General features: G+C 39.2%; 4 protein-coding genes and 2 non-coding genes across 6 annotated transcripts; 2 read left to right on the top strand and 4 right to left on the bottom strand.

The window, feature by feature from the left end:
• The first annotated feature begins 7,020 nt into the window (after positions 1-7,020).
• LOC128474829 (tricarboxylate transport protein, mitochondrial-like) lies at positions 7,021-16,311 on the top strand. The gene is made up of 9 exons (XM_053457229.1): positions 7,021-7,230; positions 12,269-12,376; positions 12,935-13,034; positions 13,190-13,328; positions 13,511-13,595; positions 14,122-14,226; positions 14,865-14,980; positions 15,463-15,536; positions 15,815-16,311. The coding sequence occupies exons 1-9, from the start codon at positions 7,071-7,073 to the stop codon at positions 15,927-15,929; spliced, it is 1,002 nt and encodes a 333-aa protein (XP_053313204.1). The 5' UTR covers positions 7,021-7,070; the 3' UTR covers positions 15,930-16,311.
• A 1,693-nt stretch (positions 16,312-18,004) lies between these two features.
• On the bottom strand, positions 18,005-26,198 carry LOC128474827 (myeloperoxidase-like). The gene is made up of 13 exons (XM_053457227.1): positions 26,185-26,198; positions 26,016-26,097; positions 25,559-25,652; positions 25,096-25,271; positions 24,095-24,212; positions 23,351-23,480; positions 22,733-22,939; positions 21,952-22,264; positions 21,485-21,645; positions 21,129-21,381; positions 20,638-20,808; positions 19,683-19,920; positions 18,005-18,551 (listed from the first exon to the last, which is right to left on the bottom strand). Exons 2-13 carry the CDS (start codon positions 26,086-26,088, stop codon positions 18,350-18,352), a joined length of 2,136 nt encoding a protein of 711 aa, XP_053313202.1. The 5' UTR covers positions 26,089-26,097; positions 26,185-26,198; the 3' UTR covers positions 18,005-18,349.
• A 5,154-nt stretch (positions 26,199-31,352) lies between these two features.
• Positions 31,353-43,816, bottom strand: LOC128473614 (myeloperoxidase-like). Its single transcript, XM_053455865.1, has 12 exons — positions 43,777-43,816; positions 43,106-43,199; positions 42,622-42,797; positions 42,036-42,153; positions 35,730-35,859; positions 35,145-35,348; positions 34,347-34,659; positions 33,905-34,065; positions 33,561-33,813; positions 32,578-32,748; positions 32,251-32,488; positions 31,353-31,554 (listed from the first exon to the last, which is right to left on the bottom strand). Exons 1-12 carry the CDS (start codon positions 43,814-43,816, stop codon positions 31,353-31,355), a joined length of 2,100 nt encoding a protein of 699 aa, XP_053311840.1.
• An 11,122-nt stretch (positions 43,817-54,938) lies between these two features.
• On the bottom strand, positions 54,939-94,643 carry SMTNL2 (smoothelin like 2). The gene is made up of 9 exons (XM_053457228.1): positions 93,780-94,643; positions 75,482-75,563; positions 74,297-74,518; positions 72,518-72,577; positions 71,585-71,654; positions 69,641-69,808; positions 65,478-65,595; positions 62,679-62,830; positions 54,939-55,697 (listed from the first exon to the last, which is right to left on the bottom strand). The coding sequence occupies exons 1-9, from the start codon at positions 94,116-94,118 to the stop codon at positions 55,571-55,573; spliced, it is 1,338 nt and encodes a 445-aa protein (XP_053313203.1). The 5' UTR covers positions 94,119-94,643; the 3' UTR covers positions 54,939-55,570.
• Positions 94,644-96,589: 1,946 nt separating this feature from the next.
• Positions 96,590-96,662, top strand: TRNAV-UAC (transfer RNA valine (anticodon UAC)). The gene has a single exon. It is a non-coding gene; the product is annotated as a tRNA-Val (tRNA).
• A 5,968-nt stretch (positions 96,663-102,630) lies between these two features.
• TRNAV-UAC (transfer RNA valine (anticodon UAC)) lies at positions 102,631-102,703 on the bottom strand. Its single transcript has one exon. It is a non-coding gene; the product is annotated as a tRNA-Val (tRNA).
• Positions 102,704-125,707: the final 23,004 nt, after the last annotated feature.

The following is a 125,707-nucleotide window of genomic DNA, read 5'->3' as shown; positions in this document are numbered from 1 at the left end:
CACCCTGTAACGTCTGGGTGATAACAGCGCCGTGTTATGCAATTTAAGCCTTTTTACATTTTAAATTCTCACATTAGCAACACATCAGTGCTAATTTTTTACATTCATATTATAATTGTGATGAAAGAGACGTTCTTGTAAAAAAAAAAAAACCAACATATTATTATCTTGTATTTATATAGCCAGCAATTTACCCAGCGCTTCTCACCCTACATATATTAAAAAGGGAAAGACTGGAACAGACCACGACAAGCTCATAATGTTACAAATTTTACTTACAGGATTATGTGTATGTAGATAATGACACATTATAATGGGTAGTTTAAACACACCTTTCCTCCACAGACCGCAGCCACATCATATTAGCCTCTGGCTACTGATATCCAAGATATTAGTTCTCGTACCCTGCCACAAACAGGGACTTTATCAGAAACCTTGGGGCCACAGGCTCCTCTTCCCACTACCCCATGCTCCTCCCACTTCCTTGCCCCTTGCTCCTCCCACGTCCTTGCCCCTTGCTCCTCCCACGTCCTTGCCCCATGATCCTCTCACTGCTACCGATTGCTGGATAGGGGCCAAGGCATGCAGGGCTCCAGATCCAGATAGCCTTGTAGCAGATTGCAGGGGCCATTATGGATATGAGCCCAGGCTCTTTGGGCCCAGGGATTTGGCTCCTACAATGCAGATTGCAGTACTAGACCTGTTTACGCCTAGGCATTGAAACCAGTTGGTCCAGTGGATAGTAGTGAGTCGCTTTACAAAAGCCCTGAATATGGTATTGTCCTGCTGTTGTAATCATTGCATACCTCCCAAGAGTTGCTGTTTGGGATTCATCACTTAATTGTTCATTATGAAGCAATTTTTTTCTAGCTGACAAATGGTGCGTTTAGACACCTGCAATGTTAGAGGGTATGGTCCTGTCTGGGCCGGACTTGGGATGAAATGCAAACCTTGCTCTTTAAGACTAGCAGCCGCTAAATGACACATGCGCAGCTGCGCATATCCACCGGTGGCTGCCAAACCTGGGAACTTTCGGCTCCTGCTACCCAGAGCCGCCCCCGCTGCGAGATGTGGTAGGATGTTGTGCTGATGCCAGTGTCAATATTGTAAGCTCTTTGAGCAGGACCCTCCTCACCTGTTGTTTCTGTAAGTCAAATTGTTATGTTATATACTACTTGTTATGTCCTGGCTACCCATTGTACAGCGCTATGGAATATGATGGCGCTTTATAAAGCAATAAAAATAACATTAATAATAATATATAGTACATGGTTTCATTGCACGCTGTATCTTGCATGATGCAATTAAGTGATGCATTCCAACCTCCATAGCATTTAGGTTGTGAGAATATCCTCTGTATACAGTAAAGAATCACTACTAGCATGAGACAAAAATATATTATAAAGTTACTATTCATGCAACTATTTCTCAACAAATATTCCCACTTGGCTAATATTTAAATTTGCACAACCACAGAAAAAGATTGTAAGTGTATCAAATCAACCATTCAGGTCCAAATAAGGTCTAGTATCTCTTGCTCTCTCTCTCTCTCTATATATATAATGATGATTAAAAAAGTGTTTTTATACATACTACAAATGTGCATTTTTATGCATATTATTTTTATTTATTAAATGCGTGTTTTTCCTGGGAACACAACTGTTATGTAAAGCAAAGACAGTTTTTTTTTGTATTTAAGTTTATTATACAAAACTGATTATGATAAAACAGACATCAACCTGTTTTAGCAGGAATACATAGCTCAGTAATATTGGTACAGATAGACGATAAGCAGTACTGCGACGCAGCGCAGGGCAATACACGTTACAGTACGACTTCAGTTTACGGAAAGCTCAGTAGAAGCAGTGTACAATTACATTCCCAGACGTGGCACATATGGTTAGCACTTTAGTGGAACATAACCTGGGGAAATGGGGGGGGGCGAGGAGAACGGGGCTAGTCTTCAGCCTCTAGACTGTCCTTGAGAGAGTAGTCTCTCAGCAGGCTGTGGATAAGCCTGCGGCAGTCACGGACTGCGACCTGCTCCCTCCTCAGCACCAGGCGGTTCCTGGCAAACCATAGAGCGTCCTTTACGCAGCACATGAGGCGCCAAGCATCCTCAATGGCGCTCTCCGTGTGTGTTCCTGGGAAAAGTCCGTAAAGTACCGAATGGTAGGACAGGTACTTTCTCTCGATAGAGTCCTTGAGATCCAGCTCCAGGGCTCTGAACAAGGCCTGTGCAAACGGGCACTGCCAGAACAAGTGGAGGGAAGTCTCCTCCTCCACAATGCACTGTGGGCAGTGTCTATATCTGCACACCCCCCTGGCATGCATAAATGTCCTTAGGGGGAGGCCTCCCTGAATGGCCATCCATGCAATGTCTTTATGCCTGCAATGTTAGCCTGCTCAACGACACGTTAGCCCAGACAGTCTTGGCTGTGGCGTCGGGGAGCCCTGGGATGTTCTCGATAGTGTCTTTGAGCTTGTGTATCACACGGGGTAACCACAAGTCTGGTTTAACTCCCTCCAGTTGGTGCTCCCTTACAAATTTGCCCACGTCCGAGTAGAACCAGGGCATGGTCCAATTGTAAGGGACGGAGCTGTCCCACTTTTCCCACTTGAGCTGCCTCCACAGGGGCAGCAGGAAGAAGCGAGACATGGAGTTTCCAGCAGAGCCTTTCACTACGTCTCTGAGAGTCCTGCGCACGCAGTTGCACACAAAGAAGGTCCTCGGCATGGTAGGGATGTCAGGCACTCCTTTGCCTCACTTGCCGGGTTCCTTGTACATCACTGCGCGCTTTACTCTGTCCATTTTGGAGCCCCAGATGAAGTGGAAAACCGCTCGGTTGATGGCTCGGTGGATGGTGACCAGCAGGGGCCACGCCTGAGCCACGTACTGCAGCACAGGAAGAATCTCGTTGCGCAGCACCAGCACTTTCCCTTCGATGGTAAGGTCTCTCAAATTTCTGCTTTACCTTGTTGAGTCTCTCCTCCCAGCTTTTCAGGGCCGCGCCGTCTCTGCCGAACCAGACTCCCTGGATCTTTAGGAAGTCGGTTTTGACGGGATCGGCTCAGAAGTCAGGTCCCACTGCCCGAACAGCATGGTCTCCGACTTCCCGCAGTTGACCTTTGCGCCTGAAGCTTGGCTGAAGTCCTCGCACGTCTGGACGAGTGCTCTCACCGACCGGCGATCCACGCAGAAGATGGTCACGTCGTCCATGTAGAGCGAGCACTTTATCTCTTTCTTGTCTCTGCCCGGCGCGGTGATCCCTCTGATCTCTGGATTCTGTCTGATGCACTTGGCGATGAGCTCTATACAACAGACAAAAAGAAGAGGTGAGAGAGGGCAGCCTTGTCTGACCCCAGAGAGGACAGGGAAGGGGTCAGTCTTCCAGCCGTTCACCAGCACCGAGCTGCGGATATCAAGGTACATCAGGTTAGCGTAAGAGCAGAACATCTCCCCCAGCCCAAACCTCCGCAGTACCTGACCCATAAAACCATGAGACAGTCGATCAAATGCCTTCTCTTGGCCTAGGGTGACCAGAGCGGCACGGACGTTGCAGTCCTTGATGTAGTAGATCGTGTCCCTGATGAGGGCCAGGCTGTCAGCGATCCGGCGCCCTGGGATGCCGCAGGTCTGGTCGGGGTGGACGATCTGCCCGATGACTTTCTTCAACCTGGTGGCTAGCACCTTGGTGAGGATCTTGTAGTCCACGTTGAGGAGAGAGATGGGACGCCAATTTTTCAGGTCGCATCTCTCCCCCTTCCGCTTATACAGGATCGTGATCATTCCCTCTCTCAGCGTGGGTGGCATCCTGCCCTCCACCACCATCTCCTCGTACAGGTCGAGGAGGTCCGGGCCGATGAGGTCCCACAGCGTTGTGTAAAACTCGGCTGGGAGACCATCACTGCCCGGTGTCCTGCCCTTCCTGAAGGATTTGGCGGCAGAGTGCAGCTCCTCCAGCGTCAAGGGGGCGTCCATGGCTGCACGACCTGCGGGATCAATGGTGTTAATGATACCTGACAGTAAAGCAAAGACAGGTATGACATGTAGATTGTGTGGTTTTTAGCTGATTAAATATTCAGAGTAAAGAATAGCAGGACAGATCTGCCAAACCAGCTATGATTAGCATCGAAGTATGGACAGGCAGGCAATGTTTGCTTCTCTCTTTGCATATCTCTGAGCCCATCTCCAGACGTATGATGATATTTTGGAGAAAGTTCAGAGAAGGGTTACTAAAATAGTGAAAGGTTTGCAGGATCAAAATATCGGTGAGAGGGGTGATAAATTGATAAAAATGTATTCATCAAAGTACAAGAGGGAAATAGTCTAAAATTAGGTCTAAGGCTTACTTACATGTAATGTAAGGAAGTTTTACTTTACTAAAGGTAGTAGATAAGTGGGATGGTTAAACCCCTTTAACCATTTTTGTTTAATCGCGACTTACATTTTACAAATTAAGTGCACACAATTTGTATATTGTGTTTTGAAGGACAAATAGAGCTCTCTTTTGATATCACTTTTTTTTGTATGAATAATATGTCAGAAAAACAAATAAAAAAATCAGTTAGGCGCCAAAGGTGATAGATGAGATGCCAGGATGTCTAACGAAAGCCTGATATTTTGTTAGCTGGGAAGCATCCCTGCCAGTGTAAGAAAAACCAAAGGACGAATATTAAGTCCTCAGTCTTCTAGACATGTCCTATGGATGCAAAGTGGTTAATACAGTGAGTCAATTTTAATAACCGTGGCGTAGGCATAAAGCTATCCTAAATATAAGGGAAAAACTGAAAAATATTGGCAGAATAGACAGATCACGTGATTCTTAAGTGCTGTCAATTTCTCCTGCAAAGGCTAAAAAGAAAGCAACCCTTGCTACATCTCTCCTACAATGACTTTACACAAAATGTCAACAATTAGCCCAAATTCACAGGGGATTTCTAGCAGCCTCTTTGGAGTCGCTATCAAGCTCTGATGTTTTGGTGCTGTGGATTTACCGGTCATGCTGGCTGCCAGCAGTGTGAAGACACTCCCTACATTCCCACATCTTAAATAATGTTACAAACAGTTAATGAGTTTTTTTTATTTAACAATCAACAGATCAACCACTTTGTAACAGGCTTTACTTTCTATTTACTGCTTTCCACTGTTAAAAATGTTGACCTAGATGAGCTTAAATCTTCTGTTTGTATTCTTTATTTAACATTATTAGATTAGCACATAGTGATAGATCTCTTTTCGCTAAAAGTATAATCTCGTTGTTTACATGAATGCGCAGGTTGTCCCATTGGGTCCCAAGGCCATTGTTTGTTTATGTAAGTTTATTAAATGGTCCGTCTGAAACAGATAACCACCTTTTGTGTCTACTGAAGAGCTACCAACCAGCAGAGGTTGGAGGCAGGGCAAGAAATTCAGCGTACGTCTGGGCACCCTGAGGTTCCGACTCCTCAAGAACTAAGTTGGAACTTATAACATCCCAGTATATGAAGAGACATCAACGCTATTACAACGTAACAATATTACAATTGGATGAAATTGCCGGCATACAAATTGAAAATAAAATGAACTCATCAAGACATAGTTGTATAGAAAGCAAAGATGGTCTGGCTCTCTACCCATCAACATTTTCTTCCTGGATCCCGGACAAAGGGGGCGGGGCCACACACTGATGCTGCAGCATTGAGCTCTAGGCTACCCGGTACAGATACTGGGTAGTTTGGATCTCCTTTACAAGCGTTTAGGCTGTGTGTGTCTTAGACAAACACCGTTAAAACGTAATGCTGCCTGTGCACAGTGTAATGCACTGAGCATAGGCAGTGTTTTTATCCCGGGACAAACCTCAATTTGACGGGATATTATGTTAAATGCCCAAGACTTTTGAGACAGAATGTTGCGATTATGCATTACCCCTGACACATTAGTAGTCAATGTGTGATGTCATACCCACTACACCCGCTTTGTCTATGCTTGCACATCCAGGTGTGGAACCTATGGCATAGCCAAGGCCAGAGATGTACTCCTGCGTAGACCTAGGGTGGCAACAGCCCTTCTTGCGCATAACAGGGAGCCAGCCGCCCCTTTAACACTATGGAGGGTCGTGCTGAGTGGCTGCTAGGGTTAGGCCGAGGGCAGTGCTGAATATAAATACAGGGGTACAGTTGGGTTCATTTTTATGATATGAGGTCAGCCCTTGACTAGCAATTAGCCTCTATTATTATTATTACATTGTATTTATAGAGCACCAGCAGATTCTGAAGCCCTATTGAGGGTTAATTTTAGAATGTGGGATAAATTTACATGTCAGCAATACTTCTTTCTGCATAAAGTCTATAAATCCTGTTCGTTAAGGAACTCATGGACTGATACACACAGCGCGGGAAGATACATTGAGACATTTGGGCTTCTTTTCAAAAGAACAGGAAAATGCAGCATTGAAGCATCAAAGTCATGCATTATCCTGGCAGTCTGACACCTGGTTTCATATCTGCAGACAGCACAAGATAAACCATGTCTTGCCGCCTGGGAGATTGATAAGGAGAAGCGGACATACTATAACGAATATGCTAATAAATCCCCACGCTTCGATGACCATGAGGCGATAGCCAACTCGGAGACGTGAGGTGACGCTTGAGACGCCCCTGCCAATCACGCAATGCCTCTCACCCCGCCCGTCTCGCCTTATCTTATTGCGACCAATCAGAAAATCACCTTACACTCTTTCACACCCAATCACAACAGTCGATCCTGTAGTGGGGGTAGCTGCGGTCTGTAGTAGAGCAGGTCTTATAACGCAGTGCCTGCATGGACCAATGAAACGACTCCGCCCCTTTACATTAGTGCGTCTAGTGTTGATCAAAGGAAAGAAAGAAGGCGTGGCTAATGAATGACTATTCTCCTAGTTAAGTATTCATGAACTGGAGAGGAGAGGCGTGTCAGGATGAGTAGCGGCTCGGAGGATGCGAAAGAATGGCTTTGAATATGAATGAAGAGGGCGTGGTTTCCTAAGAACTGTATATTTGCCCCGGGGTTGGTGCCTTCACGCCTGCACTTTCATCTGGGTGGCAGTACGATGTCTTCACTCTTGGAGCCCTTTACCATCACAGAAGGTCCATGCCGGGCATCAAGGCAGGGCGGCCATGGGGACACCCGAGGAGCTACACGATCCCTGGCAGCTGCTGCACCGGGAGGGCGGTCAAAGATCACACACCCGGGGAAAGCCATTCTGGCAGGTGAGTTGTAACTAGACACAACAAAATTCATCTATCTCTGCCTGTATCTATCTATCTATCTATCATCTATCTATCTATCTATCTATCTATCTATCTCTGCCTGTATCTATCTATCTATCTATCTATCTATCTATCTATCTATCTATCTATCTATCTATCTATCTATCTATCTATCTCTGCCTGTGTATATCTATCTATTTATCAATCTTTCTCTGCCTGTGTATATCTATCTATAAAATGGGAAATAACAATATGAGCCGCCAGGAACACCTATTCCTCAGGGATAAGTATACTTATGTTTGTTGAAACATTTTATGACTCCAATATGGAAGATGTAAAATCACACAGTATTTTGGGACTTTAGATCCAAGAGCTTATGAGACTCTACATCTTCTTCTGTGTTGGCCTAATAACATTTATTACCTACTAATATATCCGTGTTGTGCCTGGTATAGGAGCACTGGAATCACTTATCTATATATAATATGTCTTTAGAACTTCATTCTGCACAATAAGTTAAAAGAAATGAGTTTAAAGAAACATGCTGTTCTGCAGTTTGTTCGAGGTATGAAAGATGCGTTTTTCAGTTTCGAAGAGCCCCCTGTTGACTTGTTTGTTTGACCCGGCAGGGTTTGACTTTGAAACGCCCCACAGTACTGAGCTTCAGCGACTGGTCGTACAAATAGAATCTGATGGCAGATAAGAACCATTCAGTCTATCTAGTCTGCCTGTCTGGTCCAGGGATTATCACTACTTTGTGTGGTGATGCCGTATACACCCTTATGTTCTCATTGTCTCATAAGCCTAAACGCCTCTTTGGCACCTTCAATTCCCTTTTTTGCTCATCACGACTGTGCCTTCCACTAGCCTTACTGGGCCTGGCTTTGTAACATACTATACCAGGGGTAGGCAGTCTTTGGCTCTCCAGATGTTGTGAACTACATTTCCCTTGATGCTTTGGCAGCATTATGACTGTAAGAGCTTTATGGGAGATGTAGTCCACAACATCAGGAGAGCTGAAGATTGCCTACCCCTGTACTATACAATTTAGATTGTTAGATGTGTAACATCTGCATAGTCTCCCTCCCTTTCACGCTGCTCCTTTACATACCCGGAATGCTTATTCCTTCTCTATAGAAAGCCAGTTACCCATCCACCTATCCCCTTGTTTCTTTATCCTCTCATTTTACCCGGTCTCTAGTCCCCTCTTTTTCCTACACTAACTCTCATCTTCAATTTCTCCCTCTCCTCTGGATTCTTCCCATCCTTCAAGCATGCCACCATAACTCACATCTTAAAAAATCCTTTTCCTCTACCCCACCAAACTTCCACTTCATCTTTCTACTTCTTCTCGTCCAAGCTTTTGAATGACTTTAATGTAACTGACCAAACCAAGTTTCTCCATTCCAACTCTTCATTTGATGCTCTTCCGTGTTTATTATCCTCTTGACAGCCTACTGAGACAGCTCTAGCTAAGGTGACCAATGATTAACTGATTTCTAAATCCAAGGGCCACTACTCTTTGCTAATCCTGAACCCAGGGCCGACCCTGCTATGTAGCAGAGTGGGGCAATTGCCCCAGACGGCACTTTTGAAGAGGCGGCACTTTGCCGCCCCAAGGAATGCTTTTGGTCCCTGCAGCAAGCTATTGTTAGCTTGTCTGCGGTCTGTGGACCTAATGTATGCTGCGCAGAGTGTCTTCTCCTCTCGCGTGGCAGCATGGGTGTGAGTTTCCCAGAGAGTGCGGTGACATCAGGCATCACGTCATCACTTACTCAGAGTGAATGGGGGGGGGGGCAGCATTTCACACTTCGCCCCAGGCAGAACAATGTCTTGGGCCAGCCCTGCCTGAACCTATCTACCACTTTGACACTGTGGACCACCTTCAAGCCCTTCACAACCTTGATTTATGTAATACTTTGCTGTTCACATCTTGCCTTTCTGATTGCTACTTCGGCGTCTACCTTTCCAGTAACTCTTTCTCTCTTCTTCAGTTCACCGTTGAAAGGCTACTTCTGTTCTTACTTTATGTGTCCTCCCATTTTATGATCCCATTGTACAGCGCTACAGAATTTGATGCCGCTATATAAGACAATAAATAATAATGAGTGACTAAGTGGCTTTTTTTTCTGTTTTTAACTTGATGATGTCTGCACAGTAACGAAAACTCAGTCTCTCCAAAACAGAACAACTTATCTTCCCTCCATCCAATTATAACATTCCTTCAGTGATGCAACCCCGTCTCCACATACTCACTGCCTTAGTTTTACCCTTGACTCTGACCTCTAATTCACTCTTCACATTGAGCCTGTGTCAGATAATGACCGCATGCATCTTGTTCATGCCCTCATTATCTCCCATCTTGAATTCTGTCTTTGCCGATCTCCCTCATACCGTCTTATCCCCTTACAAGCCATCATGAATGCTGCTGCCAGACTTATCTTCCTCACCCATCGCTCCTCTGTTACCTCGCCCCTACGTCAGTATTTTCACTGGTTTCCTGTGCGCTTCAGGATTCGGTTTTAAAATCCTGACTCTCGCTCGCAAAGCTCTTCATAGCGGTTCCCCTACCTACATCTCTGAAGCTCTCGGCGCTTTTGCTTGGTCCCATCTTTTTCAGGGATGCAGCATGTTTTCCTCTCTAGTAGTCTAGATTGTTGAGCTGTGCGTGAGGCCAACCTGACTCTTCCACGACATAGGGTAGTATGTAGCAAGCCTTTACACGGACACCCCAAAGACCCAGGTACTAAGCACGGGGTGTGCGAGCCAGCTCGGCTCTCACTTGCACCCTTCCTTTCTTCATGAGCCCTCCAAGCATTGGGCTTGTGTCTGTCTCAAACCCGTGCCAGCTCCTCTAGATCTAGGTAGGCGCATGACCTCGGACACAGCTATACCAAAGTAGGAGTCAGGAGCAGCTATTGGGAAACAAAAACATGTGGGTTCCTTCTACTTTTTTATTTTTGTGTGCAGAATCAAGAGGAATGTTGCTTCCTTCCCTGATAGATAGGAAAATGTGAAACAAACACAGAATTAGGATAATTGTGTATCTTGAGCAATCCAGAGCCAGTGTGTTTAGATGCGAATGTTATTTTATTGTACTCCTAAGGCTGCCCCATAATGTTTACTTTGTGCCTAAAATCCATTTATTCAAAATTGTTGCCTTCAGTGTAATCCAATTAATTTATCCAGTCTTCTTATCACACCGTTTGTATTAAGATGTTAAAGTGTTGCAGTCTTTGTGATGTTAAAGAACATGTCTTTATAATGCTAAAGCAGGAGGCATTTTATTGCTAATACCAGAGACTGCGGTTTTATTGCGGCTCCCAGGTCCAAGACTTTGTGTACGTCTAGTAAGACAAAAACATCATGCCAGCTAGCAAGATTTAGTGATTTTCCGTTTGTCCTTGACAGTGCATTACTTTGATTGATGAAAATCAATAAATTCTTCCAGCCCCCTTAACTTTTATACGTAATAGGGCGTTTGGAGCCAGAATAAAAAAATAGGTAAATGTATGTATGTTTGTATGATCTAAAATTTTTGTTGTTAAGTAAATATGTGTTTTTTGTTTTGTTTCTATAAAATAAGCAAAAACACACAAATGCTCCAAAAAGGGGGGTGTAAAAAAAGAAGGATTGTATTTTGATGTTATTTATCTAGTATGTTATCTATCTTCTTAATTGAGTGGCTTAGACGTCAGCCAAATCAGCCATACTACAATGTACAACAAACATTTATCAGATAACATAACAAAAAGTGTTAATTTCATTTACAACCATATTGGGAATTAATACACTTATATATAAGATTTGAATACTCTACTGAGAGGGTGGTAGGTAAGTGGAACAGACCCCCAGTAGAAGTTGTTGAGTGTAAACATGCATTAGATAGACATAATCTCGAATCTAGGACAAGTCCAAGGGCTGATTAAGGTCTTTACATCAGGAAAAGTGGACAGATTATATGGGCTGAAAAACCTGTTTGCATGAATATGAAGGGGAATACTAAGAATGTGTCTCTGGATGAGCCATTCCTGAAAGTTCCCAGAGATGCCCATAATGTCTGTATATTATTCTTTGCTAAAAAGTCATCCAGTCTCTATTTGAAGGCATCTATTGAATTTGATTGTGTGCCCTATGGAGGTAGTGAATTCCACATGTTTATTGTCCTTACTGTAAAATACAATTGAGTGGGATTCACTACTTACAGAGATACATTTTTAGTGAGTATCAATTGAGAAGTCAAACAACATCCATTGTATATTGCGGAGTTTAGAGCAGTAAAGCAAAAAACGCAATGTGGAGATGTGATCGATCCACCCCTTAAGAAAGATCAATGAATACCACTGCTTATGAACAAATATTAACACATTGCTTACAAAATAGCAGAATATATCAGGAGAATAAGACAGAAACAGCAAATAATTACAATGGGCATAGTGGTCACATTAATTTAATTCTGCAATGTACAAAAACCACATCAAAAGATTAAATATGCCAAAATAACAAGCAGTCTCATGCAGTTTTAAAGTACATTTTTTTAATCTGATGAAAAAAATCTGATGTTAAATGTATTTCCACAAGAGCTTGCTTTTTGTAGGGCTGGATCAATTTTGTCAATTAGGTCAACATTTATTTATTTAGATTTGTTTTTTAAATGAACTCCTAGCTAATGTTCCACTATCATTGTCTAATTGATTGCAATGAATATTGATTAATTTAAATATTTACATTTTCCTCTCAAATTGAAATCTAAATAAGTTTTTTAATCTTCTACAGATATTATAGTGTTTAAAATGAAGAAATAGTTAAAGGACGACATTGTCAGATGAGGATTTTTTTTATAACTAAAAGAAGAATCTCAACAGATCAGAAAAAAAGTATTTCCATAATGGATCAAAAAAAAAAAATAAAAAAAAATATATATATATTTCTTTTTCCAAACATAGTGTTACAATAAAGAATCACACATGTTGATTGTATCTTGGTGACTGAATGTCTGGTGCACTTTTTCATTTTTGATATGTTTTGTGTCATACAGGTGGAATTGCTGGAGGTATTGAGATCTGCATCACATTCCCTACAGAATATGTCAAAACCCAACTCCAGCTAGACGAACGAGCCAACCCACCACGGTATCGGGGAATAGGTAAGAGGACGACATAATATATGGTGTAATGTTTAACAAGGAAACACATTGGTAAACAAGAGCAAGCATATTTCACTTTCCCCAATTGTCCATTTAATTAATAAAATGAAATAAGCGCGTGAAAAAAATGTTTTTTTTTTTTTAAATCACTTGAATGTATGGAGTGGGTACATAATTCCTTAATTCCAAATTGCAGGTATTAATTGTGTTACCATTGGGAACATTTTCTGACCATCGGCAGGATAGCCAGCCAGCTACTTGTCTACATATTGGAAAGCTCTGACATCCTTTACTCTCCAGAATGTATAACATAAGCTGATAGACCGCTGGATCTCTGTAAATTTTGGGCCAGGGATTGTCAGGGTTCTAATTTTAAATGTAATCTGCGACGTGCTGAGCATTTCCTTACCAGAGTTCCGATGACATACTGGTCGTCTTTGTTGCAGTTTAATGATGTAATCAGAGAGTTAGTTCCACACTACTCAATAAAAATCAGCAGTGGGGAAGTTCTTCGTATACATAACGCCTCTGATCTGATGGCTTGTCTCCCCACCATAGGACATTGCGTCAAGTTAACTGTGCAGGATCACGGTGTCAGAGGCTTGTATCGAGGGCTGAGCTCCTTACTCTATGGTTCCATTCCCAAATCGGCAGTCAGGTAACCATATGTCTCTTTCTTCTTGATTTGTGGGGAATTCTTACCCAAGACTATATGTGCATATGTAAAGACTAGCAGGGTTTAATGAAAACATATGCAATACCTTTACAGTATATAAAGTGGTATCATTAAATATGTTAATCTGGTCTTTTCAGGTTTGGAATGTTTGAGTTCCTCAGTAATTTTGCAAGGTCAGCCAACGGGAAACTGGATAGCAAGTCTAGTCTTCTGTGTGGCTTGGGAGCAGGTGTTGCAGAAGCCATCTTGATCGTCTGCCCAATGGAAACCATCAAGGTGGGTGTTTTTCTGTGTGTTCATCCCTTCACTTTATGCGCAGCAAGCGAATAATATATAATGATAGATATTACCAATGATTTCTAATTGTGTTTCTATATACATCTGCTCTTGCAACCATATATATGGAATTATGGAACTAATTCTTATGTGTTATTCATACCCCCCTCTGTTGTGTGTAGGTCAAATTTATCCATGACCAAGCCTCATCAACACCAAGATATCGTGGATTCTATCATGGTGTGCGGGAGATCATTCGAGAACAAGGTGAGGATGTAATATAGAATTTACCTGCAGATTAAATATGCATCAGCAGAACTAATTCAGCTCTTTCGGGCAGAGATGTTTGCCTGTGTTGGTCCACTTGTTTAATGAGACAATTCAGACACTGTTTTCTTTCTTGGTCTATTGATTTGCTTGAATTTCTGTTAGCACACTATATAGGCCATTTCATATGTGTGTATCCCCCCTGTAATGTAAGTACCATTTCTATGGCGCTGTACTGAATTTTCTTTACATTACAGGTACATTACAGAGCTAGTAGCCTAAAGAGGGCTGTGCAATTCATGCAATGATCATTATAAATTCTTTATCAACAAAAAATACTGTTTGAGGACTAGGATGAGCAGTGTATCTGCATGCTGGCTCTTGATGGCTGTTCAGACTATTCCAAAAGTTGCTATGGCAACAAAAACCCCCACAAAAACTTTGTTCAATCACTTTTTATGTATAGCCCTCAATGTGCTTGTTACGGACTTCTTTGTAATATTGATTTGTCTTTGCTTCCCCGCAGGCCTGCGTGGCACATACCAAGGACTGGCGGCTACTATCCTGAAACAAGGCTCCAACCAAGCTATCCGTTTTTTTGTCATGACCTCTTTGCGTAACTGGTATTTAGGTGAGTCTTAAAGGGATTAGAGTTATATCTAGATCTATTGGGGATCAAACCCCTTTTCACTGGAGACACTTATGGGATCTATAGATTGAAGGGTTGCATGAAAATTGTTGCCCTGCGTGATTTTTTTTTTTTTTAAAGATCCCCAGGTTAAAAGGAAACCCCCAGAAATAAGATGCATTACTTACTGTACTATTGTGTGTTGAAACAATTCCTCATAACCTAAATATAACTAGTGCTATGTAATATTCTGATGCCATTTCCTTGTGCAGCATGTAATTTAATTGAAAAAATGTTTTTATTTAGTGTTAACATGCCTCTTCCTTATTAACATTTACCCTTAAGGCTGTAGCTGTTAACAAGAATTTTTTTTTTATTAGACTGAAAGTGCGTACCCAACCCTGTTTTGTTTCCCTTCCTCTTTTTAAGTTACTTTATGACTCCTTCTAAATATTTACTAAAGAAGTAAAATAATCATACCTACATGTTTTCACATTTTTGTGACCGCAGTCATTTTCCTCTAGGGGACGCATAATGTAATTTTACTCTAGGGTTGTATGTATAATGGAAGTAGCAAGAAAAAACTTAATTCTAGGACTCTAGCTGGTTTTGTATACTGATTTAAGACCTTGTCTATTCAGGCGACAATCCAAACCGAGAAATCAATCCATTTATCACCGGAGCCTTTGGTGCCACAGCTGGAGCAGCTAGTGTGTTTGGAAATACACCTTTAGATGTCATCAAAACCAGAATGCAGGTAACTATTGTGGCTTTGAAATTCTGTTTCTCACAACACATCTGTCAGTATACTCGTATATTATACTTATTTACTTATATGTACGATTCTTGCATAACCACGCTGATATTGTGTGTCTGAGTTTTGCTGCGTTTACTTATTTTTACGCTATTTATAATACCATCATTCGTCTCATATAAAAAGGTACGCAATGAGGCTGACGCCAACTCATCAGGCATATCTGTTATTAAGTTACTATTACGTTACTGAGCTTTAAAGTGAAACTCCTAGAATAACCTTGGGATTTTTACTGGAATATCTACTAAATTTCTTGATTTGGCTTTCATTTGTGGAGATAAAAAAAAAAGTTGTAACCTGTAGTAGAAACCAGACAACCTTTCTTCAGTAATTTAATTCTGTCCATGGTTTGACATTTTAACATGTTAATACTGTGATATCACTATTGTTCTTAATGCTTTTTTTTTCTTTCTTTAATTTATCAGGGACTGGAGGCACATAAATACAAGAGCACTTTGGACTGTGCGTGCCAGATATTCCGCAATGAGGGGCCTCTAGCGTAAGTGGGACATACTACTTCCTGTTAACTTTCTGTGTAACTTCCTGCTTGCCGATTTCATCTCTGTGGCTCAAATATGAGTAGCGGCCTTGAAATTGGAACTCGGCGCTTCAGCCCCATGTGGGCTCTAGATAATCTGGGTCTGGACTAAACCTTTAATAATGTTTTTTCTTTCTTCATTAAGATGATCTCATATTTGTGTAATTGCTTATTATTAGCACAGATTATTCTTAATGTGTACATCGTGTTGAGCAATCTCCTATTGTCTCTGTCCACAGGTTTTACAAAGGCACCGTCCCACGCTTGGGTAGAGTATGTTTAGATGTTGCCATTGTATTTGTCATCTATGAAGAAGTTGTGAAGGTTCTCAACAGAGTATGGAAGACCACTTGACTTAATATTATCTACAACTCTCAGAATTGGGGAAACTTGCCTTTATATTTCTATTTTATTCAATTTCCATCAAAATGTTTTATGTGCTCATAGTTAAATGTAACTATCCACAATCTGCTTTTAATCTGTCCGTTACTTCTATGGCTGGATAAACATCGACTGTTACTTTTTAACCTTAATGCAAAAAAGCAAGTTTGCTTTGCCTTGCAGTTTATTCATTCATTCACCCTACCACCTCTCTCAGATCTGAAACCTGATTGCTACAAATAGTTCCTACTAAATAATGCTCTCAAAATACCAGACTTTCAAATGCTATATGGGCATATGGTGAGCAATAAAAGCCAAACAAGTGACTTACCTTGTTTAATGTAAACAGAAAGAAGGGAAAGGGTCATGTATGGACTCTGATCCATTTATCTGCCTAGCCTTATGGGGCACTTTTTATGACTGCATTCATCACCTATAAATTATAATATAAACAGAAATATTACATATTTAGCAGATTTGGTTCCATGGCTGACCATGTACAATTTCTGGTGCCGCTTTTCATGTTCACCAGTATCTTTGATAGGAAGGGTTCTAATTGTTTAACACGAGTTGCCCTTTTTAAGTAGCCTTGTGGCACATTGTTGCTACCCCATTTGCCATAAAAAATCTGTTCAGTGCCAAATTAGCTTGCCAGAATATCAGAGAGTCCTTGCCTAAATGAGTAAAAAGTTCTCACTCCAGTCTTAAATCATCCCTAATATTTTGGCCATCTACCAGTAAATATAAACAAAGAAGAAAAGTACTGGCTTTTAGTTAAAAGAAACAAAACAAAAGTTGGGCTAAAAACAACAAGGCCTTTTTTAAATTCATATAGTCACGTAATGAAATAGGTACATGTTGTGCCATAATAAATATATTGGTAATTTTAGCCCCAAATGTAAGTACGTAATTATCATTTTACTGTCATTTTTACTTGTGATTTTTTTTTTAACCATATTGTTGCCAGTTTCATTTTTTTTAAGGAAAAGCTATATACTATATAATAAAAAATGTAATTGGCTGAATGGTGTCTGACTTATAAATTACTTCTTCTGACCTATAATATTATTTATAATTTATACATTTAACACACTCCAAATTGTTTCACATTGGAGAAAAGTCAAATAAGGTCTGTTTTGCATCAAGGGGATGATTTTTACAGCAAATAAAGTCTGCTGCCTCTGATGCCTGTAGTAGTGTTTATCAGCACATTATATAGAGGTGAGCCTGTTGAACATGCAGGAACATCGTATGTCCACGGATACCAATGCGGCTTCTGCATATAAAGGGAATGTGGTGGTGTTCTTTCAACAAACCAATGGCTTCTTTAGTTTAAACTATGCATTTTCAGTCTGTTGTGGCTGGCCTTTCCACCTTTTTTGTATGATAATTTCCCTTTATTTTGGTAGACCTGATACATTGTCTAAATTTCTTTTATCGGGTGATACTATATTTTTATTTAACTTCAGCTCTGCGGTTAAGTGAATAGGCGGCCTGCTTAGGTACAGCAATGAAATAAGCTGACAGTCCTAAAAAACAACAATGTGAAGAACGTCCCCGTAAACTTAGTATATGTTGTATAAAATGCGGCCAATTAGCATATTTAATTTTAAGTGGAATTAATGTAAATTTATTTGCATTGTGCACTTATAAAATGTTATGACCTATGTGTACTATATAAAAAAAAATCAATTTCCACTGCATTCGTGAACTTTTTTTTTTTTTTTTTAATACGTTTATAACTTCATACACAGTGTGTCTGTTTTCTGACGTACTGAGGGTTTACGTGTTCTAAAAAAGAATTGTCCCCTTCAGGGCTTTTAGCGTAAATAAATTTAACTACCTATAGCATGTTTTGGTTTTGAATTGTGTTAGAGATAGTTTGGTTTAAACATATGTATGGTGTATATTTTAAGGAAACAAAAATGTGTAAAAAGGTAGGGATAATTATGCAGAGGACAGGAATTTAAGATGGTCATTTCCATGGAATACATATAATTTGGATATATATATTAATCTGAAATGTCTTATAATAATTACAACATGAATTGATGCATTCTGACACAGTGTAAATCTTTAATAATAACAATAGAAACAGATAACATTAAAACATTAAACACAAATCAAAATCTTATTTAACATGGTTAATACATAATTTCTGAAAAAAAGAAAATCACGCATTTTTATAAGCTCTAAACTGTGCACAAACCATTGTATATTTTACCATAATTTAAGAGCATTTTTTTCATGCTGGGTAGTTCTGACAACATCTAGTGCTTTCAGCAACAGTGCATGTCCTAATCCGTTGTAAAAATCATGTTATAAACCTGTAATGTCATATTAAACAGCAAAACAATGGGGTATCTATGCTTCTCCTTAAGTACTACATTTTTTTATTTGGACTTCCATGGACTCAGGTCTAGCGCAGGTATTTTGGAGCAGCGTACAAAATCTCGAGGGTAGTCGTTCCCCATGAAGACGTTTCGAGGGACCTCTTTAATATTCGTGTTCTCACAGATAACGCGTGCCAGAGTCACCTGCTCTATTGATTTTCTCTGAGCAGCCGTGAACACAGAGGGATTTTCATAAAAAAATCTGCAAACGACAATATCATATTCAAAGTAAGTACAGTGTTCTTTTATTTGCTGCCCCTATGACATAAAATTGAAACATTTTCAACACTTTCCTTATTTCAACCAAGTGGTAATTAAATTTTAGCCATCTTTATATGTATTGATTCAATATATATAGTCAGGCAATAATTAGACAAGCTAATCCATAATAGTAAAATCTATTGCCAATGACCTAAAATGCAAAAAGAGATATTGAATTTTCAAACTTAACAATATTAATTAATCAAACTGACCTAGAGCATGTGCTATGGTCAATATAACTGTTTGGGAGACATCTGTCTTAAAAGTAAATGACTATGCAACCTTAGAAATATGGAAATCTCTGCCAAAAGGTGGCAGGACTCTCATATTAACTGGAATGTGCGCGGCCAGTCAAGTTCATCCACAAAAAACTCATCCAACTATGTCTTTATGCTGAAGGGGGCATATCGAGACATTTTGGACAATTCCAACTTTGTGGGAATAGTTTGGGGAAGACCCTTTTCTATTCCAGCATGACGTTGCCCAAGTGCACAAAGCAAGGTCCATAAAGACATGGTTGGATGAGTTTGGTGAACTTGACCAGCCCACACAGCGTCCTGACTTCAATCTCATCGAACACCTTTGGGATGAACTGGAATGGAGATTGCAAGCCAGGCCTTCTTGTCCAACATAAATGTCTAACCTCACAGATGCTTTACTGGATGAATGGGCAAAAATTCCAACAGAAACACTTCAAAATCCTTCACAGAGAAGTGGAACCTGCAAGGGGCACCAACTAAATGTCTATGTATTTAGAATGCAATGCCCTATTGTGTAATGGTCAGGTGTCCCAATACTTTTGTCCATATAGAATGTGTATGTCATATTTTAAAGAGAAGCAGTGCCTACTAATGCTAACCATTGGACATAATGAGCAGATAGAGGGTAATCCACTCAGCAGGTGTGATAATGTGTGATGTCACACATACTAAATATCTTCCAAAAAACCACACCATCTAATAATACTTATGATATTCCAGCTCTAATACAGTGCAATACTTATTGTTATGTCCTTGTGATATAAAGCTTTATAATACCCCCATTTAGTATCTGTAACAAATAAATTTCATACCTGTCTCCATCCCTGGCTCTGCGGAACTGGTTTCCAATGAGACAGCTGAGCAGTTTGCCAACTCTTCCACCAGGAACTTGTGGTTCAGAGACTCCTCCAACCCAGATGTCAATGTTTTCAGGCGTCCCATAGAGATTAATTAATTTCTGAGCCAACTCCCTGTTGTTTAGAACCGCAGCTAATTCATTCAGGTTGCGAGGTGCAGACAAACCACAAAATCTCCTCCATGCATTGTATCCTAAGAAGCACAAAAGAGAAAAGTCTCACATTATTTCCAGGGAGCCTGACATGCTATTTAATGCTTCAGTGAACCTGTTGATAGGATATACATGTTCTAAATAAAAAACACAAATGAAATTACGTAATAGGCTAAGGAACTTGGTTGAATTTGTGGACGGAGTCAGGGACCTATATAAACCCCCTACCCCTCTCTCCCATTCTCGCGCATCATTCAGACTTTGTCCCACCCACCCACTCCTATTTCTTTTCACTTATCACTACGATATGCCCTCTTTTTGGCGTACCGACCATCATGATCTCAGCACACCTCAGATCATGTCTATCTTTACATCCTTGTTCTTTGTCTGTCCTTTCCCCAAACTGACCCATGTCATCCCTAAACTCCGGACACAAATAATAATATATCATAAATAATAACACACTTCAATCTCACCAGTCCCAAAAGTCAGATGAAGTGACAGATCTTTCAGAATCTCAATGACTGAAACGTTGACTTTGTTTGAATAAAGAGAAGTTGTTAACTTAAAGACCTGGAGTGCTGACCATCCTTTGAGAGTGCTTTGTATGGAAACTGCTGGTTACTAGCACCAGGCTTGGAATATTTGGAATGGTGTGCAATGGACTTTGTGAGTAAATATATATATATATATATATATATATATATATATGTAATAATATATAATGTAATAACAGATCCCTCTGTAGTAGACATTACCTGGTAACCCATGATCTCTGCCGCGTTGCATATTAAGAGATGCTAGGTCAAGGCCAATGCGTCTAACAAACTGAAAGAGACGCTCTCTCAACTCATCAACCATAATCTGGTTCTGAATGTTCAGTTTGGCATGATTTGCCAACAATCCTCGAAAGAGGGGGTCGATGCCTCCTGTGGGAAATAATTAAAAAAATTCAGTCTATATTACTATTATGATAGTGTTTCTGTAAGACATTATAATAAAAGCCATTCTAGAAAATCAAAACATTGAAATTAAATTAAAGGTTCTGCTTAAATATCTATGAAACCACAGCACACACCCTGACCCAAGTGGTAACTTCTGTGTTCAGGATACTAATTTGCGACATTAGTATCACTATATGATGTCAATGCTTGTCTCATCATTACAGGGCTTAAAGCACTGGTAAAATCTAGTTTAGAATACACAATATGTTTTTTGTTAATGCTGGCCCTTTTAATAATCAGCTTACCTTCTTTAACTATCCTCCAACTGGCGAAAAAGGTCTTGTGAATTGGGACTTGTGGTTCTGGCATATGAGGACGATAACCCTCACCTAACCGGTAGATAAATGGCTGTATTAGTGTGTGTCCCATGCGAAAGGCAATGGTGAACACATTGGCCACCCTTGGATCAACAGATTCACTGTAGGATCTGTATGGAGGTAGAACAGTAGACATCTCTGATCCCAACAGCAATGGAAGCCAGTCTTTGTATGTTATTTTCTAAGAGAACCCAGAGAAAAACAAGTCATTATTACCTGAATATATCCTTTCTAAACATTCTTAAATAAAGTGACCAAACTTTAAAAAAAATGAAAAAGCTTACTTGCAAAATGGCACCAATAACCTTTCGAGTTTCTTGATAAAGGATCTCTTCTGACCATGTAGGATTCAGCCTGTGAAGCTCAGTAGCTATACGGTTGTGCTCCCGCACAAAAAGTGTATGGAAAGATAGAAGACCAGGTTGTTCATTGACTCGAACGTCTCCTGCAAGAAATATAAGCTTGTTCAAAGGTCTGGATACTATTTTCAATGTGTGATTCCTTCTAGTGAGGTTTATTGAAGTATTAATTTACTTAACATGGAGTTATTGGTGAAATATCTTCTCAACTGTTATACAATATAGCTGCAGGTAATCTAGATAGAGGTATCAATGTCATATTTTAATTATATATATATATGTACATGAAGGACGCACAATGAATGTTTTAAATAGAGCACACTACATGTCAAACGATATTGTATCCTATTCCATGAAACCATTCCTCAGGTAGAGACTAGATACAGACTCACCTGCAAGGAAGCAGGGGATTCCAGCTGATGCATTTGTTGTGACGCAGAGACCTCCATTAATCGTATTGAAAGGCAGCAATGGTAAGCCATTGTCAGTAAAGTTCTGGTTGATGGCCATGAGGCCCAACTGGTTTGTTTTGTTTCGCAGCCTCTCTGCAGTTGCCAAATCACTGCCATACACTTGGTTGCCATCAATATAAGATGTAAGGGCATTCATTTGCTCACGTACTGCATCTTTGGTGCAAGCTGGACCAGATCGGGTGAATGGGATACAGTCACTCTGATTACTAATCCGAGGGTCATTTGGTGGAATCTGGAAAGGAGAAATCCATTCAACACAGAGTTGTGTTTATATTCAATTCAATGTAGACATTCAGGAAAGAATCCTTAATTAATCCTTGTATGTATTAATCTATAAGGTAACTGACCCACAAGCTTTATTACAAAAACCACACTGTTCTCCAAGAAAACATTTTCCGGTATCAGATCCGCCTATATAAAGTCCACAAACTTAAGTAGGGCTTTAAAAATGAAAACTTTACATAATTTATTATACGATTGAATCTACTAAAGGTCATCAGCATGATGTAAGAAGACCTATGAGTCTGTCCACTACATACTGACTCACCCCAAACAGGATCACAAAAAAAACAACAGAATAAGTAAAAGGAATCAGAAAAATATGATGCGAAGCCTGGAATACATATAACTTTCTCTAGTGGTTTCTAATTTCTCATTAATCACATATTCAATATAAAATGTCAAATTTCCTAAAGCTTACCTTCACAGGGAAACATGGGGCATCTTGGACACAACTGGTGTCACAATTCACTCCTTGGACAAAAGTTGAAGTTGAGGGAGTTGCTGGAGTGAGATCAAGGTCATGATCTACCCATTGCCCCCACTGCATGAAGATAAGGGCTCTCCCTTCATCCAAGGTCAAGCCCTCAGTGGGAAAGCGGACAATCTTATTGGACACGGCACGCACCTGTTTAAAATTTTAATCAACAATAGTAAAATTATTGATTTCATCTACATACATTCTGGGGTATAATCATTAATTAATGTTATACTGTCAGGGAAACCAGAGCCTTAGCCCTTTTGTTTTTACAATAACTGCTGTTTGATTTATTTTTATGAGCATCAATACCAGACGCTGAAGGAACTTTACGTACATAGATACAAATTTTTAGTACTATCCTTTCAGTAAAATCAACTTTGAACTAAGGCAGATTAAAAAGACTAGGTTAAAACAGTAAAGAGTGGGAACACAAAACACAGAGGCATCATGACAACAAAGAATAACAGTTTTGTTTACACCAGCAGCTGAAACGTTCTCAGTAATGGTCTACTGGGAGTATCTGTATGAGTGTGAGGGATACAGTGAGTATCAGGTTACCAAGGGAAGGGAGAATCCATTGTAGGCCTTGTTTTCTGTCCAGCCTCGAGGAAGAGAAACACCATCCTCATAAGAAGCTGGGAGCAAACGTGTAAATCCAGTGTTGGAAGCACCAAGCCTAGGATTCTTCCTATAAACACACAATAGGAGACATGAATGGTATTGTTTCTTTGTCTGTATCCCATTAACCTATGACTCTGTTGTCTGGAATGACGCTATATAGGTGCATATATTCACTAATGCTGTTATATACAGCTACAGCTGCCAGTACTAGTTGGCATTTGATACTGAGAAAGGTAAGTGTAATGGAAGCATGTAATGTAATGATGCAATTGTCAAGATCTTTTAAACACAAAAATACCCAGATCAAGAGGATTTCCCATAATGAATACTATATCCACATTAAAAATATATATATAATTAAATAACACTGCTTAATATCTTTTGGTGTCAACTACTGACACCCCTCACAGTATCACTGTTTTAAGTAGTCTTTATCATAACTTGGAACTCTCCTAGTAAAGTGTTGCTTCCCTGGATCTCCGGGTAACTCTTCTCTTTCTCTGGGGCAGGGGAGTGATATTAAGCTCCTTAGTACATTGAAAGCCCCACTCCCTTTGAAGCCACTGCCTCAGAGGAGGAAGAGCTCCGGGTAACCTACCCTAGGAAGTTATTGTCATTATATAAGTTATTCCGCCACTAATAAGTAGATATATGTATCAGTTGAACTGTTGAAACGCTCACCTGTTGTTGCATTCTCCAGTAATGGTGCGGTAGGGGCCGTCTGTACAAACTGTGTTAAGCTGTGTGTCACAGCCACTTATCTTCGAAATACTCTCCATCTGGCTATACGTCAACAGGTCTGAAGGGCAATATTTTTGCAATTATTATTTTCCAGCTTTTCTCATTTATAAGAAATTATATTACCGTATATGCTTTGTAATCATGCGTATGATAACCCATTTTTGTCATTACATATGGAACAATACGGAGAAACATGATATCAGTTCATGGTCTAAGGAATCTCTTACCTTATCACTATTGTAGAATGTCTGAACTGTTATCCATTCTACATTTTTTTTGTGAAATATGATTTGTTGTTTTAGACTGGCTTACCAAGTTACAGGGATACTGACAGAAGTGTACGGAAAAAAGAATGGTGGTGGGCAAGAGAAAAAAATGGTATGGGTGATTGGACTATGTGTGAGGTTTTCTTAATTAAATCCCCTTTGGTATCGCTCTTATTTTGGACAATAAAACAATCCAGGCAGGAATTATGTTACCTCTGTGGCCCGTCCTTGTTTCTCTTTGTTTTTTAATGTTATGGCACACTCTCTTTTAGGTACTTTTTACCTTCCACATAGATTTATCCACAATATATATATATATATATATATATATATATATAAACCATTTTGGCTCGACTATAGGTCGGTGCACAAAAATTTGAATGCACTTGGAAAGCAAACGCTTACTTTGATTAAGTCTGGTTAAGTGCCAATAACATGCCTAATATTAGTTTTATGTTTGATAAATATGGTTTATAGAACTAGATTGCAAGCTTGAGAGGGCCTTCTTTACCTAATCTATCAGTTTGTATTAGTCTATCATTTCTAGTTTTGTCACATTCTATAAATGTATGTACTGTAGGAAGTGCTGCTTAAAATTGTTGATGCTATAAAAATAAAACATCATAAAAATAATAATAATAATGCTATATTTTCAAAAATACATATGTCTGGTACCTGTTATATTGAAGGGCTTTTGATGAAAACGTTTAACCCTGTCAGCCAGGAGGTGCAGAGTGACAGCCATGTAATCAGCTGCTCGGATGGAGTCCCGGCTTTCTGCCACCGCTTGCTTGAAATAGGCCATGAGATCATATGGACTCACTGTCGTCTTATCCAAACGTTCCTTCAAACTAAGACATTCTGGGGTAAATATTTGGATGCATAGAAAAATCCATAAAGTGATCTAGACATTAAATGTCACCTTAAGTTCTTAATATTCTAGTATGGTGTCTGCATTTGGTGGCTCAAATTCATCATATCAGATGATTACTCATTGCCAGTCCTTTACTGAGCTCCATAAACACTTATCCACATATCTATAAAAATCCCAAGTCATCATAAGTTAAAGCCCTTAAATTATGTCAATCACTGGAAATCAAGGCTTTTGGCCATCAAAAGCTCAACATGTCAACGTTACCTGCTGCGGGTATCAAAATATGCTTTGTTTACTAGTTTCTTTGCTTCATCAGCGCAACTTTTAATGAGGTCGTTGTCTATACTACCGCCGTCACCTATAAATAAAAAATAAAGCCAAACAAGTGAAAACTAAAATATCAAAAAGAGTTAGTTTGTTCAATTAATGAAAAAAAGGAAAGAAAAATGTTAGCTTTACCGGTTGATTTGATGTAATTTTTGTTTTCCCCTACTGAAACATTATTGTACAGAATGTTGAGTGTAAATTAGCTATTTTTAAGAACCTAAGATATACCATACTTTTAGAAAGAAAAAACTTGAAGAACCAGATGTTTACCAGATGTTTGGGTTATTCTGAATGTAAAATGAAAGGAGAGATGGCAGATTTTCATTCTAAAGTTAACTTGAATAACTAGAAAACACATGGAAAAACAAAAAAGCATGGGAGAAGAATGGATTACCGTATTGGGAATGACTTCCATCAAATACTCCAAAAAGTAGCACGACCACAAAACCAAAGTGCAAAGACATCATTGTGAACACCTATTAAGAAAAGAGAAGTATTTTTTTTAATTGAAGCCCGGTGACATGAAGTTTTTTCATCATATGCAACATGCCAGCATCACTCACCTGTCTGGTCCGAGGTATGAGACAAGCCATCTAGGGCCATTGCTTTTATACTGTTGAGAGCAGTTCATGGGTGGATCTTTCGATTGTATCGAATTTACGATGTTGGTACACCCACAAGGAAGGGTCCAATAATGTGAGAAAGGGGTTTTTTGTTTTTTAATTAAAATAGATGCCATTCTTCACATTCTCAAGTTCTTTACAAAAGCTACAAGGAAATACAGAGCTACAACACCACCAAACAATATGTCATTCTTATTGAATATTTGTTCAGGAAACAAGTTTATGATTACGTTACAAAGTAAAGAAAAAGGACATCTATTTCTGAAACTATAACTGTTTATGAAAAAAATATATAAAAACTCCCCAAGTGTAAAGCTGCCTTCAGATTTTAGATAACAAAAAAAAAAGACGTTTGGGGGGGGGTGATGCAGTGATTTAGTTCTTATTTTTTATTTTACATTTATCGGTGTAATTTTTGTGTTTCCTGATAACTGACTATTTTTTAGTTTGAATGATTGGTGTGTGAACGTTTTCTTAAATTCTGATTTTTGTTAGGCTGGCCAGTTTATAAAATCTTTCTTTTTGTTTTGGATGTGTCAGTGGTAGGATACATTGTTGGCATTTGCAACTTGAATGTAAATTGTTTTACGTGCACTGTTAATCTTGTATTGTTTTATGTAACATATTGTCTGATATGTAACATTTGTTTGTTAAGTCTTAAACTTGTGTGATGTCATTCAATTATGTACTGATGTGGATAAATATGCTATATTCTGTTCAATAAAATGTTTTTTCCTGCTGTACTCAATTCAAGGTAGTTGTCTACTAATTGGGTTCCAAGGTGTGCATGCAGACTAACGCTGGAAGGATACATGTGGGTGATCGCTGGGAGCCACTACAGCTCTCTTGGTGAACCCATTACAGATGAAATTCAATGTAGATAAATGTAAAGTTATGCACTTCGGGGTAGCGAATGCACAAGCAACCTACACCCTAAACGGTAGTGAATTAGGGGTAATGACAAATGAGAAGGATTTGGGAATTGTTATAGACAACAAACTGGGCAACAATGTGCAGTGTCAGTCTGCGGTTGCTAAGGCCAGTAAGGTATTGTCGTGTATAAAAAGGGGCATCAAGTCGCGGAATAAAGATATAATTTTGCCTCTGTATAAATCAATGGTAAGGCCGCACCTTGAGTATGCTGTGCAATTTTGGGCACCTTTTCTAAAGAAGGATATCATAGCACTAGAAAGGGTGCAGAGGCGGGCTACAAAATTAATAAAAGGAATGGAGCACTATAGTTATGAAGAAAGGTTAACTAATTTAAATCTGTTTAGTTTAGAAAAACGTCGCCTCAGAGGGGATATGATAACGTTATATAAATATATTTGGGGCCAATACAAACCATTGTGTGGAAATCTGTTCATAAACAGGACTATGCATAGGACACGTGGTCATGCGTTACGACTGGAAGAAAGGAGATTTCGTCCAAGGCAAAGGAAAGGGTTTTTTACAGTAAGGACAATAAGGATGTGGAATTCTCTGCCTGCAGAGGTAGTTTTATCGGAGTCTGTACAGATGTTTAAACTGCAACTGGATGGATACCTGGAAAAACATAATATTCGGGGATATAATCTTTAATTATGGGGAAACAGCTTATTGATCCAAGGAGAAATCTGACTGCCATTTTGGGGTCAAGAAGGAATTTTTTTTCCCTGGTTAGTGCAAAATTGGAAAGAGCGAAGCCGGGGTTTTTTGCCTTCTTTTGGATCAAACAGCAACAAATTAACAGATATAGGAAAGGCTGAACTTGATGGACACATGTCTTTTTTCAGCCTATGTAACTATGTAACTATGTAACTATATGTAACTATTACAACTAGCCTTCAGGGTTTTTTTAGTCACTGAGATTCCCAATCTATTTATTTTTCTTCCTTCCTCCTTCAAGTCATAACTTGTGTGAACAGTAAATCACACTCAAGGAACATACAAACCATTTATAAGGAAGTTGAAAATATACATTTTACAATAATCCAAGCTAAAAATATATAAAGAATAAATATAAATGTATAACTAAAAAGACGGCGTTTAAAAGCCGCTGGTGCCCCCTTTCAAATGGCGCCTATGGCACGAGCCATAGCTGCCATACCCTAGATACGCCTCGGCATATAGAGACCCTTGAATTTTGCAGTGAGTAGGTGATTAGTAACTTTAGTAAGGGAGGTCTCAGTAGAATATCAGGGGTGGAAACCAGATTGGTGAAGTAAGGAGCTGGAGTCAAGAAACTTAGTTACTTGGGTATAAACAATCCTTTCAAGCAGCTTGGAAGCGAGTTTTTGGAGTTATGGCAGCATGCTTGAAGGCGGATGGGACAGATCCAGTAGAGATGGAGAGGTTGAAGATGTGAGCTACAGTAGGGACAAGAGCAGATGAAAGACCTGGTAAAATGGTAAGGGATCAAGGCGACATGTGGTTGGACAAGAGGAGAGAAGAAAAGCATGAACCTCCGCTTCAGTGACAGAATAGAATTGGTTTAATGGCTTTAGGTTAGTGTAAGGGGTAGTTGGGATAGGTCGAACAAGGGAATTGAAAGCACTAAAAAGGTGTTTAGGGTTATGATACAGGAGATGAGGGAGGTGAAGTAGGTTTCCTTAGCAAGGTTGAGAGCAGAGTAGTAGGAACGTAGCTTTAATTTGTAGTGTAGAAAGTCAGACATGGAATGAGATTTCCAGCAACTGTGTTCAGCAGTGCTGGAACAACAATGAAGATGACGGGTTACAGACGTGAGCCAACGTGCATATCGTGAACAGTGAGTAGTAGCTAGGGCTACATCCTCAAGAGCAGATGTGACGGTGGAGTTTTAGAGGGAGGTAGTGTGGTTAGGGCACATCATGTTTGAGATATGAGAGAGGAGAGGGAGTAAATCAGTCAATTTCTGAATGTTAATAGAGCTAAGGTTTCTAAGCAAGGTCTGGGTGCAAGGGAACGAGTAGGAGGCAAGGTTAGAGAGCATGATAGGAAGTGGAGGTCAGAGAGGGGAAAAAGAGTATTAGAGAAGTTAGTCAGAGAGCAGATGCTTGTTCAGGGTGTGGCCAGGGAGTTAATACGTTGTGTGAGATCAAAAGAGGAGAAATTGGAGAGACATTCTAAGCCATGGGACTCAAAGGTGTATCAACTGGGAAGTTGACATCTCCATGGATGACAGAAGGAGCATAACAGGAGAGGAAGATGGGAAGATGGGATTAAATAGTCAGATAGCTTGGACCTCAAACGAGGAGAAAGAGTGATGGAGCAGAGGGAATGGGTTGAAAAGTACAAGTCAGCTAGAGTAGGAAGCATACCCTGCCCCGAGATTGTGAGTGAGGTGGAGGCCACCATTGGAAAAGCCTCAGTCTGTTGTGGCTGGCCTTTTCCACTTTTTTGTATGATAATTCCTCTTTATTTTGGTAGGCCTTATACATTGTCTTAATTTTTATCGGGCGATACTATATTTTTATTTAACTTCAGCTCTGTGGTTAAGTGAATAGGTGGCCTGCTTTGGTACAACAATAATTCAGTGTGAACATGCTGCCATAAAAAAATAATTAATGTGATAAACGTTACTGTAAACTTCTTATCTGTTATATAAGGTGTGTCTAAATTTAATTTTAAGTGGAATGAATGTGTATTTATTTGCATTTGTGCTTTGATAAAATGTTATGCAAGTGTACTATGCCAAAAATCTAGTTTTCATAGTTTTGCATAAAAATGTATTCTACACAATGAGTTTGTGTTCTAAAAAAGAATTTCCACTTCATGGCTTTTAGCATAATGAAATTTCACAACCTATAGCATGTTTTTTTGTTTTGTAATTTGGTTGAAACATATGGTGTATATTTTAAGGAAACCAAAAAATATATAAAAAGGTAGGACAACCTCAATTTCCATGGAATACATATAAAGTTGATAATATATATAGTTCATCATAATCTGAAATATGTTTTATAATAATTAATTGCAACATGAATTGATGCATTCTGATGCAGTGTAAATCTTTGATAAAAGCAGATAACATTAAACGCAAATCAAACATTTTATTTAACAGAATTAATACATAATTTCTGCAAAAAGAACTTGCGGTCAGCAATTACTTGTTTTATATACCATAGAATGACCTTATATACCATGGAAAACATATGGTCTCTTGTAGATTATTTAATTCTACCTGTAATTTGTATGCATATATATGACATAAGTATAAATCCCCTTAGTAGTGTTTTGCTTATTTTACTGCCTCTTACAATGATGTTTTGGCACTGTTGGCACCGTAGTGCACTGAATGTAGAGTATAATAATAAGGAGTGTATTATGTTAGAGCTGTATTAAGCAGATAATATCCATGATAATGAGGATAATATTTCTGTGTTTGGCATAAAACCCAGAAGAACGTTGTCAATGTCACTGATTTCCGTTGTGTGCCTGTATACATATATATTTACTTTAAGGAACTTGGTATGCTATACTGCTGGTACTTACTCAATCCCAAAGCAAGGTAGAGACACAAACATATTGTCCTGACTATTATAAAATGATCCATTAGACACTACTTTTCTTCTTTGACAAAGATCACACGATTTCTGTGGCAATTATAAAAATAGTGTGAAAGCAAAATATTACAGGAATGTAAAAGCACTTTGGACAAGGAGCATTATTTTTCAGATTCGGCTCATATATTTATATTCAGAGAAACGTTGATGCCACTGGAAATTATATAATTTATAATTACATAAATTATATAAATTTGTTTTCTAGAGAGAGAAATTACAGTTTAAAATGTCTGCCTTATTCTTAAGCAATGCTGAAGGACCTGTGTACTAAACGTAGAAACTATGAAGACAGAAAGCAGGAAGTGGTAAAAATAGGCTCCTCTGGAATACAATCTATGCTGTACTTCTGATAAGCTTTAAACTATGCACAAGCCATTGTGTACCATAATTTAAGAGTGGTATTTTCACGTTAAATAGTTTTGACAAAACAATATTAAGTCAGCTTCAGGCAAATTCTAGTGCTTTCAGCAACAGTGCAAGTTATAATCAGTTGTAAAAATCATCCGTTGTAAATCTGTAATTTCACATTAGAAAGAAAAACAATGGAGTATCCATGTTTCTCCTTGAGTATAACATTTCTTCTTAATGACTTTTCCATGGACTCAGGTCTAGTGCAGATATATTGGAGCAGTTCAAAAAATCTCGAGGGTAGTCGTTCCCCATGAAGACGTTTTGAGGGACCTCTTTAATATTCGTGTTCTCACAGATAACGCGTGCCAGAGTCACCTGCTCTATTGATTTTCTCTGAGCAGCCGTGAACACAGAGGGATTTTCATAAAAAAATCTGCAAACGAGAAAATCATATTCAAAGTATGTACAGTGTTCTTTTATTTGCTGACCCTATGACACAAAATTGAAACCTTTTGATCTTTCCTTATTTCGGGCGTTTTGATTGGTCTTTCTTGTCCTAACTAAGCTATTAGTTTAGTCCTGCTTACCAAGAAAAGTGGTAGGTTAGTTAGCACAAAGAGAGACCAATCAGGACGTGCCATAGAAGAGGACCAGAGCCCAGGCAGGCCTTAGCATAGATGGGTCAGAAGGTCAGTGGTTGTAATGAACTCTCTCTCTAGCACTCACTCTATGTTCAGGGTTTTTCTGTTGCAGTTTGCGAGCGTCAAGGAGCTTCTATTAAAATGATGGAGACTCCTGGAACTTCAAGGGGAGATGGGATGTCTGTAAGCTATAACTCTACATGATTCCACTAACTTTAAAAACATATCTACTGGTTTTAATGGCATATTTTAAAGAAAAGCCTTCTAGTGCTGACCATTGGACATAACGAGCAGATGCCTGGTAATCCATTCAGCAGTTATGCTAATGTGTGATGTCACACAAACTAAATATCAGCCAAAACTGCACCACCTAGGAATACTTCCAGCTCTTATACAGTGGTACAAAAAGTACCACCGGGTATGAACTACTGTTATGTCCTTGATAGTATCCCCATTTAGTATCTGTACGATATATATATTTTCAATACCTGTCTCCATCCCTGGCTCTCTGGAATTGGTTTCCAATGAGACAGCTGAGCAGTTTGCCAATTCTTCCACCAGGAACTTGTGGTTCAGAGACTCCTCCAACCCAGATGTCAATGTTTTCAGGCGTCCCATAGAGTTTCATGAATTTCTCAGCCAACTCCCTGTTGTTTAGAACCGCAGCTAATTCATTCAGGTCGCGAGGTGCAGACAAACCACAAAATCTCCTCCATGCATTGTATCCTAAGAAGCACAAAACAGAAAAGTCTTACATTATTTCCAGGGAGCCTGGAGAGATCACACAGATTACTACTGTATGTAGTAGACATTACCTGGTAACCCATGATCTCTGCCGCGTTGCATATTAAGAGATGCTAGGTCAAGGCCAATGCGTCTGACAAACTGAAAGAGACGCTCTCTCAACTCATCAACCATAATCTGGTTCTGAATGTTCAGTTTGGCATGATTTGCCAACAATCCTCGAAGGAGGGGATCGATGCCTCCTGTGGGAAACAATTCAGGCAAATGAGTCCATATTACTATTATGAAAGTGTTTCTGTAAGACATTATAATAAAAGTCATTCTAGCAAATCAAAACATTGGAATTGAGTTAAAGGTTCTGCTTAAATATCTATGAAATCACAGGACACACCCTGACCCTAACCTTTGTGTTCAGGATACTGATTTCTGACATTATTTCTGTAAAAGTTTGTTTATATGAATTTTTAACAAATATGTTTTGCAAACTATAATCCATTTGAGTATTACTATATGATTTCCATCTTTGCATCATCATTACAGGGTCTAAAGCATACAGTATGGTACAGAAGGTTGCACATCGATGTGACGATATTCTCCCACACTAATTATGTTACCTTACCTTTTAATAATTATACAAAATGATACGTGGGGTGGCTATGTAAAAAAAAAGTCATTTTGGCTAGAAGTATGAAAAGTGATCATTTCACCATAGCAAAAAAATGGAACGTTCCTGCTGAATCAACCATGTTATTGGTTGCTATGGTGATAAGACTTTTCAAACTTAATTTCAGAGTCACTTTCTCTATGCTTTTTTTATATGAATAACGCCATTCCCTTACTTCATTTGAAACTGCCCAGCTTCCCAATCTCTCTCTCTATAATATCTCATCCACTTGCATTTTCCAATTATAATTTAATTGCAGATATTTAAAGCCCATATGATTGATACATTGGTAAAATCTAGTTTAGAAAACACAAGATGGAGATTGTTCATGCTGGTACTTGTAATACTTATTTGACAATTTCATGGTTCAAAAGGACTCTATCAGCTTACCTTCTTTTACTATCCTCCAACTGGTGAAGAAGGTCTTGTGAATTGGGACTTGTGGTTCTGGCATATGAGGACGATAACCCTCACCTAACCGGTAGATAAATGGCTGTATTAGTGTGTGTCCCATGCGAAAGGCAATGGTGAACACATTGGCCACCCTTGGGTCAACAGATTCACTGTAGGATCTGTATGGAGGTAGAACAGTAGACATCTCTGATCCCAACAGCAATGGAAGCCAGTCTTTGTATGTTATTTTCTGCCAACCAAGAGAAAAAAAAGTCATTATTATCTGAATATATCTTTTCTAAACATTTTTAAATAAGGTGATCAAACAAAAAAAAGCTTACTTGTAAAATGGCACCAATAACCTTTCGAGTTTCTTGATAAAGGATCTCTTCTGACCATGTAGGATTCAGCCTGTGAAGCTCAGTAGCTATACGGTTGTGCTCCCGCACAAAAAGTGTATGGAAAGATAGAAGACCAGGTTGCTCATTGACTCGAACGTCTCCTGCAAGAAATATAAGCTTGTTCAAAGGTCTGGATACTATTTTCCATGTGTACAGTAATCTGTTTGCAGTGATTGACTTTAGTGAAAAACATTGCTTAGGGTTTATTGAAGTATCCATTTACTTAACATTGAGTTGTTGGTGTGTTGCAGGAATCTGCAATCTTCTCAACTGTTATTTTCACAATTTCAATTGATTTTTGACAATTGACACTACATGTCAAAAGATATTGTATCCTATTCCATGAAACCATTCCTCAGGTATAGACTAGATACAGACTCACCTGCAAGGAAGCAGGGGATTCCAGCTGATGCATTTGTTGTGACGCACAGACCTCCATTAATCGTATCGAAAGGCAGTAATGGTAAGCCATTGTCAGTAAAGTTCTGGTTGATGGCCATGAGGCCCATCTGGTTTGTTCTGTTTCGCAGCCTCTCTGCAGTTGCCAAATTACTGCCATACACTTGGTTGCCATCAATATAAGATGTAAGGGCATTCATTTGCTCACGCACTGCATCTTTGGTGCAAGCTGGACCAGATCGGGTGAATGGGATACAGTCACTCTGATTACTAATCCTAGGGTCATTTGGTGGAATCTGGAAAGGAGAAATCCATTCAACGCAGAGTTGTGTACTGATGCTATACAAAATGTTTAATTCAATGTAGACATTCAGAAAACAATCCATAATTTTATGCATGGATCTATAAGGGGACTGACCTAAAAGTTTTATTACAAAAAACACACTAGTCTCCAACAAAACATTTTCCAGTATCAGATCCTCCAATATAAAGTCCAGAAACTTAAAAAGTGCTTTAATACCGACAATTTAATATAATTTATTATACCATAGAATTTACTAAAGGTCATCAGCATGATGTAAGAAGACGTATGATTCTGTCCGCTACATACTGACTCACCCCAAACAGGATCACAAAGAAAAACAACAGAATAAACAACAGAATAAGTAAATCAGAAAATATGATGTGAAGGCTGGAATAGATATAACATTTTCTAGTGAGTTATGTCAATTTCTTGTTAACCACGTATTCAATATAAAATGTCAAATGTCCTAAAACTTGCCTTCACAGGGAAACATGGGGCATCTTGGACACAACTGGTGTCACAATTCACTCCTTGGGAAGTTGAAGTTGAGGGAGGTGCTGGAGTGAGATCAAGGTCATGATCTACCCATTGCCCCCACTGCATGAAGATAAGGGCTCTCCCTTCATCCAAGGTCAAATATTCAATGGGAAAGCGGACGATCTCGTTGGACACGGCACGCACCTGTTTAAAATTGTAATCAAAGAAAGAGAAATTATTGATTTAATCTACATACATAATGAGATGTATATTCATTAATCAATGTTATAGGGAAATCTGAGCCTTAGCCCTTTTGTTTTTACAAACTACTACTGTTGGGTTTAGTAATTTATTTTTATGAGCATCAATACCAGAAGCTGCAATTTGTATTTTATCACTTCTTATCAACTTTGAATTAAGGCAGATTGAAAGATTAAAACAGTAATGAGTGGGAACACATAACACTGAAACATCATGACAACAAAGAATCAAATTTGTGTTTAAACCAGCAGTTGAAACGTTCTCAATAATGGTCTACTGGGAGTATCTGTATGAGTGTGAGGGATACAGTGAGTATCAGGTTACCAGGGGAAGGGAGAATCCATTGTAGGCCTTGTTTTCTGTCCAGCCTCGAGGAAGAGAAACACCATCCTCATAAGAAGCTGGGAGCAAACGTGTAAATCCAGTGTTTGAAGCACCAAGCCTAGGATTCTTCCTATAAACACACAATAGAAGACATCATTGTCACGAACGCACTCTACTCCAAGCGTGCGCGTGACGTGGTTCTGGTGGTAAAAGGGTTAAAATTCACTATCTGTCTGCACTAGACCGGAAATAGTGATAAAAATACAAATATCCACCCTTAATACCACCCGCAATTAACTATAATGATATAACAAATATCAAAATAACGCTGCCACCACCAAGACAATTTAGAAATGGGGTGCCTTGGTACCCCAAACGAATCAGACTAAAAAAAAAACCCACACAGTATATTTTAACACAATAATTACGTGATTTAAAATTACCAATAAAATGGTCTAATCAGGTAACGTGAGTCTTTACCAGACAAAGGCAGAACTTAATAAAGGAATATTTATTATGAATACAACAAATCACAGTGCATACACAAAAAGATGATAAACAGATTTACACCAACAGATAAAAATAAAAAGGAGAAAATTGCAGAAAACCTAACTACTCACTGAATGGTAAAGTAACAGTTTTTCTGTCCGTAGGGCTCCGGCAAGGAAAGATGGCGACTTACTCAAAATTAGATCTTGGCCCCCAGTAAGCACACTGACCCATCTTCGCTCGTTAATTTTATACACTTTCCCAGTTCATCTCGAGTTTCCAAGCCGGCCCAGAGGTGGTATAAGCGGAGGGAAGGTGTACCATAAGTGACCTCCCCCTGGAGTGGTGGAAACATATCCGTCAAAATAACTAATTTTCATTTTATCGTCCCTCCTGTGCTCGCCACAGCCATAATTCATGCATTTATGAATTTCCTGTAAATTGTGAAGTCCATAGATATGTCACACTAGCTACTTATGACTGACCATCATAGACTTCACAATTCCTTCCAAAGCGTTTTCGTTGCGCCGTCATGTTTGTACTCTTTTTGTAGGGTGCGCTTTCCCCGTTCTAGGTATGCACCCAAGGAGGTATGATAATGAATATATGAGTTATTATTGATATGTGTTGGATATGACCTGGATATGAGATGGTTTTCCTGACTGCTAGTGGTCACTTAGCATATCAAAGAATCCAGTATCTATGAGGGGATACAGGCATATGGTCGTCTACATTTGAACCTAGACAAAACGGCAGCTCCACTGCAGGACCTAACACCCCGTAGAAGGCCCCGGTTGGAGTCCGAGCTTCAAAGGACAAATTTATCTCGCAAGACCTTTTGGCACCACATGCCTGTACAATCAAATTAACCCCTCTCATACTGAAATTGGCCATACCATCTCTACCAGGTATCAAGTCCATGTATGCACTACACAAGTTGGTGTGACACCTCCCCCAAATAAGATGGTGGCCCAGAGATTAAGCCACAAGCTTATCTCTGCGCCTACCTACTCTTTCCCTGGGTAACAGTTTCCGGCTAAGATAAAGTATTTCTTTGGGAAAACCCACCCTACAGAAGGTACTTTTCAAAGTATCAGCTACGTTGTCTGCTCTGTTACAGGATAAGGCCATGGTCTCAGGGTACCCAGGGGCATAGTCCATCCCCTTAGTAACAGATTGGTTCTCCATGCAGCTCGGTATAGCTACAAGCCCCAACAAATCTACTTGATGGGTAGCTAGGGTGTCTCGCCCTGGCTTCCCAAACCATGTATACCCTACGTAAGGGATAACAGAATGGTCACCAGTTTCACCCTCTCCCTTGTGTCCTGACTTCGTAGTCCCACAGAATACGGGCACAGGTGCACAAAAGCCCTCTCTTTGTCCCCTATTCTGCTGCCAGGTTACCACAGCTATGATTGAAACATCTGTCACTCCACCTGTTCCACTCCAAGGATGCATACATACAGGACCCTGGGAACCAGCTAATCCTGACACAGAGGAACATTCACTCACCCTCTGCCCTTCTTCACAGGGTGGCCCCCTCACATTTTCGCACAGCACCTCAAACATCCCTGGTTCTGGCACAGAGTCACTCTGCCCTCCCTCCCAGTGATGCAAAACCTTCAAATTCTCAAACGGCACCTCAGACACCCCTGGTTCTGGCACAGATTCGCTCTGCCCTCCCTCCCAGTGATGCAAAACCTCCACATTCTCACACGGTACCTCAGACACCCCTGGTTCTGGCACAGATTCGCTCTGCCCTCCCTCCCAGTGATGCAAAACCTCCACATTCTTACACGGCACCTCAGACATCCCTGGTTCTGGCACAGATTCGCTCTGCCCTCCCTCCCAGTGATGCGAAACCTTCACATTCTCCCACAGCACCTCAGACATTCTGGGTTCTAGCACAGGCAGACACGCACAACCTTTCTGCCCACTCTCCCCATGAGGCTGCCCTGGTACATTTTTATACACTGCCCTTTCTATGGTAGGGCCCCTAGAATACCTGGATAAATCAAAAGTGTCATCCTCCGGCATATATTTTGACAACAGCCTACCCAAATCAGTACCCAGTAACACATTAGTAGGAATGTTATCTGATACCCCCACATCTCTTACACCCTTCCCTGCTCCCCAATCCAAAAATACTCGTGCCATTGGCACTGCATGACGTACTCCCCCAATTCCCCGCACTGTTAAGGTCTTGCCAGGAATAAAGTCCTCAGAGCTCACTAGCTCTGGACGCACAAGAGTCACTTCTGCCCCCGTGTCTCTGAGCCCCACAGTTACCTTGTTTCCCACAGTGACAGGTTGCATATTCACATTGAGGGTGTTCTCAGCGCTGGAGACGAACAACACCGAAGATGGCGATTCTGAGGGGTGACCCGCTTCTGTGGATGGCGTAGGATTTCTTTTTTCCGGGCAAGTTGCGCTAATGTGCCCCACTTTATTACAAATAAAACACCTGCGGGTATCCCGATACGTAGAAATGGCACTAGCTCCCGTAGAAAAACCTCTGCTCCGGTCCGATTGTGCTCGGTTAGCAGTGTAGAAATCCGCCAGCTCCCCCGCTTTCCATGCTGTTTTGGGCTCCCGGTCCAGCAGCCATTCTTGTACATTGGCTGGGCACAGCTGCAAAAACTGTTCCTTGATGATCAGATCTTCCAAGCTTTCTAAGGTTGTAATCTCCAGCCCTCTAATCCACTGCCGGAACGCCGTCGTCAGGTGTCCCACAACTGCAGTGTAGCTCTCGGTGGAACGCTTTTGCAAAGTCCGGAATTTCTTTCGGTACACCTCAGGGGTAAGGTTGTACCGTCTCTGCAGTGCAGCCTTAATTGCCTCATAGTCCTGGTCAGATTCTGCTGGTAGCTCTGCAAATGCTTCCAGCGCAGGACCTCTGAGACCAGGGGTGAGGTACTTTGCCCAATGGTCCTTTGGTAATTGGTACTGCCGGCAAACCTTTTCAAAACTGCGCAGAAAGACATCCAGATCCCCATCTTTGTCCAACGTGGGAAAATTCTCTGCACGTGGTTTGGGTGCAGAAGAGTCTCTTGAAACCACACTGATAGGTGAGGCACTTAACCTCTCCAACTCTGCCAGTTTTAGTTCATGCTCTCTTGCCGCCTGGCGCTCTGCAGCTTCCCTCTCTCTCTCGGCCAGGCGCTCTGCAGTCTCTCTCTCAGCCTGGCGCTCTGCAGCTTCCCTCTCTCTCTCGGCCAGGCGCTCTGCAGCTTCCCTCTCTTGATATTTAAGGATAAGCTGCAGTCTGAGGTTTGCATCTGCTGGGTCCACGTATTTGAAAACAGTTTGTAGATAAGAGTCCAAGGGATCTCCAGATCTTGGCACATCACCGACATCAGCTGCAGGTATCTCCCGTGTGACCATGCCTCCCTCAGAAGTGTTTGCAGCATCACTTTGCACTGCTTGTTGCATATCATAGTCCACAAGCGCTTGAATAAGTTCATCCTTTGATTTTCCCCGGATGGGAATACATTGTTCACGGCAACGTTGCTCCAGAGCACTCTTGGACTGTGTTTGGTATTCCATTTATCACACCGGCCCAAACAAATGATAGCAAAAGAAAAGAAAACAAGAGGGGGGGGGGACTGTTGAGGTGTAAATATACTAAGTATGCACTGAGTTCAGCCTTTGGAAATTGAGAGACAATTTCTTTTCAGTGTCTGGATTACCTAGCAAATCCAGTAACACTGAAATCTGGTACCGAAAAAGATGGAAAATCTTTTTAACTATCCCACCGCTGCCACCAATTTGTCACGAACGCACTCTACTCCAAGCGTGCGCGTGACGTGGTTCTGGTGGTAAAAGGGTTAAAATTCACTATCTGTCTGCACTAGACCGGAAATAGTGATAAAAATACAAATATCCACCCTTAATACCACCCGCAATTAACTATAATGATATAACAAATATCAAAATAACGCTGCCACCACCAAGACAATTTAGAAATGGGGTGCCTTGGTACCCCAAACGAATCAGACTAAAAAAAAAACCCACACAGTATATTTTAACACAATAATTATGTGATTTAAAATTACCAATAAAATGGTCTAATCAGGTAACGTGAGTCTTTACCAGACAAAGGCAGAACTTAATAAAGGAATATTTATTATGAATACAACAAATCACAGTGCATACACAAAAAGATGATAAACAGATTTACACCAACAGATAAAAATAAAAAGGAGAAAATTACAGAAAACCTAACTACTCACTGAATGGTCAAGTAACAGTTTTTCTGTCCGTAGGGCTCCGGCAAGGAAAGATGGCGACTTACTCAAAATTAGATCTTGGCCCCTAGTAAGCACACTGACCCATCTTCGCTCGTTAATTTTATACACTTTCCCAGTTCATCTCGAGTTTCCAAGCCGGCCCAGAGGTGGTATAAGCGGAGGGAAGGTGTACCATAAGTGACCTCCCCCTGGAGTGGTGGAAACATATCCGTCAAAATAACTAATTTTCATTTTATCGTCCCTCCTGTGCTCGCCACAGCCATAATTCATGCATTTATGAATTTCCTGTAAATTGTGAAGTCCATAGATATGTCACACTAGCTACTTATGACTGACCATCATAGACTTCACAATTCCTTCCAAAGCGTTTTCGTTGCGCCGTCATGTTTGTACTCTTTTTGTAGGGTGCGCTTTCCCCGTTCTAGGTATGCACCCAAGGAGGTATGATAATGAATATATGAGTTATTATTGATATGTGTTGGATATGACCTGGATATGAGATGGTTTTCCTGACTGCTAGTGGTCACTTAGCATATCAAAGAATCCAGTATCTATGAGGGGATACAGGCATATGGTCGTCTACATTTGAACCTAGACAAAACGGCAGCTCCACTGCAGGACCTAACACCCCGTAGAAGGCCCCGGTTGGAGTCCGAGCTTCAAAGGACAAATTTATCTCGCAAGACCTTTTGGCACCACATGCCTGTACAATCAAATTAACCCCTCTCATACTGAAATTGGCCATACCATCTCTACCAGGTATCAAGTCCATGTATGCACTACACAAGTTGGTGTGACAATCATTGGTATTGTTTCTTTGTCTATATCCCATTAAACCTATGACTATGTTGTTTGGAACGTCGCTATATTGGTTTGAGACACCAATAGTGTTATATAGCTACAACTAAAGTTGCAAGTCTTGCACTCAGTGGGGGCAAGATGTTGGCAAAAGACACTGGTTAACCGAGGCTGTTACAATACTACATGCATGCTGTTTATTTCATATTGCTACAGTTGCCAGTACTAGTTGGCATTTAACTGTCTCGTTTACAATATTTTCACTCACACCTTAACCAAATTTGATACTGAGAAAGGTAAGTGTAATAGAAACATACATGCTGTACTGTTGATATCCCATAGTAAATGCTATTTCCACATTAAAAAAGCATAAATTAATGAAACTGCTTAATGAAAATCTGTTATGGGTTCAACTACTGGTATTTAGCAACATCTCTGACAGTATCACTGTAGCATTTGAAACAGCGGTTTTAAGTAGTCTTTAGTCATAACTCTAAACTCTCCCGGTAAAGCATGGATCTCCTGGGGCAGAAGACTGATATTTATCCAAACCCACTGTCCATTCAATCACCATCCTACTCCCAAAACATGTAATTTATACAAGCTCCTTAGTGCGTGGATAGCCCCACTTCCTTTGAAGCCACTGCCTCAGGAGGGGAAAAAGCTCCGGGTAACCTACCCTAGGAAGTTCCCAGGTATTGTCATTATATAAGTTATTCTGCCACTAATAAGTAGATATATGTATCAGTTGAACTGTTGCATCGCTCACCTGTTGTTGCATTCTCCAGTAATGGTGCGGTAGGGGCCGTCTGTACAAACTGTGTTAAGCTGTGTGTCGCAGCCACTTATCTTCGAAATATTTTCCATCTGGCTATACGTCAACAGGTCTGAAGGACAATATTTTTGCAATTACTCTTCATGAGCTTTTCTCATTAAGAAGACATTATATTATATGCTTTGTAATCATGTGTATGATAACACATATTCCACTTTCTTTTCTTGGTACTTCTTACCCTTCACATAGTTTTATCCACAACTCATATATAGAAAACTATACTAGCTTGAATATAGGTCAGTCCCTCAAATTCGGATGCACTTGGAAATCAGAAGCTAATTTTTATTAAGTCTGGTTAAGTGCCAATAACATGCTTAATATTAGTTTTTTGACTAATTAATATGGATAGAACTACATTGTAAGTTTGAGAGGAGGGCCTTCTTTACCTAATCTATCGGTTTGCAGTAGTCTATCAGTTCTAGTTTTGTCATATCCTTCGAGTGATGCATAAAAAAAGATGATGTTCATATAATAATAATAATAATAATGCTATATTCTCAAAAATACATATATCTGGTACCTGTTATATTGAAGGGCTTTTGATGAAAACGTTTAACCCTGTCAGCCAGGAGCTGCAGAGTGACAGCCATGTAATCAGCTGCTCGGATGAAGTTTCGGCTTTCTGCCACCGCTTGCTTGAAATAGGCCATGAGATCATATGGACTCACTGTCTTCTTATCCAAACGTTCCTTCAAACTAAGACATTCTTGGATAAATATTTGGATGCATATAAAAATCCATACATTAAGCACAGAAGTAATCTAGACATTAAGTAAATGCTGCCTTAAGTCTTTAGTATTCTAAAGTATTCTGGTGGCCCTGGTGGCCCAAAATCATCATATCAGATGATAACTCATTGCCAGTCCTTTATTGGCCTCCATAAACACTTAACCCTTATCTACGTATCTCTAAAAGCCACAACTCAAAAATTATAGCCCTTAAATCATGTCAATCACTGGTAATCAAGCCTTTTGGCCATCAAAAGCTTAACATATCAATGTTACCTGGTGCGTGTATTAAAATATGCTTTGTTTACTAGTTTCTTTGCTTCATCAGTGCAACTTTTAATGAGGTTGTTGTCTATACTACCGACTTCACCTATAAATAAAAAATAAAGGCAAACAATTTAAAACTAAAACAAGTTATGTTATGCAATTAATGAGATTAATAAAAAAAATGCTTTTTCCAGTTCATTTGATGTATTTTTTTTTTGTTTTCTCCTACTGAAACATCATTGTACAGAATGTTTAGTTTAAATTAGATATTTTTCAGAACATAACATGTACCATACTTTTTGATTGAAAAAACTTGAAAAAATCCTGTTTACCAGATGTTTGGGTTCTGAATGTAAAATAAAAAAGGAGAAATGGCAGGTGTTCATTCTAATGCTGAGTTGAAAATTCCAGAAAACTTATATATATATATATATATATATATATTAAAGTTATCACTGAGTTTGTTTGGTACACATGGAAAAAGAAAATATTAAGGGAGAAGAATGGATTACCATATTGGGAATGACTTCTTTCAAATACACCAAAGAGTAGTATGATCACAAAACTGAAGTGCAAAGACATCATTGTGAACACCTATAAAGAAAAGAGAAGTATTTTTTTTATTGAAGCCCGGTGACATGAAGTTTTTCCATCGTATGCAAAATGCCAGCATCACTCACCTGCCTGGTCCGAGGTATGAGACAAGCCATCTAGGGCCATTGCTTTTATACTGTTGAGACCAGGTGATGGGTGGATCATTCCATGGGACTGAATTTACAATGGACCCACAAGGAAGGGTCAACTAATGTCAGAAAAGGTTTTATTTGGGTGGAGATTTATTGGGAATAGATCACAATCTTCACATTCACTTCCTTCAGAAAGGCTATAAGGAAATACAAAGCTACGATTTTGTCATTCTTATGAAATATATTTTCAGGAGACAAGTTTATGATTTATTATATTACATTATAAAGTCCACCGAATGAGACATCTGTGTCTGAACTGTTAATAAAAACAAATTTAGAATTCCCCCTGGCTCAATCTTTTTAGATATGTGTAAAAAAGGTGAGAAAAACCAGTATAGGGAATAGGATAGTGAATGGTAGGAATAATCAACCTTAATGACTTTCCTTGTGTATCTGGAACCACAGCTGCAACCCTTAAGCAACACTCTCCGGGTGTTGAAGTAATACAGCAAAAAGTCCACTAGGGGGCGCTCGTGTGTTCCATTCAATGAAAAATAAAACAGAGAAAAAATATATAGTGTAGGAGTAAAACAGTGTGTTATGCCCTGCGGATCGCAGATTTCCCACTCACAGTGTGTTGATGGGGTTCAGTGCGTCATAGAGATGGCCTTGGGGTCCATATACAGGGATATATATACCGAGGAAACAAACCAGAAAAGAATCCAATAGTGTATTATGTATATAGCGCTAGATACGCAACAAGTGGAGATATACTTACACTTAAATAAGTGTCAAGATGCCCGTAATTTCTGGCGATGATCTGGTCACATCCGTATATTCTTCTGGTTTGAGGGGTCCAATAGTTGGATACCAATGTGTGTGTGGTGTATAGAAACCGCCACTATCCACATAGAAGGTATGTAAAAAGAAATATTTATTCTTAATTAGCAGCCAGCTAGATCCATATCAGCTGCAGCTATAAAAAGTTTTTTAAAATAACATAAAAAGTACTGGTACAAATAAAAATGCTGATACAAATAAAAAATATATCATAAAAGTCCTTAAAAAAGTCACTCTACGCGTTTCGCCGTGTGCGGCTTCATCAGGACTCCTTCAACACACTGTGAGTGGGAAATCTGCGATACGCAGGGCATAACACACTGTTTTACTCCTACACTATATATTTTTTCTCTGTTTTATTTTTCAATCTTTTTAGAACAATATATTGTCTGGATAGGCAAAGATCATCTAGCATCTTCTTGATGGTGTGTATTATACGCAATAGTACACTGACCAAACGTCTATTAGAATGCCAATGTAGGCATAGATTTGTTGTGCATGTCCTCCGTGTATCATGGGGGCTTCTGTTACACCCATGTCAGATCCCAAGACTAACTTCTATGCATTGACATGTTTATTTTAGGTTTAACATACCTCTACAAATGTATTTACATATTCACTATGATACAAAAACATTTTGCTTTAGTTTTCCCCAGCTAAGCGCTAGAAGAATGCTCTGATACACCTTGGGGTTCATACTACTGTCTGTATTGGCAGGAAACATTCCATTTTGCAAACAAAAATTCAATTTCCTTGATTCACTAAATGACGTATGATGTATAAAGAATAATGACTTCAATAAAAAATGTAAATTCTCACCCCTGAAAACCTCCCTTTATAAACTCTTTGGCTTCCGCAAGAAAATATTTGTGCAGAGAGTACAAAAGCAAATTTGTTTCTTTGTAACCTCGGTAATATTTTTCTTCCTCATTCCTCTGGAAATAAAAAACCGCCATCAATAAACATTAAATGGAAAAGGAAATCAGAAACTATGAAATCATAAAAGATATTCAGACTTTTTTCTAGTTTTGGTGTATTTATTTTGTGTGGAATTTTGTAATGTTGGCTGTATCCATAATTTTTAAATGTAAGTACACAACTATCTATTATACACGCTCTGAAAAATAATTCTGCCCCGTAATAACTGACCGTTCTTGCCCATACTCTGATCGGCTTATGGGCAAGGCCACCCAATAGGCCAGTGATAATTTATTAGGGTAAGAGTGATAACTTTATTAGGGTAAGAAGCGCAGACAGTTTTTGTTTTTTGTATACATTGTACAGCCAATACACTGTTTCTTGCTGCATGCTTACACTGTTTGGTAGGCCTCATATTACACATTTATATTATTTGAGCCTGTGACTAGCTTAGCGCACCGACATTTTTTCTTTTCCAGTGATAAGGAGGCAGATAACATGTTCAATGTTTCTCCAATACACGTATTCAGGGTTTATTATAGACCTGGGCTGGTGATCCAAAACACAGATAGTTTTCCCATTAATCCACCCTAACTGTGCTTATTTTGGCCACCAGCCATCATGCCCTTATGCACCACTCCTCTCTCTCTATATATATTTAAGTTTGCCAGGAGTCTCCAGAGATTTAGTAACTGTAAATGTTTATGTTCATGATTGGCTGGGTTTTGCGTATTCTTTACCCTGCCTGAAAATCCTACAGGTTCTATTATATAACATTATTGCGTTAGTTAGTTAGTTAACAAAAATGATAGGGAAATAACACTAAATCAGGTGCAAACCCGTAACTCTTAACAGTCCCATTTTATGCGCGACAGTCCTGCTTTTGGAGGCATCAGGATCATAGGCTTATTAGGGAGATCAGAAGATCTTCCCTGACTGGCCCACCCAGATGTAAAATTGATCGAGGTCTGCGCTTTTGCAGTACAGACCTCAATCACAGCTCCTATGTGGTCAGGACCGGACTGGGAATGAAAAGCAGTCCTTGAAATATTTAGACACTAGCCCCATATATTTTATCTCGTGGCCGAGATCTTGTGCCTACAAGCCACACCCCTTATCCATATCTTTGCCATACAAATAGTCATAAATCGTTATTTTTCAAATTATATTAAATTGTTCCTTAATTACAACAGAATACTACATTATAAAAAAAATCTCCGGAACCCAAAGTTTTAAAAGATCCAAAGAAGTAACAGGGGAATAGACCCCTGGCCGCCTACATCACAAGCAACATGTCCCACAGTGCCACCTTTTCCCCCCAAACGGCATGTATGTGCCATATTTTCCTCAAGTAGCTTGTCTGTGCCCCCAAACAGCTTGTCTGTTCTGTCTTTTTTCCATAAAGAGCCTGTCTGTGCCATTTGTGCCCCCCAATAGCTCACCTGTGCCATCTTTGCCCCTCCAGACACTTATACATCCATGCTAACACACAGAGACTTACACTTCTACATTCATTCATTCAGTCCTTTATTCATACTGCACATACATTGCAAAATACATACAGAAACCTTGGTTGAGACACAGTACATTCATATCCCTGACAATATATATAAGAGGCTTTAAAAGTTTTATTTTGACATGCATGGGTTAACCATATTACCAAGGAAGGGAATATCTGTGCAGAGGGTACAACTGCTAATTTGTCCAAGTTATTAACGTTTCTTTGTAATCTAATTAACGCTAGCCTTCCTTATTTATTGAAAAAAAGGAAATTAATTGTAAAAAACTATGATGCTCCACATCTATTTAATGGTCCACTGTTTTTACAAAACATTGAAGAGAGCAAAACATTGATTTACTTCCTACAGTAAATGGTGGCCAGTGGCACCTTTTTTTCTCAATAAGGTTCTAAAGGAAACAGAAGGCTTTACTTCATTCAAAGCAGAGATGTGTATGTGGTGGATGTTGCCATGAGTCCAATCCAGAGCAGGACCAACTTCTGTCATTCTTACCACTGAGGTGCTGTGTACAACATATTATGGAGGCTGAGGGGTGATCTGGCCTTTCTTTTGTGGCAGAGGGCCAGGGCAACCATCAAGGAGGTGCAACCATTACCATTATGGCAGCCATAGTCTGGAATCAGAGCTCTAAGTGAAGAAGGGTCTCAGCCTCAGACTTAAACTCAGACTTCTCAACTCTCCTGATTGACTGACAAAGAAGAATGAAGACCCGGGGCACATATAGAAGGAGAAGAAGCGGAGAACAAGAAGGAGAAATTTTTGAGCTTTCAGCTTTGTTTTTGTTTGTTTCATTGATTCACTTTAAATTAAAATTCGGATGAATCTGAATGTACAAGTCTAATAGGTAATTTCACATTGCTCATTTTTCCGCAGAGCAGAAAGACGCAACTGACACAGCAGCAGCCATGCCTTCATTTAATCCACAGCTCGTCTTATATTGCAGCTCTGGTGAAACTGCCCATTTCCTCTTTCAGGCTTTCATTCTTTCACATGCATGATGCATGTTTTGAAATTGCTTTTTTACTAAATCTCCACAAGGAGGCAGTCTCACATTAAAAGTGTGATATTAAAAAGAATTTCTTAAATAACCAAGCCAAATGGGGTGACCCACTCTCTGGAATTTCCAGGGAAAATATTTGCATATGCAGATAGGTATGAGCTATGTAATCAAGTATTTTTTTATTTTTATTGAATTTTCATTTCATAATTGTTAATGTTTAATGGTTATATTTCAACAAAATCAAAGAACAACTAAATGTGCATTTAATACAGAAAAAAAGGAGAATTTCATCACAATATCTGTATATAGAGGAAATCTGTACACAACTTCAAGTAGGCTTGAAAAACATTTTACCATTTAGTGATCCTTTTGTTATAGTAATTTAGCATTTTTACAGATTGTTGCTGCTCTGTAAAGGTAAGGGGTGTTTTCCCCAGGCCTGGACTGGCCAATCTGATACACCGGGCAAATGCCACTATTCGACATTGCTCCATATGCACCTAATCTATTTACCTTGCACTTGACTTTAAAAAAATGTGCAAGAAAACATTATCTATACTTTTTGAAGTCTGAATTTGTTATTAAATGTATAGAAAAAAGAATTCCCAATTAGTGTAATTTTGCTATTGTACTTATCTAATTTTCAAATTACATACTTGGAAACTTTCTAAATGACCTGGCCTTTAAACACTTTCAAATATTAACCCTATAACAGTTCATCACAAAAATTGCATTGTAGTGTTTTGTTATAGATAGCAAATGAATGGTTCCAGTAATGATCCATATGAAGACCATTACATGTCGGGAAGAAAATTGCATCAGGGCATCAATTGGGATTCTTGGATATTATTACATCAGAGATGAAGAAAACCCCATTTACTCTTAGATTGTTATAAACACTCAGGGAATCAACGGCAAACCCTCAAACGGATGGCTAATATTTCCAGTTCAACATGGCACCTCATGGCAAAGAGCTCTCTGAGGATCTGAAAAAAAGAATTGCTCTACTTAAAGATGGCCTAGGCTATAAGAAGATTGCCAAGACCCTGAAACTGAGCTGCAGCACGGTGGGCAAGACCATACAGGTGTTTCACAGGACAGGTTCCACTCAGAATAGGCCTCGCCATGGTCGACCAAAGAAATTGAGTGCATGTGCTCAGCGTCATATCCAGAGGTTGTCTTAGGGAAATAGACGTATGAGCGTTGCCAGCATTGCTGCAGAGGTTGAAGGGGTGGGGAGTCAGCCTGTCAGTGCTCAGACCATACGCCGCACACTGCATCAAATTGGTCTGCATGGCTGTTGTCCCAGAAGGAAGCCTCTTCTAAAGATGATGCACAAGAAAGCCCGCAAACAGTTTGCTGAAGACAAGCAGACTAAGGACATTTACTACTGGAACCATGTCCTGTGGTCCGATGAGACAAAGATATACTTATTTGGTTCAGATGGTGTCAAGCGTGTGGCGGCAACCAGGTGAGGAGTACAAAGAAAAATGTGTCTTGCCTACAGTCAAGCATGGTGGTGGGAATGTCATGGTCTGGGCCTGCATGAGTGCTGCCTGCACTGGGGAGCTACAGTTCATTGAACAATGAATGCCAACATGTACTGTGACATACTGAAACAGAGCATGATCCCCTTCCTTCGGAGACTGGGCCGCAGGGCAGTATTCCAACATGATAATGACCGCAAACACACCTCCAAGACGACCACTGCCTTGCTAAAGAAGTTGAGGGTAGAGGTGATGGACTGGCCAGGCATGTCTCCAGACCTAAACCCTATTGAGCATCTGTGGGGCATCAAACGGAAGGTGGGGGAGTGCAAGGTCTCTAACATCCACCAGCTCCATGAAAGGTGGAAGAGGACTTCAGTGGCAACCTGTGAATCTCTGGTGAACTCCATACCCAAGAGGGTAAAGGCATTGCTGGAAAATAATGGTAGCCACACAAAATATTGACAATTGATCCAATTCAGACATTTCCACTTAGGGGTGTACTCACTTTTCTTGCCAAGGTTAATGGCTGCGTATACAAAAAACAAAAACTGTGCTTCTCTCCCTAATAACGTTGGCAAAATATATATAAACATAATATAAATGAGAGGTTTTGGTTATATGAATTGGCCAAAGCATAATTAAGCTCAGCCGCCACGTCAAGGCAACCTCTCAATAGGTTGAGAACCTAATCTCACCTCCTACATAGTGGACACACAAAGCAGTTTATACTGCTACCAAAACCTTATTAATGTGTTGGGGGAGGTGCAATTAAACTTCCTCCCAATTAACCCCTGGACAGCAAGCTGCAACCAGACTGATGAGGAGCCAACAACCTCAAATATGTGCAAATGAATGGCTGTGTGTTGTTATTTTGAGGGGACAGCACATTTACACCATTATACAGGCTGTACACTATCTACTTTACATTGTAGCAGAGCGTCATTTCTTCAGTGTTGTCACATGAAAAGATATAATAAAATATTTACAAAAATGTGAGGGGTGTACTCACTTTTGTGAGATACTGTAAATAGCACCAAAAACTTTAGGCAGAGCTTCTAAAAGTACATACATTCAAAGAGCATGACAAAATAACAATTGACAGATTATGCAAAAAGTCCATATTACTCTACTCGTCATCTTTATTTCTTTTTACAAGATCAATAAGTGTGATACAATCTAATATGCATAAGAATGATTTTTTCTTTCTTATGATAAATGTTAAATGAAGCTTACAGTCCACAGGTTTACTTTCATTTATGTGTTGATGTAGAGCGTATGGAAACAGAGTAAAGTCCATGTTTCAGAGGTGATGTCATGCATCTGAATGCTTATTGTTAGAGCCAATGAGTAATAGAAGGGTCTATTTACCAAAGTCACCAAGTTGTAAAACTGGAACATCAACTTTTGAACCAATATATTAAAAAAATATTTTACGTGTGGTGCTTGACTTTTCTGTTCAGCTAGGATGACCATATTTACCCTTTAACGGATGGCTGAAAAGTAGCAGCTTGTTGCCAAAACAATGGGGGAAGTCTCAACAGGGTTCTTTCCGGCCCAGCACATGCAATAATTTTCTGCTGTGATAATACATGATGTGATTTTACTTTTGCACATATATTTCCCCCCCATAAATACAACTCTTTTATGTATCACCATGCAGGACATCTCAATAATAGTGTGTAGTTTGATCTAGTATCAGTTTCTTGGTTGTTTTGGGGATACAAGTCATTGACAATCAGATTTACTCTCACATATTTCATTTGTACACCTTCAACATGCATTTTATTGTGGGGTTACATGGGACCTTGGCAACATTTAACACTGAGTTGATCTAGCAAATAGGGTGAGTAATTGACCTGAGATGATCTTGGGCCTTATCTTTGTTTACAGCGAATAGAACCCAAATCGGTTTATTCACTGAAAATAGAGCTGTGCTTTCCACTCTTTCACTTCAATGTTCATTATGAAGGGTGTACACTAACATTTCATTTTTTTACAGCAATAAGGACCAAACTAGCTCTGTATAATGCATAACTTAATAAGTGAAGAGACCGCAAAGAAACCTCTCTAATATACCTATACATTATATTGAACCAATCAAGCTCTTCCTGCTGCAGGTGGTCCCTGGGGCTGGATCTTCACAATGTATAGTGAATCTGCAAGCTCTCCCTTCAGCAAATAGACCCCAAAGACCTCGATTGGCCGAATGGTGGAAAGGCTGTCCCCATGGCTCCTCCTTGTGGAAGTGCAACGAGAGGTCAGAATAATGAAGATTTGCTGAGAGGTGCAGAAAAGCTTCTCTTTCTCCATGAACCTATCCCGAAAGAACATGTCTTGGGGCCGCCTCTATCAAAGCACTGCATAGGTACCATGGACCTATCGAGACCCATGTAAGAGACCCGACTCTGGTGCTGGTGAGGCCCGAAGCATGGGCTCACATTGGAAATCTGAGTGCCAAAAATGAAAATGTAGCTACCACAGACAGAGCTTCCATAAGCCATGTAGTGCTTCCTTTCTTTCCATGTACCCTCTTTTGGATCTAAATGGAGTTGTGTCATTGTGCATGCATGAATGATCACTTATGTGCGGTTATAATATGGAGTAAAAATTGCAAGGTGCCATACCCCCAAAATAAGCCAGTGAAAATATAAGTAACCACCCATAGTAAATAAATCATTACAGAAGATATTATTGATGTCGCCACAGGGTCCTGCAAAACACTCCTGGTTTGTGCTGCTAAAAAAAAAGCTGAAACAAGTGTGGAAATGCATATTGTTCAAATCTCCTAATGCTGATATTCACTAATAATTCAATTGTAAAATAATTTAGTCGTTTTGTTTGCAAATTAGAAGGCAGGCAGGCATAGGTATTGTACAGAACAGTTTAATTTTATTTAAAACTAAATACTGCTGTACGAGTAAAATAATAAATTTCATCCAAACAGCAGACAATACAGAGAAATGTAAGAAATTATATAAAATAATAAAAATCACATTTGGATATCATAAATCTCTTTAACCTGTGGGTAACAACCTAATATTGTGGTGCCTTTTACTGTACAAAATCACTACTATTGGTGAATCATTTGTGTGTCTTTGGCATCAAAGCCCTTTATTAAAAAACAGATATAAAAGGGCTTAAAAACTTATCTGAGCTAACCGTTACACACATATATATACACACACACACACACACACACACACACACACACACTTACACAGAAAGCATGAAATTAGTGAAATCATTAACATAATGTGTTGCACTTATGAATTAAAATAGTGGTAAGATAAGCATAATAAACCTTGAGAAAAATAAAACAACATACATTAAGATCCTTGGAGTGCCAAAAGACATGTGTTAGCAAACCATTTTTCGCACCCTTGAAACATATTTCACCCATTGGGTACATTGGCTCTTAATGACCAAGAGGAAAAGGGCTACTGAGCGCACTCTAACTGAAATAAAAACAAAAATACAGTATTCAATTTTCACTAAAAACAGTACTGTATCTTATTAAGATAAGACTATGGGATTCTGGTTGAGGTTAACACAACTAATAAGAACACATAGGCTATCGTAGATATAGTTTCATGTAAGTGGGTGTATACTCCACTCGTGAATTGTTGCTTCTTCTGTCAACAGAGAATTCTATTCCAATATACAACATGAGCACACCATGTATTTTGAATGTGCCCTCTTGTAAGGAAATGGTTATATGTACAGATTAGTGAGTGTCCTATGCATTGTATCTAAAGACTATGCAAAAAGCTTACACAGCAAACTACAGCACTTCACATAATCCTCCAGTAGACATGTGCCATCTTTTGTAGGTGGTGAAGGTTTAGGGGAGGTGTAGTTCAGTATTGCCAACTTGACTATGCCTCGGAAGGGGCAGATGAAACAGAAGCACACGTCTGCCCTTTATCATATCACACTGTGCCAGGATTAAGCTCACTCTGGAAAGCCATCCAAGAGGGAAGGCACATATTAGAAGTGCCCAAGCCATTGTTACATGTTTTGGGAAGGTTTTTTTTTTTTAGTAGGTACCTTGGAACAACTTTTTTTCCAGTCGCTTTTTCTCAAGGGCAAAAGGAAAAACCTGACACCGTCACAATCTGCTTCTATACATCACAGGAAACCCGAGTAGTGTCTGAACTACAGAGAAGTAAGCAAAATACTGCCTGAATCACATGGCTCCCCGCCATGCTTGCCACTGACAGATGCCTATCTAAATAATTCTAATAATAGCCCGGTGTCATTTTCCTCTGTGACATTTGTTTCTTTTCAGAACATAAGGAGTTAAACAAAACACTATGTATTTAACCCCTTGTTGATGCTTACATTGCTGTCCATTCTTTTTAACATTACAGAAATGCATTTCTTGCAGTGAAGTACTAGATGAATGGCCATGATTTTTCCTGCGCCAGGAACGTAGAGCTGCGATGGACACCCTCTTTCTGGGTGAGCTATAAAGGAGTGATAATCTATTAATAACTAGGATTTATCATTCAATCCATTTTAAGGACAAGAGTTCACATTGTCCCAGCCAAAGCAGCCAGCTGGCAGCGATACTCTCTGCACTTCTTCACCATCGCATACTGATGACTAGGCAGACTATGGAAGCCTGATCTTCTAAGCACTGGCAAAGCCAATAATCCTATAGAGGGAATGTGATGGCAAACAGTAGAGCATCAATTTACTATTATAAGGCATATCATACCAGGGAAAATCTGGGGATGAGACATTCACGTTTTTAAAGTTTTTCTACACTTGGATGAATTGTATATTCATTTTTATACTAAATTATATTTAATCTAAATACATACAGAGGGGAAATCGGTGAATGAACTATGGGTATTTGGGATTCTTTAAATGCATGATACATTATGTGATAATAACCAGTACATATCCTTCAACCCTAGATGCTCTATCCCCCTATCTGGTATCAGTTATTGATATAGGCACTTTAACTGAGGGGTCTGAAACCCATAGACCACCAAAAGCAGACAATATTACACCAATACACCACCAGGGATACATTACGCCCTGGGATGTATATCTGGATTGAAGTTGCAAAGTTCTGATCTCAAGAAAGGAAATGTATAATCTTCCTAGGTATAAGAAAAATACATTGTGTGTATTCCTATTTTGCAGATATTGTGCTTTATAGGTAGCATTTCTCCTCTGACTGTAAACCAATTATCTATACACACTCGCTATACAGAGGCAAGGCTCACATTGGTAAAACATGAACGTTTTAAGCCACTGGATTCAAATAACTGAACCACAGACTCAACCACATGCCAAGAAAGCAGTTTGTGAACCCCAACTTTTACGGGCCCTTCTGGCTACTCTTTGTGATTTACCTTTAGAACTGTACAGAGTGAATGCAGTGAGGTATTTTAATAAGCGATTTGTTCAAATGAGATAAAATAATAAGGATTTCTACTTAAAAAAGAGCAACCGTTACTATAATCTGTTCACTAAAAGACAGGGTTGAGTCGCATACTCCCAAGGAGCAGGATGTAATTAAAACACAAAGCAAAAAAAAAAACATAACCTAAATAAAAACAGTATCGGAAAAAGTGCTGAACACACAACTTCCTTGAGAACATGCTTTAGCAAATGTGGCGTTTTCTCAAGGAAACACTGTTGCATCATCCGCTCATTTGGAGTATTTGTAAATCTTATTTTTTTTTCTTTTTGCACCATAAAGTTCTGTCTCAGTGTCCCAGTTCTCTTAGTAGACAATGAGCTGCCGAGGAGGTCATTAATAAAGCCTGAATCATGCTGAAGATGACAAAACCAGCTCCCAACACCTTTTTAGCTGTGTGAGAAAAGATGTCCTCCGTCTCTTGTGGGTTTTCTTCTTTTAGGTGCCATTAAAGAGGTCAGGCTGCACGGCCAAGTTGTCGGTGTAGGAGAGAACTATGGAGACTGCTTTTGTTGCGAAAGTTTGTGGGCTACTGCAGAGGGAAAGTGACCGGATGCCTGTGGGTGGTGGATCAGGGACAAGGATGTCACTCAAAGCGCCGGAGATGGTTGTAGAGAGACTGCACATACGTGAACACACACATTGGATCGGGCTTTCGTCCCATCATTAACATGTCTTCCACTTCTATGAGACGGTCACAGTGGGCGTACTTCCTGAAATTTCAAATGATAAAAATATGATTAGTAAGTGTCCAGTCTAAGGGGACATACCTTCCCATGGACCTTTGGTGATACAAATGGTATCCTCTTTATAAAAGACCAGCCCGTTTAAAAACTTTTATGCATGTATGTACTATTTGGTGGCCAGTATAACTCTTCGATCTACACAGTACCAGTAAAGAGGGACAAATATGTTTTTTTTTTTTTTTTTGAACGTTCTTCCGACACACACGCAATCCTATCTATCAGGTGCAATGAACAATTACATTTACAGCGCTTAGCCTTTGAACAGCTGATGGTTCAGGGGTAAGTATCCACTATTTGCATAATGTAATCAATCAGAATCTTGCAATTACAAAAGACAAAAAACAACCACTAGTGTAGTAATTAAATAAGTTAATTTAGTGTGATATTATAATGATCCCACCTAGTTTAGTTACAGTTAATAGGATTACAGGTTGAGTTTTATGGAAGAAGAAAGGTGAACGGACTCAGTCCTTCACTCAGCAGATGACCTGCCGTTATTGCGCCAGTGAGTTTAATGGGTCGTTTTATCCTGTGCCACATTTTTTTTTATAGTTAATTAAAACCACAGTGACACAAGTTCACGTCTGATCCAGCCATTTCTAACCACAGGATTCCTGACACGGACTTTTTCTAAATCTCCAATTAGATGCAGAGGATTAACTATGGGGCTTGATGGAGCGTTGGTAATACCTCTGTTTGAATCCACCTGCTCTTCATGTGCTTGGATTTAAGGGGAGGTTGGTATGTCCGAAACTAAAAAGATCAATGGTATACACTGAAGTTTATGAATTATAGAAGCTGTTGCAGAGATAACTCCAGTGTTGTTATTCCACATCCTAGCAAAACGTTCCATGATTTTTGTTATATCTGTGCTCTGCCGATTTGTGCTCTAAAAATTATGACTTTTCCTGTCCCTATCTGCCAAGGGTGGCTAGGTACACTGCACGACTGTGGTGGTCCTGTGCACAACGCTACGGATCAACACAAATATTCCTGCTTTGCTCCCACCATAGGGTAAACATAGGAGCAGTAAATAACTCTACTGGGCTACATAGAATTTTTTAGTAAACTTGACCAAAAACGGCACATAGTAAACCATTACATGTGCATTACTATTATTTCTCTCTGGGTTAACAAACATGGTCCTTAAGGGTCATCATTTCTTCTAAGGTTTAGGATTCATGGTATAGGTTGTAACTAAGGCTATTGGCACCTGGGGAATGTTACGACATCACATCAGGGTGCAGTGGCATTGCTATCGTGCAGCTCAAGAGTACGCATAACCCTGCGGCACTTGATGGATGAAAAAGCGGACATCATTTCATTGTGTTCAACCTCTCTAAGATAACAGTAATCACATTAATGAAGATGAGGGCAAAACCCCTTTTAATAGCATGCGCCAGTTTTGTAGAAAATTAAGAAAAAAATAGTCAAATGGTCAAAATAAACCCTGGATCAGTAACTTTAATTACTATGTGTGTTTCTGAATACCATTTTATTAAATACACACACACTACTAATTTTTGTAACTATTATCTGCCTCATAAGGACCTCAAGTCGATTAGCACCTCTTTCTAATATGTAGGCACAGAGCTTTCACATGATGAAAATCCCCATCATCTATATCGTCGTTGAGGCTAGTGTGCAAGTTAGGCTTAGCAGCACTCCTTCCCCTAATTGTATCCTTCCTGAAGGCATATATCCCTTTAACTTAACAGCCTATTCCTTCCTGTAATTAAGAATATGTTCAATTTAGTGTTATCCAGAAATTCCACGGACATGTTTAGCAGAAAGCATGGTTACAACGCAGAGGTAGGTCTCCAGATCTCATTTGACCACAGCGACCGATTATGTACTGCAAATATAACGCAAAACAATGGGTTCCCATCAACTAAGTTTTGTATCCCACTATGATGGGAACATGTGAACTAAATGTTCTGCCACATATCAGACCAGACAGTCTGCTTCCAATAAAAGCTTTGACTGTTTTAGCGGATTGACACTAAACTAGCAGACATGTCCATCTGTTAACAAGTTTCAGCTTCAACGAAGGAGCAAGTGATAAAGCTGGTGCCGTCTGGTTACAAGCTCTCCAGCTAGTGTCATTTGTGACTCCGGTTGGGTCTAGAATCAAATGGCGATAAATATTCCCACCATGTAACAGTTGCCAACTGCTGCCTTTGCAAAAATAACGATGTTTTACACCCTGGAGACTGCTGGGTTGCACAATATGAAAAAAAAGAATTTTATACCGCAATAGATGTTTGAATACAAGGGGAAAAACTCAATTTGTAGCCTTCCAGAGCAGACCAAAAATAAATACAACACAGAACACAGTAACAAAGATCATAACATTGTTAATTTCTCTTGCCAAGACACTTAACAATTACAAATTGTAATAGTTTGACATTCCTTGCTGAAGAGTAATGTTAACACGAGGATGAGAAGCATCAGCTGCTTATAAGTAAAAAGAAAATACTCGGGATGACTAACCAATAATCATTTAAAGAGAGACACAATCTTTTCTTATCCCTTAAAAAAAATTAACCAAACCTTACATATATTAAAAGTGTGATTTGCAGAATAATTCCCTTAAGTGTTTCTTAGATAAAGCCGATTTACTTACTTGGCTCAAGCCAACGATTCTGCGGATCTTGAATTTGAATGTAATACAGGTAAAATTGGCTTGTTTGTTTTCTCAAGGGTCAAACAAGCACAACGGCACTCTATGTATTAAGCAGGGTCAGCTCAACCCTTATTGTAAGAAAAGGCCACTTGCTGGCCCGGTAGGGCTGATGAGGACAAAAAACATCTATCTGTAAATGTTTTGGCAGGGGAGCCCGTTAGTGAACTACTCTCAGTAAGTTTTACCAGTCTAGCTCAGCTACAGCAAATGGTTGGCAGATATTTCATAGGAGTTGTACTCCGGTGAGAGTTTAGGGTTATTATTTATTGTTTTACATAGCGCCATCATATTCTGCAGCAATGTACAAAGGGTTATGTTGAAATGGCCTAGGAATCCTAGATGGCCATTGTCTATGGGACCACTCTATTTATACCCAACGAGAGAACAGTCAATACAAAATCGCACATGGTAACAGTATGATAACCAGTGGCATCTTGAAAATTATTTTACAAAAAATCTTTTTTTTTTTTTTTTTTTTTTTTACAATAAGCTAACCATGTTTAGGTGACATGTCTAACAGGACACTTGGCTGTTGCTGTATTAGGTTTGTCCTCATATGCCTGTGGACGTTATATGTGGTCATACTGCGGTCTATGACTTATTTGACACCTCTTGATTGGCAACAAATACCTGATGTAGATTTAGACATTTGGCTTTTTATTTCCTTGTGCTGCACAAGTCTTGGCCCTTTTTGATCAATATTACACTTTAGAGTTTATACAAGGTGGTCCAACTTCTGCTGCAAGAAGAGCTTGTTAGAGCATAGTTAATGTTAGAAATGTCTAGAAATCTTTCTGAATTACGATTTGAACTATGCCTTATGCAGGACATTCTTGCAGATAGATGTTCCATGGCGTCCCTTTAAAAACGCATTGAGCAGAAACCCCAACTCCCCTGCCAAACCACTCTTAGGCGGATAAACCCATTTGTGTTTTTGGAGTGTCTTTGGAGTGATACTTTTGACATACAGTTTTGACATATACAGTTTTATACACTATTTACACATGGCTGTGGACAGAGTGACACATAGCATGCAGATGATGTAGATCTCTTGGGAGGGTGGGGGGGGTCTGACATAGGATGAAGTCATTGTGAAAACATTCCGGATTCCCAAAACATAATAAGTGTGCCTGGGGCGCAGGTTCTAAGAGTTGGAGATACTGTGTGCCAGCCAAGGTTCATATTGCTACATAAGAGTGATGTACATAACCGGGCAATGATCTAACAAGGGTACAAAAGGCTAAGGGATGACTCAATGCGGTCACTTACACGTCTCTAGCAATGACATAATGTATTGCTATAATGTTTGTTTTAACGTTTTACAAACACATACACGCACATACAAAGAATATAACAATGGCAGTGGGACTAGAAGGCAGCATTTGATCTGAACTCTATTCCCAATGTGAGTCAGAGAGCTCCTGCGTTCCAAGAGAAGTCCTATCAATATACACTTAACTCTGGAGAGGAATGCAACGCAAGGTTAATGAAAATGAGCAGATGTTTCTCGATGTATCCCCAGAGAGGCTGAACGCTGATATATTTAATGTACTTTGCATCAAAGTTGATCTTGGCCCTAAATTCTCACTTACGCAAAACACTAGGATGACATTTCTTGACAAAATCAAACTATTTGAAGAGGGATCTCAGGAGCCTGGTAATAAAGAGTGGAATATTATTAAAGGGAAGTATAGGTTATGTTGGACGCTTTAAGGGTTTAGTCACTAAAAAAAGGAGTTGGCAGGAGAGTTGCGGTTTCAACTTCTTCACCTCACTACTACATGTGACCAAACTTGGAAGGGCTGAGCGAACCTTGCATGACAGTGAGAAGGTGTTGAAGAAATTTCACGTATTTAACTATGCACAATATGAGGAGGCCAACTTACAGAAGCAGCACACTGGAGATTGTTTTTTTTTTGTGCCATAAAGCACAGTTATGCTTGTAATATTACATATCCAACTTTGTTATTAGTATTATTTTTATCTAGTTTATTGCTAGATACCTTATATACTGCCGCTCTCATTCAGGTTGGTGACAAATACCGTTTAACTCATAACGTTTAAGTCATAAGTGGTACAAGTCACAAAACACCTTAAAGAAACACTGGGTTTATAGGACCGCGAAGCAGAGTTTGTAAAACGTCAACCCGCAGTAACATAAGAGGATGGATATCAGTCACTCTTCCTATGTGTGATACAATCTGATGAGTGTTCTGTCTATTAAGAAATAATAAAGGGGACATATTCTTCCATACAAGGTCTTGTTCAGCATGTAGTCTGCAAGCAAACCTTATCTAAGTGACATAATAGATATAAAACATGATTAAAGAGACATTTAATGCTGCCTCACCAAACAAGAATGCATACTAAAGTACTTTGCAAAACATTTTATATATATATATATATCTCCATAATTTGCACCAGTTAAGTTGGCGCAGGTTATTTGCAACCGCAGGGAAACCCACCAAAATGTATTCAGCTGCATGTCCAAATACAAAAATACCCCTCATGTATAGGTCATTGTATATATATATATATATATATTTTAAAGCATACTACATAACACTTGCATTTTACTGCACAACAGCACACAGGATAGGGCACGTTAGGCATAGAGAAAATAAAGGGTTAAATTACACAATACACTATGAAAAACAGTTTAGATAAATAGATATGTTTTTAGTGATATCAGGAAACTACAGGAAAGGAGGTATATCTGTTCATTTATCCAGCTGCATACATATGGCAGCAGCTGCCCGGCTCGGAGAAACCAAACTTTTCTATGCTGAAAGAAGGCAGCTTTAATGGTCTAGTAACAAGATTTATTTAGGGCTCAGTTGAAAAACATTATGTCAAGGAATTTCAACCAATTCCCCTACATAACCCAGTCATAAAAGCAATCGAAGCCAAGAAACGTATAGATTTCATGCCAGTAACACCTGTTTTCACACTTGACAGAAGTAGGGAAAATGGGAAAGTAAAAAGAGTCACCAGCTAAGAAGACATGAAAGGACTTTAATGGCATTTGCACACGTTCAAATAAATGTAATCATTGCCTGTATAGCTTTCCATTCATAAGTGAGCATGGTATGCTTTAATAGGTCTGGTCTCCCAACCCCTAGTTAGACATCAGAGCGTAAGCTCTGCACCGGGACTCCTATATGGCAGGTGTTCAGAAAAGCACAAGGGGATTCATCAGACAGCGACTGATGTTATCCTGGAGAACTGTGCATCAAGTAACCACATTTAAAAGGAGGTATTGAAACCTTAATGCAAAGGTAGTCCTCAAGAGGGTTTATTCCTTAAAGGGAGAGATGGCAGGAGTTGTGTGTCTTCAGCTCCTTTGGTTCATTGTTCATAATGAAGTTTCTTCAGTGCGAAGGACTGACCTGAACCTGTTTAATATATAATTCAATGGGTGTGGGGACTAAAGAAATCTCACTAACTTTAAACTATAGATTCTGCAGATCCATTCTTGCTGCAGGAGAAGGGTTGGCCCTTCACAATGTATAGTGAAATTGAGACATTGAAACACAACGCTCCTACCAACCTTCTCTTTAGTGAATAGATCACAAAGTGTCAGACTATAATGCATGCTCGCTGAGCATCATGGGAATTGGAATTCATACAGGTTATGTGCAGCTGTATATTTACCTTCGACAGTACCTTAGGTCTAACCCCTGGCAGCGGCAACATCAGTCCCCCTACAACTTCACCCAATTAACTGGAACCCTGATTGCGAGCCAACTCCATATTAATGCCCATGGTTTTGGAAGAGATGACCAACAATCTCATACAGGTGTGATGGTCAGGTGTCCACATACTTTTAGATCATTTAGTGTATGTTGATAGGAGGTTTACCAAGAGTTGGGATGCTACGTGTTGCTGCCCTGTCAATAAAAGCTGGCAATGATTCAAACCAAAAACAGTAAAAAATACGGAGAAAAACCTAAAAATTTTTAGGGCCAAGCCTTTCTTTAGGATGATATAAGCCTCTCAATTTTTGTATTTAAAGGGGCTTCAGTTAAATAAAACAAATATTTTCTAAAATACTGGGACACCACCACATACATGGTATAACCAACTCATAGTCCTAATTTTGTCTAGCCCTATCTCAAAACAAAACAAAAAAAAAACAACTTTGAGATGTAAACACTAAATCAGTACCCCTTCTTATCTCCTGCTTAAGACTTAGCTGTCCTTCTTTGATATGCTATCCAGAATCGGTCCAGTTAGGAATGGTCAGGACTAAAATTACTTACTCTGCTGTAGAAAAAGCTTGCTCGAAATTCTGTTTGTGGTTTGCGGGCACCAGGGCATCATAATCAAAAGCTTCAGGGAAAAACGAGTGGACGAGGGCACAGAAAGCCATCCCATCGCTCCAACTGGATGAAAAGTTCTGAAGGTCAATGTTCTAGAAAACCAATGAGAGGACTCAATTAAACCACAAAACAAGCACAAAACGAGCAATCTCGCATAAAGAGGACACATCCAATAAATGTATTAAGTTTGTTCTCATTTGCCTGTTTCCTGATACTATGAGAGATCTTTGGAGCAGGTTGCATAAATGTATGCAATTAGTTCTAATGTGCATCACAAGTGAAACAGGGAGATGCTACAGACATAATCTCTTCACTGTAACTATAACAAAGCATCGGTGCTTAGCTTCCTAGTAAAAAACAATATAGCCAACACAGGGATGGAAAAATAGTCTTCACTTAAGTAATTTTCACATAAAGAATGTACAGTGTTTCTCAAAAGGGTGGGGGCTATACAACTAAAAGGCTTCACTATGGAAATGGAGAACTAATAAAAATACTATTGCATGAAAAGAATTTTCTCTAATAAGCCATGAATCAAGACAATGGTTTCAACATTTATTAAAAACATAGCAATCATTCGCGGTCATTTGAGATCCAAACCTGCTTGTAATTTAAGTTCATTTTGGTTATTTTGGAGATATTAAGTCTGGGTAAATTGTTTAATGGAAATGCCTGAGGTCCATTTGAAGGAAAGACTTTTGACGCCGCATTTTTTTCTTCTTCTATATTGGCCAAATAATAATAGGTATCACCTTCAATTTAAGACTCCGGTGTATCCAAAGCATTGGAAATCTTGACGTAGTAAAATGCAGAGTTAATACTGAACCGTTTGGCTCTTCTTAGATTTTAAAATTAAACCAAAACTTTACTTGCTTTATTGGTTCTTGTGCTGCTTAGAATGGAACAATGGTTCCCTTTGTGCGTTTCATCTTAATGTAATAGCCACAAATTAATACCATCTCCCATGGGACTCAGCTGGTGAATAAGAAATTCATCTCATTTCACCTACAACTCTTGTTAAGTAGGCATTCCTCTATATCATGAAAGGCGAAAACATAAAAGTACATTTTCAAAAAGATTATGCTTTTGCATTATAAGGCAACTTCACACTAGCCATTTGTATATGTTCTAGCTTTGATATCTTAGCCCAATCTACTGGACAAACACCCTGACGCCTTATTGTGTTGCCTGGGTAAAAAATACAATGTGCCATTGTTGATCACACAGCCACATACCGTATTTGCCCGAATATAGGCCGCACTTTTTCCCCCACTTTAAGTCTTTAAAGTGGGGGTGCGGCCTATATTCGGGGTCTATTGCCCGACGCCCGGGTCATGCAGTTCCGGGCGCCAGACAGGCAGCAGGGTTAGGATACAGATCCCCCGCAGCGGTGCAGGGGACCTGCATCCCACTCTCCGATACACTCAGACAGCCTCCACTGCCAGCACTTTCCACGGGGGGGGGGGAGTGCTGGCACGGGAGGTTGTCTAAGCGCATTGCGCAGATGTTCACCGGCAGCGGCGATGAGCGTGAACGACCTACGTTGCCGGCACGTCTGCTCGATGTGCTTTAACAATCTCCCTTGCCGGGAATTCCCACGGGGGAAATTAAAAAAGCACCTAACTTTTAGGGAGTGGCCTATACTCGAGCCAATACGGTACTCCCAATGCTGTAACTGACTTCACAGCATTGCCATAAACAATCAGCTCAGTGCGATGCAGCGAAAGCCACTCTAAATATCACATGGCTGACAACGGTAGCTGACTTTTTTAGAATAAAAGGTTGTTTTTGCTAACCTATATTACTGTATTGTATACTACACTGCATTTTAAATTGAGAAATATATTTTCAGTGGGACTTCCCCCTTAATATCTTGCTGCCCAGAGAAACGTAACTAGGTGGAAGATTGATCCACAACTCAACATGTTTGGGGCCCCAATTTTGTTTACGCCGTACGATCAATATTTGAAGACATACGGCTTGCTCGAAACCCATTCAGTGACTAGTGCCCCTGAAAACGACTACCAGCAAGCCCTCATATCACCAGCGAGACGTTTTTTGAGAAGCTGGTGTAACCGTGTCTGGTTCTTATAAAAGCAGTGGGGTTGCAAGCTACTGACAATTATTTTATGAACAATTTATAGTATTTGACAGCAAAAACTAACAAGTGTATTAAAATCTCTGAAACTGATGTTAAGGAATGAATTCCAATATCCAAATGTTTACTAGCTTGGCAACCTATCAACTTTTCTTTTACTAACTTGTCTAATTTTAAGTGATTTTACAGCCATAAAGGCACAAATATTCTGTCCGCAGCTGAACTGAATTGAGTTTATGTTTTTTTTTATCTCCATCCTATTAACAGAAGATGTTGCATTAAGGTGAGTCTCTCTGTGCCAACAGATGTCTCTATCAACTCTCTTAGGCGAAAATCCCACGCTTTCCAGAACAGCTTATAAAAAGGATCGTAACATTAATATATGGCTTTGCGAAACAGCATAGAGAGCATGCCAAAAAATGTCTTAAATTACATGACTTTCAATCGCAGCAGCAGTCTGTAGAACATTATCACGAGTAAATACATTATTTGCACAATTGTCAAGTTTATGGAAGCAGCTTAATATAGAACGCTGACCTTAGAATGCTTTCGGATATATTGCATCTCTTTTTAGTATGTTTGGACTGTCCCTTACTCACACCGGGCCTTGTTAAAATGAAGATATGCCAGCTCGTAATTACCTTGTATCCAATTGTCTTCGAGCGGCACCATTCCAAGAGGATCTGTTTAATACTGCTGGCACTAGCGACGCCAAAACTCTGAGACCTTTTCAACTTCACCTTGGATTCCCCCTTTCCTCTATAAATAGAACAGAAGAAAGACATTTAATAATCAGATGCATTTCAATGAGAATTCAACGAGACTACAATTACCCTTATACATACGGAACAGATATTAAAACAAAAAGTAATTTGCCAGAGCCTGAAATCCTCTTTAGAGCATATTATATCAGACTAAATGGATATTAAGCATGGAGATATCGTAGGTGGCTGCGTAGCAAATATTAAATATGGCTAACCCAATATTAAATATGCACCACCAATAGTATACAATATATGGCCCGTTTATTTTATGTACAATGGCCCTTTATGACAGTTCTCAGTACTGCATACAACATCTCCTTTGCTTGTACTTGCTAGATTGCGATGAAAAGGAGGGATTGCTGCTGCTCACTTAACGTGTACTACAGGGCACACACTAGTGAAAAATAATGCAACTCTATAGTGTTTTTTTTTTTCTCCAGTTACCGGGACAGCTAGGCCTCCAGCCTCAAGAAACAGAATAATGAACCGTAGCAAGTCCTTTTAGAAACTGTATTTATATCAGGAACACAAGCATTCATATGCTGAACTGGGTCTGTTGCAAGGAGGGGGGTCTCTAAACGGGGTACAAAGTCCAGCAAGAATGGGCCTCAGTGCCATGTGCAAGTTAGCCGTACATACAGCACTTGCTGACATAAAAATAACAAATCCAAAATGAAACAAACAGGCAGTTTCTGGAACTACAACTCAGAGTACAAAAAAACAGCATTAGTGTTTGCCCAGAGATCATGGGTGCCCAGAAATGACACGAATTGGAATGTCATATGCAATACTATGAAATTATTGGTGCTTTCTACCTTAGTAGTCTCTGTGATGAATGCACAATAGTCTCCCCTTTGTACATATCTTCCCGGGTTGCTTGGGTTGTGTGCTTAGTCTTGGGTCAGGGCCAGGCCCATCCTCGGTGTAAATTAGTAATGGGTGTTTAGGGGATGGCGGACTGCCCTCGGGACATCCTTGTAGTGTTTGAGGTAGAAATGTGATATGATAAAGTACATTGAATGCTGACTAGATCCATACCATACACAGATGTAGAAATGCATATGTATTTTGTATTCTATGACCTGGAGGCGTTAAACCGCGTCAAGTTAATATACAACACTTTCATTGTTTAAGTTAAGTTGGATATTTAAAAACTATATAAAATGTGTGAGAATATATAGAGTTTACAGTATCCCTGCCAGAAGAAACAGCCCACCCATGAGTCTGAACATTCCGATTGACATAATTATTTTACTAGTATCAATCTTTATCATTGTGATAATAAGTAACACGTGATCTTGTCATAAAACAGAATACACACAGCAGAAGGAACCAGGAGACGTCTAACCTCCGCTGCACGGTAATTTATCAATCCTATATATGACAAACAACCCAACATCTGAGAATTTAAGGCTTATTTTTCATGTTGTGTGCATATACATTTTGCGATTTGCATATATTTTATTTAACCAATTTATTGCCAAAAGAACGTATCGCTGAATATTGATCACCGGCAAAGTTTATATTGCCTACTCTTTCCTGCCTCGTTCGTGTTACAAATCATCCTTGTCCAAGCAGTCCCTCAGCTTCGAGGTCATTTGCCCACTTTAATATTGTATTCTCCATCATTATGTTGGGGATACAGTATCTGCTGGAGCTCCATGAATAAAATGTGATAATGAAGGTAATTATGTTATGGTGTTAAAAAAAGGAAGCGACTGCTAATGCCTTCTTGGTGGAAGACTTTTAGGCAGAGAGGACGCGTCGTATAACAGGAAGAAGGCAATTGTGTAAAAAAGGTGAAATGCTGAGATTCCAGCTGATCCCGTCTGAACACTACAAATTGTATTTATCCTGTGTGTAAGTCTCTTGGGTCTTAAAGTGGACTTGTGATCCAGAATATGTGGATAACAATGTCTGTTAGTAAAGAAAGGAGTAGATCTACTGTTTTTGAAAAGACATAACAAATGCGTATGATACTTACATAAAGTTTTCATCTACTGCTAATGTACGTTTGCATGGACCCACAATGCTCTTTTCTCTGTCACACAATTCAGCACACACATTGATAAGTGTGACAATATCAAGAACAGTTATTATGCTTAGTTATTTATAGTTTTACAAATATAACCTCTTCAACAGTGAATAAAGTGATAAGTTTCCTACTGCATAGGATTTTTATGTTCTATGTGCCATATTTGCGTAGCTGCTACACTTTAATACTACACACACTACTGCCACAGAACCATCAGGTATTGTATTGCTACACAATACCTAAATATATACACATTTATGACACATTTAAGGGAATATAGGAGAGGTTTGGATTCTTGTGATTGTATATTTGGTATCTTCAAGATGGCTATAAAGGAAAAGATTAACATGTCTCGGGGAGCATTTAAGGACAAAGGAAGAGTTGTGAGTGATTTACAGTCAGGAGTAGTGAAGTGTAATCAGGCAGACCTCATAGCTATAATCAGTGGGTTAAAGTGATTACATTTACTTTATGACTGATGTCTGGAGGTACTTATTGAGTGATCTAATAATCTTCCTTAAAATTATTGCATGCATTGTGTCTCGTAAAACACTGCAACATTTCATAGGAAAAGCTCACCTCTACAGGTGTTATCCCATTAATTGTTACAGTATACGTGATGTCAGTGACTGACATTTATTATCAAGAGCATAATTATATTCACAACGAAGCAAACCAGCATTTACTGGGAACAACCCATTAAGGAACAATCACGCTACTGAAACCCCCCCCAGGAGCAAGCAAAGATTTTCTTTTTTCTTAAAGCAATTAAGTCCCATTTGTTTTGTGTGCAATCAATCAATTCTGAAGATTTTACATGATCTCATACTCGTGTTATTGCAGATTATTTAATGACAATATGTGAAACAGTTTAGGTCAAGTATTACCCACTATGGAGAACTAATATATGTTGCTTTAAGGAACTTAATTTGATACTGCATATTAAAGCTTCGGAGCCTTTGAAACAAATCATGGCTTGACTGACAGTTTAGAGTTTCAGTGAAACAAATGACTTCGCAATTCAAGCAGATTTCAGTAAAAAAGAACATTGCTATTTCCTATCCCTAGAGGCTGCCTCCTGACGGCTTGTCTGTAAGGAGTGCCGGGTTACTGGATGTGTGCTCACATCATCCAGCGGTTCTCCTGCATGGACCCCGGGTGACGGACCTTGCAGTGTCCACACCACTTCTCAAGAAGCCTGCTAGAAAGGCTGTCCAAGAAACAGCAAAACACTCTGCATGGCATAGAAAGGCTTGTGGAAAATGATTCCTTAAGCAATAATTTTAAATATGTGTGACAGCTCCTTCTAAAATTTGTCATTTTCTGCCCTTAAACTAAACACTAACATTAAAATTAATATAATACACATGCATATTCATAATGATCAGAATTACACAAGTTGTACTAAATTTAGGTGTTTATTTCTTTCATGTCTATTTTTTTTGTCTATTCTCTCCACTTTCCCACCATATACAACATTATCCGGTGACCCCCTGCACACACTCTCTGAACACAACACTATTCATTTCCACTCCCTATATATATATATATATATATATATATATATATATATATATATATATATAGCACTATTTGGCAGCCCCTTCCCCAAGACACATCCCTACACCAGCTGTTTTCACCCCTACCCAACACCATCCAGCAGCCCCCCCCCCCACACACACTATATATCTCCCTCCTGCACACAATAGTATCTGGCAGACCATGGTGTGTATTCTTGGTTGGGTGGTTTATACAGCAAGTCTAATCAGAGTACACTTTGCTTTAAGACCTGCCAAGGATGACCACCAATTCCCATAAAAACAAGGTTCTAATACGTAAGCTTTGTGAGCTGCAGGAATCATGCAATACAAACAATTCATGTGTAACCTATGTGCACTTGCTTGGTACTCTTGGTAGCTCCCTAAGAAGGGTAATATGGCCTTTCAGATCTTTAAAAACCTGGCATGATCTACAAGCAGAGATTAGGAAATAATCTGGCTCTTACTTGACACTGTCCTGGTCGAATTTCTCGAAGAAGGCCTTGCGAGCTTGAGTACCTGAAGATCGGGGAAGTGTCTGGGACCTGACCAACTCCCGCTTCCTCTCAGCTTGACGGGTTACAGCAGGCGGAGGAGAGTGCGATTTAGGGGTGACATCAAAATATCTGTCGGCACTGTGAAAGAAAACCACCATGTTAAAAAGTGAGCGGCTCTATAGTAGGTATAGCAAACCTGCGACTCTCTTTTCTGACGCAATTATCTAATAGCAGTAGTTGGTCTTATCATTGCAACAAAATAATGGTAAAACTGGCAAGAAAATATAGATGGTTGCTATGGTGGCAAGACCGCTTTTAGACTTTTACTGCTGTTTATATGAAACCAATTTTCTGCACATGAAGACACCAGGGCAGAAGTCAATGCAGGCTTATACAGTAAGCAGTGAGGTGCTAAGGTAGGGGGAAAAAGGAAGGGAATGCGTTAACTTCATTTGAGTGGGTATATGTTAGCATTCTTTACACAGAGGTATGTCTGTTATGGACAGATTGACAGCCTTTCAATCCTATACTTTAAATCATTGTACGGTAAGCAAACAAAAACATGTGTTTTAGAAAAGCAGCCTAGGACTAGCTGTAGAGCTCTAGGCTCCTATAACTGCCAATCAAGCCTTCAATAGCTGCACAGATTTACTGCTCACATTCCAAAGAGCCAGAAATGATTAGTGATTTTACATCAACCAAACACATATTTACACAATCTCAAAAAACATTATAACAACACTTAACAGACAATCCCCTAAGCAAAGATATAAGACTATAGAAAGTAAATCTAGTGTAAAAATGAACTAGGAAATAAACTTATTTCCTGTGTCACAGATGCAAGTCCAAACAAATACACTGTACATGTTCCAAGAACAAGAAACCCGTATAGTTAAGCACCATTAGGCCCACATAGTCTGCCCATGGGGACCTTGGGCCTCTAGGCTTTGTGTGTGCTTAACGTGACTCAACTGAGTGCCCACCTCTCGCAACAGTAGCCTGCATGGTCTATCTATTGCTATGCATCTGGAGGGGGAGTGCTGGAAGACTTTACGGTACAGCACTGGCGCCCCTAGAGCCAGGGGGTCCTAGGCACATACCTAGTGTGTCTAATAGAGAGTAAACCACTGCTGCTCATTTTACTGGCTGTAAAAGCTTCATACCTTATTCTGTCATAAGCTTTGTCTTATATTCAGAAAATGTGTTATGACTATCCCATACATATTTAAATGTCCTCTCTTTATTAGCATCTACCACTTCTGCTGGAATGCAGTTCATCCTCTCAAAGACATTAAATATACAGACATTACTCCGAGGCAGACACCATACATTTCCTCTTTCTCTGCATAACTTGTCCTCAACATCAGGCCAAGTTATCAATCACTTCTGCTTGCTTTAGTTCCAGTGCTCAATTCATCACAGGGTGGGAACCACACTGATATTTTGAGTATCTTGAAGAGCTGGTTTAGGGGCGGGGGAGTTTTGTTAGAATTCTTTTTTGCGGTTAAAACGATAATGGGATTTTCTTTATGGTTTTTGGTGATCAAGGTCCTCTGAAATGGGTAGACAAGCGGACGCATCTGTTATGCGACAGGAATCCAGAACAACTGGGTGCTAAGTATTTGTTACACACTAGCGGTAACAGGTCAGAGGATTACAGCTGATTCCCCAACATTCATTCCTCACAGTTTTAAAGAGGTTCTGTCAACTAAAACCAACCTTCGACTGATCAACAGCGTAAAAACAAAACTCATTAAACGTATTTTAAAATTAAACCTCAGTACGCTTCTACTATTTTTTTCCTTTTTAATGGCAACTGATTCTCTTTAAAGTTTTGAATAACACAGAGTTTGTAGAGCTTCCTTTGTGTTGTTTAGAAGCAGGAACACCTGAAATCTACGGGATAATACCTACCTTTCGGTGCTTGCCGAAGAGCATGATACGCTGTAACTCTGAGTGGTCTTTGAAGCAGATATGGTTTTTTCTACGGAGGAAGAAAAATAAATGAAACAAACTAATGTGGGAAGCATAATATGTTTTTTTGGCTATATTTCAGCTATGTCAAAATAATCCCTACAAAGATATATCCAGATCTCTTTAGTACTCTGGTACCAAGTTAACAGCTTTTAGAGGTGGTTTCTTTATAAACAGCTGTCATCTCAAATTTATAGGGAGATTTGTTGAATAAATGAAAAACTTCATCTGTTAACATCAACTGTGCCTATTAGGAGACTGATTTCACTGAAGGAGAACCTCATCAAATTTGACCATCCAAAATGCAAAGGTGATATGCAGGGAGAAGTGCATGCTTGGCAACTTGTCAGTATAGGCCACCGGAGCACTCCCTCTTCTGGGTTACTGGCGACATAATGTGGCAAGGCTAGACATGCATCTAGCCACACACATGAACAGGGCTAGCCCCAGGCAGCCCTCAATGGGTTTGGAGCAGGAGGTTGTAAGGACGAAACTGACCAGGGGAAGAAGGGCTTCAACCAGGGACACTTGGTCAAAGCCAGCATCCCCTGGTATGGAGATCATGTATGCAGTGTAAGCCCTGATAAGAAAATATTTGTAATTGTTTTGCACCTATCAAAAATCCTGTAAACCCATGGATTCATAATTAGATTACGTTTATAAGATTAAAGAAGAGTGAGTAAAGTGAATTCCAGGTAAACGGTTCTAATTTCCTAAATACGAGGATTACCCGGCAGAAAGGTGATGCCTGATGTGCCTTTAGAGTCATTGTATCATCTATAAGCCAGAAAGTTTACATATAATGGCTATATTCACATGTCATTAATAATCCTTTGCCTTGCGGCAGGATAAGTAACATAAGCATAGGCTCACCAGAGCTGGTTGATACACCCATTGTCCTGACAACACTGGCATTCCATGTCCTGACAGCACCTAGCAGACATACAAAGAAAACAGAGAGATAGATACAACAAATGCGTTTCAGTGAATAGCTATACAAAAAGATATTCTCCACTTCTCTACAAAAAGCAGGTTCTCACAATATATTTCGAATGATGTCATCCAACCAACACCTGCTTTGATAGGAGGCTAAGGCGTGCAAGACCGTACCAGTGGAAACAGGGGGCAGATGAAGGAATGCGGAGCTCTGAACATTCTTTCTCAGAGCTAGATGAAACAAACATTCTCATGAAATGGAACAAGACCCTTATGAAATCAGTAAAATAATGGCTGATTGTATAAATGTCAATTGCCAGAGTGGATCACTCAACAAACCATTTCTAACAGAGCTGCTCCAACTGACGTGCTGTTATAACTTACAGCGCCTTCCGAAATCTCACATTAGACCAGACATACCAGCACGCTTCTAACGTGGTACCCAGGCAGCCACTAATAAAAGGGGTCAAAAGCTGATGATCTCTAGAGTGTAAGCTCTTTTGAGCAGGGCCCTCCTCACCTGTTTCCTTAAGTCAAATTGTTATGTTATATACTACTTGTTCTGTCTACCCATTGTACAGCGCTACAGAACATGATGGTGCTATATAAAACAATACATAATATGAAGAAAAGCTTAGATTTGGTCTGAACTATAAAAATGAGGTAATGAAAAGTTGAGGTTCACTTCAAATAATCTGAACCGATTGAATTCCTTCACGCATCCACGTAGGTTTTCACCCAATTATTTTGTGGGTCTTTCATTGTCCCACGCATGCAACAATACTTTTACATAAAATAATAAACGCTAAAATAAGATTTATTGCATATCACTAATGCATAACTGGTCAGTCTGTACTGGAATGTGTGGATCATTTACAAAGACTTGGCGTCTGTGCCAATACTGATCATAATACCTTAAAATTACAAGCTTGCATGTAATATCCACTGATAACATCTAGCAAAAACCTCACTGTAGTATAAACACTAATCAGTCATGCAGAAAACAAATACAAAAGACGGAAACAAGTTTTCTCTCGTCCAAGAACAACAAGATAAGGGAATAAAGACAATCGGGCTAATATTATCGGAGTGAAGTAAGAAACATTAACATCTGCACATTTTAACTAAGATTTGCTGTAAAACTAAAATTGCTCCAAATTCCCATTCTTTAAAAAGGTACTAATAAATATTTCACATGTACTTTAACTAAACCACCAATGCTTTGGGCTCAGCTTCTCTGGGAGTTGTCATTAAGGTTATCAGTTCATAAGATTATAATAGTAACTTGGCGCAACTTAAATGTTAATGTGTAAAAACTATAAAAGGAAATGCAAATATACAAAAATGAAAATATTAAATAATTATTTTTTTTAGTAATATTACACCTTATTTTTTGTAATGTAATATAAATTAAAATTACACATTTTGACCCAGACTCTAGAAGACAACATTTAACGTTTTCCCTGAAGGTTTCAACCATATTTACATGGATGCAAAAGGGGGAGCTGAGCTGGACTGGGGGGTTTGGCTTAGCCAGCAATGGGCAGGCGGACCTTTATGAGATACCCACCAAATGAAGCTTCCCGAGTAAAACTGGTGAGCTCCCATGTTATGTATGTTTAGCAAAATCAAATGTGAGGAGTACTGCTGCATTGATAACTGAGCCCAAATTATGTTCCCTTGGGTCCAGAAGCAATTTTAATTTGGGTGGCTCACCCTGTGTATTGTTTTGTTTAGGAGACATCTCATGAGGACTCTTAAGGTCATATCCATGCTGGCGGTTGTTGCCATTGGTTGTGTTGGAATGGGTCTCTGGACCCGATCGAGTCACAGCTGTGACCGGCAGGTGTGGCATTCTCACTGACATCGCTGGAGAGTGTTCCTGTGTCGAAGGAGCGGAGGCCACGGAGTTTGACTCCTGAGAGATTACTCTTTTGTCTAGAAAACAAAGGATATGCCAATTGTCAACATATAAAATTCAACACTACATTCTAGTCAAACTAGCAGGTCAAAGGGTGAGAAACCTAAAATATTAGGCAAATAAGCCCTAACTGGTCTTTGCTTTTATTCTTTTCTTTTTAGTTTAACAATCAGCACTTGCTTTTGAGTCACAAAACAAGCGTTTCCACCAAACATCATCATAAGGCTAAATTTGCATGATTAAATTAAAGTACTTCCAAGAAGGGTGTGGTACTTGATAATACTATGAATGAGGGTTCTAATGCTGTTCAACGAAGTAGGTAGAGAAAGGAAGGAGGTTTAGCTCTAGATTTGCAGGCTCTAAGTAGGTAGATGATGCTAGCACCTACAAAAAATATTATTTCAACCGACTGAGTTAACTAGATTTACAGGACTGACATTGGATTTTGCAACCTTACAAATGCAGAAAGCTACCTGATGCAACCATCCATGAGTGGTCTCTCCATTACACCAGAGGCACACTGGTAAACATTTCTAAGCTGCCAATGTACAATTCTGCTACTGATGTAATGAAGTGTACACCCCCTTGAAGTGGCTTTATTAAGCATCTTAAAATGGAAGCTCTTCAGTAAGTCTTTTTTCTTTAAATGTATCCCATAATGATCTACCAATTTATAAATACATATGAACATACTTACACCCATATACACCCTATATGAGCAAAAGTATGTGGACACCCGACCATCGCTCTTATTTAAGCTTGCTGGACATCCTATTCAAAAACCATGGGCATTAACATGTAGCTGGCACCATTTTGCAGCTATAACAGCCTCCACTCTTCATGCGATTTTGTAGTGTGTAGTCCACATATGTATAACTGGGGGTCCTGGGTAATTAACAGAGCTCTGTGGAAATGGCTTGCCCACAACCTCCCCGGATGACAAATCCAACAAAATCATTCTCTGGCCAGCGGACAGTTACCTGAAATAGTCTGATGTCCATTTTCAACAACCGAAGAGCCGCTGGTTCGTGCGGAATCATCATTCTGCTCTTCGGGCACACTCTGCCAAAAGAATGGACCAAACATAACATTAGTCTGCCAGCTCGTTGGTGATTAACATTTAAGGCACAAGGGTAAAGATTATGTCAGCTTGAATAATGATAGGATTGCGGAGGCTTAGCAGCAAATAAAACCCATCCACACTGGTTGGCTGGCATGAATTTTAGGAGATTTTATTAGGTTTAGCGTTAGGATTAACTTTAAACAGCAGTCAGTCATCAGGTAACATTACATTAATGTCAAGTCATAAGAATGCTTCACAGGGAATTTACAGTAATGCAGAATTACTAGCGTATGTGCCCATTACTAATATTATGACCACCTCCCATCCCCCCCCCTGTATACCCGACTCTTTAAGACAGCACCTCAACATTCCTCACCCCCAATGGCATTTTCTAGCACAATATAATATTAGCTACATTTTTAATATATTTTTATTTATTTAAATTGAAAGGCTTTGGTGGCAGGCTGGTTTAATAGCATTTCTCTGCTCTTGTTGGAAAGTTTAGGGACGGTACTGTGAAAATCATCAAATGTTTTATGATGAGCACTTCTCATTGTACATGTCTACATCTGTGATGTATAAGTACCTAAATACCATGAACACCGAAGACGAGTTATATTGCTGAAAGTGGAGGAGAATGGTTCACTTATATCAGTGCTCCTAACGGTGCATATAACAGTCTTAACAAACAGAAAAAGTAATGGATGTCGCTGAAGTATAATCACATCACCCTCAGGCTGTGGGGTTAGCCGAAATAAAGAGTTAAGATAACATACCATATATTTCCAATACCAAGTGAAATACAAGGAAAGTAAAAATAAAAAAAATAAAATAATATATATGTAAAACACATAACACATGTTAATATACATGATTTGTTCTTTGCATAGCCAAGAATGTACACAACAACCCAGAGAGATATATAATGGATAATACAATGTTTATGCCTAAAAGTAAACCGCAACAGACAGTATTAACACGGTCAGATAACCATTAGCGTACACTGGACATAATGCATAACCCGAGCCACACTTACAGAGATAACATCCATACAGATGTGACTGTTCTAGCAGAAACACATGCTTTGCCCTAACAGATTTATTGCAGCGGTACCATGCTCAAAGATGTTTAATAAGTGGAGATTTGAGCAAACCAGGAGATAATGATCGGTTTATGTCAGGACTTTACCCTACTTTAAATACATTTAAGCTAAGTATTTATATCATGTCCCTCTGTAGTGCAGAATGCCAGGGGCATCATTTAAGAACCTACAAATCACCATACAATTAAGTTGTAAATACACAAATGAAGGCTATACACACTTTTCTATGACAGACTGGATTTAAACAGTGCCACGTGAGCGTCCGTAAATGCCGGGATATCAAGCGATGCTACGCTTTTGCTTTGTGGGCTAATACAGTGGGCTGAGGAATGTTTCTGAATGCAGCAAGCAACAAAAAATAATTGAAAGTTGAATTTTTAACCTTGAACCCCAAATTCAGTAACCCACATTATTTTTTTGTGAATTATCTTATGTGGAGAAAATACTTACGAAATAAAAACCCTTATGAACCTTGCAGATCTACAGGAAAACCTCCATTGCACAATAAAAACACTTTTTATTAATTTTGTTATGGTAATTTGAAACATCACTTGAAAAGACTCCTTCTAGACGGTAGATGGTTTTCCCTACTGCGTTTCTCCTTCTTCTCTTGTAGTTCTATAAATGTTTGCCTTTCCTGCATGCTCACATAGATCAATCTGAAAACAGATTATGGTTTATGCACCACGAGATATGGCAATGCATGTCTTTTTCATTAGTCGAAAGTATTTATATTTTCTTTAAAATAATTCCAAGGTTTATTTGTTAAATTCCATATAATACGGTTATACAAATTTATACTGAAATGGTCAAATATTCAGGCACATTCATTTCTAATTCAATATCAACATAATTTGGATGCATATTAATGTTATCAGTTTGAAACATTTGAAGTTGACAGATTGTTCCTACAGTTACTTTTGGAAGATAAGTGAGATGTAAAATCCACATGGGAAGTAGTACCAGAACACGAGATGTGGTTTCCTAATCAAATGCTATGAACTAGTGAATCAATGATTCCAACAGCAGACAAGAGCAATATAACAAGCTGTGTGGAGATCTCCACTAGACATGATAAAACAGATCTAGTATCTAAAAGGTAAATAAAAACCTTGCACAACGACTGCACTTATCTCCATCACTGGATATGAAGCCAGGAACATTCTGTCCCAGCGCATACCAGTTTCATTTATCCAGTAAGTGTGACCTGCTGGATTGGGAAGGTTCTCACTCTAAGGAACATGATGACCGTATAACCTGCTCTGCAGAGTGTTATCCATTCCATAAGAAAAACATTTCATGATCTGTATAAGCAGCCCTGTGCAAGACATTTATCTAACTCCATCACCAATTAGTACAGAGAACAATATGACCTAAACATGGAGGCCTGGACTACTAGGATTGCAAGAATTTCCAGCCACTGCCAAAATCCCGTTTTTCCTTGTTTCGTATTTTACTTCTCATAGAGCTTTAAGTGTTGCTTGATTAACAAGGCTTTTATGCAGAACTTGCACCACAACAGGCACAATTCTGTGTTCCCTCAATGGATTTTCCCATTTGGGAAATCTTGAACAGGAATGGATAGCATTCTCATCATAACAACAATGAAACAAACGGCCCTATCAGGTTGGCATAGTAATAAGATACATTTTATTTTTTTGTCTGCTACAGTTCTGAGCGCAAGTGGTTTCAGGATAACCTTTTAACATTCACAAAAAAAAAACCCATCTCCAATTAGGTCTTGGTATCAATCACAACGAATGTGTCTCTGTTACCTCCACGACGCTCTCACACACCAACTATCTTCTTGGGTATTATCAGGCCAACACATACCACAGATGTCCTTCCTCCCACATACATTAATGCTTCTGTTTGGAAATCAGCCCTGCATCTGGAGCCAGGCTCCTCTACTTGTATGATAGCACTAGCTTCCCTGTCAACGCTTATGATAGTTAAACTTTGTATAGCTGTTCTTATGGAAACAGATATAGATTAAATAAACAAAAATGTATTTATGTTGAGGTACACCGAGAGGCCATGTAAATGCCAAACAGTTATAAAGGCACCTATGATTTGTTTATGGAGCCAAAAGGGTCAGCACCCTAGGCTCTGTTTCAGGTACGCCCTCCTGTATGCACTTGGAAGAGAAACTAACGGCAGTCCTCCTACATGCTCGATGCCCTATCGAGTTCCTAAATGACATGAACAGACTGGTTACGCAACAACAGTTTGAATGTCGGTGCTATATAGTGTGTGAAAGCACAACTCTACATGCTTAGTGAGCGAGAGGAAGAAGAAACATTTTGGTGGGTATTAAGTATAAGGAGAAATTCAACAGGAAGAAAAAGGTGTAAAGAAAGGGGGACAAGATGGAAAAGAAAACCAGGTAGAGGAAAGGTGCTGGAAAAGCACAAACTTCATTCAATGTCACAGCATGCTGGGACAGTCAGGGGAGATGAAGGATCAGCCCATGATATCCATAACAACTGCTTCACAAAAAACGGCGTAATCGGGAGAAAAAGCAAACATACATAAACATGGACACCTCCAAAGAGTTCAAGTAGCCAAAGATGGACACACTTGTTCAGCTACAGGCTTGCTCTTCTAACCAGCCAATGACCAGAAGGAACACCATATAGAGATGTCTATGCAGCACTGCGAGAACCAAGAATATCGGCTACTATTGTGAATACGTGACCAAGGGTCACATAAATAATATCTAACTTTACCAAAAACTTGATGAGTGTTGCGCAATAAGCATTATTTACACAATGCATGGGCTTGATGAATAACAGCTGCCTAGATGATGGTATGCATCATTGAAAATCTATCACCACTCCCATTGCTTAAATATACAAATACGTCCTGTCCTATCCTTATGGACTATTCCTCTGTCTGTTTTTGTATGTACACGGAAGTCTATTAAGCATCTTCCATCACACTTTTTGATGCCTCATCAATGATTAACAGTGCTACGTCCTATGCGCAGATCCTGTAATGTGTTAAAAGAATATCATTCTGAAAAAGTGCACTGGTGATTTATAATCAGTCCCCAATGTTTGTATTAATGTCATAACATCCTCAAGTACAGTGCTGAATCAGTAATGCCACTTGGCCAGCAAAAGCATTTTATTAATATAAGTCATCTAAAAGGCTCAGAAGGTCACCCAGATACTTAACTAGGAATTGTCTCTAAATATTCCTCACAATGTTTTACATATACTGGATGATAAATCCATCCTATCTATAAACCATTCAACAGTATATTAGTCTGCGTAGTAATATAAATCAAGTATATGAAAAAAAACCAATAAAACAAAGAAAGAATTGAGAGAAAAAAATAGTAATAGGAACTGTTGCAATACTACCAGTTGGTAGTGTTCCCTAAATACCCCAAAAAAATCTATAAATTCTGGTGTATGTCCATATTATTAAGCCAGCTCTATTAAGTGAGCTTTTTGAATTAAATCCGGCAGTATTTTAGTGTTTAAACTCTGCAAAGTAGGTCTTAAAGGTTCCAGTGTCCATATTTTTAAGCCAGCTCTGAAGAAGCCCCTTGAGGGTGAAACGCGTCAGGTCACTGGCATTTGCAAGTTGATCAATTACTTTTGTTCAATTATGTATTTTAAATATTGATGCAACAAGTATCTATTAAATATATTATTTTTATACTCTGTAACATGTTTATTTGTTTTGGAGCTAGCACAGACACCGGAATGTATAGCTTTAGTATATCTATAAACATAAAGTAGCAAGGAGCAAACTGAAAATGGTCTGAATGTCCTATGACCTGAAGTTGAAAGGCCTGTCCTAATGTGCATTAAACACATGACAATTGAGCTAAATCTGAGTTTACAAAATACACCAAAAATAGAAGATTGTATCAATCAGAAATCACTATTGGCTGGCTACGTATGCCTAACACCTGTTACTTTATAACTAGCATGTTCAACCACAGATGATACATAATTTATTGGCTCCATAAAACAATTTAGGAATTGGAATAAACGATTATGTCCTAGATGGACCAGGACCGTCTGGAAACAAGTGTGCATACTGAGCATTAGTATCGACCCAGGCACATGGACACAATACTGGAAGAACATGGAAACATCCCAATGAGTTTCTCTTCTGTGTCCAGGGACATCCGAGTTGTGACACTAGGGCTTTACAGACTTGGTATAAATGGGCAAAAGTGGTATAATTCAAGCAGAAAGCAACTTTTTAATGTCCCCTCACTACATGCCTTTCAGAGGGTTAGTTATGCTGGATTAGATACAGAACGTAGCCCTCCTCTAGACACAGAGGGCGATAATCATACAGGAGCTACTCAGCAGTAGCCAGTGACCTACCAGTAACTATTAGAGACATACGGTCATGAGACCCCTGTCCTTGACCGTATGTAATACCACAGTTGGCGTTTCTAGTCACAGGTTTTATTCACGGTCAGAAATATCTGGTGTGCGCACAGAAATGCCTGAAAACAAATACCGATAGTTAACGTCAGCCTGTTGGACAAACTTAAAGTTTTATGCATTAAGCCCCTCCAAGAACACCCCGGCAAAAGGTCACAGTATCTATGAAGCTCCTATTGGAGGAAAGCTCTTGGATCCATGACTTCTAATGCTAAGTGTATCATGAATTAAATCTTATCATAATGTTTTTTGTTTTTTTTTACATGACAATATAACAGAGATCCGATCAATGAATAGAAACACTAGAGCAGCGAGATTACACAGTGAATTCTGGGGCCTGCCTACAAAAGTAAATTTGCTCATACAGCATAAAAATAATAGGTTGGTCTGTAAATGGATTTTTTCATAATGCAGCCTTTATCTCTACGACATAAATACGCTGCTTTGTATTTAATCTAACAATGGAAATATGTGTCTGGACTCCAGCGTAATCAGGAAAACAGCCCAGGGGGCTCATTAAATTTCATTATTCCCTGCTGGGTCAGAGAGCAGTGAGAGGGTGTTTGAGCTTCGTATTAAAGATTAGATAAAAAGATCACTTACAGAGGATTTTTTTCTTTTGTTATTTCTGGAATAACCTAGAAAGTTAATATTTAATACACATTAAAACAAAGCTCACACAGAACATGGTTAAATACTAAGCAAGCCTTGACTGTTTGAGTGCCGGATGGATGTGAGATGAAAAACTTTGCAGTCCAGCCAGGGCTGGTGCAAGGATTTTTCCCACCCAAGGCAAAAGATAATTTTGCCGCCCCATGGCTCCACCCACAAGCCCCACCCCCTTTCCACACCCACTTATACCCCACTCCTCCCCATAGTGACTGCGAGCCGCGGCCGTGCTTACTGAATGACCGCGCCCTGAGTCCAGCGAAGTAGAGTGAGATCAGCACGATCAGCTCAGACTGGCCATCTGGTACACCGGGCAAATACCCGGTAGACTGCCGACACTCGCCCAGTCTACCGATCCGGCTGCACTTACGTCATCAGGAGGCCTCTGGCCTTAAAGTGCCAGTGGCGCTGCGTCATGGCCAGTCTGACCCTGGGCACGAGCACCAATAGATTGAAGAGTATAAGAAAGTGTTAACTAAAAATAGATGTGTTCATTTGCTAAACCCTTAATATAAGAAGGAAGACACCAACTAAGCTGCTAACCCGACTAATATATACAGGTTACAAACTCATATGATTTTAAAGAAAAAGAAAACAAAAAGAACATTTGGAAGAAAAAAGAAGGGGCCTTATGTATTAAAGTTTTGTGTGATTCCGAGTTATTCTGGAAAAATGCTCTATTTCTTCAAATTAGCCCAATAGCTTTGTCATACAATTACTCGCAATTTAATTTGTTCCCAAGGCTACTATATGCTTACATGTGACTGCAATTACACAGACGACAAGTATAATGTATGCAAAGGATACAGTCTGCTGCCAAAAAGCGAAGGCAGCAGCCAAAACAGGCAGGTCTTTTAATGGCAATGGATATACGGACACGATACATAGGCAGGAATGATAAATAGTGCCTCTTTAGCAATGTTTTGAGAGCATAATGGTATGTCTGCACAGGATAAGCTAATTGGAAAAAAATAAGATAAAATTGCCCTGGCATGCAAACAGGAGTGGGGCATGTCGCACATGCGCAGCTGCATCACTTCAACGGACACTTAAATCAGGGAGACTTGCACAATGTTACGTTTCCCCAAGATGTGCTTCCAATCGCTAAGAACTGGTTTGGAGTCCCCGTAAACAGGATTCACAGATCTATTTTAAAAATACTTAGTCTCTGGGTTTTTGGACCTGTAAATGCTTCTAAATTTACTTATTCTAAATATATATATTTATTTAATATTAAAATTATTTATTGACTAAAATAGCGCCATCATATTCTTCAGCTCTGTATGATGGTTCGGAATCTGAACCCCACGTGTCTTCATAATGAGAACTAGGAGACTTACGAAGGGTTGACACCACAATGGCGACTTCAGATTGAAGAAACTGCGGTGCTCACATACATTTTACATTTGTCATTGATAAGTCAACATATTTTTTTTGCGACTGTGTTTAGAATCTAACATATTAATACCCTTTGTTTAGAAACTATATAGCGGGTGGACATTTTTTCTGATTACAGCAGAATAATAAAGGTAGATTGTTTCCTAATATAATATATTGTATATGCCCGTACGGACTGGACTAACCAGCAACTCTCAAGCTATTAATTTTAGGAGCAATAACCGCTCCGATTCAGTAGCATTTTTAGAATGCTCTAAAAATGACAACGGTAACGCAGTGCGGTGAGAACTTTTATCCTGCTGGTGCTTAAGAAAGGTTAATGGTGGGGGCAGGGACCATACGAAACTCAATAAATCAACACAAGGTCTCCAGCTGTGGACCTAAACTCCCATCACACGTCCCAAGAGAATCCACTTCTATGGTTAATGAAGTATTATGCCAGACATGTTCCTGGTCAGAGTTACCATTGGGGCTGTGATTGAGGTTTGCTTAACCTGTTCACCTGTAATACAAATGGAATCAATGTGAATAAATTAGAAGACACTACATACACTGTGCAGGGAAACCGCGTGACCTTCCTATACCTTCCATAATGGAAAACATGAGGGCAGATGACGTAATTACAGACAGCATAGACGTATGTCATAAAAAGTTGTTCACGTCTCCCACCAGCAAACCAGAACGTCTGTTTATGAACTAAAGCAAGCCAAGGATCCTGGGGGTTTCTGTTTAAATACCAAGTGTCAATGCAGCCTAAACAGCAGGCACATGTCCTTTTTCGGTTAGTTATTTCAAATACTTTTTGTAACTTTAATGAAATAAATATGACCGTAAAGTGGGCTGCCAGGTGGAAAATAAATACATTGTTTGTACTGGAAAGGGATACAAGTGACCTTAAATATAAAACGTTATTTTAACAACACATAAGAACTCGATATATATACTAAAAAAAAACCCCAACACAATACTCCATATACAGAGTGTATTTGCAATACGTACTTTTTTTTTAAAGAAAGAAAACATATATGGCTAGAAAGCCATTAACCTCCTTTACCACAAAGGTCAGTGCAAATCACCCTGGACAAAAAAAAAAAACAACACAGCCCCTACCGAAAGTATCAAGCTATTAATCACATGAGTAGATCCAAAGGAACCATCACCTCTCATTCTAGAAGTTACAGCTGTGAGCCTGGCCTCCAGGGACATGCACGGAGCCAGATGTGGTGAAATGATGTCATCGGGAACCAATCACAGTGCTCCCTACCAACAGCTGTCTGGGTCAACAGCCTGGTAATAGGACGGAGCTTATATTGAAATCCGTATTCTCATAACCAGACTGTGCATATCGCATATAACAGATTAAAAAAGAAAACAAAAAACAATAATGTAGATAAATGATATTGTTGAATTTTAATCGCTTGGCGGAACAGTGTTCGTTTCTGAATTATGGCCTACTTGTGGATACTTTAAAAAGAAACATAGCTGCAATGTTTTTGTTAACTTTAAGTTGATCCACAACCTATTAATTAATTTTGCATGGCGTTTTCACTTAATGTCCCATGATAGTCACTAGCCAGCAAGAAGTGATAATAATGTACCCCAGAGAAATTCTGCACCAGCATGCGTGCAGAATCCAATTTAGCCCAATTTCCAGATTGGTATACCAGTTATTAAACAAACAATGTAGGCATATGAAAAGATACAAAGTAAGGTACATCCTGCATGTATTATACTTTTTTTTTTTATTACTACTAAAAACGTGGTTAACGTAGGTTTTAACCTCACCTGAAGATCTGCCTTAAAATTATAATATTCTTCTGTCTTTTGATTTCCTTATTCTCCACTAAGAAAAAGACTTTTTGCAATATCGCTAGACAAGACCTGCTTTGTGATGATCTTCGTGTTTAAAAGCGTCAGCAAACATAATTCAGCTTTCTGGGGGAAAGGTCTAGCATTACTTAATTATACTTTACATGCCTTATCTAGGTAGCTGTTTAGCAAAAACTATCCTGGATCCTTCGTATGTATATACACGCTAACACTGCGGCATGTCAAGTAATGACACGTACCAAAAAGGTATCCCGTGTATCCCTCACAATATCCTCCGTGTGAATGTGCAGTGGGTAATTCTGAAACATGGTACAGTAATCAAGACGTCAAACTAAAAAAAAAAATGACAAGCTAACTTTTTGATACATTTTGACCTTATATTGTCATTGTAGTAGATCCCAAGGTCACTTGTTTTACTACTCACAACGCATGCGAGCATTTGGATAATTATGCAGTTCATATCATGATATTTAATAATCTTCCTAACTTTTACACGATCCTGAAGTGTAAGAAAAAATGTGTCCTGGTTTGTATTGAAAACTGTATGCGATTCGAGATATTCTCTCATTATTCTCTCATTATTTGACTGTAGCCCTTGTACTGAAGGGGGGAAAAATACAATTTGAGAAGAAAAAGTCAAAAGTTGAAGGAGTTTGATTTCAATGCAGTGGGTGGGTTAGGAATGTGCGCCGACTAGCAGAGACAACAAGCCAGACCTACTCTCGTTTTTTTTCTATTTTGGTTGTTCATGCAAGCCAACCAATTACAGTACATATGGTAAAATGATTTCAAATAAAAGAAATAAATAAAAAGTATAACTTGAGGGCTAAGTTGTAGAGGTCTTTTACTGATTTGATTAATGTGGCAATCGTACTATCATCATACTGGCCAACGCATTTACTATGGCCAAAAAGCCTCTTGAAGACACCACTAAGTCTATTCTTTGATGGGTAATAGGAAGATCCTATGCTTCCATCTAGCCTTCTTCTCAGGGAAGGGAGGAATGTGTACTGCTATCTATGGGCCTTTACATTTTAGAACTAGAACCTTGTAAACTGTTAGAATAAAAATGTAACAACTAGCAGTTGATAGGATTTAGGATCCAACCTAATAAGCAAAGTAATACACCAAGTGTGTAATATAATGAGCGAGGGACCAATAACTGATCATCATGCTATGCATTAAAATAACAAGGAATCCACAGATGAAGAAAGTTTATCTACCTCGGTTGACTCTGTTCCATTAAGTCTGTCTTTCTATGGGTGAAAGTTTCCATTGTATGTTTTCCATTTAAATGATGCCTCTTATCGATTTGCAGTGCATCACGTTTATAATATAAATGGGGCAGGCCTCAAAGGAAGAAAGCATTCGAAAGTTTGTCATCCATTTTGTTTTTCGATATTAAAAAAAGTTCAGATGTCTTGTGTATGGTATACAAAAAATCCATCATATTGGATAGATAAGTAAACAAAGCCAAAAAACAGTAAGAAACCAAAAAACTATTTTGGTGTGTTTCCAAGACTAAAAACAGAGGTCTGGTGTTTCACATTTGGCACCAGATAAAGTTGCTCTTGAAATGTCAAGATATTCAGCAGCCTTACTGAAAACAATGATCATATGCATGTATAAGTAACCATTTCATAGCATGAGGTAACTTGCAATGCAGCCGAACATCGAGCAGTACGGTCCGGCCTAGCCTATGCAGAAACCTACTACAAAACAAGGGTTGATGGCTTAAAGGATAGCAGATGTGTTACAATATTGCCTCAGGAAAGTGAAATGTGGTTTTGATGCCCAAAAGTATTGAGTGGGTTTTTAATCAACCTGCAGTAAAACTTCACTGGGATGGTTGAGCAAAAATGTGGACATTCAGAAGTGGTCTAAAACATATACCTTCCAATGCAGTGCAAATATTATTCCACACAATATATTATATATATTATATATATATATATATATATATATATATATATATATATATATATATATATATATATATATACATACATGAAATAAAACAGGGTTATGTGCCTTGAATGTTCCTGGTGAGGTGTACAATTTCAGACTTTTAGGCTCCTTAATTGATCGCAAATATAATGGCTGTACTGATTTAAAAAAATATATTTTCTCTAAATATGTATTAAAGATCAATAAAAATATTGATTAATTAACTCCTCTCATTCTGGCACTGTATGGATTTTGTGTCATTCTAGTCAAATTGTTAGCCATCTAAACAAGAACATAGAGAATAGATAATAGAATTTATTTATAGATAATAGATTTAATAGTAAATCAAACTTGGCCCACGCCGCCTGCACCCAATACGATGGAAACCAGGAAATCTCAGGACATGATCTTATCCGAAGATAAGACTTTGGCTACAACAGGTACCGGCTTTACTAAGCCTGCGGTGGTGGATATATTGAACCAACTGAAAGGTGAGCTGCTCCTGGCCAGTGTTTGGCTTACGTAGTCTAATGAATTTCCCTGACAGCTTTCTGTCTAGTCAAACACTTTGTTTAAGGGTCGGCAGCTTTGGATAGGCAGGAGTCACTTTAACAACCTCGGCAATGTAAACAGCACTTTACACCACATGCCAGAGCCAAACAGAGGACATGTAAAGCAGCCCAGACCCATCCTAAACTGTGTCAGGTGAAAAAAATAACCCATGGTGGGAACATGCACCCAACAGCTGGAGAATTCATTTAAAGCACAAATAGCCCTGACTATATTTAAATGACCATGCACTGGTATCACAGCCTTCACAATCAGTAAATTGTATTTGTAGGTTATGGTAGATACACAATTTAGTCTTTAGGAATAGGTAATTTCTGTAAAATCCAACAACAGAAATAAACAAGTAGGGATCTTTATTAATAAACATACCCGGGAACTCTCTGGGTTTGACCCGGAGATTGCCGGGTGAGCACCGCTCCTCCAGTTCAAGACCCGAATCCTCCGGGTCACGGGAGTGGGGCATTGACACGCCCCGCTCCCCACCCATTTTTCCCTTTAAATGGGGGTGTTTCCTGCTGCCGTCAGCGGGACCACCCAGCGACGTCAGTGTGCAGTTCTGGCCGCATCCCGCAAGGGAAGGCTCCGGGAAGCCGGAGCCCAGAAGTTCCCAGGTATGTTAATAAATATAGTCAATATTATTGGCGTCTCCATTATGAACAATGCTGTCTTATTGAAAACATTCTAAAACAAGTAACATAGGGTGCCTCGAAATTAGGCAATGTTTGGCCAAGATACAGCATCATGCTTATTGAATCAGACAACTTTTACATGAGTAATAACTAAATGTCACTAGCAGCTGTCATATTAAATGGCCCCATGAACACACATCATACACAGTAATTAGCATTAACCTTCATTCCTACCTAAAGAGAACATTAAAACACACAACCTTCAGAAGCATTGCTAAGGCCCTGCGGAAAGTGTACAGCATTACGACTGAAAGTCGTAAAAAGGTTTTAAGTCTGAAGGGAAGAATCCCAAATATATGCTGCCTTAGCACCTCAAGACCTCACGGACACAACACAGCACTGCAGCTCTACGGTTATATTTACCATCCACACAACACAATCTGTGTAATTCTAGCATATATATGAACCCAGTGTACGGACAGACTAAGGGCCCATATAAAAAAGGCCCAGGGTTAGGCTAGGGATGTTTAAACACAGAATACAAGTGGCTTTATGAGTAGATGTATAATGGCAACATTATTTGTACTCTGTATTATTGTATAGAACAAAAGGAGACGAAGGGACGATTCTAACAAAATGGAATATGAAACCAGCTATAGATTTCAAATGCAGGCTTTGTTTAGCTAACCGCCAAGTGACAATACAGAGGGTATGCTGTAGTAACCCCTTAAGGACAACTGGTTGTCCATAAACCTATTAATGACAATGCATTATAAGCCTGTACATGTATGGGTTTTGTCTTGAAGGAGTTAAAGAAATACACACCTCTACCATTATGGAAACTAAAAGCAGCGTGCTTACTGCATGAGAACATGAACTATGTTTGCTACTCAAAAGGTTAACAGGTATGGGGAAACAGAAATAGTTCTGCTCTTTAAACCCTAAATATAGGCTATATCTTTTCAAAGGTAGAAAAAAGTTGCATATCGTGTATTAAACATAATAAAACACATCAAATAGTATAAATACTGCACAAACTAACAGTACGTTTTTTACTAGGAAAACCACACAAGTATTCCATTCGTACTTGAGGGAGCGAAAGATACACGTATTAGTTATATCTATACTTGGTTCTTTAAGAGGTCTGTACATTCATATAAAAAACACTGACCAAACTATTAAAAACAAACACAAAAAAACAAGGGGAGTAAAATATCTAATTTCTGTATGTATGAGGATACTTTATAAGGTTTGGCGAGGAAATAACATAAGGACTGGTCCGGCTAGCTGCAAGTTTCCAAACTAGGATAAGATTTCGCTGGAAAACAATCTACCTGCTGAAGGGCTCGCCAAGGACTAAAACATAATTATCCTTCAAAACCGCGTACAGCACAGAGGTTAAGAGAACGCACATACCCCACGCCAAGCGAGCTTGGCTCAGACGCAGCAAAGCTTACCTGTAACATACAAGACATTGTCAGTTTGATGATCCTAACTGGGCTCTGTGCTGGACTTTTTGACAAGCTGACCGGGTACGGGGGCTACTTAAAGTGGTCAGCTATTTTTAACAATGGCACGGAAGGAGGGGGAAGGAGGGAATTCCACAGCAAGTGTCCAAGAGTGAAAGACATAAGGGGGAGTTCTACATATAACCACTTGATGACTTAAATTGCCCTGAATCATTCAGGGTACTTTGAAGACAGTTCTATATTAAACCTAGGGAGCCATTAGGATTTTTTTTTTTTTTTAACTCTCCCTTGATCTATTTTTGTTGCTTACATTATTAATCAGCGCGTGAATCCTGTTATATCTTAACACAAAAGTTTCCATAGAACTGACTTGAATGTTTATTGTTCCCTTTAGAAATCACGGGTTGTTTTCACACACGGGGTAATGCATTGCAACGAGGCAGGCAACTTTTTAAAATTTTTCCCCCATGTATAAATTTTTGTGACAAACAACTCTGTCGATTCAAATTTTATAAAGAAATTATACGTCTAGATCTATATCTCCAGCTCCTGACAGTTTATGAAATTGAAAGACGCGACCACTAAAAACTGTCAACCACAGGACAACTGCAGCCATATTTTCATGTTAAATACATATTGGGGACCATTTTGGATGGGTCCAAATGCACTCGTTCTTTAGTTACTAGGATTAGATTTTTATCTTATTTTATTCTTTCGTTAGCTGTCTCTGCTGAAAAGAGAAAAAGCATACTTAAGTTCACTCTTTGCGCATTTTCATTCTCTTAGAAGCTGATTTGAGCGGAGGTTCAACTGAAAAGAAGCTCAACAGCAGCAGCCAATTGCAGGTTTCCCATCTGACTAGCGCATATCCTATTGGCTGCTTCTACACTCAGTCAGACGAGTGCTACCGAGCATGTGCGGGAAATATACTTCATTACGCTTCACAGTTTCAGTAGAGGCAGATCAATAAATTAAATCAATCATTCTCATTTGAGAACTCCATTAACCAAACAATACATGTACTAATTTGCATGTCGCTCACTTAAATCCATTAAAATGGAGGTAGGCCTCACACCACTGCTAAATTATGTTCCTTTAGTGTAAACTCTAATGTAAATAATGGGGAACACTAAAATTGGCATTTAGGGACTACAAGGTGCCCTTTCCTGTACATTTTAACTGTTTATCTTAATCCCTTTTGCCACCTAGTAGTGGGCAACGGCATTACATTCTACAAGTAGAAAAGTTAAAGGGTCCACTCAGCTATCATATACGTTAACGTACTTATGCTGACTGGAATATCCTTTCATGACCCCACTTTGAATTGGGTTAAAACACAATCATTCCTTGTCCTCCAGCTGCAAAGCCAATATTAATGGTTCACAGCAGCTTTAAGGCCAGCCGTTGCCTATCCTGTTTGAATATTTATGAAGAAGTTGTGTAGTTCACGTCTCTTACAGCAATGCAGAGCAGATGACAGAATGACGTTCTGCAGACCCCTGACCTCCACTAGTCATTTATGATTCTCTCCACCAGGTTTGCACCTGGGAAACATCAGTATCAGATTCAACTAATGGAATTCCCATTGAAAGTGTGTGAAATTGTAATAGCTACAAAGGTTTTTTTAGGTGTAAGTTTGTAGGAGAGTTTGATGAAGAGCTTAAGGTTCAACTTGTCGAATTCACAATGCAATATGGAATGCCAAGACTGGAAAGTTTCTCATGTGAAAGTGCTGTAGAATGCATTGTTCCACCTCAAAGAGGAACCATGCAGCAACTTATTGGTTGCCCACTGGTTTTTCAATACATTGCATACGCAACAGAGGAAAAAACGACACAAAAAACACGCATGCAAATGTCAAGATATATCATTTGGGACTTTCCAACAGGATGTCTATGTGGGGGGTGCAACTGCAGAAACAAAACAAGCAAATGTATGGAATGTCATATGGCCTTTTGGGAGATGGTTCCACCTGCTGTGTGATCATCATGATGGGAAGTTAGTGACAGACTGACACTGATATGAGGTGAAAAGTACAATGAATTTCAACTCCAACAGTTAACTATTTGTCATGAAGGGCCAATATTGGCAAGCTTCTTCAGCAATAATGACTGACCTGGCTTCTGTGAGAGGAGACTATGAAGAAATCTCACTGAGTCAACTATACATAATACAAGACGGGTCAAACTCTTCCTGCAGGAGAATGTCACTGTGGCTGGCCCTACACAATGTATAGCGAAGTCAAGGAGTTGAAAGGACAACTCTCCTGTCAACTCTTCCATTCGTGAATACACCCTGGGGTCTATTCGTTAAGGGAGTGTCATCGGGATAACTGTATTTCAGCAAATTGACCTCACTATACATTGTGAAGGGCCAACCCCGGTGAGCTTCTACTCCAGGAGAAGATTGGTTGGCTCTATATAATGCATAGGTAAATTTGTGAGATTTCATCAGCTTTTAACTTATATATTAGACAGCCTTTTACTGGAGAAACATAGTATTTTCAATAATATATGAATAGGTGTGTAACTAGAGATTGTGGACCCTTTCATATAATCACAAAGTTAAGGCTTGGGCTCTAACATGGACAAAAATAACTGTGCAGCCAATGGTTGATGAAATGTTGCCCGGCTTTAATCCCATTGGTGTTCAGAGATCCTTACAGTTCATACTGTACATTGAAATGAGATGACAAAACCAGAACTAGATTGGGTAAAGCGGACCCTGCTCACAAGCTTACAAACTAGAGGGTATGGGGTGTGGAAGGACATAAGGAGAGATATAATAGATGACTGAGGGAGTTGTATTAGTGACAGGTAAGATATGGAGGTCCTAGTTGAGAAGATTGTATGCGTCTCTTAACTGGGTTTTGAGATTTTTCTGAATATTAAAGAGGGAGAGGGAGTTCCAGAAGTATGAGTCTTGTAAGAGGTGATAAGGGAGGATAGCCTGGTCCACAGGAAGACCCAGTGGATGTCTTCACAAAGTGGGGAAGCAGAAGACATGCCTTGTGTAAGGAATATAAGCCCAGCAAGCAGCAAAGGAAAGTCAGGACAAAGGAATACCAACCAGAATGGGGTTAAAATAATATTTAATGCAAAGTTGCCTTGAAATATTAAATGTGTTTAGTGTAAAAAAACAAAAAAAGAGAGCAACCACTTGTTATTGACTCGTGTATAGCATACACATTAAACTAATGGCCATTTAAGCTTTTCAGGTTATATGTTTTGTGTCGGTCATAAGAGAATTTTTTTTTATTTTCTAAAATCATACCTTCACTCATTCGTAGAAGACATGTTTATAGACAACATGAGATGAAATGATAGAGGAACATAAAGACTTTGTGTGAACCTGATAATTTGTAGACAATTCAAGAGAGGATGAGAACCCCTACGTTATCCTAGAGCTAAAAGATTGTAGCGCAGCAGAGATGGCGCTACCTTAAAAACAAAAAGCGGTTTAGGGCCACCTATGATCTAATGAGCCCTAAAAGATATGCGACATGTGAGAAAAGGATATACTCACTAAAGTAGGAGTCTGCAGGAGAGCTGAACATGGTGAAAAATCATACAATTCCCCTCAGTGCTTGAGTTATGCATCTTACAGGGCTGGTGCACCCATTTTACAGGAGAAACATGCAAAGGATGGCCCTTCATAATGTGTTTATAAAGAGTTGCAATTGGAAGCCAGCTACAAATGCTTTGTTACGTAAATAAACATTATATCCCAGTAACAAACTTACTTATCAAAAGTATGGCGTTGCTGAGTTTTTCTATGATTATTCGTATCATTACACTTAGGACCCATGTTAGAAAACATGCTCACATTTAAAAGTAAAAAAATAGTTGTATAAAATAAAAATATTACCGTAATTTTAAGTCATTATACATTACATTATAAGTACAATTCACCACAATTTAGTGAAAGAGTGTCAAACAGCGGGATCATAGCACTGGTTTTTGGGATGATTGTTCCCTTTTTGGCACTTTCTACCAAAATTGCTCTTTATACATAATATTTAGGCAGGTACAAGGTGGGCATTTTACTGTAATTTTTTGTCCATTGGTCATTAATGGTATTTCCAACAATGTTAATATATTTCGCTGCCACAAGTGTTGCTATAAATATAAATAAATAAATCTGATATATATTATATTCGGTATGTACTGCCCGGGCCCCCACTGACCTGCGCTTTCACGGACACGGAGAGCTGGGCGTGGCTGGAGTACCTGGTCTGCCCCTCCCCGCTCAGCCCCGCGGCACGGCTCAATAGCTCCACCTGGCGGCTCAGCTTGTCGACCTGCTCCCGGAGCTGCCGGTTCTCGCGCTGCAGGTCGGTGACAGAGCGGGACAGCGGACCCGCCAGCCTCAGCACGTCCTCCAGCTGCTTCTCCATCCCACGCCTGAAGCTGTCCATCTCGGTATGGAGCTCCTGCACGGTTTCACGCAGTGTGCACAGCTCGTCCTCCGGGGCTCCGCGGCACACGGTGCCCGGCCACACCGACACTTCTACTCCTTGATCCATGCCGGCTGCAGGAGGAGACTGGGTGCAAATAACGCTGGGTTATGGGGAATACTGCGCTGGACGTTTCTTTGCGAGTGCAGCCCGCTTAAAGGCAGGCGGCGAAGTCCTGTCCACAAAGCATCGTGTGAACAAATATAAAGAGTTAATTCTCCAGTGCGCGATGTACAGAGGCACCGATGTGTTACGGTAGAGCGATCGGCTCCTAGTGATGCATTACACCGTTTGCTAAGGAATATTACACGAGTCACTTCCGCCGTGCAAGGTGTGCAGCACCCCAGTGGGAGTCACTCCCGCCGGGTACAAACTGAGCTCAGCCACTCGAACCTGCGGCTTTAAAGGTACAGCGTCCCCCGAGTCACCGTGCTGGGACAGGGCAATTAAAGGTTTAGGCTCTGGAGCTAATGAAGCTTCCACAGATGCTTACAATGAACTCAGTTAAGAATATATCGTATGCATTGCGTAATCCCTGCGGACCGGTGATGGGAGCGCTCCTTGGATGTAGTATCCCACAGACTGAGTGCCTGACACTGGATGGTCTCACTGCACTCCCTTCTCACTGAGTCAGGGGAAGGAGATGCTCACGGGAGGGGGAGGGACACAGGAGAGGGGGGGGTCAGAGCCTGCCTGTCTGCACTGTCCTGTGTAACCAGGCTCTGCCAAAATAAACATGCTCCTTATCTATCTCCTGTGGATAATAGGAGGAGGGGGGACAGCAATGGGTAAAGCCATGGCAAAGAGCTGGGCATATGAGAGAATAACCTAAAGGGGAAGACATATGGAGCAAAAAAAATCTCTTTGATTAAATCCAGTGCTATATACATTATCACTACCAAAAAACCTGCTTTTAGCTCATTTTGTGCCTAGAGGCTGCCATCGGTGTTGGCGATGTGATACTTTGGGTGACTTTCTCTGTTCAAACATCACACTGAGTTGATTCATGATGGCAATTCTAAGCAAATTCTGCTTGTACAATGGAATACTTACCTCCACAGAGATTCCTTAGTGGGAGCGTCAAGCCTGGTGATTAAGACCGATCCATTCTGTTTACTACCCTGCACTATGATAAAGAGTCAAGAGTGTTTTGTCTAGTAGACTTGACCCAGAACACATGCAAATGACTAATACGCCCCTGTCTGAACACATTCTGTTATCCGTAATAGAACAGTTTACAAATCTTACCATATTTTTGAAAGCTGTTGTGTTGCTGTTTATCATTTTAGTGCTTTGTTAAGGTGACACTTAAAACTGGACACAAGATGCTGCAAGTTAGTCTTTAACTAGGGCTACCTGGCATCATCAATACCAATTTCCATACATTTAAAGATCTGAACCGAGTGGTTCTCATCTGCCATTAAATTCTAGGTAACACTCTCTCTGGTAGGGCATAGAAATCCCTGGTGTCTAGTTTTAGATGACCTGTCTGGGAATCTTAGTTAATAGACTGATTGACACTATTGCTGTTTAACTAACCATAGCAGACATAGTGTTACAATTACATTTAAAAGGGCTTCCCCACTTCAAAGCCACTGATCCTGCCCCTGTGGTAATGATTGCATGGCATGTAATTGTTAAGAGGACACTGAAGACCCACCTGCTCTCGCTTTTACACGGGTCATTGAGTTTGGAGGGAATGCAGGGCGTGATAGAGGGTTTTGGCCATTGAAAGATGGCCGGTGGCCCTTCGGCAGTTTCATCATACACTCCTGGCTTTAAAGCCATGGTGGGTCTAAGGTTGTCAGCTCTAATGGGAAATGTACAGGGGACTATCTCTACTTCTTCTAGACTGTAAGCTCATCTGACCAGTACCCTCCTTAACTTTTGTTTCTGTAAGTCCAAATTGTTATGTGATGCACTACTTGTTATGTCCTGTTTACCCAGGGTATGGTGAAGCTATATAAATACATTTTTTTGTGTCATAAATGTTACATCATGATAAGTCACGCGACACCATGAAGCACCGGGTTGTTGGTGATTTTGCTCATTCACAGATTTGTTTTTTTGCATGACTGTTTTAGAAAGTTTTTTATGTGACTTGGCAAGATCATTTTTAATCACCCATAATAACACAAAAGGCATAAAATTAGCAACACGTACGTGCAGAGAGGTATTATAAACACACAATTAGGTGTTAAAAATCCATTTTAAAATTCTGAGCCCGTTTAACACATGAGCACTATTGGCTTTCTCTCAAGGATATTCATGGAGATAGTGGGAAAAAAACATAGGCTTTGGGTACTGAATATTAAAATTTTATCACATAAAAACATAATGGCAATACATGCTGTGTTTTTTCGGTATTTTGGCACTTTAAATAATTTATAATCAGGGTGCGTGCCTGTGTATATATATATATATATATATATATATATATATATATATATATATATATATATGTTATATATTATGCATTATACATTATACATAGGGGTTTTGGGTGGAGTTTCCTATAGGCTCTAGTCCCTGCAGCGTGTGGTTCCATAGTGTAGTGGTTATCACGTCTGCTTTACACGCAGAAGGTCCTGGGTTCGAGCCCCAGTGGAACCATTAGTTTTCTTTCTTAATTTACATTGAAAAATCAGTTATTTTTATGTTCAATTGGAGTTATGAAACCTTGCTGCTCATTAGGATTAGATGTGTCTCTTACGAGTAGAGTTGTATAACAATATGATAGGGCACCAGGTCTTGCTCAATTCTAGATTGTAAGCTTGTTTGAGCAGGGCCCTCTTGTTTCTGTAAGTCAAATTGTTATTTTATACAGTACTTGTTATGTCCTGTTTACCCATTGTACAGTGCTGCAGAAAATGGTGAATTAATACAAAACAATAAATTATCATAATAATTAATTTCATTATGCAGGAAAACCTGATGGTTTCCTAGTAGGAGATACATAAAAATGCTTGGGGTGTCCACTTTGGCCCACTAGTGTGTAGCTGGACATTGAGGTAGGGAATTAATAAAATTGATGACTATATATTGCTGTAGTTTTGTAGTGGGGATACTCCCTTGGCACAATGCAGAATGGACTGTACATTGAGAGCATTTAGTTACAGGGGGCTGGGAAAACCTAAATAGGTTACCGAGATAAGGATCTAAAGGATGCTTCCGTGGAGAAATATCCAACTGTTTTCTTAAGACCTGGGGTGTCTGACCTGTTGGAGTGTGACACTCATCAACTTCAGTTATTTCTTGAAGATGAAAAGAGCTGCAACATAAAAGGGCACGTTCCTTATGAAATGAAAAAGGACTTAGATAAGCCTAAATATACCAGTATATTTTTATCATGGGTCTTTTATTGTGTATTCTCTAATTGTATCCTTCATAGTAAAGAAAATAAGTAAATGAAGACTGGTGAACTTATTCAACTTAAAAAGCATGGCTTAGATAAATGTAGCTGGAGTTATTTCAATAATGGGGTGAAGGTGTAGGGTACACAGAAGACCAGTGATAGCCTTCAGAAGGCTCCAGCATAAGTTGCAGTCCATGTTGAACTTTTAGCCATATAAATGGAAGGCTGAAGACAAGCTGGAGGAAGCCAAAAAAATCTACCATGTCAAAGTGGAGAATCTTGGATGGGAGAAATGTTGCTCTTTCTTCCGTGTTCATTTTTTCTTCCACTTGCATGGCATGCCTGAAATGGGACAAGTGGGACAGTTGCACCCCTTGAACTGGAATAACCATGGTTTTACCTGCATGATTTAACATTTGTGAACACCATGTGGAGTGGTCCACCACGGTAATCAATAAGATCACCAGAAACAAGTACAACATAGAACAGATTCCAGGGCTTCCTGATGACGACTGTTTGGACTAATGTGGCATTGAACAGGCTGACCAGTAGATACAAGGACATGGTGTGAATGATTATTCAAGAGCAATTCTTTTTTAAAGGAATTCACACGAAGGGTGCCATTGAAGAAGGGTGGTGCCCAACGTGTGTAATTAAGGACACTTTGTGGTTCATTAGGAAATCTCTGATCCTATAGAAGGAACCGGTCACTGTCTGAAGCTGTCACAGGCTCTTACAGGCTAATCCCTAGCCCTCCTCTCCAGCCCTCTCATCTTCTGGACTTTGGTGACCCTCCCGAACTGTTCCCTTTTTTCAGTTACACCCCACCCCATAACCGAGTGTTATTCTTTGGGCTATTCCACAATCCCTTCTCTCTTGGATCTATTCAGTGCTTTTGTCATAGTTTGTGTTGTTTCTTGAGTCATTAGATGTTTGATTGTTTGTATTGTGCAGCATGCCAGTGCAGTACTTACAGGTGCATCAGTGTTATTAGGTGTACTGTATTTATTATTGGCTGTGCAGGTTAGTCCTGTATATACATGGTCATGTTGTTAATGATTGTCCGGTAGGTTGTGTTGTAATGTGTCATATATGATATTTCTGTTCTGTGAAGCCAGCCTAGAAGGAGGAAGAGTGGCAACTTCAGGAACCGACAGCCGTTTGCATGTTGGAGTAACTTGTGCACCAAAACATAAAACAAACAGAAAACTTTGTTCTCTCAGTATTATTACTACTCACAATATGATCATTATAAAAATAAATTTTAATGTAATCCTGCAAAATATAGTTCCATATGCTTAAGAAAAAACAGTTCACTATAATCTTAAAACAAAACATAGGGCATGATCAGCTTAAAACAAAAGTCTACTGTGTGATAGTTACTGTCTGAATCTGAGTTAATTTGAGAAGGTATTCTCAACCTAATGAAATCCTGCTGTCCTGTTACAATTGTGATACTTAGCATTGTCTGCTTAAAGAATTTGGAATTTATTGGTGTCAAACCAAGATATTGAGATACAATGTATGCCTAAGCTTTTAATACCCTAGGCAAAAAAAAAACCATAATACCAGGGGCTTAATTAGTGAAATGTCAATACATCAATCAAATATATTAAAAGGGAGGCCACATTGATCTGATAAAGGTTACTTTCTGTTTTACTTTGAAATGAGTTTCTTTTGTTGTTGAAATCACATTCCTTTTTACGTTACGATTATTTCAGATGCATTGGATGTTTTGCTAATTAGCTGACTACGTGCCTTCCAAGTGTTTTGAATTCCTGCCTTTCGTTCTGTTCTTATTTAATCTGAGCAGGAGGAGATGGGGTAAATAGCAGCCCCCAAGGCATCTTAATTAACAACACCATTCATCTGCAAGGTGCTCCTAACGTCTACGTGCGGACCTGAGCCAGGCACCGCATTAATAACGTTATGTGACCTAAGTAACTGATTTAGTAGTGCAAGGCACATAAACATTTCGCATGTTATTGAGCAGAGCATATAAAGCGCTCGCTTGCCGTACATGGAATATATAAACTCAGCAAAATGTCTAATGTATATGCGTCCTTGGGGGGAAAAAAGGGCTTATGTTGTCACACTCAGTGGGGCTATATGTAAAGCCTTATTTTTAAATATAAAAAGCTGAAATTAAATTACACACAAAGAGTTAGCTGATAAATGGTATAGGATACACTTTTTATTAAAACCCTCAGAATAAGGACACAACCCAGAAAAAAACATTCCTATTCCAATAAAAATGAACCTTTATTTAAACTTCTTTTAAAAATATATTTATATTCCAATAAAATGTAACCTTTTTAAAAATGAGATGATCCGATACTGGGTTTTCGCTATTTTCCATTATTAGGCTAGGTTTCCACTTGGGTTTTTGTCCGGCGTTTTTTTCTTGATGAAAAACGCCAGGAAAACTGCCAAGAAAACTGCCACTGCATTTACCTGCGTTTTGGCGTTTTTTCTGCAGTTTTTTCTGGCGTTTTAGCCTTTCTGTGGAAATTGCTTTTTTTGACCTTAGGCAGTTTTTCCAGCCTTTACACGTTAGAAGTTTCACCCAGCTAAAAGGGATTAGGATAAATGGCAAGTATCTGCCCTCTCCTGATGTCATTTACTTGGTAGACCCTTTTGTCTCTTTTCTGTGGTTTGTAAGGCTTTATTTCGAATGTCTGCTCCTCTGGGAAGATTGGCCCCAAATGATGGTGCAAATTGTTTGCTGTTGCTTTTGGCACGCAGGATCCAGTTGATGCGTCGGGTATGTTTGTTTGTAATGGCATGTTTGTTCCAAATGGTGTAAAATTCAATATGAACCAGTCCAGGACTTTGTTTTGTGTGAAACTGTTTGTTTCCAGCCTATTTCTCGTAGGACACACAGATACTGGGTCCATCCTCTGCATTGTAACTGTGGAAAAAACGCCATAAAAAACGCCAAGGCAATAAACCCACATGGCTTTTTCATGGCGTTTTTTCTCTCCCATAGACTTCTATTGTAGAAAAACGCCAAGATTTCCTTGCAAAAAACGCCAGAGTGTGAACATACTGCGATTTTGAAAAACTGCCACAGAGCCCAAAAAAGCAGAAAAACGCCAAAGAGGACTGAAAAAACGCCAGACAGAAAAACGCCAAGTGGAAATGGCATTTTGCGATTTCCTATTGAAGAACAGCTAACATCTGGCTGCAGCCGTTTTTCACAAAAAAAACGCCAGGGCGTTTTTATGGGCGTTTTTAGCAAAAAAAAACCAAGTGGAAACCTAGCCTTACTGTTTCATTATACGCAGGGATGTATCCCCATGACGAAACCCTAACAATTTATTTTCTGCTTCTGTTATCTAAGTTATCTAAGTTATCTAAGTTGTGCAGCTACGTATTTAAATTGTCAGTTTTGATTTTATACATACATACTTTTCTTCCCTGAAAGTATAATTTGATATATATATCAAATCAGCCATGTGTGGTTATATTATGGAGCAAAAGAAATGCTAATGCCATTGATATAACAACCAACGTTAATGAATATAGGTAATATAATTGCAGCAGCAGAAACAACTGTATGGCTTCTGGCAAGCAATGTCTCTGGCAGTGTGCTCCTGCCTTCATTTGCTTGCATGCAAATAATAAACAAAATACATCATTAATACCAGCTTCAAAGGCCACTCTTGTGAACGAAGAAGCTTTCTGAGTCTCCTAAAGCCTGAGGGATCCCTCGCACCACATTAGTCGCAGCAACCAATGTTATGCTCCTCTCATCAAAAACCTAGGAGATTTTTTATTTTCATAAAAATCAAATATTTACAGTTTAACTTAACACTTAATATTTTGCAACATAATATTCCGAGTCTGACGTCTGTTAGTATCATATATTGGATCCTACGGGTTCTTGTACGCAGCTCACATTTAATACCCCGTTTGTTGCTGGGAAGGATGAAGTTCAGAGGAGAAGCATAAAATATTCTTAGAGTATCAGCTGCCAGTATTTCAGTTCCTAGAATAGAGTGCTCCACGCTATCAAAACGCTTCTAATTACATAAACTAAGAATCAACTGTCACATGCTTTGCAAGGTAGCAAGACGTGCCCCGATTAATTACATGGTAAGTTTAACTTCAGAAAAATGAGTGGTCAAGGTAATTTAAAGGTGTACTTCTGACATTGCGTAACAAACAAATATTTTGCATGCACATATGTCTATGTATAATCTTCCATTATCACTGAGATATAGAAGGGATTGGGGGAGAAGTGAAGAGGAACCAAGAAACAATAATAAGTCCAAGCATAAAAAGCAAATTTTATTTTTTGCTGGTTGACTTTGGAAAGGTTTCCACTATACCGGGTTAGCTGAATGCATACCCGTAAGCTGGTTCTTCTGGTTGGTCATTTTATGAAAAAATTGTCATATTAAATAGGGTTGCTACTGTTGAGTAAAAAAGTTGCTATATAATAACTCTCAAATTACCTTGGAAATCAAATGTAATAAAGTCATAGTCTCCCGTCAAAGAAATCTTCTCGGTAAATTGAAAAAAGCAGTGATGTCTATGAATTAGGAATGTTCTGGGAAAATCGGGAATGGTGGCAACCCTACCAGGCCCAGAGTAGCCATCTGGCACACCAGGTACATCTCCAGTGACAGATCTGGCTCTGGCTTGGCCTAAGTATAACAACGTCTGGCCATGAGTGTCCAGCCTGTAGATGCATGTACGTAATTTGGCTTAAATTGCCAGGGCCGCTTAGTCAGGCCCTGCTACAAGCACATATTGTAAACTAAAATTTTACTAAAATGCTTAATATATCCAAACGGTAAAAAAATTACAAAAAGAGAGAAAATGGAACAGCTGTCAAGGATAACTCCAAGGATTGTTCCATGATTCCTCAAACCAAATTAGACCACATCCTGGTACCCTAAAACCTAAAAAAAAATAAACATAATTACTATATCTGTGAATAGCTTGTAATTTTTGTTTGTCAACTAGGAAGCTAATTTAAGCGATGATCTTTGTCTCAATGTGACACAACTAGTATTTAATTAATTTCCTATCTTCCTTACCTTCAGCTTTTTAGCGGCAGTGTTGCGTGTTCCATAATCATAAACATTTTGCCAGGTGTCCCAGTTCATGGGAGAAATGTGGCATTCATATTAACATATAATTTGACAGGTCATATATCTGTCCCATGAATGTTTAAATTACATTTTATAAGTTTCACTTCTGCTAGAAAAAAAGGAATGGTTCCACTGGGGATCGAACCCAGGACCTTCTGCGTGTAAAGCAGACGTGATAACCACTACACTATGGAACCTTTCCATATGGCGGATGAGCTTCATTCCATGGCTGGAACATGGCAAGCTGTAACATAAGCATCATACCCACTTTATGTTGGTGCAAGAGCATTACTAGTGTAAGCACATTGTCCATTTCTTTTCCAGGAGACATTTCACATGCTGTTGGCCAGTGCATGTGGCATGTTACTTATTCCCTTTAGTTTATACATCACAGATACTTTAAAACAGTACTCCCTTCAGCAACATAATATATGTGTCCTGATCATTTGGCAACTATATTTCTCCCCATTAATTGTTAATCTGTAATTTCCCTCCATCCATCCATGTTTTATAAGCTGTAATTAATAATGTACAAGTCACCCTGTTGAAAGATTGCACAGAGATAGAGCTCTGGGCATGATTCGCAAATCCTGGTTTAGCAGCTGAATCAGTGAAGTTTTACATGGACACTCTATACAATATGTATTTTAATACAGCTGAGTGTCGCATTTGAATTAATGTTTTTTCATTTGTTCTCTTTCCTCACCTTCTTCCCAACTACACCAAAGTGTAGTGGGGTATAAAGAGACCCCCTAAACACATGCGGAGAAAGTGATGCTATTGAGTTAAATGGGACTGGTTTTCTGTAAGTAATTGGTTGCTTCAAGAAGCCAAATCTGGCATGAAATGTGGACCGCCGAGATGTTAAGCAGGTAAGTCTTTTCTTTTTTAAGGCAACTAATACACATTAAAGTAGTTACAAAAAATGTTGGGGTATTTAAACAATTTTCAATGTAACGGGACTTACACCAAGCACAGTCAGTGGCGTACTTGGGGGGCAGGGGGGTTGCGGTCCACCCCTAGTGCAACTCATCAGGGGTGGCACACAGAGGTCCCAGGTCTCATGGAAATTCCCCCATCTCTCATTGTCTCCCTACCTTCTCAACTGACCGCTTCTGTGTCCCTGTCTCCTTTCCCACAGCTCCGCTTCTTCTCTCCCCTCTTGGTCTTCTGTCATCTTCTGCTTCTTTCCATGTCTATCTTTGTCCAGCCATAACAATTATTGTAGCATGAAGATAATGAGGAAATACTGGTGATCATGGGCAGCATGTGGTTGATTGTGATGTGTAGCTGAGTGTGGTGTGTGTGTGTGAGTGCATGGCTGATTTTTTTTTTTACAGAAATGGGTAGTACATTCTCCAGCAGTGTGGGTGTTGTTTTTTTAAGAGTGAGGTGTGTTGCTTTAAATGATTTATGGCTGAGAGTGGTGTGTGGGCTGAGTGCATGTCATCACTGTGTCTGAGAGTAGGCAGTCTGGTTAACAGCGCTCATTGTATTTGGGTTTACATAAGTTGGGCTGAAAGTACCATATTAGCTTGAAAGTCTGAAATGTGGCCAATATGAGGGTGCATCTTAATGTAATTAAATGGAGTTAAGTTTAAACTATATTTTAAATTTATTATATAGATGTCAAATAAATGAGGGCCAACATCCAATTAATTCCAAGTTAATTTGGGAGTTGTTGTATTGAGATTATATGTGATGTGCATAAATATTTAGCATATGGCTTCTAGGGCTTCTTATTTCCAGTCAAGCCCTGACTCCCTTATTAGATCAAGACTCACGCCTTGCCCCACAGCTATTTGCACTGCAAAAGAAATGCATGTTAAAGTACCTTAATATGCAATTAGCATTGATGAGGCTATTTGGGGCAGTAGACTGCCCCTTTAAATGATCAGGAAAAGTTGTTATGTTTGGAAATGAATTCTGGAAATGTCACTCTATACATAACAAAGCTTCTCATTTAGTGTTAGGCTTTTAGTTCTTCGTTATAAAAGGAAAGCATACACTGTGTAAAATAATAAACTTGTGATCAACAACGGGTCAGTGTTCTTTACAGCAAGTGATACCACGACAGATCTTGGCTGCTTTGTTAATTTTTTATGTGTTGGTTTCACATTCATTCAAGTGCAGCTTAATAAACATGAGAAACTGCAGATATTGAGAACAAGCGTTTAATCACAATGAATACCTCAATTCTTTCCACCGAAAGTACTTAAATGTCTCTTAGCGTCCGGTTAGCCTTTTAATTTATTATGTTTCTTTTGTGAATTGTATTTATTATTCATTGGTGCGGAAGAGATTTATTTCCAATGTCCCATACAATGTCCCCTCTACAAGCTCACAGTTATCCCTACCCTACATGTACCTCCCATGACTTTTATTCAAAAAGAACAATTTGGTACTAAATGGAGACCAATCAGCAGGAACATTCCATGGGCTGCTGTGGTTATATTGCCGTATCTCGGAACCACGGAGGGGCTAGTGCCACTACATCCCAAAGGGGACATGTTGAGGGTACAATCAGGCAAGGTGTGGATGAGGCTAAACACAAGTCCCCCCCTTCAAGGAGAATAGAGCTGCCTTGGAGCTCTAGAAATCAGCTCAGTGAGTTTTAAAGTATAGTTATTACTCCAAGTGTAGAACTTTGCTCTAGAGCTGCTCTGGAAATATGACACTATGGGTATTACATGTGTAAGATGCATTTAGTCCAACATGAACTCACACTCAATTGTCAGATGGGAAGGATTCAAAAAGGACTCCAGCCTATTAGGCTCCTCATCTCCACCAATAAAGGTCTAAAGGTTCATGTCGGACCTGATGGGAATTCTTCACAATATCCCATTAAGTTCCATTGTATGTACACCTTTACTAGTCAGATGGGAAGGATTGAACAAGGACCCCAGCCTATTAGGCTCCTCATCTCCATCAATAGAGGTCTGAAGGTTCATATCAGACCTGCTAGGAATTCTTCGCAATATCCTCATGAGTTCAGGTGTATATATATACCTTTACTAGTCATTTCGTTAGTGTTGCAAATTTGTCTTTGGGGAATTTGTATTTCACTGCAAATTTTAAAAAAAAATATGATATAAGACTGAAATCCAGCACTAAAAACACATTCATAGCACTGATATATGTCATTGTAAACTCCACGGAGCTACAGAACGTTAATCTGTGACATCATTTCCAGTTGACCACAGTATTGTGCCTTTGGGCGTTTTACAGGAAAATCTGGCCTTGGCTGATTCGTTAGTGTCTAAAACTTTTTACAAAGATTACTAAGAAAAACATATGGCACTGATTATTATTAAAGTCAAGCTGTTGACCATGGATTTGCCAGCATGAATAAGGTGTGCATTAAACAAGAGACTTTGTATGCACTTATAATGGTACTTAATACGTATAGCTTGATATGCATTTGTTTTTTGCCTCTAGTTCAAGTTAATTGGAATGTCTATTTTGATCGTAGCGACACTTGCTATTTTTATCATCTTTAGAATGAAAACATGTTAAAGATGTCCGTATTAAAAGTCTGAATGTGTCTAAATGAGAAATATTGTTTTTCACTTGCCCTAGGTTTGGGAACACCTCATGCCCCTAAGGCTTTCATCAGCTTGGGTATTTACAGGGTAGATTTTAAAAAGTGTGCATTACTTTTTGTTACCGAACCCTACTGCCTAAATCTAAGGAACTTCCGCAAACTGGTCACCCACCCAAAATGACAAATCAATACTAAGTAACTAAAATAACAAAAACTACCTAAAGATTAAAAGCAAATAATCACAGGGGGTCCAAGGGGTTGCTGGAATGCTATGTGTATCTTACTATCAGAGTGAAAAGGGGAGAGGCACAGAATACTGACAAAGCCAGTTTACAAACATTGCCTTCATGGAATGACACTTGCTCATCTTTACTGTAACAGCCATCACATGTATGGAGCCAACGGGCAGATCTGGACAAGCCACTTTGCAAACTGGGCAAATACCCAGTGGCATCTCCTATGTACCTTTATTGCTGCTAGTGCTGCAGATCCTGCCCTTTGGTGTGCGGTTACATACATGTAATTTTAGCTGTTGCTGCCAATACGGATCCCCAGAGTCTGGCACTTCCAACAGGGATTGATCTTTGATCACTGTTCAAGGCTCCAGAATAGCCTTTAATGCTTGGGTGGTGGTAGTGAAGTCTATTTTGCCTGCTCCCCACCTAGTCCCATCGACTCCTCATTGACCTTACCTTATGCATTTCTGATTAGTCCCACCACTCAGTGCTGCTAGCTTCATTCACCCAGCTAGGCTTCCACCCATAGCAGGAGGCATGGGCCTCTGGGTGAGCTTTCCTGGTCAAATGATGGCTCTAATACATATTGTGGTTATGGTTTAACAAGAACTGAAGAAATGCCTGTTAGCTACATATGCCCTATAGAGACTATGAACTCTGTAGCTAATAGTGGGGGAAGAAGAAGAACAAGAGCAAGAGCAGAAGCAGAGCTGTGGAACAGGAGAAAGGGACATGGAAGCAGTGGGGAGACATTGAACGAGAGACAATGTGAGAATGTGAGTGGGTTAGTGTCAGTTGGAGTGTGAGAGAGTGAAAAAGCACAGAAATGCAAGCAACATTTTTTTTGTTATACGAATCGGAATGTACAAGTCTGATATATATATATATATATATATTGTATATAATACAACAAAGCAAGGAATCAGCGCACACCCAACAAATACTATCATAAATATTGGGGATTCCTTTAAACTATATGGCCACATATTGCTTAGCCGGCCACTACTATTTTTGGCGAGTACTATCTGATCCTAACATGCCTGTATTGCTTGCTGGATCAGTGGGACTGCTCTGCCTCTTAACCCACTGAAGCTCTCTTGCAATTTAAAGCCCTCACTGCATGCTATTACTGTAATAAGGCCACTGTGTGGTGGGTGGGATGCTTAACCCTAAGGTCTGGTCCGTATCTTCTGTATATATAAAACACAGTATATTATTTCCTCACCTGTAATAACCTCAGTGGCCAATTTAGATTGTTCCACTGACTGAAATGCTAAACTCTCCCCAAATACTGAGGCTTCACAAAGTTATTGCTGTTTTGCCAAATTTCTGGGACACATCCATAGAGAAATCATTTTACACAAGCCTTATTCTGTGTATCATAATTGATGTTTATTAAAACAATTTAATTTTTACACGTGGGGATATTGAATTGCGGCTGACACTTTAGGGAGTTATATCAATTGCTTCTTTTTTAAGTGAAAGGTTGGCCAGTGGAGAATTGTTGCTCAAAACACATACAAACATATGAATCAGCTGTAGGCTAATGATGGCATTCTTGCTATTGTTTGGGTATTGGTTCCAGTCTTCACAATACTCAAAGGGTTACCAAAGATTGATTGATATAAGACATTTTATGACTTCTATTGCATGCATCCAACCCACGGGATATCATTACAGCTACGTCAGAGTAGTTGGCTTTTACAGCCCTGGCAACAGCCAAACAGAAAATGACTTTCGCAGAGGACTAGATAAAAGCAAAGTGTCATCATGTCTTTTAAACTCTCTTAAAATGATGTTGTGTCCAATAAACACAGAAGCTCAGTATGTGCAGTCAAAAGTATTATCCGTATCCACATAACCACGTGAAAAATTACCACAGGGAGATTATTTTAGTTTCCAAAGGATCAGGTTCTTTCTCTATCATTTTAATTTAGGGGCCAGGAATGCTTATTCTATGACATAATCTCAATACACTTCCAAGACTCAGTTCACTGTATTTACCTTGGCCAATTATTCTCTATTTATTTATTTATTTATGACCCCCTTTCTTTAAGGGAACATCTTCTGCTAGCTATCTGTATTCTGATCATCTTAAAAACAGAATATAACACAGAGAATAATAGGCCCAAAACTGAAGATCTTTTGGTGAAGAAAAGTACAAATATAGCTGACTTTACATTGTTTAATATATATATTAAGAGGTAATGTAATATTTAATAAGAGGTGATTGGTAGTAATGGCGGATAGCAGGGAAGGGCTGGCACCTCTTGGCCTGGGGATCATATGGGGAAGTTACCCTCACCTCCTACAATCCCCTAATGCCAAAAAACCCTTATTCACTAACCACGTATGCCCAATGCACACAGTGAAAGCCACGTAACATATGGTCAGTGCCAAGTAAGGCTATGTAGAACTTATATACCATACAAAATATTTAAGGTGTTGACTGAATTTATTAAGAAGCCAGGAAGGAATGCACTGTTGGATTAAGCTGCCAAGACCACCATGGCCATAACATAATTAGCGTAGGTGGGCGAAAATGAAGAATTAAATATAATTAGACATGGCAAAACAAGGCGATGATGGGGTATTTGTCATACTTTTAACTGGTATGGAAGCTAAAACAGAAAATTGCAGTTTACTTAAAACAGCTCCAAGGAAATGTAATGCATCTGTGATAGTAGGAGTAATTTCTCAGAATGCTGGGTGGTCTGATAAGAAATACAGCATTCTACACAAGGTGGCCAAATGGGAGGCCCTGCCATGAACAATGAGAAAGGGCCTCCTGATTTCGTAGCAGGAGTCTAATGGCATCCTAGCTACGAAAATATCATGCATTATTGGGTCCGTAATTTCAACCACAACATTTCAAACAATATAACAAAAACCATAGTCTTCATTAGGACATAACAAAAATGGTATAGCAAACTGTTTTTGGTTATTCTCTGATTAACCCTTTTTTGGTATCAGTCAAAAGGTCCGTTTTGATATGATATCAATGTTTGTATGTGAGCATGCACATTTTTATTTATGGCATATGACAGGTTGAGCTCTAAACTTTTTTTTCCTGTTTGTGGACTAGAATGTTCACTAATAATTTGTTTTAAGCTTGAGGTCAGTTTTTAAAACATTATCATGGTTATCTCAGCTTGAAGGAAACTTGACAGTAGCTTCCCCAACTAGGGTTTATTACCTAGTTTATCACGGGAGATTGGTGTTGGGGGGAGTAACTTAATCTTCCTGAGATTTTGCATCTCATGTATTTTATAATTTAGAATACATTGATTGTAGTGGTAGACACAAGAACCATGGCACGTTCAATCTATGGGTCTTCCATGTACTCAGCTGAGTAAGTACAAGCCTTAGCCAGGGTAAATGCAAGATAAATGCAGTCAAGATTACACTCTTTATATCACTGGTTAACAGACCTCAAGCAGATCTACTAACAAATCCCAAAGTTTTAAAATCATATTTGAATTTGTTAGATCTTTTATTAGAGCAGCTCTGACAGGTTAATGCTTGGAATTAGAATTGACGTCTCCAAAAGGTGGTGGAAAATCTTGTGTCTACCGGTTGCAGCTGAATAACAAATAAGCACCTGGGCTGTAAATAGTGCTGGGATTTCTGGATTTGAAGATGTGTGGGGGACTAAGAATAGAGGTTGGAGCACATGGCCAAACATGCCAAATTTAGCAATCTTGTTAGAGGTGTTTATCACGAAATACTTCTCAGCTCATCAAATACATAAATTCTGCATGTTGTAGAAAAGTGGAAAATATCAGAGGGTGCTGTGATATTTCTATGGGACTAATAATAGAAGTTGACCTTAATTAGCAACTATATGTACGTGCAGGGCAGAAGGTTCCTGGTGCTAGCTATATGGAAAATCAGCAATTTCAGTAAGATTGCATTTATTAAAGTATATTTCCATCTGATTTTACGGACGTCACAAGGAGAAAAATGGGAAAAACATATGGAAAACAGATAACCACATGGTGGCTATACTATCGTATAAACTGTAATTTTATTATGTCAACAAGGTCTATGTATTCCACAAATACGGAAAAAACATGGAACCAAATACAATTGCTCCCACAATGATAACACAATAGGTGTGTATTCTTGTACATGTTAATTAACCATGAGTCTGTAGAGTCTAACAGAACAGAAATGGTATTTATAGCGTTATATTATCCCCTCCAAAACACAGACAACATCATTTAACTGAGTTCTCCCTCAGTGCCATGAAATAGCTCATGTTTCCAGTATGGATCATTCACTACCAACATGCGGATTTATCAAAAACACTGCATTACCCGATAAAAGACAGAAAACCCAAACTGTCTTTCATTTTTTTTTTTAACCCCTTAAGGACAATGGGCGTTCCCTAAACCCATTGAAAACAATGCATTTTGATTAATGTGCTTTGTCATTAAGGGGTTAAAGTTATTTGACTCAATACTTTTAATGTAAAGCTGCTGTTGCATAAAGTTTATATTTTTATTTGTAATATTCCTGGAATATAGTTTATGACCAATGAGAAACGTCAAAGTTGATTTTGGTTTTTGATTTATATATATATATATATATATATATATATATATTGGTTGTCACTATTTACACTAGATGTGCTAGGATCAAAATCAGTCCTATAGAAATTATAGTTTGGCCCAGTACACATAATCTAGGCTTCATACATATCATGCCATGGGAGTTGGTGAATTTTTCCATTAATATGTTTTGGGTGGATTTTTTTAAAAACAATACTGTATAACATGCTAGGAAAAAAAACTGCAGAGAAAACAGTATTTCATGTTATAACTCCAGGAATTCTAGAGCTAATTGGAGTTTATAAAATGGGGAGGGGGACGTTCATAGATGCTATAAAGTACACAAGCATGCCATGCCTCTATAGCGAGGAGGATGTGTGGTTGTGATTAGAAGGCCAAAGGTAATTTGGCTGCCAGAAATTACGGTGATGGTATTGGTCGGTATTGGTTTACATGTCAGATTAGATAAACATTGTAACAATACAAACCTATAATAGTGACAGAAATGGACAATTATACCCCCCCCACACACATTAAGCACGAAATCAAGTGATTGTCCATTCCTCTGAATAGCTATAGCTGTATTCTTACTCGATAAGGAAATACATATTTATAATATATGAATGACAATGTTTGCTTTAAATATTCATATTGTTTCTGTTGGTCATCCCCATCCATCAACAAAATCTTAAACATGTTAAGGTATTCTAACATCTACTCTGGTGTGAAAAGCAAATCAAAGAGGAAATGTAGCGTTATTATCCACAGAGCCACAACATGTAACCATGACTAAATATGAACATATAGTGTTATAATGTAGAGTGGAAAGTGTTAATTATAGTTGAGAAAGGTTGAAAAGTGTGAAGGATAATTGGAGTGATGTCATCTTATAAGCTTAAAAACTGCCAAGCTTTATCATTTCCTGCCAGAGCCTTAGAGTTCACAGGCCCATACAATGATAGGTGTGGCGTCATTGGGTGAAACCTAAAAGTGTCATACGTTCCCATATTCGAAAGATATAACAAGACTAAAGTTCATATTGCAATTCTTTTGGATCAGAAGTTTCTACAGCTGAGTATTTTTTCAACTATAATTCCTAAAATCTAATAAATTCCTTTATATTAGAAATTGAAGTTAAATGTTACATCAGTATAATTTGTATTTGTATGGTATTGATATCTATAAGATATGTTACTGAGAGAGATGGGGTGAGGTTTGACCAAGAGTCTTCTCTTCCCAGACTACTCATTTCCGTGGGGGACAGGGATTCATTGATCACATATAACCAGTGTGTTTTCCTGGTGTGTTTCCTGGTAAGACCTGAAAAACTATTTTCTGGATGTACCAAGAATACCAGGAACTAGATTATAGCTTTGGTGTCCATCCTCATGAGGACAAATGAACAAAGTTTAATTTTTCAGCTATTACTTAGTATGTGGAGCATGGTCAACCGACGTACTGCTTAATAGACAATTGGGTAGTTGGTGGTTAGGACTTTATGTCATTGTTCCATGATGTTATACAGCCATATATGCTTGCAATGGTTAAACATATCACCCGGGATTCTTATGTGAACCACAGATTATAAAATATGAGTGTCTACCTTACAGGATTATTAAGATAAAACCATGAATGCTTTTTGGTTTGTGCTGTCTCTAGTTGAAATTGATACATATCATTGGGACAACTTTAAAAAAGATATAAAGCTTCGATTTTAAGAAGAAACATATGAAAGCTTATGTTCTGAAAGCTTACGTACCATTACATTTGTTTCTACATAGCTAAAACTCACAACTTCCATTGTTCACTGAAGCCTATAATAGAGAAAAGCAACCTGCAAATTGGAGTTATTGGGGGCTAATACTCCAATCATGCAAGTTTGCGAACCTCAGGGAGATTGTATATTAGAGAGGTCCAGGCCTATTGTAGATCTGCTTCACAACTTCATAATGTAATTGTAACAGTGAATAAATACTCCAGTTTATGACCTTAGAAACATATAGCTTCCTGTCTTCTAACTCCGTGTATTTTGGAAGTTTTCACAGTGGTTTTGGAGCCATGTCAACAATTTGTTCCTGTACGGAATGTGTAATGTTAGAGTTCTTGGATTCAGTCATTCTTATCCTTGTTGATTTGTTGTATTTCCCAGAGGAATGGTCATCAACCATCTCCTTAGGCAACCTCAGACCATTTTTAAGAAAACATAACCGATTAATTACCATCAAACATTTATGATCATTGTTTTGCTGTTTTCATCAATTTGCTGTTATGGGAATTTATTGACTGAAATTATCACTTTAGATTAGGACCTTCAAAACAAAGACATACAATTATTTATGAAAACACGTATATACTTCACATTGAATTCTTCTATTTTGGTTTTCTAATTACTTAAGATTCTGATGTTCAGGAAATGTAAGGGAATGTTTACTCTCAGTTGTCAGACAACCTTTACAAGAATAATGAAAGAAAATCCAGGACTAACAATACAAAATGTTTTCATGATATAACTCATAATTTTAAAATTTAAATAAAAGCTTTTTCTTTGAAAACCTGCTGAAACCTTTATTTCACAAAAATATGTGTAAATACCGTATTTGCTCGATTATAAGACGACCCTGATCATAAGACGACCCCCCAAAATCTGAATATTAACTTAGGAAAAAAAGAAAAAGCCTGAATATAAGACGACCCTAAAGGAAAAAAGTTTTACCAGTAAATGTTAATTCATGTAAACTATTTTTTTTAATAAAAGCTATGATTGAGAAAAATATTTTTTTTTGTTTTTATTTCTTGTATTTTCCAACCTGTCCCCCAGTTACGCACATCTGCCCCCAGGCTTGCCACTCCAATATGGCACTGTGGCCCATGATATGCCTTTTAACCCTCTATTTGCCACTGTGCCCCATGGTATGCCTTTTGACCCCCTATGTGCCACTCTACCTCCAGAAATGCCTTATACCCCTATATCCCATTCTGGCATTTAGGGGGTTAAAATGCATATTATGGGGCAGAGTGGCATATAGGGAGGTATAAGGCATTCCAGGAGGCAGAGTGGCATTAAGGGAGTTAAAAGGCATTATATAGAGCACTCTGCCTCCAGAAATGCCTTATACCCCTATATGCCACTCTGGCATTTAGGGGGTTAAAAGGCATATTATGGGGCAGAGTGGCATATAGGGAGGTATAAGGCATTTCAGGAGGCAGAGTGGCATTAAGGGAGTTAAAAGGCATTATATAGAGCACTCTGCCTCCAGAAATGCCTTATACCCCTATATGCCACTCTGGCATTTAGGGGGTTAAAAGGCATATTACGGGGCAGAGTGGCATATAGGGAGGTATAAGGCATTTCAGGAGGCAGAGTGCTCTATTAAATGCCCCCTTAACGCCACTCTGCCTCCTGAAATGCCTTATACCTCCCTATATGCCACTCTGCCCCATAATATGCCTTTTAACCCCCTAAATGCCAGAGTGGCATATAGGGGTATAAGGCATTCCAGAAATGCCACACACACACACACACACACACTTACTTACTTACCGGTGCTTCCAATTTCCTGCTGTATTGCCGGGGCAGCGGGTTGACGTCTCATTCCGCGGCAGCCGGAAGGAGGTGGAGTTGGCAGCGGGGGTTTGTATGCGTCCGTCGCAAATACCTTCCCCGGCTGTCAGAGATCAGAGTTCCCCGCACCGGTGCGGGGAACTCTGATCTCTGACAGTCGGGGAAGGTATTTGCGACGGACGCATACAAACCCCCGCTGCCAACTTCACCTCCGGAAGCACCGGTAAGTGTGTGTGTGTGGGGGGGGCGTTAAATTGGGGGGGGGGCGACGACAGGAGGATCCAGGTCCCCTGCAGCGGTGCGGGGGATCTGGATCTTAGTCTCCTAATCAGACCTCTATTTGAGGTCAGATTAGAAGACGATCCCGATTATAAGACGAGGGGTATTTTTCAGAGCATTTGCTCTGAAAAAAACCTCGTCTTATAATCGAGCAAATACGGTAATATTTCTCCAAACTATTATAAAGATATAAAGACTATATAAAGACACATGCTTTTTAACATAACCATTGTACAGCGCTAGGGAATTTGATGGCGCTATATAAAACAATAAATAATAATAACAATAACATTACAAAGTGATCAGAATGATATATTTTATCATCATTTGATATATAATAACAAACTATGACAGATTGAATCTGTAGCTGATATATACAGAATACAGATGTGATGTGGTTGGTTAAACAAAACGTTTGTTTAGTTGTAATATTTGTGTAATTGATTCTTTTCATGAATCCAGGGCTGGAAAAATATCCTTCAATTTTTTTCTCCAATTAGTGTCTAAGCAAATTAACCTTTCTAGAATAGTATAAAAGACGGGGGAGGGTCAGAATAGGGCTGAAGAAGACACATGTTTTTTTCTAATCTATTTGTTGAAACCCATCCATATTAAATCCAGACTGCTATATTCAATGCTATGTTGTTGCAGAAACATTATTAAATATTTCCAGAGGTTTTAAGTCTCCTAGAAATGCAGTTGTTTCTCTCACATTCCTGAAGCATATCAAGAATATCCCTGATGCAGGCTCTTTCAACATTTCCCTACTTCCTTCCTTGTCTCCTCTTTTCTTTTCTCTTACTTTTTTTTGTTCTTTGTCTTCTCTTTTAGTCTGCTTCTCCCTGGTATCAGCTCTCTTAACCAGAGTAGAAGAGACAGGGGCACAGAAGTGGTCGGCAGAGAAGATAGGAAGACATTGAAAATGAGCGTGATAGTGTCAGAGAGTATGTGAGAGAATGTGAGAATGTGAGAGAATGAGTAAGAGTGAGAGTGAAAAAGCTATGAACTAATGAAATTGTTTCATTAAAATTTAAATTCATACAAATACGAATGCACAAGTCTAATATATATATATATATATATATATATATATATATATATATATATATATATGAGATAAAACAAAGAAATCATCACACACCCAACAAATATGCTTGCCATGGAGACTGCACTGCCCTTGCCATGGAGACCCACTGAATGCACAAGTCTAATTTTGACTACAAAATATCACATGCATGTGAATTACCCAACACATTTTAAAAATACACATAATCAGGCAAAACAAAATATATAAATAACAATACTGTTACATACAATATTAGTATTCATGTTTTAAGCACTACACATATGTCATTTTTTACACAACTGTGCAAAATTTTGAACACATTAAATCTATGAAATCTTTCAGGCTGCTAGGGGCAACCCCAGACAAAATTAAATTTTAGAGTAAACTCTACATGTTACTTTTTCTCTTTTCTAATTTTGAAAGCAATAGACTAAAGTGAAGTATAAATGAATTATGCAAAAATTAGTATGGCATTTAGCAATTATGATCAATTATTTAGCAAGTATGTATTTTATAACATTTAAGAATGAAAATATACATTAAAATACATTTTTTGAATTGAAATAATAGAACGTAAACATAGTGTAGTTTAATTTAAATTGGTAATTGAAAGCAGTTGAGGGCTGTTTCTGGTGTTTAATTATAATAAGTCATAAACTACACATGCACTTCTAGAACTAGGTCAGCAAGCTGGCAATCTACTGCTAGATTTCTGGAAGATTTTCTAGTGCCAGGGGGTAGTTTTAGAACAACCCCCCCCCCAAAAAAAAGAAATACATGCACTTTAGACTCTGCATTGGGAGTGAACTACCTGTGGCTTGCAAGATACTTTCTAGGGGGCCAGTGTTATAATATTAGGAAAGAAAATTATTGGGGTAACCTGTGCGGTGTATAATAAGAGGGCTGTATGTTGTCCTACAAGGGGTTAAGGCTTTTGTCGAGTATTTCAAAATTATTTTTAAGAAATGACTCTGAAAGACAACCACTACATTTTTAATTTCAAATGGAAGATCTACAATATCTTTCTATTTTTGGCTTTCTGATGTCTAAATATAAGCCAATAACCATAATAAATCACATGGGAACCAAGAAGGATAGAGACAGAGAGGTAGATACAGTGCATATTATGGGAAACAAGTGCTTATGAACTCCAGCAGCTGTTTTTGTATTTGCTTGGGTGTCTTGCTTCTTCAGTACTAAAGTTGGTTTCTTGTAACACAAGAACGGATAAGCTTCCATGACGCATTCTGTAACGGAGGCAGCTCATGTGTTTCTGGAGCTTGTCACATGTTACAAAGTGGAGAGCCTTCCTTACACTGGAATAATTCCTGTAGAGGAAATTGTAACCTGAGGACGATTCCTAAGTATGTCTGTCTGTAACCAAGCAAAAAAGATATACAAAACTCTACAATGAAAGCTCCAGTGAAACCAATCTCTAGAGCTTTTTATATCACGTCCATACCTTTATGGTCCCAGCAGGGAGCAGCTCTTATATACATCTGACTTGTCATGCCAACCATGTTGTGGTGGGCTATACCGACACATGGGGCAGCGATAGATAAAAATGTGACTAGATGCTAGTCAGAGACCGGAATTATGGCTCTTGATGAATGCACCATTTAACTTAATTTAAGTGTAGTGGATCTTCAACAAGGAAACGTTACCCTGCCAAACACTTTGCAAAATGTCCTAGATCGCCATGTGTACAATGCCTAGTATGGGGATAAAGGACTTCTACTGGTTGGTAGGCTTCACGAATGGTGTCCCCAAGTCTTGTAATCAGATTGCAGTGGTATCTTTTGGAGATCACAGACACTTGCATCATCCATATTAAGAGTACCGAGCCAAGAATCTCTAATGCCTGGATGCAATTTTTTTCTTGGTGCCCTCAGGTAATTGTGGCTATATTGCTAACTCCTCCCCTTAACAAACACAACCGCTGTAACCACGATTATTTTCTAGGGTGACCACTCCACCTCTGTGTAACATGTCACTTCCCACAGTGGCAGCTTTGTCCCCAAACAGCTAGTCAGTGCCATCTTTGCTCCCAAACAACTTGTCAGTAGCCCCTTTGCACCCAAACAGCTTATCAGTGCATTTTCTGGATCCAATCATGTTGTCAGTGACATCTTTGCCGCTCAAACAGCGTTACACTGAATATGACATCTTTTACCTACAGGACTTGCCGAGCACCCAGACTGCACTCATAGGTCTTGCCCTGCACCCCGATTGCACTCATAGGACTGCCCCAGCACACAGATTGCACACATGGGAATTGCGCCCTTTCTTTTTCTTTCTCATTATCTCTCCCCTATATCATTATCTTTATCTCTCAATTTTCTTAGTATTTCTTCCCTTTCTCCCTGCGAATCTCTACCTCTCAATCTATCTCTACCCTTTCTCACAATCTACTGGGTGGCTCACACAGGGCGCCTGAAAACCTAAAGCCGCACTATCCATTTACTATGCGATCAGCATAATATTATGCTCCTCCTCTGCACTGCGCGTGTGGAGTGAGCGCGTTTCCATTACCTTAAAAAAATCTCCCCAATTCGGCAAATCCTCACATAAGATATTAATTCACTCCCTTGTGATATCCTGTCTGGATTGTTGCAATGCCTTACTTACTGGTCTCCCCCACCTTTCACCGCTCCAATCCATCCTCAATACAGAGGCTAAATTAATCTTTCTCTGTAACCATTCCTCATCTGCTTCTCCACTGTGCCAACCGCTCCCTACTCCCCATACCCTTCAGAGTCAAATTCCTGACCCTGATTTACAGAGCCCTTAACTCCACACCCCTATGTCTCTACCCTCCTATTCAAATACACATCTAACTGCCCTCTTTGTTATCCTGTGGCTTATGTCTCTCTTCTACAGTCATTACCGCTTCCCACATCCTAATCAAGCCATCTGAACGACCCATAGCCTCTACAGATCATCCTGATTCAATCAACTCATCATTATCCAAGCAGCCCTTGGTTTACTTGTAACCAACTAGATTATAAACTCTTCTCTTCTGACCCTCTTCTCTTTTTGTACCAGTTTGTTATTGTATGTCATTTTAAATTATTTTACTGACTTTGCTCTAACAGTGCTGCGGAATCTGTAATATAATCTCACGCGTGGTGACGCTAGGGTCAGAAGGAGGGAAGACCACATTAACTCTGATAGTCTCCTCCTAATCTGCACTTGTGTTGGAGTGAAGCATGTAATTGCATACTATGGAGAGTGTGTGTGTGTGTGTGTGTGGGGGGGGGTAATGCAAGCTAATGCTTGCCAAGGGTCCAATCAATATTAAAGATGGCCCTGATTTTCTTCTAGTTTATAAAACAACAATTTTTAACAAATCATTTGTCACCTTTAATATCTTGATGAGACCAATTTCCTAACTAACCCCTGTTTACTGGCGACATACTCCAATGAGTATTGGAGTATAATATGTTACAAAAGTATTTAATTAAAAAAAATAATATGATTTGTGTGGCATTTTAACCTTTTCTGTCTTCTTTTCTTGTTAAAGTCAACCATTCCACAGCAATACCAAACCATGAGGCAGAGCCTACTGAAATGAATGCAGTCCCACTCCCTTTGTGCTGCCATTAAGGCAAATCCCTTAAAGCCAAGCAACTGTTTACAAGGGTTTTATGTTGCCATAAATATTACTGTCCTGGATCACAGGGTCATTAATATTCATAAAACTTTGCAACTAGTTTGACTGGTGGGAAACAGAATCTTACAGGTTTAGTATTAAAGTTAAATGAATAATTCTATGTAATAATGAGCAAGTGGTCAGAGAGGTTGGTAGGTTAATCACAATGAAATCAGGTTGCATCAGTGAATGGGAATTTTGTGAATTATTAACCTAGCAAGTTATGAAAGGTTCTATTTAGTCTGCTGACATCAGCAATTCCATTGCAACCTTTTTGTTAGGTCATAGCATGATTTGTTAATAAACTTCAATCTTCTGTGACAAAATGTAACTTGTGGCTATTTTTAAGAGGAAAATAAAATGAGAAGTTTGCGAGTGCTTGCAACTTTAACCCCTTAACACTTTTTTTTACACTTTAAACCCTTTGGAGTTTAAAAAAAACAATTACAACCTCCTGCTTGAAGCAAGGACATACACTTAAATGAAAGCTCACATGTTCTCATCTGAAACTAGCTTAATTAAATAAGGTGCTCTTACCCTGCAATTTACACATTAAAATATTCATATAAAAAATAAAAATACTGAGAATGCCCTATTAACAAAAAATGAATTTGTGAGTTGAAGTTTGACAACTTACACTCTCCTGTTGTTTAATGATCAGAGATCACTAGAGGGCTGTACGATCTAGCTGGTTAGTGCTACACAAAGATAATTAGATTAGTTAAAGGCTTTATTGAAATTATATATAGATATTTGTGAATATAGCGACATTCAATCAGGAACGGATCTTGCCTATGCCATTTTGTGCAACAGTTTAAGCAGGCCCTGCTTTTTGCTGCATGTAATTAAATGAGTGTGTGGTGAGTCATTAACTGCGGTAAGCTTTTACTAATAAAGTGACTAATTTTTAATGTCCCTTGGAGCACGTTTCAGGTATTTGATGCCATTATAGGAGAAAAGTACATGATTACCATATCATTACTAGTATGAAGTAGGACGCAGGCACAGTTTTCTCTAAATTCTGCATTTCCGCACTAAGGTCATTTGGTTAAAGTTTACTGTTACTGCCACCTGTAGCTTATGCTTCTTGTTTTTCAATATATATCATAATGTTTTCAGCATATTCAGAAAGATTCATGTGATAAGGTAGCAAAACTAACATATTAATTAGATTCCTATCCTGAAATCCCAACCTTTTCCTGACCGTTACGAAGGCTGTTACATCCCAGCTTTCACCAAAGAGCAGTGTAACGTAACAAAGGAGGGAGATTATTCAAATAAATCATACAAACCTGAAAACGTTAAGCTAAGATGTCTACTCCCAAGTTATATTTTGCTTGTTTTAATCTGTAGACACCATTACCTTGATTTCTTGGATTTTGGCCTCTTCAAATCTTTTACTAAGGGTAAATAGAATTCCATAAGCAGAATAAAAAAGTATAACAAGAAATTAATGCACCAATGTAAATCAGAGCAAGTCGGGTGAGTTGTGTAAGAACCTCTGATACTGTAATAGTAATTGGTAATAAAATGCAAATATAGTGCAGATATATCATCTGGCCCATTTCTAAACTTGTCATTGGACCTTAACAATGTCCATTTCGCGTAACAAAGACAACTACAAGAGGTCTTGAAAGATATACTAAAAACAGACTCAAACTATTCAGTTGAGATAACGTAGCTTTCAACACAAGTCTATGTTCCTACAAGCATTAGGGAAACAAGATCCAGTTCTCTACAAAAACAAAACCCTGTTACGTTTTTGAAGACTATTCCAGTTAGCTTTCAAAATCGGAGAAATTAAATACCTTGCTTCACTTTGAGGTTAATTTCACAAATCAAAAGAATAATAAGTGTTCTTTTCCATATGGGGATTTCTAAAGTTGCACGCCAATTCACCTAAACTGTGGGTCAAGTGAAAAGTCCAGACCCCTATGAAGTACATCCATGTTACAGTGCTACGATAGACTATATAGGACGCCAGTGCATGAATGGAAGAATTTGAGGCTCCAGCATTAAGATAGATTTATGGTGGAGTTTATAAGATGCTTACTTTAACTGGGGACACATACAAACGCATCACGGACAACAGAATTGATTGCCATACATCACTGCAGTTTGATTATGCATGAATATCTCAGTTAATGGTCAAATCAAATCAATATGTGGTGTGACAACCCTTTGCCTTCAATTCTTCTAGGTAAACTTGCGCATCTGTGGAGCTAACCCCAGTTCTGTGGATTTAGGCAGCCTCAGCTGCTTTTTTTTCTCTTCATGTAATCCCAGATAGACTCAATGATGTTGAGATCAGGACTCTGTGGAGGCCATACCATCACTTCCAGGACTCCTAGTTCTTTTTACGCTGAAGATAGTTCTTGATGGCTTTGGCTGTATGTTTGGGATCATTGTCATGCTGCAGAATAAATGTGAGGCCAATCAGATGCATCCCTGATGGTATTGCATGATGGACAAGTTATCTGCATGTACTTCTCAGCATTGAGGACACCATTAATTCTGACCAAATACTCAACCGCATTTACTGATCCACCATATTTCACTGTTGCCTGTAAACACGCATTCTTGTACCGTTTTTTTTCAGCCCTTTTGTGGAAAAACGTCTCTCTGCTTCAGGCAAATATTTCATATTTTGACTCATCAGTCCAGAGCACCTGTTGCCACTGTTTTATGTCAATGCTGAGCTGATGGCACTGCTGGACATGCTTGGGAAGTAAGCATGATGTGTGTGTGGGAAACATTGCCGATGCAGTATAACTACCTTGCATTTTGTTGCTGTGCTAAGTCCTGCCGGGGTTTTAGACTTTTGACATTAAACTGTCTTCAGCAACATGTATATCTGTAGATGATGCTGGTAAACCATACTTAACAGCAAAGCAGCAGAAAGAAGTGCCTAGTTAACCTAGACCAAATAATAAATTATCCTGCATTTGAACTGAAAAAAGAAGCAGAAGTGCCTGGTCTCGTTGAGTGGGTTAACACATTTAATAAGACAGAGGAGGTAAAATGCTGAAGCAATGAGACACCGTATTAGACACGACTATTACTGTCACGCAACACACAGCACCATTTATTACAGTAGCTTCAAACTTTCATCACCTGTGTAGTGAGCTCATACATATTGTCATCCCACATCTGGTACTGTACTGACAGACCTGTGAAATCATAACACATATAACAAGGGGTAGAAAATAAAGATATCCCTTACATCCATCATCGCCACAATTTTTGTTTGGGATTTTTACTCTTTCCAAAAACAAATAAAGCTATTTGACAGAAATAACTTGCATTGACGAAATATTTGCTTAGAGATCAAACAACAAATGTCCGTTTTTTAATTGAAATCAAGCATGCCAATAGACAAAGGAAGCAGTGTGAAAGCCACTTTACTTTTTCTTATATATTTGTAACAGTTTTAATGTAATGACAGGTTAGACAGCTGGCAAAAGCTATACTGTGTAGCCAGTAGAAGCTTATTTCAAGAAATATGGTGTTCACCATGGACACTGTTAAAGACAACTGTAGTGTTACTTGCTGCCACATCAAAGATTTTAGCAAGCTGACCAATACGCACAAGGGTTTGCCATGGACGGCTATTCAGGGAGGCATCCTTGAGTAGTCATTTATGCATGCTAGAGGGCTGAGGAGATGAAGACACTTCACACAGCAGAAGAGGCATCCCTTTACTTCTTCTAGCAGCACTCGTTTTGTTTAAAAGCTCAAAGAGAAGGCCCCTGTCTTACTCGTTGGTCATCTACCGTATTTGCTCGATTATAAGACGAGGTTTTTTTCAGAGCAAATGCTCTGAAAAATACCCCTCGTCTTCTAATCGGGGTCGTCTTCTAATCAGACCTCAAATAGAGGTCTGATTAGGAGACTAAGATCCAGATCCCCCGCACCGCTGCAGGTGACCTGGATCCTCCTGTCTCACCGGTGCAGGGAACTCTGATCTCTGACAGCCGGGGAAAGTATACGCGACGGACGCATACAAACCCCCGCTGCTAGCCACACCTCCTTCCGGCTGCAGCGGAAGGCGACGTCAACCCGCTGCCCCGGCTGGAAGCACCGGTAAGAGAGGGGGGAGAGCGGGGGAAGGGGGGTGAGAGAGGGGGAGAGAGAGAGAGTGTGTGTGTGTGTGTGTTAGTTAGTTGAATGGGGGTATAGGGTGTGTGTGTGTGTTAAATGGGGGCATAGGGCATTTCTGGAGTGGCGTTAAGGGGGCATTTAATAGAGCACTCTGCCTCCTGAAATGCCTTATACCTCCCTATATGCCACTCTGCCCCATAATATGCCTTTTAACCCCCTAAATGGCAAAGTGGCATATAGGGGTATAAGGCATTTCTGGAGGCAGAGTGCTCTATACAATGCCTTTTAACTCCCTTAATGCCACTCTGCCTCCTGAAATGCCTTATACCTCCCTATATGCCACTCTGCCCCATAATATGCATTTTAACCCCCTAAATGCCAGAATGGGATATAGGGGTATAAGGCATTTCTGGAGGCAGAGTGGCACATAGGGGTTCAAAAGGGGGCACAGTGGCATATAGAGGGTTAAAAGGCATATCATGGGCCACAGTGCCATATTGGAGTGGCAAGCCTGGGGGCAGATGTGCGTAACTGGGGGACAGGTTGGAAAATACAAGAAATAAAAACAAAAAAAATATTTTTCTCAATCATAGCTTTTATTAAAAAAATAGTTTACATTAATTAACATTTACTGGTAAAACTTTTTTGCTTTGGGGTCGTCTTATATTTAGGCTTTTTCTTTTTTTCCTAAGTTAATATTCAGATTTTGGAGGGTCGTCTTATAATCAGGGTCGTCTTATAATCGAGCAAATACGGTATTTACTTTTCTATTGAAGATGCCTAATGTGCTATGTAAAGGACACTTTGGCATACCTTGGAACTTGGAAAGGTAGGCTACCTCGAGCTCTCCCTCTACAGTTGGAATGGCTTTATGGAGGGGTGGGGATAGCTACATATACCCCCAGACAGGCTTTAATGGGAGGAACTGGGTGGGGAGCAGAAGGAAAGTGGGTGGAGAGAGAGAGGCTATGGGCAAACACTGCTCCACGTCCTAAAAAAGGAGAAATGACACAGCTGGACACTCAAAGCCAGACATGGGCATCTGCAGAATATTTTTTCCACCCCAATACCTTCACACCTCTTCCCCATTGCCTCACTTTGTTGGCAAATTAGCAACAACTACCCCATTGTTCTGTTGTATAGCTCATATTGTACATGCAGTCAACAAAGACTTAGTGTTTGCACTGTAGACTTAGTGTAGCATCAAAAGGACAGAGCAGGTTACAGTTCAGGACAGTCACAGGCTGATCAGGGACTATTAGATTATGGACAGTCTTGATGAGGAGGTCTAGTCCCACTTTCTTACTGTTCCTCTCATTTTTTCAACCGATTCATGTACCACACCAGGCCTCCAGTCTAATTTACCACACCTAGTCTCATCAGTATACCTGGGAACTTGCTAAGTCATGCTACTTCCCAAAGGAATCAGGGCTAGATATGCATGTGTTAAGGTTAGCCACAGGGCTAGCTGTACGATGGTCAGGGCTAGTCACTGATAAAGGTAGAAATAGACCCAGATAGCATCAAATTTTGTGGGAGTGTGAGAAAATAGGGTGGAAAACCCTGACCTACGCAAGTATACCATGTGCTGTACTCAAAGCTATGTAATGTGTAAACTAGGCAGAATATGCAAATAAGGTTCATGTTCATGTGTGTGATAGAAATAAACACGTGACATACCAAGTATCCCAATACCTAGAAGTGTATCGAAAACTTTGAACATTGTTATTTCAGAGCAGGATTGTTTGTGAACATGTCCCTAAAAATGTACAGTGGAGGGTTTTTGTCACTTATTTACCTATATAACCATAATGTTACCATATTATCACGACAATGGTAAAAAGAAAGTCTTCAGATAAAGTTAATTAAAGCAATATGAAACAGAGATACTACACTACACACTTAACACGGCATTGTATATAATGCTCAAACAAATATATTTATATATCCACCGACATGTTTATTTTTCCATTGAACTTGAAAAACACCTGAAATCTTAATTATGGTAACAGCACTGGGATCCCCAGCATTTCCATTGACTGGACCCTGTTAACTAAAGTGTACGCAAGACAAATACTATTTTAACGCAACAGTGCATTTCAAGTAATCTTTGAATCAATCTTGCTCCAGATCTCTTGCTATAACAGAATATGAGAGAATATGTTGCTATTTAGCAGCCAAAGCAGACTGTGTGAACCTAAAGAGATT

This window comes from Spea bombifrons, chromosome 2 (genome assembly GCF_027358695.1).
Source record: "Spea bombifrons isolate aSpeBom1 chromosome 2, aSpeBom1.2.pri, whole genome shotgun sequence".
Classification (NCBI taxonomy): domain Eukaryota; kingdom Metazoa; phylum Chordata; class Amphibia; order Anura; family Pelobatidae; genus Spea; species Spea bombifrons.
This window is presented reverse-complemented; position numbering and strand designations above follow the sequence as displayed.

Excerpts from the sequence above, each read along its gene's own strand:
- LOC128474829 (XM_053457229.1), top strand. The coding sequence starts at position 7,071 with ATGTCTTCACTCTTGGAGCCCTTTACCATCACAGAAGGTCCATGCCGG. Across the intron at positions 14,227-14,864 it reads TTTGCGTAACTGGTATTTAG|GCGACAATCCAAACCGAGAA; the intron begins GTGAGTCTTAAA and ends TTGTCTATTCAG. Across the intron at positions 14,981-15,462 it reads TCATCAAAACCAGAATGCAG|GGACTGGAGGCACATAAATA; the intron begins GTAACTATTGTG and ends TTAATTTATCAG.
- LOC128474827 (XM_053457227.1), bottom strand. The coding sequence starts at position 26,088 with ATGATGTCTTTGCACTTTGGTTTTGTGGTCGTGCTACTTTTTGGAGTA. Across the intron at positions 20,809-21,128 it reads TTGGAGGATAGTTAAAGAAG|GAGGCATCGACCCCCTCTTT; the intron begins GTAAGCTGATTA and ends TATTTCCCACAG. Across the intron at positions 18,552-19,682 it reads AGAGCCAGGGATGGAGACAG|ATTTTTTTATGAAAATCCCT; the intron begins GTATGAAATTTA and ends TGTCGTTTGCAG.
- LOC128473614 (XM_053455865.1), bottom strand. The coding sequence starts at position 43,816 with ATGGCCCTAGATGGCTTGTCTCATACCTCGGACCAGGCAG. Across the intron at positions 35,349-35,729 it reads ATGGATTCTCCCTTCCCCTG|GTGCGTGCCGTGTCCAACGA; the intron begins GTAACCTGATAC and ends AATTTTAAACAG. Across the intron at positions 34,660-35,144 it reads CCCCATGTTTCCCTGTGAAG|ATTCCACCAAATGACCCTAG; the intron begins GCAAGTTTTAGG and ends TCTCCTTTCCAG.
- SMTNL2 (XM_053457228.1), bottom strand. The coding sequence starts at position 94,118 with ATGGATCAAGGAGTAGAAGTGTCGGTGTGGCCGGGCACCGTGTGCCGC. Across the intron at positions 71,655-72,517 it reads GGGTGTATCAACCAGCTCTG|AAAAAACCATATCTGCTTCA; the intron begins GTGAGCCTATGC and ends CTTCCTCCGTAG. Across the intron at positions 55,698-62,678 it reads CAAGCTTTTTCTACAGCAGA|GAAGTACGCCCACTGTGACC; the intron begins GTAAGTAATTTT and ends TTGAAATTTCAG.